This window comes from Dama dama, chromosome 11 (assembly GCF_033118175.1).
Source record: "Dama dama isolate Ldn47 chromosome 11, ASM3311817v1, whole genome shotgun sequence".
NCBI lineage: Eukaryota > Metazoa > Chordata > Mammalia > Artiodactyla > Cervidae > Dama > Dama dama.
This window is the reverse complement of record NC_083691.1, coordinates 35,888,999-36,033,177: the sequence shown is the minus strand read 5'-3', so window position 1 is coordinate 36,033,177 and position 144,179 is coordinate 35,888,999. Positions and strand designations below refer to the sequence as shown.

Sequence of the window (144,179 nt, the reverse complement as noted above, 5' to 3'; positions counted from 1 at the left end):
AGCATCTCTGCCTGAAGGTAGCAGGCTGGGCATGATGGGCCTGTGTGGTCCCATCACACTCTCAGAACCTTGGTCATGAGCCGATGATGACTCAGAGCTTCTTCACGGCTGAGAGGTGCTAATTGGTTCACACACTATTTTCTAAGATGTGAGCCGGGGTGGGCTCTTCTGATGCAGCCCATTCTAGAGTATTTCCTAGGACTGTCCATGATCCTGGGGCAGGACAACAAGGAGTGCAGTGAGAGGAGAGAAGTGGTAGAGAATGTGACCACAGAGTGGAAATAATAAATCCACTAACTATGAGAATTCCTCAAACTGAAGACAGCAGCATTTGGGGAAGGAAGTTCTAGGGACTCTTTTCCCACCAATCTGTGAGCAAGTGTAGGTGCCTGTCTGTCTGTCCCTGATGGGATTATAGTTAATGTCCTGGTGGTTCAACTTCCCAAAGCTTACAGAGGATAAAGGCAAGGATGTAGTTACCTCTGACCAGATTCCCGGGAGTCTCCAAGCCCTTACACACCACCATTGGTTCAGTGCCTTCTTCCCTAATTGGTGCACCCAGCAAGAGGAAGACTTGATAGACAAGAAGTTGCATTTGTGTGTGTGTGGTGGTGGTGGGGGTGGGGGAGCGGTGCAGGGGTGCGGAGGTGTACACATAGACTGGTAGGGGCTTCAGAATAATAGGGTCTGGGGCACATTTTATCTGGTGAATCGGGGTCTTTCCAAGAGTGAGCTTGCCTGGCCATAAACTGGCCAGGCCCGCTCCCTGGGAGAAGAGGGCTGAGGCCCATGTGATTTTATTAATAGCCCGAGCATCTCAGGACCCTTTTCCCCTAAGCCATTTCCATTTGTAGTTCCAATGGGGTTTTGTTTTGGTTCTCATGAGTTATTTTCTGACCTCTGCCCTCTGCCCTTCTGCATTGGGTCCGCTGAGGGAGAGGATCACGGGGCCTGACTGGTGGCACGTGGTCCCCTTCTCCAAGAAAGAGAGAAGGGCCATGGGGCTGGGGTGGGGCCTTCCACAGAAAGCCTCCCTCAAGTGCATCGTGGGGACTGCAGGGTTATTGCCACAGAGAACTGGGATGGACTGGGAGCAAACTGGGCAGTTAGAAACAAATATATGTGGACCTGTGGGGGAGATGCTTCTGAGGACCTCTGGGCTTAAGGCTCACCCTAAGGGGAGAAATATGTGTGTTCCCTGGTGCAGAAAGAGGGAGTGCTCGCAAGGTTGCTGCCCAGAATTTCCTGAATAGACGCCAAGCCTGCAAATGTATGCTCTCTTGCCTGGTTGCTGTCTTCTTGGTCTCTAGGGCCAAGGTTTGTAATATTGACAAGAGACTCCATTGTGCTGGTTTACACACAGCATCATAACTCAACACCTTATCAACTGAAGTCAACTTTTTAAAGACAAGCATCTTGTGGCTTAAAACTGCCATTATTTGACAAGGGTGGGCCTTTCCTTCTGGCTATTCCTTACTACCCCTCAGGGATACTGGACAGATCACTATGTTTATCCAGTGTTTCCTGCTTTGGAAGGAAGAGGAGTGCAGCTGGACTGTAGGACTTCCAAGGGGGAGATGCCCCCAGGGAGTTGGGGGTGGGGGGACAGGACAGTTAGAAGGAAAGTCAGCCCTAGATTTGATTTGTAGATTTGGGAGTGATTGATTCACTGTGAGTTGAAGCTTGAAGTTGTAAAAGTGGAAATAAATCTTTGAAAAATAGTGTATTGGAACTGCAAATTCCTCTAAGGATTAAAGCCTGGAGTAGATCACATTAAGGAGTGAAGGGAGGAGGGAAGTGATGCCTAATGCAATTTTGTGTCTTAAAGTAGTGTAGTGCCTAGAATGTGAGGGAAGAGGGGAGGGAGGGAGGAGGGAAGGAGAAGGGAGGGAGGGGAGTTAGAACTTGAATTTCTCTCGTACCTACTCTGTGCCATGCATTTTGAATACATCACTACACTCCACAATTCTGTAAAATGAAGATGATTATTCTTGTGTTACAGATGAAGGTCCAGCAGCAGTTCAGAGACAGGTGCCCAAAGATACACAGGAGTAAGTGGTTGAGATTAGATGTGATCCCAGCCTGTTTGACACCCACTTACCGTATTTCCTGGGCTCAGCTGGTAAAGAATCCACCTGCAATGCGGGAGACTTGGGTTTGATCCCTGGGTTGGGCAGATCCCCTGGAGAAGGGAAAGGCTATCCACTCCAGTATTCTCACCTTGAGAATTCCATGGACTATATAGTCCTTGGGGTTGCAAAGAGTCAGACACGACTGAGTGACTTTTACTTTACCATATCTCCTGTATGTGAAAAATCAAATACAGAGTCAAGAGTAGAAAGAATTGATAACTCACAGGGGAAGTAAGAGCAAACCAAAGTGTTTTCAAGACTGGGAAAACTGGAGCATTTCTTTTGATAAGGTGGATGGAGCCCCAAGAGAGGAAGAAATGAAAGATTTTGGGTGGGTGGGTAGCAGCAGGTAAGAGAACATGTTACTCAGTCCCTACCTCATGGCATCTCTAATTCTACATTTCTGATATTTATATAAGGCCTCCTCTCTACTGAGAAAATGTATACATAAATAATCACAGTGCAAATGCTAGGAGAAGTCTCCACAGGTGATGTAGGCATTCAAAAGGAGAGGAGGCTAGAGAGGAAGGGAGGGGCTCAGGGAAGTCTGCAGAGATTTAAATAAGAGTTCATTAAAAGAAAAGGCAGTTTAGTCAGGGGGAGTTCCATGGACAAAGATATGGAGGTTTTAATTTTATCACTTATCAGTTCAGATTGTGTTTGGCAGGGAGTGGCTTAAGTAAGGGGTTCATCTTTCTCAGATAACTGGAAGACTAGAGGGAGAGAATTGAGGACTGATGCAGCAGTTTAATGAGGCCACTGGGGATCCAATTCCTTCTGTCCTCCTGCTCTGCCATTCTTAGCTCAAAGTTTTTGTCCTCTTCATCATAAAATGGTTGCCAAACTGCCAAACATTGCATCAGAATTCTAGGCAGGAAAAAGAGGGAAATGACAGTCAAATCTTTGCCCATTTATGTCAATAGAAAACCTTTCTCCAGGACTTCTGCCTAAGTTGAACCTGCTAGAATGGTATAATCAACTTGGTTCTTACTTGCAAGACCAGGTGGGGATTTGAGTATTTCTTTTTCCACTTTCTGTAAGTAGAGGAGGCAAGGCAGAAGGGTACTAGAATCAGTGTTAATCAAGCCAAACTCTAGAATCTGCCATACTGTGTTTAAGAGAGGTGTTAGTGGTTCAGAGTGGTCAGAAGATGTGAGCAGTGACTAGAGATTAGGCTGTAAGATGGGAACTGAATTGTGAGTGTCCTTTCTCCAGGCTTGGTTTAAACTGCTTCCAAAAGGCCAGGCTCTGATGAAGTGTCAGTTTTTCACTTGTGACCCTAAGCAGGGTGAGTAGATCTCTACAGGGAGTCTACTTTTAATTCTCAGAAGAATGTCATTTTCTTTTTCTCCCGTCATATCCCTTCTTTCTCCTATCTTCCCATCTGTCCATCCATCCAGTATCCAATTAAGCGTCTACTATGTATGTGTCAGACATTATGTTAACCTTGTCACCTCCCCTCCTTCCTCTGTTTCTCCCCTGCCCTGCCCCACCCCACCCCAGGCTGGGCTAAGACCTTTTCCAAACGTGGGAGCCTAAGGATGAAGAGTTATCTAAGACAGTTGCTATTTCAGTCCAGAACTTGAAGCTAAAAATGTTCCAATGGAAAAAAAAAAAGGTTTAAAAATATAGATGTGTATTTTTCTAAAACCCCATTAAGCTGTCAAGGGCCCTCAGTGTGTGTTTCCTTTCCCATCGTTGCTAATCAGCAAGGTATGTGTGTGCCCTAAACAGAAGCATAGCCAGCCTCCTCCTCCTCTTCCTTCCCCCCCACCTCTTTCTGCTGTTGCTGGCACTTGAGCTATACCCCAACCTTGGGATAATAAAAGATTATTATCCAGGCCTCCACTGCCCAGGGAGACTCAGACATAACAGCACTCCAGCTCCTCCATAGAGACTAGGACACCAGTTCCAGCCATCTTAGTGACACAGTCAGTCCATCTGGGCTCAAATCCTGGCTGCAGTACTTACTAGACATGTAACTTTGAGTGCTTTATTTTTCTAGGTCTCATCTTCCTCATCTGTAAAATGGGGTTAGAGAACATTACCCACATCTTCACATCACTGCAAGATTAAGTGAACATGCAAAGCATGTGGGACAGCATCTGGGTTCACAGGAGACATTCAGTACATGTTGTCCGTTGTTATTATTGTTGCTACTGTTACTAGTATTGCTATTGCCTCATTGCTCTCCATTCCTATCCCCAAATTTGGAGAGTCTCAGGATAGAGGAACTAAAACCTAGACCTTGAGATCAACTTATCCAATCACATAATTTGAAGATGAGAAAATTAAATGGAAGAGGTTTTATTGAAGCTGCCCGGTTAGTTGGTGGCAGGGTCAGAACCAGGGCCCGATGGCCTTTCCCTGCCACTATTGCCAAGGCCACCCCTGCTCCTGTCTTCTCAGCCTGCCACATGCTTGCATTCAAGTGTTCCGTACTTGCACTGTTTACATACATGTCTCGACTCCATCTCATCATCAGGGTCTCTCTCACTTTGCTAATATCCAGGGAATGGAAACCACACATGTGGCTTATTTTGCTCAGTGCCCATCACAGCAGCCATACAGATAGAAGCCCAAGGAAAACTACTTAGAAGAGAGACTCCAAGAGTGGGGATGCCATAAAGCAGACCCAGAGCAGTGGGACTGGGTTCTCTACTCGGATTTAAGGCAACATTTCAGGGCCTCCTTCCTCCACTTCTCCTTTAACTGAATAGGAGATTGCTTCAAAAGAAGTATTTACAAGAGGAGATTTGAATATGTCAGAATATATAGGGTACTTTCTAGCCCTAGGATCCTATGATTTCACTATTCATTTATATAAACACAGCATCATTTCTAACTAGTGGATAAAGAGGTAGCAGACCCCAAGTTCCAGGGTATTGTGGACATTTCCACTTGTTGACCTGGGTGATTTAGGAATAGCCTAAATACATATATATATATATATATAATATTTTACATATAATATGTTTATATATCATTATGTTCTGACATCTTAAAAAACTTCCTGTCTGAGAGGAGAATGCTTCTCCCAGGACTGGCCAATACTTAGGAATAGCAAAGTACTCATAAGATGACTGCATTTGATATACAAACTACCCAGTTGAGAGCCGCATAGCTTCTATCTGGCCCATCCATCTGGAAGGCAACTTTCCTTGGCCTTAGTCATTCTGGGACCAGGTATCAGGCAACTAGAGACCACTGCTATAGCCCAAAGCCTGCTGAAGTTATTCCAGCTAGTCAATCCTAAACTGTTCTCCTGGTCCTGCCTTGCTTTTCCCACAAAACCCCCAGTGAAGCCATGATTTAAACCTTCTACTCACTCTTGTCTTCTGTCACCTGACCACTCCAGTGTCTTTCCCACGTGACTCTGAGTAAAGCATCGGCCTCCTGTCTCTGGCACCTGTGAGCATAATATAAACTTTGTCTTTTCCTGAGTCTCTACCTTTTCTCTTCTCAAGAGCACACCTGACTGATCATCACATAAAAGATGCAGAACAAGGTGCCAAAGCTCCCCAAACATCTCAGTAGCCCATGATAGCACTCTAGTGTCTTCACTACATCAGCTGCTTAGAAATCAGACTGACTGACTGTTGGGTATCGAGCGAGCTATGGGTGCCACAGTGGGGTCCCAAGTCAGGGGTGTCAAGACCTCAGCTTTTGAGAAACTTGCACTTTTGTTGTTGGGAAGATAAGATAAAAACAGGTGAATAGCTCACTGACAGCAGTTCAAGGCATCCCAGCATGGCTCAGGGTGAGGACAAATAAGCTACAGCCCCAAGGTGACAGGCAGGGCTGCTGGGGGGTGGAGGGTGGGTGATCAGGAGATGAGGGCTCCGTTCCCAGGACCACCAACATCTTACTCTGTTACCCAAGTAATCCTTGACCTCTTGGAAAGTATTTGGCCTGGACCCCTAAGCCCCTGTGTTTGGTCCTCTGCACCCCCAATCTTCTCATTCTATAAACACAGTGTGTTCTCCAGGTATGCCTCAGTGCTCAGAATACCTGCTCTACAAATTCAGGGCTGGGACTGAGATGTGGAGGATGTTGGATAACAGGGGAGACTGTGTGTGTGTGTGTAGGAGGGGTAGGTAGCAGGGGTATATAGGAAATCTCTGTACTTTCCCTCCAATTTTGCTTTGAACCTAAGACTGCTCTAAAAAAGCAAAGTCTTTTTTAAAAAAAATGGTTGGGAGCCACTGACCTGGCCCAATCTCAATTCACTGCCAGAGCCTAGGAACACTTCTTTTGGCCAGAAAGCCTGGGGAATTATGGCCAAGTAGGCACAGACAGTGTTTGCCACATCCTTCCTAGAAAGAAATGTGCTCCGCGGGGTGAATACTTGGAAGGTATGTGTGTAGGTGTGAAACTTCAAGGGCACCTTTTAGTTATGATATGTAACAACTGACTTGTTTTTAAAGATGAGCAGGGCTGGTTAACTCCATTGATTGAACTGAGTATGTCAGTTGAGGGCCAGAGCTGAATTTCTGGGGACAATAATGAAAATTGCCAAGGGACTTAGGAGAAATAGCAGAGCCATTTATAAAAGATTTTTATGAAGCTTGGCTGTGTGGTGAATGACTGTGTTAAATGATTCAGTTTTTTCTTTCCCTCTTCCTATCTCTCTCTGTGGCTCCAACTAGAGGAAGCCTGGGTGGGGCTCTAGAACCACCACTCTACTCCAGTGAACCCAGACCACAGTGCTCAATGAACAAAAAGTTGAGGGAACCAATCTTTTGGGAAGTGAAAGTGAAAATGAAAGCTTTGTCCGACTCTTTGTGACCCCATGGACTGTAGCCTATCAGGTTCCTCCGTCTTTGGGATTTTCCAGGCAAGAATACTGGAGTGGGTTGCCATTTCCTTCTCCAGGAGATCTTCCTGACCCAGGGATTGAAGCCAGCTCTCACGCATTGTAGGCGGACGCTTTACCGTCTGAGCCACCAGGGAAGTCCACCAGTGCTCAGTGAACGAAAAGTTGAGGGAACCAATCTTTTGGGACAGTTGGCTAACTCCAGGCACTGTGAGAAATTCAGAGACACAAGGGGCTTCTTGCATTCTTCCATACCTAGACTCCATCTCAAATCCTCCCCCTACTTTTTCCTCTAGGTTATCTTTCTCTTCATTTACTAGACAACGGTGTTTCCAAGTCCTTACCTCTACTTTTAGTCACACTAACCAAGGTTCTCTGCTCAGGGAAGTTCTGGGTTTGCCTAAGCATTCTTTGCTGGTGGTTGGGTGAATTGAGGACAACATACCTGTGTGCCCTGGAGTTATAGTGGAGTTTTCCCCATCTCTTCATTCACCACCACTTTCACATCCTTCGTTTCAGTTCTCTTGGAGTCTTATCTTACAGACTTTAAATACTGCCTAGAGGTTTGCTTTTTCAGCATCTTTGTGACAGTAGGAGGTATGGGCAAGCAGTGCCACACATATCTAAAACACCTGGTTCCTGAGGCAGGATGGGGTGAGGGTCTCTTCTGATACAACACCTGGAACACCCCAGATGATGCCCCTTGACAGGTATAAACACCCGTGTTCTCATTCCTTGACCTGGTCCCTGCAGCCCACACTAGTGACTCCTCTGGCTTACTTCATTGGAAATCAAAGGTAGTCAGCTCCAGGCAATGGGAGTTGAGGTAATGCTCATTCTTTTCTTTATTCCTTTTTATAGATCGGGAGTTCTCAGCCCTGACTGTACATTTAAAAAATCACCTGAGCAGTTTTCAAGTCATCATTACTACCTAGACCTAAAATCAGGCTAATTAGATCAGAATCTCTGGGGATGGGGTGGGCCCCAGGCTTTAGGACTTTTTAAAGCTCACAGATGATGGGATGTGAATGAGAACTTGAACTTCTATGTATGTGTATGTGTGTTTTCTTACAGTGAGTCCATACTTTATTTTTTATATCCTGAAAGAAAGTAAAGCAATTTTCATTTTGAAAAAAAAATAAAAATAACCCCACCTGCCCAGTGCATTAAAAAAATTTACCCCTTTTATTTAAAAAATCTAAAAATTCACCATAAGGGAAAACAATGTATATGATGAGGAAGCTTACATTTATACTGCTGTGCATAAAAAAGAAATTCATTAAGAAATCGAAATCAAGTAAAATCATAATTTAAAATAAATATCATTTTCTGTTTCTCTAAATGAGGTAACAATGTTTTCATGGCATTTTTATAAGGAGGAAAATGTGGGACAGAAATTCAAAGTGAGGAACAAATCAATTGAGCATACAGTTTTTGGTGAGGGCCAGCACACATCCTTGCTATGTGCTGAGCTTTAAATAGATTTTTTATTTCTGTACTGACTCATATGATAGTTGTTTCTGGTGGAAGCTGAGATTTTTGTAACTGCATGTTTTGTACCAGATGTGGTTGTAAAAGTAGTGGTTGCTTGGACTGAGGTCACTGAACGGTAGAAAATAGATGAGTAAAGGGTAAGAAAATCCAGCATTGCTCTTCCATGTATCTTTTCCCTCTTCTCAGCTTAGCCTGTCCAAAGGAGCAGCTGCAGAAAAAACTTGGAAAAGCTAACTGAGGGCTTCCCGGCATTGACAGAGCAGACACGCACGGCATTTTGGATTCTAGCCTCACAGTCCCTGACCCTGAGGCTCGGACCCCTGCCCAAGTTGGCAAAGCCTTGAGCCTGAAGCTGAGCCCCTCAGAACAGCAAGGGGTGACTTACAGGGGTGGGGTCAACCTTTGCACAGGCTCATATATGCCAGTGCTAAGGGGATGGTCATATGCAGGTGTTCCCTTTCAATGTCATCAGCTGTATTAGTAATGAATCTACTTAAAATTTCTTTAAAGGATAACAAAGCTGGAAAAAAAATGCCTTGCTATATCCAGGGCCTACCTTGGGCCAGTGTTCCTATATTACATGCAAAATTGCCAACCACTTAAAGGCTGAAATCTCAAACATAATTATGCATGACCAATATTTTGTACCTAATTTTGTAATCTACCTCTCATTAATAATAACAGCATTCATATGAGTGGCACAGATCCTTGTCAAAAATCTTGGCTACATATTCACTAATCCATATTTTTCTCTCTCATAAAATTATTCTCAAATATTTGCCCAAGAATATTGTATCTTAGGTGGATCATAAGGCCTTCAAGAGAAGGAATCATGCTGTTGATGTTTCTTTTAGAACATCCCTAATATGCTGAATTGCATACTATTGGTGCCTAATAAGTGCACGGTAACCGGCCAGTGCTAAATCATTGGCACTTTGTTATTGTATCAGTCTTCAAAGTCAAATGGCTGCAGTGGAGATTATAGTCAGAGCCAGGGGACCTTTGGAGACCATCTGGGCTTCAATCTAGCCCAGTGCCCTTGGTTTACAGAAAGACTCAGAAGGTCAAGAACTTACTAGTAAATTATATGTTACAAAGGAACAAACAAATAAGTGTGTCACCAGGTTGCTGTCTCTCTGCTCCCTATTCCCCTAGAGGGGCAGAGCCCTGGCAGCAAAGTTAATAAGGCTGAGATTATTAAGGTCCATTTCAATGGAAAAAAGATCTGTATATTAACCAAAGAAGGGAATCACTGATTCCCCCATAACAATTATGCCACTTAGAAACACAGAGTGTGAAGCTGTCATGGTTTTACTCTTTTACAAAATTAGACTGACTAGCTTAGCTTTGGGGATGACATCCTCCCGTGTAGGTCCCTTTTATGGGGAGAAAATGAAGGTACCCCAATACCAGGTGCTGCCCTGGAACTCAGTGGAATCAGGCAAGGTTGCATGGGCTGGCCCACCCCACCTCCCTGGGTGGAAAGCACACCCCGACCCCTATCCTTGTTCTAAATCCAGGTCACAGGAAACTTGGTCTTTCCTCTAAGAGGAAACTGGGCAGTATTTTGGATTTTGCATCTGGGAAGAGAAGCCACTGCCTCAGTTTGGGGCACCCTTGAAGGCTATTCCCCTCTCTGGAACTGGCAGAGACTTCTATTCACCACCTGCTGACCTGCAACTTCCCACCCTCCATCGCCCTTGTTCCCTTCCGCAGTCTATCTGGTTGTAGAAGCATTTACTCTCTGGCTGGTTTGTTTCTGCTCTCCAGTGGCTGATTTGGCCCCAGATGCCTGTGCTAAGAGCCCACCCATCTTTCCTATTCTCCCCGCTGCCCCCACCAGCCCACCTAAGCTGAAGCACACTGGCTTCTGCATTCCCAAGGTCTCTCTTTCAAAGCCCACCCTGCCAGTCGGGAGCAGCAGTGTCGGGAAGTTTGTCCTAACTCTTCCACCCTCTAGTTGGGGTAACTGCAAGCTGGTTACCGTCCTTTCTTTTTTAAAATCAATTTCATTGTAATAGAAAAGTGAAAGTGAAGTTGCTCAGTCGTGTCTGACTCTTTGCGACCCCATAGACTGTAGCCTACTGGGCTCCTCCATCCATGGGATTTTCCAGGCAAGAGTACTGGAGTGGGCTGCTATTTCCTTCTCCAGGGGATCTTCTCGACCCAGGTCGAGAAGGGTCTCCCGCATTGTAGGCAGACGCTTTACCATCTGAGCCACCAGGGAAGTCAAACTTCTGAGTGCACTCATTTAAAATGTTTAGCTCAATGAGTTTTGACAAGTGTATACACACCCATGGAAATCCCACCCCATCAAGAAATAGAGCATTTCTACCACCTCAAATAGTTCCTTCCCCTACCGCCTCAGGAAATAGCTGATCTGCTTTCTCTCACTGCAAATTAGTTTGACCTGTTCTAGAATTTCATATAAAAGGAGTCATACAATATGTTCTCTTTAGTCCCTAAAGGCTTCTTCCTCGCAACAAGGTTTTGAAATTCATCCATATTTTTGCATCTATCAGATTGTTCCCTTTCATTCATGAGTAGTATTTCATGGTATGGATAGGCCACAAAATTGTTATCTGTTCACTTGTTGATGGGTATTTTTTTCTACTTTGGGGGCTATTATGTATACAGTTGTGATGAATATATGTGTATATGTCTTTGTGTGGACATATGTTCTCACTTCTCTTGGGTAAATAGGAGTAGAATTCCTAAGGCACACTGTAAGAGTATGTTTAACTATTTAAAAAAGGAAAAAAAAACTCTGCTAAACTCTAAAGTGATCGTACCATTTCGTACTACACCATTAATATGAGATTTGAGTTGTTTAACTTGTCAACCCTTGGTGTGGTCAGTCTTTACTATTTTAGCCATTATAGGGAGTGTAGTGGTATCTCACTGTGATTACCATTTCCATATAACTAATGATGTTATCCCTTTATGAGCTTCTTTGGTCATTCATATATCAAGAAAACTAAACTTTTTTGATGCTCAGTTTCCTCATCTGCAATGGGGATTAATCTTCCTAATCCTCTTCAAAAATGTGATGATAGCAAATATGAAAATTTTTTAAACTCTGAAAATGAATGAATGTAAGAAGATTCTATTTCTCCAAAGTGAGGAACTGCTTATGTTAGGTAATAGGCCTTGGGAGTACCCACAAGATTGATTTTTCTTGAACATCACCTTGTCATCCTCTCCAGTTTAAGAGAAGTCAGTGTCTCCCTCTCAGTCATTTTACGAGATCCACGCTCCTCATTCTATGTCTAAACCCAATAGCAATAACCTGTACGTTCCCACCTGAGCCAGCTTCATCAGTTTGTCTTCATCTCTGCAATGTTAGTTCTCCCCAGTAGCTGAGAGTCTGTCCTCTGTCCCTTTCCTGGCTTTGTACAAACCACATTGCATTTCACATGACCCTCCTCCTGGTTTTTCTCCTGTGATCCTATGGCATTTCCTTTTTCAAAGGTCTCTTTCTAGTCCCTTCCAGGAAGCCCTCTTGTGTGCATCCAGCCAGTCTTCCCTTCGTAGCCCTTTAGCCCTTAAATAGATGGATTGTGACATGGGCACCTTATTCTGAGCCCTCCAAGTTTCCAAGCTGGATGTCTCCATCTGAATGTTCCACAGGCACCTCATACTCAAGATGACTCCAGAAAGTTCATCACCCCTTGTCCCCCATTATCTCCCTTCTCCCCTTGACTTTCCTGTTTTTGCTCACACATTATCACTCTTAGTCACCCAGGCTCAAAATCCTGTAGTGATCTGCAACTCCTCCCTTTCTATAATCTCTTATAGTGCATTAGTTACCGAGTCCTGCCAATTCTACCTCTTGAATTCTTTTCTTCCTCGTCCCCCTTGCCTCTATGACCCTGGCTCTCATCTTGGTCTGTTTGTGACCAAGCAGTAGACATTGCTGGCTGCCTAGCTCCCAGTCAATTCCCCACCCTTCCTTCTCTACCAGCAGACCCCACTTACCATGAGAGGGACAGAAAATCCAGATGCTTCCTTCCCAGCCTCCTTTGCAGTGAAGCATGGCCATGTGACCCAGTTCTAGCCAATATGATCTCAGAGGAGGCTTTCTGAGAAGGTTCTGAATTGATTTTCCTCCCTCTCCTCACTTGCCTTCTGCCACTAGTGGCTCTTCTTGCTGTTCTTAATTCCCCCCAGCCCCCACCCCCTGCCACACTTTCATGCCAGTTATCTCCTAAACACATCTGCCAAATCATCTCTAGAAAACAGTTTTGATCAGGTTCTATTCCTGCTCTCAAAAACTCCCCCATCAGATGCTAGAGAAAGTCTAAAAACCTTTAGTCTGGCATGTAAGGCCTTCCAAGATTTAGTTCTAACATATTTTTCTTATTTTCTGCCCTGAGATTTGCTTTCATATCCCTATACCTGGCCAAAAGGGGATAAATGCTTTCCCTGTGTATTAGTTCAGGTTTTCCAGAGTTTAGAGGAACAGGTGGTTCAGAAAAAGGAGACTGACCTTCACTGACCTGTCCTGTTACCCTGTTCAAGATGGCCTTAGGAGCAGATACATGGCATGGCTGCCCATTACCACTGTGTGATCTGAGTCAACAAGGCCAAGGCCCCAAATGAACCACTCCTCCCAGGCACTGTGGAGTCTGAAATGCCACTATTTGCAGAACCATAAAAGCTGGGTGCTTATTGTCTATGTTGTCCTCAAAAGTAAGAATTTATATGACAGTATAGGCTGAAGACAGGCAAGATTGTCCCGATTCTCAAGTAAACATCTTCCTAAATAAATATAAGGAAGATTAAAATAAAGATCTTCTCAAATAAACATCAGGTAAATTCCAGAAATTATGGTGGTCAGGGGAGAGGAAAGCAGGACAATGAAGGAGACAAGACCACACAGAGCACCTAAGCCTAAACTTCTCACTGACTCTATGCCAGCCTCCAGGCTCATCAAATTTAACTATCCCTTTGGTTCTGCTTCCTGAAAATAGTCATCATAAAAATAGCTAATATTTATTGAGCACTTCAGTTGCCTGATCTCATTTAATCCTCACATGGCCCCAGAAGTGAGCACTGTCATTACTCCCATCTTCCAGTTCCCCTGCCTTAAGTTTATAGCTGGTAAGTGGCAGAACTGACTCCAAGGGTCCTTTACCAGAAGCCCTACTGACATTCAGTCATTCAAGCATGCATTCATTCATAATTCAGACATTTACTGAATTATGCCAAGGATTTAAAGATAAATAATACATACTTCCTGCCCCCAAAGAGCTCACAGGCTAGTGACAGAAATACCCACATAAGCAAATATTCACCTGTATCCCGGTGAGCTCCACAGTAGGGGCCTATGTAAGTTTTTCCTGTTGTCCTTGATATGTAACAAACTCTTGTAGGTTGCTACTCCTTGTCTAACCCCAATCTGTTTTCACAATTTTCTGTCATCTTCCATGATGTTGGTGTTTGTGACTTCACCTCATACTCTTTGACATGCTTTTTCTTGTGCTCCTAGACTTGGCAGCCCTCCAGCTCCATTCAGGACTGACCACAACATCTTGTCAGGGCCGAGGGAGTAAAGGAGGGGGCCTGAGTCCAGCCTGGGGAGACAATTCTTCTCATGACTCTGCCTCTGACTCTCAGCAAGTCCTTGAACAAGCCACTTAATGTTAGGGAGCCTCATTCATCAGTTTTTGTAGAAGAAAGGGTAGGATTAGATGTTCTTTGAGGTCACTTAACTTCTGGTATTTTATGAACATAGTCTAACTTTCCAACATGGCATCATGGTTTCATTGCCCTGAACTTTCCAGTAAGCCCATCTCTTTTCATCCCTCGCCTAGTCCTCACTCCTGGAAAGCCTACCCGACTTCCCTAACATGCCTCTCCTTTCTATCAGTCAACCCCTCAATAGGCTTGCACAGGTTCCTGGTTCCATCCTGGGTTTTAATCTACCAACCCCTGTCCTTGAATGCTTTTCAAGGTTGCTTTGCCCACACTTGGGGTCCAAATGACAGGTCAGACCATGAGCCACCTGTGGAAGGAAAGGAAATCCAGGATTCTGAGTGCTTGACCAAGGCTCATATCCACCTGGGTGAGCTGGCTGCCAAGATTTCCTTCCTTGCCAACAGGCAATCACAGGACACAGAGGAGAGGCTCGCTGGCTAACACTAGACCCACACTCACCCTTGGTCAAGGCCCAGAGTTTACAATTTGAGAGTAGCACCCTGGGAATGGGCCCTGTGGGCACATTCTTTACACAAAAGCATGTCCAGTGTGAAAGCTTGTAGCTCAGGCTGTTCTTTCTTCCCTCCTCCCCTAGATCAGCCATGGGCAGGAACCTTGTTGTTGCTATTTAGTCACTCAGTTATGTCTGTCTCTTTGTGACCCTAAGGACTGTAGCCCACCAGGCTCCTCTGTCCATGGGATTTCCCAGGCAAGAATATTGGAGTGGGTTGCCATTTCCTTCTCCAGGGGATCTTCTCAATCCAGGTTATAAAACCCATGTCTCCTGTGTTGGCAGGAGGATTCTTTACCCCTGAGCTACCTGGGAAGCCCAGGTAGGAACCTAGTGCCGTGCTAATGCCACCAGCTCAGCGCCTTATCGTGACAGAGCCAGGATAGCGTAACCATAGGATACTGAGACTTGCAGATGGGACGTGACATAGCGCAGGTGATTTAGTCAACAGCGGGCCTGGCCCTGATCAGACACCCATGTCTTCAGACCCAAAGTCCTTTATCTCTATTTACAGTCTTGGTTTGCCCTCTCATCCCAAACTCCAGGAGTACTGTTCAGATATGGAAAGACCTACCATCCCTTTCATAGCAGACTTGCACAGCCAAGGAGGACTTTGAGCTGGGATCTTGGTGTGAAATGAATTATTCTGCTCTAGAAGACAGCATCTTAAATGCACCTGAGCCTTAGCCCTGGACTTTGCTTCCTTTGTGTTCCTGCCATTTGCTGTGATAAAAACCTTTTCTCTCAACAGAAGAAATATGCAGATGCGGGCACAGCCATCTCCCAAATAGTTAGGCTCCTCTATCTGACTCAGGAGCCATCCTTCTTCCCAGGACATCTGCCTTGCAGAAACACCCTCCTGGGGAAGGAGCCAGTGTTTAACCTTGTGTGATTCTTAAACATTTCCTGAGCATCTGCTGCACCCTCCACTCTGCAGGAGGTCTCTCTGCAACATGCAAGTAATTTCCTTCAATAAACATTCATCATGAGCTTTCCGTGTTGCAGAGAATAAGGCTGTACCCAGAGGCAAGGCCTTGCCCTCTTCAAGCTTACCTTCCAGGGGTATGTGAAACTAGGGAAGGAGATGGAAATATGTAATTATAGCAAGAATAAGTTTCTTGTCCTTAAGGAGTTATCATTGAATAGGGAAAATAAAACATGGTGATTGATCAACAGTATTTTATCTAAAAGCCACAGACAATGCCAGCCAGTCAACCATTAGCTGCAGGTAAGAACAATGGCTTCTAGTTCCATTATGTTGACAAGGATGCATGATGGAGAGAGTCCTGGTCTGGACTGAGCCCACCCAGATAGGCTTCCAGGCTCAGTCATCTGCTGACTGTGAGATCTTGAGCAAATGACTTAACCTTCCTGAGTCGTAGACTCATCTGTTAAAGGGTCTGCCTTACTTCCTTGGTGGTTTGTTGTGACATAGGCAAGTTATATATGTAAGCTGCATGCAAACTAGAAAGAGCAGCAAGATGCAGTTATTATTCTTGAGACAAAAGGTCAGTATTTTCAAAAATAAAATATTCCAAATGTGGTGCTAGCTCTCCTTGGATACCCAAGGACTAGAAAGTTCAGACAGTGAGGAGCATAGCCATACCAAGTGCATCCATCTGAAAAATATTGGGGTGACTCTCCATCCATGACCTTCCACCAGACCAGGGTGAGTTTTAAGTGGAATTTTCCACCACTGATATGATATGAGGGTGATTTCTAAACAGGTTACTGACATTTGAAACCTATAATCAGAATGTTAACCCTTTAGCTTAAGTTAGTTAGATGGGGTTTTGTTACCTGTCAGCTGAGAATGAAGTTGTATTCTTGGCTACAAGTTCTGACAATGTAATTCGCTCACTCAACCAGTGTCCACTCTGCAGGGGAAGACACCCTGTCTGGGGAGACAAAGGTGGTCAAGACACATACATCCCTAGTGTTCACGAAGCTATGTCCAGTGGAGGCTTGGGACACTGAACCAGCAATAGTGGGAATAAGTGCAGTGATAGGAAAGGTCATAGGCACGTGGAGGCACCAATCAGGAGCATCTCAACCAGACTGGGAATTGGGAGAGGCAGTTGGGAAATTGCTGGGGGAATAAGTGCTATTTAAATTGGTAGCTAGAGGGTGGGCTGGAATAAACTGTGAAGGGGAGTTGCTCCTGGCAGAGGGAACAGCATATGCAAAGGTGTAGAGGGGAGAGAGTGGGCAGGAACTAAAAAAAAAAAAAACCTGGAGCCAAGAGGGAGGAGGGCAAGGGCAGGGGGTCTAAAGAAGAGGCTGCACTGCCAGCCGGGGGCTGATGATGAAGGATTCCATGTGCTTCGGAAACCAGTTTGGACGTCCTTCCTAGGAAAGGTGACCAGTCTGCCAGGGACAGTCATGGTTTATGCCTGTGGCCTCAGGGGAATGATGAATAGTACCATTTCCTTTTCACTCTTCAAAGCTGCCTGGGTTGGATGATTAATGATATGGTCACCCCTCCTTAGGGCAGTGGGGAGGTAGGGAGCCAGGCAGTGGGTGGGAGGTGTGGGGAGAAAGGGACCTGGCCTCCTCTCCGTGATGCTGGGGTATGTGAGCACAGATCAATTCAGTTCAGTTCAGTCGCTCAACCATGTCTGACTCTTTGCGACCCCATGGACTGCAGCACACCAGGCCTCCCTGTCCATCACCAACTCCCAGAGTTTACTCAAACTCATGTCCATCAAGTCAGTGATGCCATCCAACCATCTCATCCTCTGTTGTCCCCTTCTCCTCCTGCCTTCAATCTTTCCCAGCATCAGGGTCTTTTCAAAGGAGTCAGCTCTTCACATCAGGTGGCCAAAGTATTGGAGTTTCAGATTCAACACCAGTCCTTCCAAAGAACATCCAGGACCAATTTCCTTTAGGATGGATTGGTTGGATCTCCTTGCAGTCCAAGAGACTCTCAAGAGTCTTCTCCAACACCACAGTTCAAAAGCATCAATTCTTTGGCACTCAGCTTTCTTTATAGTCCAACTCTCACATCCATACATGACTACTGGAAAAACCATAGCCTTGACTAGATGGACCTTTGTTGACAAAGTAATGTCTCTGCTTTTTAATATGCTGTCTAGGTTAGTCATAACTTTTCTTCCCAGGAGTAAGTGTCTTAATTTTATGGCTGCATTCACCATCTGTAGTGATTTTGGAGCCCCAAAAAATTAAGTCTGCCACTGTTTCCACTGTTTCTCCATCTATTTGCCATGAAGTGATGGGACCGGATGCCATGATCTTTGTTTTCTGAATGTTGCACTTCAAGCCAACTTTTCACTCTCCTCTTTCACTTTTATCAAGAGGCTCTTTAGTTCTTCTTCAGTTTCTGTCATAAGGGTGGTATCATCTGCATATCTGAGGTTATTGATATTTCTCCCAGCAATCTTGATTCCAGCTTGTGCTTCATCCAGCCCAGCATTTCTCTTGATGTACTCTGCATATAAGTTAAATAAGCACAGTGACAATATACAACCTTGACGTACTCCTTTTCCTATTTGGAACCAGTCTGTTGTTCCATGTCCAGCACAGATGGACATGTCCAAAACTAGAGAATGGGATAGTTTCTACCTTTCAGATAACTATTTCTCAAATACCCAAAGAAGTGATTGAGTTCTTACTCAGTCTTATGGATTCTCCATGACTGCCAACAATGATGCCAGTCAGCCAAAGAAGCTTGTGTAAGTGAAAGTGTTAGTCCTGCAGTTGTCTTCAACTCTTTGCGACCTCATAGACTGTAGCCCACCAGGCTCCTCTGTCCTTCGGGTTCTCCAGGCCAGAATACTGGAGTGGGTTGCCATTCCCTTCCTCAGGGGATCTTCCTGACCTAGGGGTCAAACCCGGGTCTCCTGCATTGCAGGCAGACTCTTTGGCATCTGAGCCACCAGGGAAACCCAAAGAAGCTTGAAGGTGGCATATTTTGCCTCTGAAGGGTTGGTTAGGAAGTCCCCCCAGAGCCAGGTGAAGCCAAGAGCACAGGGCAGCCCTTCCTCCCGAAGAGAAGCAGAAGCAGGCGGGACCTTCCTTCAGCCCAGGTTGGGGAGGGATAAGAGTCTGAAGTCACCAGACCTAGTTGGGCACTTCCCCAGTCCCTGGCTTTTGTGGGCTGGGGGCTGGCACTGTGAGGGACATGCAGGCCTGTTCTCCTGCCTCCTCACTCTAGAAACTGGCCAGGGCTCTGAGGCCTTGGGAATCAAAGGCCTCCTGGGAGCCAAGCGCCCTCCCCCATGGCTCCCAGCAGAGTAGGCCTGTTATCAGAGTTAATGAGAATTACTCACGGTTTAAGTGCTGTTTCCAGCCCAGAGTTGGCATTTCTGCTCTGATTCGGCCTCTCCCACTGTAATTAACTAATTAACTATCAACAAGGGGGTGATGCAATTATGACACAGTGAGCCTGGCTCCTCATTTCCCCATCAACAACCACTGAAACCTCTAGAATCACAAGAGGCCGGCCTGAGTTCAACAAGATTTCCTCTGCCCCAGCGTTGATCACCCAGCCAGTGTTTCAGACCACTCCCTTCCTTGGCCCCAGAGGCCAGGAAGGGGCCAGCGCTGCCCTGAGGGTGAACACTGGACTCTTAGCCATCAACCACTGGGTGCCCTTAGGAAAGCTGAGTGCCACAGTCCAAAGTTAGTCATTGAGGTTCCCTGAGCTTCTAGCCCTCATCAGTAAACAGATATATAACAAAAGCTGTTATATTAGGGAATGTAGAAGTGCTTTGTAACTTACTATGTAATTACTTCTCATAACATTGGTAGCTCAGTTGTGCCCCGCTCTTTGTGACCCCATTGACTGTAGCCTGCCAGGTTCCCCTGTCCATGAGTTTCTCCAGGCAAAAATACTGGAGTGGGTAGCCATTCCCTTCTCCAGGGGATCTTCTCAATCCAGGGATTGAACCTGGGTCTCCTGCACTGCAGGCAGATTCTTTACCATCTGAGCCATCAGGGAAGCCCTGCTTCTCATGCTTCCCATACTGAACATGCAAACTAAGGCCCAAGGCATTAAGCAAATGTCTAAACCACCAGTAGGCAAGTGGAGCCTGGACCACAATCCAGGACCTTGTGCCAGCCAACTCTGCCCACTGCAGCTTGCCCACACTGGCTCGCCAGTGCAGCCTGGACAGCAGACCCATCCAAGAGGCAGCTGTCGAAGATGGCAGGCCAGGAGCTCCAGAGGGCAGAGAGCTAGAGGCCCATCTGCCCCAGAAGGATTCTTGGAAATTCCAGAAGGTACAGGTGAAGGGGCCTCAGCCCCTATCACACAGCCACTGAACCAAGGCTGGGGCTTGAGCTGCAGTGAGGGTCCAGCTGGCCCACAGCTTTGTTTCATCATGTTCCTCCCATGTCCACATAATGTGTGGGAGGGCTGTTCTGTACCAGCCTTCCCATACCAGACTCACCGTACTTCAACTTGGCCTCCTGAGATGGAATAACCATGGAGCAGCCTCCAGTCGGAATTTGCCTCACAGTCTTAGGTTTGGTGATGAATCCCCAGCTATGCTGCAAGGTTCTCCTGAGACCAGGCTCAAGCCCCAGTCCCTTCTGCATCTTGCAAAGCACTTAACACAGTGCTTCAGCAGAGCAGCTGCTCAATTATTTGCATATTATCAACCACAGACTGTTTGTATTACCACTAATTTCTTTCCAAGCCTTGTCCATGTAATTTTTAAACATGTTAGCATTACTGTAATGGTATGCAAGTGCTACTTGATTCTCAAAATTTTTGATTTGACATTATGTTATCTACTGCACACTTCAGTGCATAATCTGCATACTTGTCATTGTTAATGGCTACACTGGATTGCAGGGTCCCGATGTCCCACTTTGTTTAAGCATTCCCTGATTGCCAGGCATTTGGGTCGCCTCCAATGTTTGAACACTGTAAATAATGCTGCAGGGCCACCTGGTTTTTCTCCCCCTCGCCTGGACATGAGGAGCGGGTGGAATGGGGGCGGGGACCTCTTCTCGCCTGCTTTCATTTCTAGAAAGGCCTATTCTTCACATTGCCTCCCTGGACTGGGATAACAGAGGCCCAGGTCTGCTGCTCTGTCACAGCCGAGCTAGGGTCTCAGACTGTCATTGGGAGACTTATCTATCCTGTAGTGACCCAGGAATGAGAAAGGGCACTCAGCTGGCTGAAGCCTCTGGGCTCTTGAATCAGCAGGGTTCCCACTTTGAACTCTTTGCTTTGGAGCTGGCCTTTCCGGTACAGTAGCTTCTGAACCATCTCATTAGACAGTCCCTAAGGGGAGACTTGATATTATCTCTAATGTTCTGGCAGGTTAGTTCAAGGTTTCACTGAAAGAATCACAGTATGTCCGAGCTGAAAAGAAAAGTTTCTGTTTATCAAATCCAACTTTTCCATCTTACGGCTGAGGAAACTGAGAGCCAGAGAGGGTAAGTGATTTTCCACAATCACTCAGCTGTTATGTCCAAATTGGGTGCAGGCATAGGAGACTCTTTACATCCAGACTGGGCCTCAGCATCCTCCAGCCTCTTGGCTAGAGCATGTTTATGGATTATAATACTCCCCATAGTAAGATGTCAGTTCTCCACAAACTGATTTATAGATATAATACATCCTCAATCAAAATCAACTGTTTAAAGATAAAGGCAAGGAAATTCTAAAATGTACATGGGAAGGAAAAGCCAAAGCAATTTTGAAAAAGAAAGAAATTGGAGATTCATGCTACCTGACATTAAATATACTGTAAAGCTATAGCAATCAAGACGGGCTGGTGGTGATGAAAGGATGGGCAGAATAGAGAAACTAGAAATGAACCCACACAAGAATGGTCAATTGATTTTTTAAAAAGATGCAAAGGCAGTTCAGTGGAGAAAGGAAAGTCTTTTCAACAAATGGTGCTAAAACATTAGGCGGCCTATAAGAAACAATGACCCTTGACCTATACCTCCCACCTTACACAAAAATGAACTAAAAGTTGATCATAGACCTAAATGTAAAATTAAAAAACTAGAAGAAAACATAGGAGAAAATCTCTGTGATCTTGGATAAGTCAGAGTTCTTAAATACAACAACAACACATGTATGGTCCATAAAAGAAAAAATCAATAAATTAGACTTGATCAAATTAAACACTTTATGAAAGAAACCTTAAAGAGAATGAGGGAAAAAACCCACACTATTAGGAGAAAATATTATAGATCACATATCAAACAACAGACTTATACCCAGAATATAAAGAGAACTCAAAATTTAATAAGAAAAAACCAAATGTATTGAACGGGTCAAAGATGTGAATAGACACCTCACTGAAGAATAAGATATACAGATGGCAAGTAAGTACATGAAATGATGCTCAATATCATTTGTCATTCAGTTCAGTTCAGTTCAGTCGTTCAGTCGTGTCCGACTCCTTGTGACCCCATGAATCAAAGCACGCCAGGCCTCCCTATCCATCACAAACTCCTGGAGTTTACTCAAACTCATGTCCGTCAAGTCGGTGATGCCATCCAACCGTCTCATCCTCTGTTGTCCCCTTCTCTTCCTGCCTTCAATCTTTCCCAGCATCAGGGTCTTTTCCAGTGAGTCAGCCCTTCGCATCAGGTGGCTGAAGTATTGGAGTTTCAGCTTCAACATCAGTCCTTCCAATGAATACCCACGACTGATCTCCTTTAGGATGGACTGGTTGGATCTCCTTGCAGTCCAAAGGAAATGCAAATTAAAACCCGAATGAAATACCATCACATACCTATTAGAATGGTTAAAAAATATTGACGTCACCAAATGCTATTATGGATACGAAGGAACTAGAACTCTCAGACATTACTGACGGGAATGTGAAATGGCATAACCACTTTGGAAAATAATTTAGCTATTTCTTATGGAGCTAAGATATTTATTTACTGTGTGACCCAGCAACTTCACTTCTAAGTATTTGTACTAGAGAAATGAAAATGTATATTTACATAAAAACCCATTCATGAATTATTCACAATTGCCCAAATCTGAAAACAACCCAAATATCCCTCATTGGGTGCATGGATAAACAGACTGTGGTACATCCATGCAATGAGATATGATGCCACTAGGTACTAAAGAAGAACACACCATCAGTACCTGCAACAGTTGGCAGAATCTCAAATGCATATGCTAGGTGAAAAAAAGCCAGCCTCAAAAGGTTACCACAGTGGAAGAAAAATAATTTCCCCTCCATCTCCTATAATAAAAGACAGATTAACAAGAGAAAAACAAACAGAAGTTTATTAGCATGCATACCTTCTGTATACATGAGAAACACCCAGGATAACTGAGTAATTCTGTGAGTTAGCCCAAGTTCCCGCCTTAAATACCATGTGGTGTGCTGTGCTTAGTCACCCAGTTGTGTCTGATTCTTTGTGATCCCACGGACTGCAGCCCACCAGGCTCCTCTGTCCATGGGGATTCTCCAGGCAAGAATACTGGAGTGGGTTGCCATGCCCTCCTCCAGGGGATCTTCCCAACCCAAGGATTGAACCCAGGTCTCCTGCACTGCAGGCAGATTCTTTACTGAGTCACCAGGGAAGCTCTTAAATACCATGATCAAAGATCAAAGACAAAAGAAAGAAGTCTGAGGGGGAGGGTGTATGAAGACTGGTGGTGGGAGGTTACCAGGAAAAGCATGGATAAAAAGGGTAAGGTTTATTATAATGATTTAAGTCTTGCCTTCTCCACTGATGACTGTTTCTGATCTTACTGGTACTGAGCAGATGATACCTTTACAAATGCAGACTTCTTTTATCAATGTAAATGTTTTCAGAGCTCCTATATCTGCTGTTTCTTAACATAATCAGTTCAAAATGATTTGTTTACTTTGGGGTGGCATATTCTGCTACTCTTCATTACACACTATCATACTATATAATTCCATGGCATGATATTCTGGAAAAGGCAAAAATATAGGGACAGAGAATAGATCAGAGGTGGCTAGGAGTTTGGGATGGAGGAAAAGTCAGAATGCAAGGGGATGGCAGGAGGAAATTTTTATGCTGTTGGCATTGTTTATCTTGTCGGTGGTGATGGTTATAAGAATGTGTGTGTTAAAACTCAGAGGTTGGGAAGGGCAAGGGGGGGACTCTGCTGGGCTTTGGGGCTTGAGGGCAGCTCTCCACACCCAGAGGAACTGATCTCCAAAAGATAAGCCCAAGGCACTAAGAAGCTGGAGAACTCATCAGATGGTCCAAACCAGGAGGCAACCAGACAGCGCTCCCGCATCAGGAGGTGAGTAAGAGGTGGATGATTGGTCACGGGAATTTTCAGACATCTTTGCTGCTTACCCCAAAGCAAGAAGGTCACAGAGTGATTCCAGAAAAGCTAGTTAGGAGCTTGTGCATTGGGAGCTAGAGCTAGGCCAATTCCCAAAGCCTGGAGAGGTGGTGCTAGGCCTTCTCGTCTGGGTCAAGAGGCCCTTCTGAAGCACTGGAGGATGGGACAGGGAGCTGAGGGTGACATGACAGCCAGCTGTGAGGAACACATGTGTTGGGAGTAGTGGGGAGCATGCCTGTGGAGTCAGATGTTACTAATGGGGTGCACGAGGCAGGACACTGCTGCCCCCCAGGTCCAGGTCTCCTTGTCTATAGAATGAGGATGGGAAAACCAGACTTGAAAGATTCTTGTGAGCCTTAAATGACAATAACACACAAAGTGCCTAATATTAATACACAGTTTAGACCAGGGGACAAGCAGGGATCTAATTGGTTCGGTTATCTGCTAAGGAGGTAGAATGAATAGCATAAAGCAGTGGTTCTCAAACTTTACCAAACATCAGAATCACCCAGGGTGCTTGTCAAATCAGTTCACTGCTTCTCAGCCCTGGAATTTCTGAGTCTATAGGCTCTGGGGTGGGTTCTGAGAATTTGCATTTTGGTCAAGTTCCTAGATGTTGTTGTTACTGCTGCCTGGAAATCACACTTTGAGAACCATTGATATCAACATCAGGAATGTGGACTTTTGAGCCACATACTTTTGAGTGATGGAAAATTCTGGTTCTGCCAGTTCCTAGCTCTTGGATCTTAAACAACTTATTTAACTTCATTGAATATCAACTTTCTTCCCCTAGAAGATAAAGATAGTTGTACCTTAGGATGGTGATGGGGTGTTGTAAAAATGAAATGAGTTCATAAATAGGTAAAAAGCTTAGAAGAGAACCAGGTAAAATGTGAACACCCCAAAAGGTCAGCTCATGATATGTACCAGGTTCTTAAAATACATCATCTCATTTAGTTGTCAAAAGACCGTTAGCAGTTAAGAGCATCATTTCCATTTTCAGATGGGGAGACACGGGGTCAGAAAGACCAGATGGACACCATGCAACCCATCAGAACCTGAGCAAGGATCTGAACCCAGGTCTTTCAGCTCCATATTAGGGCTACATATTCAGTTTCACTGCTTCCTGTGGTCTGGTCCCCTTTCTTTAAACACCAAGCTCTGGGAGTGAATGATTGGGCCCTTGAGGCTGAGTACAAGAGAAGGGAAATGGGAAGGAGGAGGCTCTGGGAGGATGTTTGTCTGGGAACCTGGCAGAGAACCACTCAGGATGCACAAAGTGGGCATTTTTGTGTCTTCAGAGGGCAGATATATGGCGTGACTCAACGTCCTGCCCACACGTTCCCTCTTTTCCCTTGGCTGTGTAACTGATTGAAATCATCAGTGAATGATGTGGCAGGTGAAAACAGATCACCCACTGATGGCTTACACAGCCACTCCCAGCCTAATACAGACAGAAACTCCAGCTACTGGACTACAGCAAATGCAGCAAGCCTTCATGGGGTGAATCAGAGCATCCCACTCACCCACATGGAACACAGTGTCCTAAGAAGTGAGGATCAACAACAGCAAGTTATTCTGTGGTACTTGTGGCAGTCTTGCAGTCGGTTTCCTTGTACCAAATGCTCATGGGCAGCAGTGGAGGCAGGGTCAGCCCAACCGCTCATCTGTCTGAGGGGAAACTCTGACCAAGGACTGGCACTCGATGGGTTTACAAATAGACGGTTTCTGAATTCCAGACTCTTCTGTTCCCTGGTCTAGAAGATACATCTCTTTGGGAGTCTCCTAGGTTTCCTGGATTCTCTGTGTCCAAACCTCCTGTCAATATCTTCTTCCCTCAAAGTTTGCTTTTTCTCCTGCCTTTCTTATCTCAGGGGGTGACAGAATCCACCAAGCACCCAACCCAGAGGCTCAGAGAGGAGCCAGGGTGGCACATTCTAGTGCAAAGTTCATCTACAGCAGATCATAACCACAAAGTGGGGTACATAGCATGTCCCCCAAATGAAGAGCACTTGGAACGTCCTTGGAAGCCTCGTCCTGTCCTTGCCCCCTTGCCCCAGTAATGTCCACTCGCCTCTGGGCGCTTCTCAGTGGTTCTCAGCCCTGATCTGCGTTTTTCTGAGGGGAGCAGTCTGTGGTTTGTAGATTAAGCCTTATCTTAAATACTGAGCTGGAGGAATCAGCTCACAGAAGATTTGGGATGCTCTATTAATGGCTGAGGTAGAATAAATACATTAGATTTACTACAAGTCCTTCTTCTTGACCACAATACCTACAATTCATTGTCATTTTGTTCCTTGTCAATTTCTTCTACTCATTGACTTAGTTTCTACAGCCGGCTTTCCATCACATCAGGGAGGGAACAAAAAGTGGAGAGGCAGAGGGGATTGCTGACAACTAGAATCCTAAAAAAAAAAGCACTTTCAGTCTAATGCCCATTGGATCCTGTTAGTCTCCCTTGCAGGTGTGCTAAAGGAAAGGAGTGCCTCTTTTCTACAGTGTGAATGGACAGGGTGAGAGACGGGAAGGGTCTGAAAGAGAAAATACACAAGAAATTGAGGAATTAAACCATATTCCTGCTCTTCTCATTCTCACAACTGAAGACTTCTGTCAGTCTTTCAAGGCTTAGATGCGTGAAACAGTTAACATTAGAAGGACAATGGAATGATTTGGAATGCTTCCACTGGTTACTGGGAGAAGGAATGCACTGTTCAAATTTCTTAGCCTCTTTTTTTTTAATTTAAAAGATGTGAGCTATTAAAATGTTTCCTCAAAAAAAAGGTCTTTTGAAAATTCTATGAAGGTGGTCACACTTCATTTATGTTTATTGTAACTATTAATGGATTTAGATGAGCATTTTGTGTACGGCTGGGTAAAATGTAAAGCCAGAATCACCTATGTGATGAACATTCTCCACTCATGCCCAGAAAAATACACTTCAATGTCAACTTTACCTACATGGGGTGAGGTCGGGTGAGGGGTCTTAGATCCTCAACCAGTCATGGCCACTAGGCTCACAAGCTTTAAGAACCAAGCTCATAGCCACTAAGAAGCTAGATGATCTAGAGCAAATCCCAGTCCGTGGTCTCAGGTTTCTTATCTGTGAAATGTAGAGCTCAGACTGGCAGGTCAAGAAGGGCTGTCCTAGCTTTCACATTCTAATTCCACATTATGTGTACGTGCATATGTATGTGTGAAGCAACCAAGCTGATAAATAATAAAATTACTAGATTGTGTCTATTGTTTTCTGACTCAACCCCTGCCTGAGAAGTTCCCACCAATACCCCTACCCTCCCTCTTTATAGGCTTAACCCCTCCTTGGCATCATCCGCTCCGGGAAGGGGCGTTCCCCTCAAAGAACCCAACTTCCCCTTAACGAACTTTTATGAATATTGTAGAAACTTTTTTTTTTTTTTTGGTTTCAGTGGAAAACTAGAGCACACCCTATCAGGTTATCAGATTATTGTGTGTATTGTCTCTGAGCTATTATACAAGACTCTGTAAATTCTAAGTAACTGATAGATAACAGTTGTCCCTGTCAGTAGGTACTCCCAGGGACTGATTCCAGGACCCCAGCAGATACCAAAATCTATGGATGCTCAAGTCTCTTATAAAATGAACAGTGTTTGCATATAACTTATGCACATCTTCCCAAATACTTTAAATCCTCTCTAGATGACTTATAATACCTAATACAATGAAAATGTTATGTAATTCATTGTAAATACAATGTAAATACTATGTAAATAGTTGCTGGTGTTTAGCAATTCAAGTTTTGCTTTTTGGAATTTTCTGGAATTTAAAAAATATTTTCAATCTGCAGTTGGTCAAACTGGCGGATATGGACCCCACGGGTAGGAGGGCTAACTGTATGTAAACCCTGTCTTGCTAGGGGTTTAATTTTCCTAAGGCCAGTTTTATCTCCATTTATCTTCAATTCACCTCAACATTCCTTTACTCAATATAAATGTATGTACTTTTACTTTCCCCTTGAACACCTGCCTGCTTCTCTCATATCGTGAGGAAAATAAATTCCTGAACATGTACATTTTTCATATCTGTATACAAGCCATGGTTTTACCTTTCTCTGAAAATTATCTTTTAATAAGATATTGTCTCTTGTTAACCTTTTGGGAGACAGTTTCTATTTTTACCCCATCATTTGAATTTTGTTCTAGTTCAATGCTCTCCTATCCTCATAATTACTCTTCTCCTACCTCGCTACCCCACCCTATTGCTCCTTCTAGATTCTTCTGTTCTTTTACCGTAGACTTGTACAGAATCAGGCTTGAACATATCCAAGAACTGCTGGAAATCAAATATTTGGGGGTTTGTTATTTTGGAAATTTCAGCTGCAGTGCTGAAGAAATACAGCCTGGGCATGTTTTGGTATTTGGGATCATTTAAGAACTGCCTATTTAGTTCTTGGAGACAAAGACCATAGTTAGCATTTTCCTAGCTTTGGAAGTCAGAGGTAGGGCCTGCATCTTTTCAGATCATTTGTGTGAGATCAATCGTGCACAATAGTTTAATCCTTTGTTTAAGAACTCTGCACCTTATGATAGAGAGGGTTTAATATTGAGGTGGATCTCTATCTTCAGTTAATGTTTTTGTTGTTGTTTACTAATAACTTCTATTAAGAACTACAACAAACCCTGAATGTGACTTTGCTAATATATTTAGCTGGCTTATTTGGGTATGCACGTATGTTTTGAAACATACACAGAAAATAGAGGAAATGAGAGAATGCTCCAACAATTTGCAAAGTGTATGAACTGCGAAGATTTTCTTTTTTATAATTTCCGTTTTCTTCAGCTGTCAGGTTTAAGCCCCAAACATTTCTTATCCTGGGGTGTGGGGAATGGGGTGGGAATAAGAGCCCTTGCAGGCAGCCCAAGTTCATAGCTTTCCTTGGGCCCCTGACAGGGTGGGAAATACTTCGTTATTTGGGCAAGCTAATTAAAGACACTTGGTTTACCCTTGGTGAAATCCACAGCCCAGGAAGGTGGGAGGGAAAGGAAGTGAGAGTTTTACTTGCTGAACTTTTAAAAAATTAACTCTTTCTTTACCCTGGTATAGGCTTCCCTGGTAGCTCAGCTGGTAAAGAATCCACCTGCAATGCAGGAGACCCTGGTTCGATTCCTGGGTTGGGATAAATTACTTTGCAATCTGCAAATTGTTGGAATCATGGTTCTAACAGTACACGTGATTAATGGTCTCAGATCTCCTGCCAGAAAACATGCTGCTGCATCAAAGGAAGGGGGCAAATGTGTGGTAGGTAGTTTATGACGAAATGTTTTCTTCTGAAAACCAGAATAGAGGATGAATCACAGACTGGGGCTAAACATAGACTCCGGTGGGGGCCTGGAGGACATTTCTCTGGATAGCTCAACGAGAACTGGAGGCATTTAAATATTTTATGAATTCCTCATTAACATTTTTCCCAATAGAGAGAGAGAGAAAATCCTAGACTAAGGCAGTTGCAGCACCAGAGACATTAATGTAATTTGAGGCACCGTAACATATAAAAATGCCATGCTATATAAAAGACTTTAATTTGCCAAGCTCTGCTGGGCACAAGATGGTACCCGTCTACAGAAAAATCTTCCCCTTGAGCAGGAGAAAGTCATGTCATAGGCAGGAGAAATGGTGGATGTTCAGCATCTTGATTTGATACTGATGTTCTTTTGAGCCAGCAGAGGAAACATCCCACAGACAGATGCCCAGAGGAAAAGCATCAGGTTGCATGGGTCCTGGAATTAGCCATCTGGTTCTGACAGAGAGTCTCAGAAGGGGTGACTGGAAACTCCCGGCCTCTGACAACCCCTCTGATGGTTTCACATGGATCTCATTTCCTTTGACCCCACCAGAAGCCCAAATAGGAAACCTCCCGTCATTTCAAACTTGTTCTTCTCCGGCTTACTGTGCTCACATGAAGCACCATCAATCCCAACCCTGACTTTTCTGATCCCTCTGTTGGCTGCTTCCAGAGCTCCATCTTCTTTATTGCCTTGTCCAGACAGGCAGTGGCCTCTGCCTTGTGTCTCTCCCTGCCCTCCCCAGCCTTCCCCTGCTATCTTCGACATGCTCCTGAAGAAGTTTTCTTAAATGCAAATCCTATCATGTTCCTCTCTTGCTTAAAAATCACTGGTGGCACCTCATTGCCTGCCACAGTAATGGGAAAAATTGGCCCTAGAATAAATGTTGTTCTGGTCCCACCTAAAAAACTTGAAAGCAAGTCTCAGAAGATCAAATTCCTTCCAAGTAACTTAACTGAGTCCCAGGATATAGCTCAAAAATATTTAAAGAAAAAGCAAATCCAAGATTCAACAATATAAAATTCACATTATCTGGCATCCAATAAAAAATTATTAGTCATCAAAGAACTAGGACTATAAAATCCATAATGAGAAAAACTAATCAACAGAAACAGATACAGAAATGACACAGATTGAACCCACGCTTATATGGTTAATTAATTTATAATAAAAGAGGCAAGAACATACAATGGGGAAAAGACAGCCTCTTTAATAAGTGATGCTGGGAAAACTAGACAGCTACATGTGAGATTCAAACTGGACTGCCTTATTACACCATATACAAAAATAAACTCAAAATGGATTAAAGACTTAAATATAAGACCTGAAAGAAACCAAAAAACTCCTAGAAGAAAACATGGGCAGTATGGTTTTTGACATTGGTCTTAGCCATAATTTTTCTGGCTATGTCTCCTCAGGCAAGGGGAAGAAAAGTAAAAGCAAACAAATGGCACTACATCCAACTAAAAAGCTTGTGCATAGCCAAGGAAACCATCAACAAAACAAAAATACTGCTTACTGAGTGGGAAAAGATACTTGCAAATAATATATCCATAAGGGATTAATATTCAAAATATACAGAGAACTCCTACAAGTCAATATCAAAAAAAGACAAACAACCCAATTTAAAATGGGCAAAGGACCCGAATAGACGTTTTTCCAAAAGACATACAGATGGCCAACAGACACACGAAAAGATGCTCAGCATCTTGAATTATCAGGGAAATGCAAATCAAAACCACAATGAGACATCACTGTACACCTGTCAGAGTGTCTATTATAAAGAAGAAAACAAATAAATGTTGTATAGAATGTGGAGAAAAGGTAATTCTTGGGCACCGTCAGTGAGATCATAAATTGGTGCAGCCACTGTGGAAAACACTATGGAGATTCCTCAGAAAATTAAAAATAGAACTGCCATATGATGCCACAACTCCATTTTTGGATATTTATCCAAAGAAAGAAAAAACACTAGTTTGAAAAGTTACATGCATACATATGTTCATTTCAGTGTTATTTACAATAGCCAAGATGCAGAAACAATCTAAGTGTCCATTAATAGATGAATGGATAAAGATGTGAGACACACACATACATGTGTGAGCACACATAAACATGTACCTACACACTGGTGTATTACTGAGCCCTAAAAACAAATGGTATCTGGCTGTTTGTGATTATATGGATGGACCTAGAGGGTATTATGCTAAGTGAGTTAAGTCAGATGGAGAAAGACAAATACTGTATGATTTCACTTATATATGAAATCTAAAATACAAAACAAATGGACAGACATAACAAAACAAAAAGAGTCACAGATACAGAGAACAAACAGGTGATTGCAAGAGGAGAAAGGGGTTGGGGGAAGAAAGGAATAGATAAGGGAGATTAAGAAGTACAATATTCCAGGTTCAAAATAAATAAGTTCCAGGGATGAACTGTAAAGCATGGGGCATATAGTCAATAATAATGTAATACCTTTGTATGGTGACAGATGGTAATTAGACTTACCATGGGGAGCGTTTCGTAATGTATAGAAACATCAACTGACTGTGCTATGCACCTGGAACTAACATAGTGTTGTAGGTCAATTACACTGCAAAAACAAACAAATGCAAGGGAAAAGAGATCAGATTTGTGATTACCAGACTCCAAGAGTCAGGAGAGCGGGGAATTAGATGAAGGTAGTCAAAAGGTATCAGCTTACTGTTAAAAGATTAATAAATGCTAGGGACATAATGTGCAACATGATAAATATAACTAACACTGAAGTAGGTGACATATGAAAGTTGTTAGGAGAGTAAATCCTAAGACTTCTCATCACAAGGAAAATTTTTTTTCTTTTTGTTTCATTTTTTTATCTATAAGAGATGATGGATGTTCAGTAAATTTAGCCTGGTAAATGCTTCATGAAGTAAGAAAGTCAATCACTATGTTGTACGCCCTAAACTTACACAGTGCATGATCAGTTGTGTCTGACTTTGTGCAAACCTATGGACTGTAACCCACCAGGCTACTCTGGGCTACTTGGGATTTTCCAGGCAAGAATACTGGAGTGGTTTGCCTTCTCTTCCTCCAGGGGACTTGTCCTGACCCAGGGATCGAACCCACATCTCTTGCATCAGCAGGCAGACTCTATCACTGAGCCACCTGGGAAACCCGTATATAGTGTGTGCATGCTAAATCACTTCAGCTGTGTCCAATTCTTTGCCACCCTCTGGACCATTAGCCTACCAGGGTTCTCTGTCCATGGGATTCTCCAGGCATGAATGTATGCCAATTATATCTCAATAAAACTGAAAGAAAAAATGGAATAGATGGTGGAAATAATAGGAATATTTTTAAAGTTATCTAAAGTGTGAGAGTTGGACTACAAAGAAGGCTGAGCACTGAAGAATTGATTCTTTTGAACTGTGGTATTGGAGAAGACTCTTGAGAATCCCTTGGACTGCAAGGGAGATCCAAGCAGTCTATACTAAAAGAAATCAGTCCTGAATATTCATTGGAAGGACTGATGTTGAAGCTGAAACTCCAATACTGTGGCCACCTAATGTGAAGAACTGACTCATTGGAAAAGACCCTGATGCTGGGAAAGATTGAAGGCAGGAGGAGAAGGGGATGACAGAGGGTGAGATGGTTGGGTGGCATCACAGACTTAAAGGACATGAGTTTGAGTAAACTCCAGGAGTTGGTGAAGGACAGGGAAGCCTGGCATGCTGCAGTCCATGGGGTCACAAAGAGTCGGACAAGACTGAGAGACTGAAATGAACTGAAGGATCCTCCATGTGTTCAGGAAGAGCAAGGGAAACATAAGCATGTTAAGAGAAACATGAAACATTTTTTTTAAGACCCAAATCAAACTCCTAGAGACAAATAACAAAAGAAAAAAAACTGCAATGCCTAAGACAAAAAAAATACTGGATGGGAAAAATAATAGCCTAGATACTATGGCTAGAGGAAAAAAAACATACAGTATCAATGAGCTATAGTAAAACCTCAAGCAGCTTAATACTGGAATAATTGTAGCCCCAAAACAGAAGTAGAGAATTAGAGGATAGAAATAGTTATAAAAAAAACTTTTCCTAGTTTGATAAAAGGATCCAGGAAGCTCAATGGACCACAAGCAAAAGAAACATGGAAAAAAAAAACAACACTGATGCATGTGATTATATAATCATATTGCTTAAAAATAGAAATAAAGAGAAAATTTTAAAAGAGCCAGAGAACAACCATGAAGAACAAAGAGAAGGATAATAGCAGACTTATTTTTGGAGACAATGCAAGCCAGAGGACAGTTAAGGAACTTCTTTAAAGAACCAAAGAAAACACTGTGAATTCTTCACATAGTACAAATACCTTTGCAAAAATGAAGCGAAATAAAGATTTTTTTTTTTTAGACAAACAGAAGTTGAAAGAATTGATCATCAATTGCACAAGAATGTTGAAGAAGGAACTTTGTGCAGAAGAAAAGTAAAATAAAACAGAAATCTGGTTCCATATAAAGGAATGAAGAAATGGTAAGGGTAAAATATTTGGGTAAACACTAAAAAACAAAACACAAAAAGAGTGCTTTAGACTCTAAACATCTTTAAAAAACACTTGGCTGTTTAAAGTAAAACTAACAAAGTATTATGGGGCTTGTATCATACATACGAGTAAATGAGTAGCACAAAAGGCTGGGACTGGGGCTGATGCAAATGAAATGCAATGTTCTTGGGTTTTATGTGAATTGACATGATATTATTTGAAGGTAGGTTGTGATAAATTAAAGATATACATTATAAACCCCAAAGAAGCTGTAAAAAACAAAACAAAAAGATATCAGTCATAAACCAGCATAAGAGAGAAAACAGAAGTATGGAAACCAGTCTACCCAAAAGGTGAAAATAGGAAATACAGAGGACGAATGGCAAACAAAGGGAAAGATGATAAATTTAAAACTAACCATAGCAGGGACTTCCCTGGCAGCCCAGTGGTTAAGACCCTGCACTTCCAACACAAGGGGTGTATGTCTGTTCTCTGGTCAGGGAACTAAGATCCTGCATGCAGTGTGGTGTGTCCAAAAAACAAACAACCAAGCAAATAAACAAAACTAACCATAATCATGATGACATTAAATGTGTTAATACATTGTGTATACAGTCTCATTTAAAAAATAGAGGTTGTCAGACTGGATTTTTAAAAGCAATCTCTAATTATATTCTGTCTATTGAAAATCAAATTAAAATATGGACATACATGGGTTGGGGGAAAAAATGGTTGGAAAAAATAGACCATCAACATACTACTGAGAGAAGCCCTCTCTATGGCCATGGGAGCAGTAAGAAGGCAGGTGGTTGGAAGTGATGAACAGAGACAGGGGTCAGCAGTGTTCTTCTCATACTTTGCCTTGCTGGGGAGCTTAGATCTCCTCCCTCCATGAAATGCTGTAGATTGAGGAACCTGAAGTCCCCAGCACTCACTGTGACCCAGCCTTTTAAGGGAAGCCAGTGCGGAAAGTGGAGAATAGAAGGCATCAGGATGAAAGTGATTTTGTCTCCATGTCAGGGCAGGACTGGCTTCTAGAAAAGTACCCACAGGGAGAGCTGTGGATGGAGTGACTGGTCAGTAAGTCTCCCAAGCCAGGAAGAGATCTAAGAGCTTAGAATAACTCAGGGCCCCCTTGAGTGACTATAGTGTAGGCATTTTTCCTTTTTAAAAAAATTTTATTTTTTATTGAAGGATAATTGCTTTACAGAATTTTGTTTTATGTCAGACCTCAACATGAATCAGCCATAGATATACATATATCCCCTCCCTTTTGTACTTCCCTCCCATCTCCCTCCCTATCCCACCTGTTTAGGTTGATATAAAGCCCCTGTTTGAGTTTCCTTAACCATACAGCAAATTCCCACTGGCAATCTATTTTACATATGGTAATTAAGTTTCCATGTTACTCTTTTCATACATCTCACCCTCTCCTCCCCTTTCCCCATGTAAACAAGTCTATTCTCTATGTCTGTTTCTCCATTGCTGCCCTTTAAGTAAATTCTTCAGTACCATTTTTCTAGATTCCATATATATGCATTAGAATATGACATTTATCTTTCTCTTTCTGACTTACTTCACTCTGTATAAAAGGTTCTGGGTTCATCCACCCCATTAGAAGTGACTCAAAGGCATTCCTTTTTATGGCTGAGTAATATTCCATTGTGTATATGTACCACAACTTCTTTATCCATTCATCTGTTGACAGACATCTAGGTTGCTTCCATATTATAGCTATTGTAAATAGTGCTATAATGAACAATGGAATACATGTGTCTCTTTCAATTTTGGTTTCCTCGGGGTATATGCCTAGGAGTGGGATTTCTGGGTCATATGGTGGTTTTCTTCTTAGTTTTTTAAGGAGTCTCCATACCATCTTCCATAGTGGCTGTATCAATTTACATTCCTACCAACAGTGCAAGAGTGCTCCCTTTTCTCCACACCCTCTCCAGCATTGTTTGTTTGTAGACTTTTAATGGTGGCCATTCTAACTGGTGTGAGGTGATATCTCATTGTAGTTTTGATTTGCATTTCTCTAATAATGAGTGACGTTGAGCATCTTTTCATGTGTTTATTGGCCATCTATATGTCTTCTTTGGAGAAATGTCTGTTTAGGTATTTTTCCCACTTTTTGATTGGGTTGTTTGTTTTTCTGGTATTGAGTTGAATGAGCTGTTTGTATATTTTAGAAATTAATCCTTTGTCAGTTGTGTCATTCTGAGGGTTGTTTTTTCACCTTGCTTAGTGTTTCCTTTGCTGTACAAAATCTTTTAAGTTTAATCAGGTCCCACTTGTTTACTTTTGTTTTTATCTCTATTACTCTAGGAGATGGATCATAGAAGATCTTGCTTTGATTTATGTCATTGAGTGTTCTGCCTGTTTTCCTCTAAGAGTTTTATAGTTTCTGATCTTACATTTCAGTCTTTAATCCATTTTAAGTTTATCTTTCTGTATGGTATTAGGAAGTGTTCTAATTTCATTCTTTTACATGTAGATGTCCAGTTTTCCCTGCACCATTTATTGAAGAGGCTGTCTTTGCCCCATTGTATATTCTTGCCTCCTTTGCCAAAAATAAGGTACCCACAGGTGCATGGGTTTATTTCTGGGCTTTCTGTCTTGTTCCATTGGTCTGTATTTCTGTTTTTGTGCTAGTACCATACTGTCTTGATGACCGTAGCTTTGTAGTATGAACTGAAGTCAGGAAGGTTGATTCTTCCAGCTCCATTCTTCTTTCTCAAGACTGCTTTGGCTATTCGGGGTCTTTTGTGTTTCTATATGAACTGTGAAATTTTTTGTTCTAGTTCTGTGAAAAATGCCATTGGTAATTTGATAGAGATTGTATTGACTCTGTAGATTTGTTTGGTAGTATAGTCATTTTCATGATATTGATTCTTCTTACCAAGAACGTGAAATATCTCTCCATCTGTTTATATCATCTTTGATTTATTTCAATAGTGTCTTATAATTTTCTTTTGTCTCCTTAGGTAAGTTTATTCCTAGATATTTATTTTGTTGCAATGGTGAATGGGATTGATTCCTTAATCTCTCTTTCTGACTTTTCATTGTTAGCATGTAGAAATGCAAGTGATTTTTGTGTATTGATTTTGTATCCTGAAACTTTGCTAAATTCACTGATTAGCTCTAGTAATTTTCTGATACTATCTTTAGGGTTTTCTATGTACAATATCATGTCATCTGCAAACAGTGAGAGTTTTGCTTCTGCTTTTCCAATCTGGATTCCTTTTATTTCTTTTTCTTCTCTGATTGCTGTAGCTAGGGTTTCCAGAAGTATGTTGAATAATAGTGGTGAAAGTGGACACCCTTGCCTTGTTCCTGATCTTAGGGGGGATGCTTTCAGTTTTTCACCATTGAATGTTTGTTGTGGGTTTATCATATGTTGAGGTTGCAGCCATGAAATTAACAGATGCTTACCCCTTGGAAAAAAGTTGTGACCAACCTAGACAGCATATTAAAAAGCAGAGACATTACTTTGCCAACAAAGGTCCGTCTCATCAAGGCTATGGTTTTTCCAGTAGTCATGTATGGATGTGAGAGTTGGACTATAAAGAAAGCTGAGCACCGAAGAATTGACGCTTTTGAACTGTGGTGTTGGAGAAGACTCTTGAGAGTCCCTTGGACCGCAAGGAGATCCAACCAGTCCACCCTAAAGGAGATCAGTGCTGGGTGTTCACTGGAAGGACAGATGTTGGAGCTGAAACTCCAATACTTTGGCCACCTGATGCGAAGGGCTGACTCATTGGAAAAGACCCTGATGCTGGGAAAGATTGAAGGCAGGAGGAGAAGGGAATGACAGAGGATGAGGCAGTTGGATGGCATCACCAACTCAATGGGCATGAGTTTGGGTAGACTCCGGGAGTTGGTGAAGGACAGGGAGGCCTGGCATGCTGTAGTTCATGGGGTCACAAAGAGTTGGACACGACTGAGCGACTGAACTGAACTGAAATGTTTGATAGAATTCTCCTGTGAAGCCATCTGGTCCTGGGCTTTTGTTTTCTGGGAGATTTTTGATCACAGCTTCAATTTCAGTGCTTGTAATTGGGTTGTTCTATTTCTATTTCTAATTTCTGTTTCTTCCTGATTCTGTCTTGGAAGACTGAACTTTTCTAAGGATCTATTTCTTCCAGGTTATCCATTTTATTGCCATATAGTTGATAATAGTCTCTTATAATCCTTTGTATTTCTGCATTGTCTGTTGTAACCTCTCCTTTTTCATTTCTAATTTTGCTGATTTTATTCTTCTTTTCCTCTTGATGAGTCTGGCCAAAGCTTCATCCATTTTGTTTATCTTCTCAAAGAAACAACTTTTAGTTTTATTAATCTTTACTATTGTTTCTTTCACTTCTTTCTGCTTGGATCTTTATGATTTCTTTCCTTCTACTAATTTTGGTGGTTTTTGTTCTTCTTTTTCCAGTTGTCTTAGGTGTCAAGTTAGGTTGTCTATTCGATGTTTTTCTTATTACTTGAGGTAGGATTGTATTGCTATAAACTTGCCTCTTAGAATTGCTTTTGCTGCATCCCATAGGTTTTGTGTTGTCATGTTTTGTCATTTGTTTCTAGAATTTTTTTGATTTCCCTCTCAATTTCTTCAGTAACCTGTTGGTTATTTAGAAATGTGCTGTTTAATCTCCATGTGTTTGTCTTTCTTACAGTTTTTTTCTTGTAATTGATATCTAGTCTCATAGCATGGTAGTCAGAGAAGATGCTTGAAATGATTTCAATTTTCTTAAATTTACTGAGGTTTGATTTGTGACCCAAGATGTGGTCTATCCTGAAGAATGTTCCATGTGCACTTGAGAAGAAGGTGTATTCTGCATTTGGATGGAATGTCCTGAAGATATCAATGAGATCCATCTCATCTAATGTATCATTTAAGACTTGTGTTTCCTTATTAATTTCCTGTTTGGATGACCTGTCCAGTGGTGTGAGTGGGGTGTTAAAGTCTACTATTATTGTGTTACTGTCAATTTCTCCTTTTATGTCTGTTAGTGTTTGTCTTATGTATTGAGGTGCTCCTATGTTGGGTGCATAGATATTTACAATTGTTATGTCTTCATCTTGGATTGATCCCTTGATCATTACATAGTGTCCTTCTTACTTCTTGTAATCTTCTTTAAGGTCTATTTTGTCTGATATGAGGATTGCTACTCCAGCTTTTTTTTGCTTCCCATTTGCATGGAATATATTTTTCCATCCTCTCACTTTCAGTCTATATGTGTCTTTAGGTATGCAGTGGGTTTCTTGTAGACAGAATATATATGGGTCTTGACTTTGCATCCATTCAGCCAGTCTGTGTCTTTTGGTTGGAGCATTTAATCCCATTTACATTTAAAGTAATTATTGATATATATGTTCCCTACTGCCATTTTCATACTTGTTTGGGGTTGATTTTGTAGGTCTTTTTCCTTCTCTTGTATTTCTTGACTATATAAGTCCCTTTAACATCTGTTGTAAAGCTAGTTTGGTGGTTCTGAGTTCTCTTAACTTTTGCTTGTCTAAAAAGCGCTTTATTTCGCCATCAATTTTGAATGAGATCCTTGCTGGGTACAATAATTTTGGTTGTAGATTTTTCCCTTTCAGTATTTTAAATATATCCTGCCATTCCCTTCTGGCCTGCAGAGTTTCTGCTGAAAGATCGGCTGTTAAACATATGGGGTTTCCCTTGTATGTTACTTGTTTCTCCCTTGCTGCTTTTAATATTCCTTTTGTGTGTATGTTTATTATTTGTTTGATTAATATGTGCGTTGGTGTGTTTCTCTTTGGGTTTATCCTGTATGGGACTCTTTGTGCCTCTTGAACTTGATTGATTATTTCCTTTTACATGTTGGGGAAATTTTCAACTATAATCTCTTCAAAAATTTTCTCATACCCTTTCTTTTTCTCTTCTTCTGGGATCCCTATAATTCACATGTTGGTGTGTTTGATATGGTCCCAGAGCTCTCTGAGACTATCCTCAGTTCTTTTTATTCTTTTTACTTTATTCCGCTCTTCAGAAGTTATTTCCACCATTTTATCTTCCAGCTCACTGATTCATTCTTCTGCCTCAGATATTCTTCTATTGATTCATTCCAGAGCATTTTTGATTTCAGTAATTGTGTTGTTTGTCTCTGTATGTTTATTCTTTAATTCTTCTAGATCTTTGTTAATTGATTCTTGCATTTTCTCCATTTTGTTCTCAAGGTTTTTTTTTTTTTATCATCTTTACTATCATTATTCTGAATTCTTTTTCAGGTAGTTTGCCTATTTCCTCTTCATTTATTTGGAGTTCTGTGTTTCTAATCTGTTCCTTCATTTGTGTAGTATTTCTCTGCCTTTTCTTTCTTTTTTTTCTTTTTAACTTATTGTGTTTGATGTCTCCTTTTCCCAGGCTTCAAGATTGAATTATTTCTTTCTTTTGGTTTCTGCCTTCCTATGGCTGGTCCAGTGGTTTGTGTAAACTTCACATAGGGTGAGATTTGTGCTGAGTTTTTTGTTTGCTTGTTTGTTTGTTTGTTTTTCCTCTGATGGGCAAGGCTGAGTGAGGTGGTAATCCTGTCTGCTGATGACTGGGTCTATATTTGTTTTGCTAGTTGTTTAGATGAGGCATCCTGCACAGGGTTGCTACTGGTGTTTGGGTGATGCCGGGTCTTATATTCAAATGGTTTCCTCTGTGTGAATTCTCACTATTTGATACTCCCTAGGTTTAGTTCTCTGGTAGTCTAGGGTCTTGGAGTCAGTGCTCCCACTCCAAAGGTTCAGGGCTTGATCTCTGGTCAGGAGCAAAGATTCCACAAGTGGTTTGTTATGGCATTAAATGAGATTAAAACAAATACCCAAAAAAAGAAACCAAAGATGAACCCCAGACAAATGGCAGTTACAAAATCAAGCAAATAATAACTTAAATAATGGAATATACGCATATATACCCATAAGCAAAGTCAAAACAGTCCAACAAAAATAAAGTATAGTAGATTGACCCAGCAAACAAAGGAAATAAAAAATTATATTTACCAGTTAAGAACAAAACTAACACACAAACAGGAAAACAAAACTAAAGCAAGGTGCCAAGTGGGGAATAAAGCAATGAAACCAAAACTAACAAATATGTTGAGAGGAAAGGAAGGAAAGAAAAGAAAGCAGGAATAGATTTGCAAAGTTAAATAGAGGTAGATGAAGAAGATTTATATACATTAAAGATTAACTGCAAGGGGAAAAGAACAGTAGGAAAGGCAAACAAAGGAATAAGTGTAGAAAAAGTAAAATAGGTTTAAAAAAATTAAAAATTAAAATTATAAAAAAGAAAAAAAAAAGGAAGAAGAAGAAAAAGAAAAGAAACTCCACAGAACTGCAAAAGCCCAACATAGAGGCAGCCCAACATATTGTTATGACAACAATAAAAAATGTGACTGAGGTGGGAGGAAAAAAAGCTCAAAAGCTTAATTAGATTTCATTGTGCCAATAAAATCAACAACTACAACAGAGGAGGGGAAAGGAAAAAAAAAGAAAAGAAAAATCCAAAAGAATCTATAGAACAAGTGAAAACACAAGAATTATAAATGTTTTTCTTGAGTCACTGCTGTCAGCGTCCTTTCCCTTGCTGTGAGTCACAGTCCACCTCACCTCCCTAGGATGCCCTCCAACACTGTGCTGATCTCTGGACCTGTTGTGAGGGCAGCTCAGATTCTAATCTGGTCCTGTTCCTGTGTGTTCTTGCCTCCAATGTCCACAGCTATCAGAACTTCTGCATTTTCTTTCATGGGAGCTCTCAATGTCCTTTTATATATTCCGTAGACACAGAGTCTGTCTAGTTGATCGTGTGGATTTAACCTGCAACTTGTACAGCTGGTGGGAAGGTTTGGGGTCTTCTTCCTTAGCCATGCTGCCCCTGGGTTTCAATTGTGGTTTTATTTCCACCTCTGCATGTGGGTCGTCCACTGGGGTTTGCTCCTGAGGCTGCCTTGGAGGACTTGGGTTTGTCCCTGTGAGGGCCAGGAGTGGAGACAGTGCAGCTGCTTGGGTTGCAGGGATTGGCAGCACCAGGTACTCAGGGGAGTTGGCAGCTAGGGCAGCAGGAAATATAGTGCTCTAGAAGGGTATAACAACCAGTATTGGCCAGTACGACCCAGTATTCTTGCCTGGAGAACCCCTCTGACAGAGAAGCCTGGTAGCCCACAGTCTACAGGGTCGCAAAGAGATGAACATGACCAAAGCGACCCTGTGTGTATAGATGCAAGATTTTTCTTTTTGCCTGTGGCAGCTCTGCCCCAGTGAGAGTTGAGCGTGAAGGTGGTGCAGCTGCTTGGCTCGTGGGGACCCTGGTGGCTCAAAGTGTGCAGGGACACGGACTGCCTCCACCCCAGGAGTTATGGCCCTATCTGAGTCTTTTTTTGAGCCTCTTGTAGCTGGCAATCAGAAGGTCTCTTTGGCCAGTCTTTCTCTGTAGCTCTGCCCATTCAGGCACATAGAGGGGCCCCCCCTAACTGGGGTCCTACTCTGTAGATCGGTGCCTCAGGCACTTAAAGGAGTGCCCTGGGTGGGGTCCTACTCTGAAGTTCAGTATGTCAGGCATTTGATGCTGCCTCTATTGTTCAGCTGCCGATGCTGGCGTGTGGGGAGAGAGAGGCTATGGTGATGGCTCCACCTCCTACATGTGACTCAGCAGTATCGCCTTGCTTCCATGGCTGCACAGCTTTCCTCCACAAGCTGGGCAGGCATTTCCCACCACAGTCTCCTCCCTCACACCCCCTCGATCCATCTCTCTGCAGTCAACAGCAACTCTCATCCTGGGATTGCTCCACAATCCCTAAATTCCAGCTCCTAGCCGCTGCGCCTTCTAGAGGACCCTCGTCCCTGTCCAGGGTATGTATGGCTGCAACAAGGACTGTCTGATTCTCATTCTATTTAGGCTGCCACAGATCAGCTGTTTCACTCCCAGCCTCAAATGCTTCTCCTCTGACTCAGACAATTGCCCTGATGTGGGAATCAGACCCCTGCTTCAGTTCCCCCACCTGCTCAGGGCAGGTCCAATCCTACTAACACTCCTGTTTTTCCCCCAGTTCCTTCATCCTACCTAGTTTTGCATGGTTCTATATATTCTTTTCCACTGGTCATGTATTCCTGTCCATCCTCAGCTGGTGTTCTGAATGCACTTCTGGGTCTGAAGGTGTATTCCTGATGTATCCGTGGAGAGAGATATACTCCACATCCACCTACTCCTCCGCCCCTTGTTCTCTGCATTATTTCCTATTAATCACCTGTTTTCTTTATGCCATTGGGTGAAGAATGTAAGCAAGTTGGGAGTTCTGGGCCACCCAGAGGGTAGAGATTTCCCCCAGATCCTGAGTGTGAGTGCAGGCCCAGTTGCATGCAATTCTGCCTACTTTGCTCGAACTGAATTAGCCCTTCCTCCACCAAAGCTTGGCCATGCATGCAAAGTCAGAATCTAAGATTCTGGATCTTCCTGCTGTGGCTGTGGGTTATAACCTTTGTGTCAACAGGAACCATCATGATGGTGAGGGAAGCTTCCGTGATGCCTGTTGGTGATCACTGAGTAGAGTCATGATGGGGAAGCAGGACAGCCAAAGCCCTGAGGGATGAAGGCAGGGCCAACGGGACAAGATTGAACCAAGGAAGCTCTATCAGGTGCAAGCTAACTGGCAGTCCTATCTGAAGTCCTTCTTTTGGGGCCCTGGGTAACATGAGGGCTAAGATTATCCTGTTCTGGGGGGTAAAAAGCTCAGGACTCAGAGAAGCACCTCTGAAATGTTTGGTCATTTTAGGCAATGTTTTACTAGAATTGGATTTCAGGGTCTCATACCAGAGGTGCCTACCTATAACCCTCTACACTTAACAAAGCATGGAAATCTCCACGTTGGTGAATGATAGTGGGGCCCCAGAGAATCAGGGAGATGCTCTCAGATAGCAGGATGTATGGGTTAAGGATATGTGAGACTCTACAGCTAGGGCGTCATTTCTTGCCCTCTCCCTCTGTTTCTTTCAGAAAGGAGCAGACCGCAGACCACCAGACAAGTAAGTGCCCCAGAGTCACCTGAGAAGCCTCGCTCTTCCCAGACTAGTGGCATGACCACCAACCTGACCTGCTGTCTGAGCAGCTGTTTTCTCACTTCTAACCTCCTCCCACCTGTGAGAGTTATCTTGTTGTACATCTCAGCTCCCTCTTATCACAGAACAAAACCCAGGTTCTTCAGCCTGGAATTCTCCAGCAATCTTTACTTTTTCCTTTGCATAAGGGATGTGCACATCTGTTTAACCACTAGCCTGGCTGAGCCTGGGTACTCCATAAAGTGGAGCCCAAGGCACGTGCTGATATCCTACCACTTTATTAGGGGGCATGGTTCTTGGGAAGAAAAAGTGGAAAGAGTGGGGAGGTGGGAAGCCAGGATAGCCAACATGTGCTTGCTTCTGAACTGGCCCCACTTAGACTGAATAGATTGATTGCTGATACTGTAGGTCCATCTTCCAGAGTCTGTATGAACCTCTGAGTCTCAGGATAGCCCATTCATGGGGGAAGAAGAGGGGAAACGTGTCCACTGTCTCCTGTCTCCATTGGTCTAGGGTCTTACAAGATTGTGTCCACTGCAAGCTGGCCCAGCTGCTGCTGGGCTGGTCACCTTGGAAGCAGCTAGAGCATAACCAATGGCCAAGGGCCCCAGAAGTGGAGAGGCTCAGAGGGTCAAGGTGGTCCAAAGAAATGCCAAAATGTACATTTTGGCCCTGCTTTCACCACAGGCAGAGGGTTTTCAGAAGGCATGTGAGGAGGCATAGGTTCTCAAATAGGACAATTTGTATCAAGTACTTTAGCCTGAAACATTAGAAATGCCCAGTAAAAGTTAACTCTTACTGCTAATATCATCCCCAGTGTCAACCTTGCTCCAACTCTCTGCCCTTGGAAAAGGTGCTTCTGGCCCATCCCCAGGACTGTTCTTAACATCTGACGGGTGGTAAGGCATTGCCTGCCTGCATGTCATCTCTGTAATGCAGGCAGTGGACCTGGTCAAGGGAAGGGAAAGAGGGCCTGAGGGCAGCCAGGGTGGGGCTCAGCTGCCTCTCCCCAGATGGCTGCCCCAGCCCTGCCCTGCTTCTGCTTCTCTCCACTTGGTCAGCAGAGGTGAACCAACACAGCAGTCCTCTAGCCTGGCAGCCCGGGACCAGACCTCACATACATACATGAGGAGTTCTGAGAGTGCGGAGGCCCTTCCTCAGGCTGAGGGCCTTGGAATAGAGGGAGCAGCTGCTGGAAAATACCAGAAACCCCCCATTCTAGGACCACTGGAGCCTGGCCATGAAGCGTCTCTTCCTTATTTCTCATCCTTGGTCCAGGATGGACCCTCCTGCTCTCCATCCTGGCCTTGGTCTCCACCTACAGCCCTAACCAGTCTGCTGGCTTTGAACAATTTCAGTGTTCCAAGTCAGAGCCTAAAGCAGAGTCATGCTTCCCCAGGAATACAGCTCACCAATAATGGGAAGAGTGTGGGGAAACAGGGCTGAGACTCTGTCTCCCCTTCCCACTCCCAGAGGCAGAGAGTACTAAGGCCTTCCCCATTCCAGACTTCAGCAGCCTGCATCAGAGAACTGCTCCAGACCTGGAGAAGCCCAAGAGAAGAATCCCAAAAGCTCTGGCCAGAGCAATGCAACACAAGAACTTTACATATGACCAGCACCTATGTTGTAGAGCAATTCATATATGTGTTTACTACCTTAAAGTTACAATTAAGTAAAGTGATACCATTACATCATTGATTTGTTTATTCATCCAGCAAATGAATTATCAACACCAGAAGACAGAGACATGATCATGAGGTCTAGCTACAACAGGAAGAAGGTCCATAAGCAAAAATATTGTAAGAATAAAAAGACTATCGGTTTACAGAGGAGGAGGAAATGAATTCCTGCCAGAGGGAATCAGGAAGGAATTGTGGAGAAGGACTTTTCTAATGGGATCTTGAAGGATAAGTAGGAGTTTTCCAGGGAAAAAAACTGAGGTGGCTGTGAACACGGTTGGTACATTTCATGCAGATGGAAAATACATACCAAACTAGGGGGCCTGAAAGAACATGTATTTCTTTATTACCATGTTGTAAAATTTTATTAAAAACCTACTAGGTTCCAGGTAATTGGGTTAAATGCCAACAGAGCAGAAAATAACAAGGCAGACAAGATCTTTTTCTCTTTCTAGTGGAAAAACAGAAATTAAACAAACAAAAACCACACAGATAACAATCTTCACAATTGTGCCAAGTCTGTGAAGGGGAAGAGAAAGGAGCTGTGGGAACATAAATGGGGTAAAAGAGGAGAGGGGCCCACGTGATCTGGGAATTAAGAAAGGCCTTTCTGGGAAAGAGACAGTTAAGCTGATTCCTGTAAGATGAGTGGGGATTAGCCAGGTAAGGCCTCCAGGAGGATGGAACGGCCTGAAGTAGAAAGGGCATATGGTGCAGACTATCTGAATGTATTCAGAGTGGATAGAGCATCCAGGCTACAGGAGGCAGGTAGAATGAGATGAGGCAGGACCAGAAGGCTTGGATCATTATCCTAAGAGCAAGGGGAGTGGCATGATGAGATCTGAGGATGGAAAAGACCCCTCTCTGGCTGCTGTGTGGAAGACAGAGTGGAGCCACTACGCATGTGGGGAGATCGATTAGACCAGTGACTCGATCCTAGTTCTGAGTTAGGTTTAACTGGGAAGTTTTTAGTAAGGATGATTAGAGCCCACACCCAGAATTTTTTTTTTAAACTTCTTCTGGGATGAGGCTTGGGGATTAGTGATTTTTTTTTTTAAGTTCTGCAGGTTACTTTAATGTACGTCTAGGGTTGAGAATCATCAAGTTTTTGCTTTTTAAAAGCTTTTTGTCTTTAAAAGCAAGAAAGAAGGGAAAAGGACATCATTCTGCTTTAGGTGACAGAAGATGGTGGTTGGCCTGATGGTGATGGAGATGGAGAGCAAACAATGGATCCTTTTAGGAGGCAGAATAGATAGTAGTAACTAAGAAGGCCTGGGCTGCCCCAAAAGCTCTGCTAGTAAAGAATCCACCTGCAGTGCAGGAGACACTGATTTGATTTCTGGGTTGGGAAGATCTCTTGGAGAAGGGCATGGCAACCCACTCCAGTATTCTTGCCTGGAGAATCCCCATGAACAGAGGAGCCTGGCAGGTTGTAGTCCATGTGGTCGCAAAGAGGTGGACACGACTGAGCAACTAAGCACAAGGACTGAGGGATTTTTGGCTTGGGCAATTCACTGAGGAATAAATCACATGAAAGTACCGATTGTAAGGCTCATGACAGGAACTCGAGTTTGGACGTCTTGAATGTCAGGTACCTATAAGCCATCTATGTCAATGGCAGATATTTGAATACATAGGCCTGAAGCTCAGAGAAATCTGGGTTGGGGTATGAACTTGATTGTCACTGATGGCAAGATAGTATCTGAGATGTGTCTGGGGTTTCCTAGCAAAAGGAAAGTCTGTGGGATGCAGGGAAAGAAGAGGGCCCAGGACTGAGCCTGAGGTTCCCCCAGCTCTGGAGGTTGGGGAGAGGAGAGAAGCTGGCAACAGCATCTATACATGAGAGGCTGGGGGCAGCCTTGAAGCCTAGAGGAATCAACATTTCAGTGTTACTGAAGGTCAAAAGGATCGAGGTATGAAAAATGTTTATTGGATTTAGCAACCTCTGGGTCCTTGATGACTTTAGAGAGAGATGTTTTGGTGCAGCAAGTAGGGCAAAGGCCAGACTGGAGTGAGTGAAGGAAAGGAAATGGAGGGACACACCAAGAGTTTGGCTGTAGAAAGAAGAGAGGCAGGGGTAGTTGCTGGAGGGGGTTATGGGATCAAGGGAATGTTTGTTCAGATGGGGGAGAACAGAGTGACTTGAAATGCTAGAGAGGAGAGGGAGGGGTTGCAGATACAGGAGAAAGATGGGGTCCAGAGCCCTGGAGGAGGGACAGGGGTCACTTCATATCAGAAGAGGAGAGAGGGATGAGTGGTAGGGTGCTGAAGTGGAAAACTCCCCCTTTGGAGTGGGAGGGTAAGAGACTTCACATCTGATAGCTTTCATAGTCTTGATGACATCATCTGCTGGGAGGAAGGGGTGGGTGCATAATTGGAGGGAGTCTTTGAGGGTGGGTGGTAAAGGGGTTGGAAATTTGAAGAGAGTTGGGATAATTAGTGAGACTTCCCAGGTGGCTCTGTGGTAAAGAATCTGCCTACCAAGTAGGAGATGCAAGCGACAAGGGTTCTACCCCTGGGTCAGGAAGATCCCCTGAAGTAGGAAATGGCAGCCCACTCCAGTATTCTTGCCTGGAAAATTCCATGGACAGAGGAGCATGGTGGACTGCAGTCCATGAGGTCACAAACAGTTGACATGACTGAGTAACTGAGCACGCACGCAAGGGATGGTCAACAGTATTTGTTGTGGAGGAAGGTGACTGAAGTGGCCAGAGAAACAGGAGAATGTGAAGCTGTATGACAGACCTGTAGAAATTCTGATCAAGTATTTATAGTAGTGGACTTCCCTGTTGGGCTGGTGGTTAAGAATCTGCCTGTCAATGCAGGGGACATGGTTCAGTCCCTGGTCTGGGAAGATTTGATGTGCTGTGAGGCAACTAAGCCTGTGAAAGTCTGTGCACCCTAGAGCTGATGTTCTGTAACAAAAGAAGCCACTGCAATGAGAAGCCTGCACACCATAACTAGAAGGTAGCCCCCACTCACCACACTAGAGAAAGCCTGCACGCAGCAATGAAGATCCAGTGCAGTGGAAAATAAACAAATAAAAGAAAAAAGAATTTACAGTAGTATTAAATTCTAGAGTGACTTCCTGAGATGTAGTGAGACTTAGTGAGGCTGTGTTATATTAATTATTCATTGTTCTATAACAAGTTATTCCCAAACTTGTCGAAACAACAGATATGTATTACCTCAGTTTGGGGTCAGGAATTTGAACACAGCTTAGCTGAGTGCCTCTGCTTCAAAGTCTGTCACCAGACTACACTCGAGGTGGTGGCCAGGGATGGGGTCTCATCTGAAGGCTCAACTAGGGGAAGCTTTGCTTCTAAGCTTACTAAGTGGCTATTGGCAGGATTCAGATGCTCATAGGCTATTGGGCTGAGGGCCTCAGCTTCTCACTGGCTTTTGGCCTGTGGCCTCCTTCAGTTCCTTGCCATGAGGGCTACTCCACAGACCAGCTCACAGCCTGGCAGCTGGCCTCCCTCAGAGCAAGTGAGAGTGAGCGAGGGTGTGCAAAATGGAAGACACAGTCTTTTTGTGTCCTGGACTCAGAACTCATATCCCATTGTTTTTGCTTTACTCAGGGTAGCAGCAAATCACCAGGCTTAGCAACACTCAAGAGAAGGGATTGATACAAAGATGGGAATACCAGGATGTGAGGATGTTTGGGGTCATCTCAGAGGCTGCCTACCCTATTGTTTGGAGCATACAGTATAGGAGAGAAGGCTGGGAAAGGACTTTGGGCAAGACCATGGGGGCCAAACTAAGGGGTTGTACCAACAGTTTCATCCTATAGCCTATTTTGAGTCATGCGTGATTTTGAGGCAGGGGGGAGAGGTGGGTAGGTCAGTTTTTCAAAGGCTTATTCTGGGGATAGTGTTGATGATTGCTTGGCTCAGGAGAGAGAAGAGATTTTAATAGAAGAGCCAGGAGATTGTGGCGGTAGTCTTGAGATGGTGACTTAAATTGAAGACTGAGAATGGTCATGGGGAGAAAAAACATGGGTTCAAGAGACAGCTGAGCAGTTTTACATGGTTTTCAGCATGCCCTCCTGCTGGTGGCCCAAAGGGCTGCTCCTAACAATGAGTCAAGCTGGGGTTCAGGTCTTAGATGCTGGAAAGAGGTGCTTTCTCTTTGTAACATGAGTGTGCCCAGGGGTGGGTGAGGCTCTGAGAGGGTGAGTAGGGTGGTAGACGGGCCCAGTCATTCAGGGAGGGTGGGGACTTTCACAGAGCAAAAGGAGCTTTAGGAAAAAAATGCAGATCTTTGAGAAGCCAACGGAGGTTGGCCTGATTCAGAGTAACCAAGTCAACAGGGAAACTTCAAGGGTTAGAGAAGGCGGAAACAGGAAGGAGAGAGCTGCCGGGTGGAACCCAGACTTGAAGCGGAGGCTCAGCTGCAGAGCTGAGTGGCAGGGCACTGGGCCAGGGGAGCCGGCTAAGTCACAGCTGGGCCTGAGGGGGTGGGGGTGTGGACACCGGGTCTGGGGCAGGGCCACAACCACTCACATCGGACACATGGCAGAACCCTTCCACACAGGTTCCATTGTAATTTCACAACAGTGAGGAGTGGCAGGCAGGGCAGGGATTAAACCTCCACGGTAGAGGTGAAGAGACACCCAAGGAATTCAGCTGACTTGTTCTAGTTTACGGAGCTCATGTGAAGCCCAGCTCGAGGGTGAAACTGGAGCAACTGAATCCAGTCAGGGCCCCGCTTCGCGGCCACCTAAATTCAGCTGGCTGCCTTCATGGAAGGTCCCACTCCTCCGGGGACACAGATGGCTAAGGGCAGTGGCAGAATCCAGGTGTGAAAAAGGAGCAGTTAAAAGGGAAGAATCCCAGAAGGTGGGCTCTGAAGCTCACTTAGGAGAAACAAAGGGTGGGGGGGTGTTCATTATGAAGATGCAGGGGTATCTGCTGGGTGGAGTAGATCATCCAAGGGTGGGGGTCAGTGAGCCCTTCCAGAGAGGGATGGGAATCAGGAGCCCAAAGCTGTCAGGAACCCCAAGGGCAACTCTCTCCGTCTCTCCCAGCACCCAGCCCCCTAGTCTGTCGGTTTGTCTGTCTTTGTCTCATGTCCTACCCATCTCCCATCTGCACATCTGTTGAACTCTCTCTTCACCAACTGCTGCTCTGCTTCTGTAGAGATGTGTGTGCACATGTGAGTGTGCATGTGCAAACAGTGCAGCCCCATGGCTTTAGAAGCCCACTACAGCTTTACCTGAGAACAGACTCCTAACAGAATCTCCCGAAAGACAGAATTCAGTAGGCTGAGGGAGAGCAAGCATGATTGCACCTGTGACTCTTAGAAGATGGGGTCCCTTTGAGCTGGCACCTGAGAACTGGAATCCTCAGCAGGGGTGTAAGAGACTGATGCTGAACAGTCCCCACCTGCAGGGACACAGCAGTGACTCCCCTAGGTCAAGCACCCTCCAGCCTCAGGGCCTTTGCACTTGAAGTTGTTCTTTTCCAGAAGGTACCTCCCAGATACTCCTGTGGCTTGTTCCCTCCTGTTCTTCAGGTCTTCGCTAAAATGTAACCTCCATGAGAACTTCCCCAACCTCCCAGTCTAAAGCCTAAAACTGTACTCCTAGCCCTGTTCACATTCCTTACCGCTTGTTTGATTTTCCCCTTAACAGTTCACTCTCAGGCCCACCATATGTTTTTGTTAGTTATTTGTTATTTATTGTCTGTTTTCTCTACTATATTGTAAGTTCCATGAAGTCAGGGATTTTCTTTTGTTTTGTCACTTGTGCATTCCCAGTGCTTAAGCATACAATAGGTGCTTGATGAAGATTTGCTGAATGAACTAATTAATAAGTAAAATACATATCTTCCCAAATGGCCTCTCCCTGCAGAAGTGAATGTGAAATGACTGTGTCTGACGAAGTGGGGGCCAGTGGGGTCCCTGAATGGATGAAAAAATAAGAAAGATTATGAACCCAGGACATAGTCCCTTAGAAAGGAAATTGTTCCTTCTCTGGTCCTTGTGGGTTGGCAGAGTTAGCTAATCATTTGGGAATGAAGACAAAGAGACTTTCTAGGTAAAGTAAGAATGATTACAGATGTGACAAGCTCTCTGAAAAGAAATAAGGGGTGAGGGCTTATTGTTATTATTAGTAAAGGCTGCTATACAGTGGGGTTCACTGTAGTCTCCCCAGTAACTTCCCCATGGGCAAACACTAGCCTTTTATCCCTAAAGCTGGCTTCCTTTGGCCTGACTCCTTCCCTTGGGCACATAATCCTGGCCCAAGACACTTTTGTCTTGCATACCAGGAGGAACCATCCAGCCTGGTCAAGACCCAGGCAGGGCCAGGCCCAAGAGAGGCAAGCCTAGGGCACAAAATTTAAGGAGGCGCCCACTCTGGGGCTTGTGACCGAGAAGGGTTCTCTCTGATAGGAACCTGAAAATGAGAGGCTCCTTAAATCCTTAATAGGATGTTCACTGTCAGGGCAGGAACAGAAGAGCAGAACAGAAGAACCATGACTTCTGGGGCCCAGGGCCATAGAATCTTTATCAATCCCTTCCTCCACTAAGAAATATATATGAAAGATTATATTTCAAACTGTGTTGGCGTGTAAAGACAAATATAATCCAAGCTGGATTATATTTATTTTTTTCTTCTAACTTTAAAATAAACTAAAACATTTTCATGGCCCTTGAGAAGGTCTTGGGGTTTCCCAGGTGGCTAAGTGGTAAAGAATCTGCCTGCTAATTGCAGGAGACACAGGTTCTATCACTGGGTCAGAAAGATCCCCTGGAGGAGGGCATGGCAACCCACTGCAGTAGTCTTGCCTGGGAAATCATCCCATGGACAGAGGAGCCTGGAGGGCTCCAGTTCATGAGATTGCAAAGAGTCAGACATGACTTAGTGAATGAACAACAACAGAGGGGATCCCGAGTCCTAGGCAGTGTTCCTACTGTGTCTAATGGCTAAGTTGGCCCTGGTGAAGGGGGTCATGCAAACCTGAGAGCATGGGAGTCCTCCTAAATTTTGTACCCTAGATACCTCCCTAGCCTTACCCTCGTCCCAAGCCTGGGTACAGGAATATTTACAGTCCCTACATTAGCAACCCACATTGAGGGATTTTATTTCCTTCACTTCTCTGAGCTTCAGTATCCTGTTTAAAATGGTTATAATCAAGAATTGCATATCCAATCTCAATAGAGACTATAATAAAATCACCATATGATCCAGCAATTTCACACCTAGGTATATGCCCCAAAGAATGGAAAGCAGGACTCAAACAGATACTTTATAAACCCTGTTCATGGCATCATTATTCACACTAGCCAAAAGATGGAAATAACCCAAATGCCCGCTGAGAGATGACTAGATAGACAAAGCACAGTGTGTCCATACAACGGGAAATTACTCAGCCATAAAAAGGAATGAAATAGGGATGAATCTAAAAACATAATGCTCAGTGACCTAAACCATCTCAAAAGGACAAATACTGTATAATTCCATTTATATAAAGTACGTAGAACAGGCAAATTAATAGCAACAGAAGTTCAGAGACTCTGTTAGGGATGATGACAACCTTCTGAAAACAGATGGTGGTGATGATTACACACTATTGTGAATATAATGTCACTGAATCGGACACTTAAAAACGGTTAAAATGGTACATTTTACCAAAATACAGAAAAGAATACATGCAGAAGCACTTTAAATGGGATAAAATGTCATACAACCTTTAAGAAATCATTGTTTACCATTATCAATCGTTACTGTATTGCTGCAGAGGAGGAGTGTTCCAAAGTTCACAGACAGACAGGAGGGCATAAAACTGCTCTGTAAACACAACCTTCTCCTGCTAGGACCTGCAGCTCCCCACCCACGCAGCCTGCAGATTTAATGACCAAGTCGAAGAATGAATGGCCGATGGCCAGGATTCCTGAAGCACCAGGGATGATAGAGCCAACACTTTCCTCCTGGAATCCTGTCATTCTATGCTTTCTGACAGCTTTCCCTACAGGGGGCGAGGGAACTAAGACAGGCTTGAGAGAGCTAAGACAATGCTGCTCTTGGCGCTAGGAGGGACCAATGAGGGACCAGGTGACCCACCAGGCCCCGACAGTGGGCACTCTGTGCTGAGGTCAGCCTGACTGATTTCCTAAGGAATGTCCTGGTGTCTGCATGAGCTGAAGGGGATCTCTGGGGTGTTACGACCTGGAACATGGACCCACAGGCCTCAGCAGCAGAGGTAGTTCTCTTTATGTGAGCAGATGCTACTTGCCAAAGGGGTGTGTGTGTGTTAGTTATTCAGTCATGTCTGACTCTTTGCGACCCTATGGACTGTAGCCTGCCAGGTTCCTCTGTCCATGGGATTCTCCAGGCAGGAATACTGGGGTGGCTTGCCATTCTCTTCTCCAGAGGAATCTTCCCAACTCAGGGATTGAACTTGGGTCTTCTGTATGGCAGGCAGATTCATCACCGTCTGAGCCACCAGGGAATGAAGTCTTACAAAACACACATAAGAAGTGAGGTGGGTTGAGGTTTTCCCAGGACAGAGAACATTTCACAAATGAATTCCCCACAGAAAAGTCTGTGCTGTGTCCTTTTGGTTCCAGAGACACCCTACCTCTCAGGGGAGCCTGTGTATTCCCTGGACTTTGTCCGTATTTGTGGGGAGAAAGTCTATAGCTTCCATCAGATTCTCAAAGGAGTTCATGACTCCCAAAAATGTTTTTAAAGCCACTGTTACTGTGAATTTAAAATGTGATCTTAAGGATCAGGATTGAACTGACACCCAGTTCATTCCTGGGGGCAGGCAGATTGCTTCAGATGATGTGTGGACCTGCACGTTCCTGGTGACAGAAGAGGGCAACACCTCAGTGGGATCACTGTTCAGTCCTTCCTACCCTCTCCTCCGAGTGAAGCCATTTGTTTTTAAACAAGCTTTATATCCATGCACGAACACCGGCACCAAGTGGCAGCCCAGATCCTGCTGACCATGATTCCTCCTCATTCCTCCTGGTGTGTGTGTGTGTGTGTGTGTGTGTGTGTGTGTGTGTGTGTGTGAGTAACAAGCCCATGTCACGTGTGTAACATGCCCATGTCACATGTGTGTAACAGGCCCGTGTCACATGTGTGTGTAACAGGCCCATGTCACGTGTGTAACATGCCCATGTCGTGTGTGTGTGTGTAACAGGCCCGTGTCTCATGTGTGTGTAACATGCCCATGTCACATGTGTGTATGTAAGTAACAGGCCCATGTCATGTGTGTGTGTAACATACCCGTGTCACGTGTGTGTAACAGGCCCGTGCCACGTGTGTGTGTAAGTAATATGCCCGTGTCACGTGTGTGTGTGTGTGTGTATAAGTAACACGCCTGCGTCACCAGTCAGCCCAGAGTCCTGAGCTCATAAAAGAATGACCCTCCAAGCCCCACTGATCCCTTCAATAGTCTAGCTTAAGCTCCCAGAGTCTTAGGTGTCCTACGAGGACTTCTGGCCAGGCTGACGCATCAGGCAAATGCCAGCTTGTAGGGCCCAGCACCTCCCTGCACTGGGAGGGGGAGGCGGCGGGGAGAAGGGTCATAATGACTGGGTAATTTAAAGTCTCTGAAGAGTGACTCAGACATTCCAATGGGGCTTTTATTTTTCCTTTTGGTTGATGTGTGAAATGTGATTGTAGTCATTTTTTCCAATGAGTTGATAAACAGTGATTATCCATGGCAGCTTTTGAGTTGAGCCATTGTGAACCAGTTCATATGCCAACATTTTTCTCTCTCCCACCCCCAACCCCTAAGGTAACCACCCTCCAAGCCTAAGGTCAGAGGTTCCTTGGTCCCAGGAATTTTAGCAAAGCTATAGGCTGCAAATGGTCAGAGGCTGTCTGGGAAGGGTGGCCATAGCTGTAGGCTAGAAGCCTGTGAGCTCAGGCCTGACCCTCGGCCCCACCCACCCCTCCTTTGTACTTAAGATGAAGGCAGAACAGAGAAATGGCTTGTTCTGAATCAGAGAGACTGTCATCAAGAAAGGCAGAAGCGACACATAATATTTGGTGAGGCCCTTCTGTGGCAGGAGCTGAACTAACCAACCCCTTCCACGTGGATCACTTCACATAATCTTCCAAACAGTAGAGGATTGTTCAAACCTAATGCATGCTAAACACCACATGCTATAGGTATCTTTACAATCATTACTGATTGATATTATCTCCATTCAATTTATAGATGTAGAAACTGAGGCATGGAGGAGGAAGTAACATGGCCCCTTTAGGGAGCAGAATTGGGGGTTTGAACCCAGATCTAACTATTAGTAAAATCCATCGCTCACCAACACACAGGCTGCCTCCCATCAGAGGGCTAGGCTTGATGGACCACAGTGACCTCTATGACAGTGCCCAGCTATGACAGTGTAGTAGAGACTCTCTGATAATTCAGGAAGAGTAGCAGATCATGGTTTTCTCCCCACCAACCACAGAGACACAGGCTTCCAAGGAAGACCCGTTTTATTCACTATCTAGTCACTGGTTAACAGCCTGCCAGGTAGTGACCATGGACACAACTTGCTAGGGAGTCCTTGTGACTGTCATTGATATGTGCCATCATCCATCCTCCTTCATGCAAGAGGAGGAAATGGCAACCCACTCCAGTAATCTTGCCTAGGAAATTCCATGAACAGAGGAGCCTGGCGGCCTACAGTCCATGGGTTACAAAGAGTCAGGCACAACTGATCACGCACGCTTCACGTTTCATAAGGTCATTCTAGTTGGACTAGAATGATCACCTGTGATCACCTCTGGTCACCTCTCTTGGTGAGAAGCCCTGCGATATGGCGGTGGGGTCAGGCTGGGGTGGAGCAGAAACACTGATGAGAGATGTAAGGGGCATTTGGGAAGGAAGTTTGGTGAAGGCTTGGCTGGCCAGGGCATCAAAAGTGAACAAGAGATCTGAGACAGAGATTAGAAAAATGGCAGGACCTTTTTCTAATTGTTTGCATTAAAGACTGGGGTATGGTTTGGACCCCCAAGGTAAATTTTTATTTAGATATGAAAGTTTAATACTCACAGTTTTTAAAAGGGGAGGATAGGAAGGAGCAGGTTGTTTACTCAAAAAGAGCCTATTAATGCCTTTGCGTTTAAACTGCCATTAATATTATGGGCTTCTGAATTAAAGTTTCTCATCATTAAAATTGAGGCTATCATTTTTCAAAGTTAGTATGTTGGGGGTGGCAAGGGTGCTGGGGAGAGTTGAGGAGTCACTTTGCTACTAATTCCACTGAAGTTAATCATTTTTTATCCTGGCTGCTTTTAAGATTTCCTTTATGTATTAGGTTTTCTAAATTTTAATTTGTTGTGTCTAGGTGTGTATTTCCCTTCATCTTTTCTAGGGGGATTCAATGACCTTTTCAAATCTGTAGATTATTGTATTTGACGACTTATGACAAATTTTCATTGTTCTCATCCATTTTCCTTTTTTGTTTCTTTAAAATTTGATTAAAAATTTTTTTCTTCCAGTTTTATTGAAATAATTGATAAATATAGCACTGTATAAGTTTTAGGTAGGAAGCATAATGATTCGACTTATATGCTCATGAACTGATTACCACAATAAACTTAGAAAGCATCATTTCATATAAATAAGAAATTAGAAATGGAAAATTTTTTTCCTTGTAATGAGAACTCTTAGGATTTACTCTCAACAACTTTCGCATATAACCTATAGCAGCGTTAGTTATATTTATCCTGGTGTGTATTACCTCATTTCTTTATATTTGGAAGTTTATTTTACATTTATAAGTGGAAGTTTATTTATTTTGACATCTTCATCCAATTTCCCCTCCCCTTACCCTGTGCTTGTGGTACTCACAAATCTGATCTCTTCTTTCCTGAGTTTGTTTTTGAAGTATACCTGACCTACAACGCTATGATAGTTCCTGGTGCACAACTTAGTGATTTGATATTTCTATACATTTCAAAATGATGACTATAGTCAGCCTAGTTACCATCTGTCACAAAGATATGATGTTGAGTATATTCCCCACACTATATCTTTCACACCTGTGACTCACTTATTTTGTCACTGGAAGTTTGTACCTCTTAATCTCTCTCACCTATTTCCTCCCCCAGTCCCCACCTCGCTGGCAATCACCTGGTTGTCCTCTGTATCTATGACTCTATTTTGTTTTTTCATGCTTGTTTTTTTAGATTGCAGATGTAAGTGAATTTATTTGTCTGTCTCTGTTTGACTTATTTCATTTGGCAAAATATCTTCTAGGTTCATCCATGTTGTTGCAAATGCCAAGATTTCATTCTTTCTTATTACTGATTAATATTCCATTGTATATATTGCTGGATCATATATGGTAGTTCTATTTTTAATTTCGTGAAGAATCTCCATACTGTTTTGCATAGTGGATGCACCAATTTACAATCCACCAGCAATGAATGAGGGTTCCCTTTTCTCTACATCCTTGCCAGTACTCCTTATTTGTTGTCTTTTGGATACTAGCCATTCTGACAGATCTGAAATGATATCTCACTGTGGTTTTGATCTGCATTTGCCTGATGATGAGTGATGCTGAACATCTTTTCATGTGCCACTTGGCCTTCTGTTGTCTTCTTTGGAGAGATGCTTATTCAGGTTCTCTGCCCATTTTTTTCAATCTTTTTTTTTTAATGTGAGTTGTATGAGTCATTTGTGTATTTTGGATATTAGCCCCTCTGCAGACATATCATTTGCAAATATCTTCTCCCATTCAGTAGGCCGCCCTTTTGTTTTGTTGATACTTTCCTTCACTGTGTAAAATCTTTTTGGTTTGATGAGGTCCCATTAGGTTATTTTGCTTTTGTTTCTATTATCTGAGGAGACAGATGCAAAAAAAATATTGCTAAAACCAATATAAAAAAGTGTACTGCCTATGTTTTCTTCTACGAGTTTTATGGTTTCAGGTCTTACATTTAAATCTTTAATCCATTTTGAGTTGATTTCTGCATACAGTGTTTTACTGTGGTCTTCTTTGGGTTGATCCTGTTTGGAACTCTCTACTTCCTGAACCTGGATGTCTGTTTCCTTTTCTAGGTTAGGTAAGTTTTCAGCTATTGCATCTTCAAGTAAGTTCTCTGATCCCTTTTCTCTCTCTTCTCCTTCCGAAACAACTACAATGTGAATGTTAGTATGCTTAATATTGTCCCAGAGGTCTCTTAAACTATCCTCATTTTAAAAATTCTTTTTTCCGTTTAGTTTGGGTAATTTCCAATATTCTGTTATCAAGTTTGTTGATTTATTCCTCTGTTTCATCTAATTTACTGTTGATTCCTTCTGGTGTGTTTATTTCAATTGTTATATTCTTCATTTTTGGCTCTTCTTTGTATTTTCTGACTCTTTGTTAAACTTCTCACTGTGTTCATTCATTCTTCTGCTGAGTTTTTTGAGCATCTTTATGATCATTACCTTTAACTCTCTACTAGGTAGGTTGCTTTTCTCCACTTTGCTGCTTCTGGGTTTTTATCATGTTTCTCAAAGATATTTAGAACATATTCCTTTGTCATCTTATTTTGTTCAATTTGCTGTTTTTATCTCTATGTATTAGGTAGGTCAGTCATGTTTTCCAATCTTGGAGAAGTGATCTTACGAAGGAGACATCCTCTGGTCACCAGACCCACACACTCTAGCAAGGCCCTCTATGTGGGCCACATGGGCCCTTCTATTGTATTGACTGACTACTGTGGGCATGCCGTTAGGTGTGGCTGACCTCTGGTCTGGTTGGTTGCCAGGCCCTGCCTGGTGTGGAGGCTGCTGGCCAATGATGGGTGTCGCCAGGTCCTGGCATAGCTGACTGCACAGCCTGTGGAGTCACCAGCGGGTGATCAGGTCCTGGGTTAGCTGGCTACAGGGCCCTGGCAGTCCTAGGGCTAGTCCTGGCCCACTGGTGGGTGAGACTGAGTCCTTAGCCCTCTGGTGGGTGGTCCTATGACAGCAGGTCTGCTGATGGGTGGGGCTATGCTTCTGCACATCTATCTGTTTGGCCTGGAGTTCCCCAGGACTGGGGATGACCAACTCGTGGCCAGGGCCACATCCCAATGCTAATAGTCTAGAAGGAGGATTCCACAATGGTGCCCACAGTAAAATGATGTCCCCCAAATGGCTACTGCCAGTGTCTCTGTCCTCAGGGTAAGTTCCAGGCACCCTGTGCCTCTCTAGGAGGCTCTCTGAAATCAGCCAGTGGGTCTGACCCATGCTCCTTTCAAATTACTGCCTCTGCCCTGGGAGCCAGAGCACATGAGATTTTGTGTGTGCTCTTGAAGAATGGAACGTGTATTTCCCACAGCCCTCTGAGTCTCCTGAAAGTAAGCTCCCCTGGCTTTCAAAAACAAATATTCTGAAGTCTTGTCTTCCTTGTGTAGGAGGCCTGGGCTGGGGAGCCTAGTATGGTACTTGGACTCCTTGCTCCTTGGAGATAACTTCAAGGCAATTGTAATTATCCTCCCATTTGTGAGTCATCTATCCAGGAGTGTGGGTCTTGACCATACCACATCTCCATCCTCCTACCCATCTTGTTGTGGTTCCTTCTTTGTATCTTTAATTTTCGAACATCTTTTCTGCTAGTGCTCATCTATAGTTACTCTGTAAGTAGTTGTAATTTTGGGAAGAGGAGGAGGTGAGCTCAGGGTCTTTGTACTCTACCATCTTGGCTACTCCCTTCTTATCCATTTTCGTGTTGAATATTGTGTCCCTTTTGTTTTCCTTCTCATCACCTTCATAAGCTCCAATTGGATGTATATAAGATATTTTATCTCTGTTCTTTAGGCTTCTACTCCATGTTTTCATGTTATTAGCCTCTTTATTTCTCTATCCTCAAATTTATTGGGGGACAGTGTTTGGCACATAGAAGGCACATGATAAATCATTGTACTCTTTCCTGGTCAAGGTGGATAAACATGTAATTATTAGGGTGTGGGCAGTAGGTGAGCCTTATATTTAAAAGACAAACTGAAAAATGCATGACTGCAAAGTGTATTTGTATGAAGATAAAATGGAATAGAATGGTCCTCTAAATCTTTGCTACTCAGGCATAGTTCCTGGACTGTAACATCAACCATACCCTGCCTTTGTTAGAAAGGCAGAATCTCAGGCCTTACCCCAGACCTGCTGCTGAATCAGAATCCGTGTTTTAACAAAAGCCCGAGAAGACTCACATGCATTGTAAATTTTGAGAAGCTCAGTTCCTTTACAAACTTGCCTGAGTGTCAAAATTATAAACTACTGGCACCCAGGTTTCACTCCCAGAGACACTGATTTCGTTGGTCTGGGCGCTGAGTCTTTTCTAACATGCAGCCAGCATTAGGAACCAGCACTCTGCATCCCTGGGGTTTCAGGTGCTTGGTGCATCTGGGCAGGGGGTGAAACGGAGGAAACAGGTTGCCTGCTCAGCTTTCTCAGACAAAACCTCCTTGCCACAGCAGGAGTCGCCCTGGCTTTTGCCCAGAGGAGGATGCAGGGTTTAAAGGAAGGAGATTTGGGTCCTAATTCCAACTCTGCCTCCCCAGTAGGCTGTATTCCCTGAGTCCAGTCACTGCTGGCCAAAAGAAGGACGAGTAAGTGACCTGTCCCTCTGAGCCCTGGTGTCATAACTGGAAAAGGAGGCTATTTATTCCCTCCAGCCATATGGTGTAAAGTTTGCCCCTACATTTTCTGTCCCTCCTGCTTTATGGTCCTGCTGAAGAGGGCTTCTCCCAGCTGGGCTGGCAACACTGGAGCAGCTTCAGGCAGAGCAGGTGTGCTTCTGAGGGGTGCAGAGAACATGATTTTATTTATAGGAAGGTTGTGGGGGTCAGAAGAGGGGTTTACCCTTTGGAGGAGTAATTGACAACAAATCGGTACTCAGAAGATTTCTGGGGAGGGATGGTATTCTATATCTAGATCTGGATGGTGGTTTTATGGGTGTATAAACCTTCACTGAGCTATTCACCTGGGAATTGAAGACTTTATGTAAAGTATATCTCAATTGAAAACAAAGAACCAGTAGTGCTCAGCAGGCCTGTAGGGGAATAAAAAGTTCAAATCACTTGATGGCTAGAGGCTGGGAAGAGTGGCTTGGGAGCTAAAGCAGAAATTGGGTAGATGCGGTGAGGGTGAGTATGGACAGAGAATATGCTTAGGGGAATAAGCTAATCCAAATTCCAGGCAGTTGAATTAGTTCTAGGTAAGAAGGGTGGGGTTTGGCTTCCAAGTAGGGTGAACAACAGTACTGGTTTGCCGAGAACTCCTGGTTTTGGCCCTGAAAGTTCTGTATTCTGGGAAACATCTCAGGCCAGGGCAGTGGGGACACTGCATCACCCTGCTTCCGGGCCCTGGGCTGAGGCTGGCAGGGAAATGGAGCAGGTCAAGGGCGCCCAGGAGGGTTAGGTAGATGGGTTCTTTCCTTTTGGGCCAGAGGTGGCTATTACTCCAGAGTCTGATGTGAGGTGGTGGCCAGCTACTTCATGGCTGCCCTACACATGGCTTCTGTCCAATCGCTGCTGTCATGGCACCCATCAGGCTAGTCTGCAGTGACTTATTTGCTGTATTTCTCTTAGCTTTGCACCCCTGTGGGTTATAGAAGAGGCTCCCTTGCCCATGCAAGTTCAACTCTCTCTCTGCTCAGGGCCCTAGCACCAGCCCCTCAGGGGGTTCCTCGCTGGCTCCCTGAAGAAATTTTAATCCTCTTTTCAGAATATTGCTATAAATGCATAAAATGCAAAGAGTTGCACACCAAATCACTTGTGCTGACATACAGCTACGCACTTGTGACAAAGTCATAAATGTCCTTTATTAATGCTTTACCTAACAAAATGCAACAGCAGGGTTGACTTTGAGGTAGCCACGACTACAAATGGTAATTCCTGATCCCTGCAACAAGTGTACCGTGAAAATGAAAATACCGGTGATTTCTGTTTGTGACAGTCACGGTGCTGCTGACACTCCTGTGGTTTGTTGCCAACATCTCTAATAGCAGGACATGCTAAATTTTTACTTAATTGTTGTTCAGTCGTAAACCGTGTCCAACTCTTTTGCAACCCAGTAGACTGTACCCTGCCAGGTTCCTCTGTCCATGGGATTTTCCAGGCAAGAACACTGGAGTGGGTTGCCATTTCCTTCCCCAGGGGCTCTTCCTGGACCAGGTATCAAACTCATGTCTTCTGCATCAGCAGGCAGATTCTTTACCATCAGGGAAGCCCTTCACTTAGTAGTCAATGAAAATATAGATGTTCTTTTTTGTCCCCTCCAAATTCAGATGCTCCCCTGAAATCTACCCATGCGCCCAGGTTCCAAAAGTGCTGTGTAAGTGAATGAAAGATCTGAAGTAAGTATGGAAAACCATAGCGTGCTGTGCCCGTATAGTATTGTTATCCTTGGGGGATGTGGGTACTTCTGGGATGGGCGGGAGAGAATGAGAAACAGACTAAAAGCAGATGATTAGCCAGCCAACAGTGAGGCCAGAAGCCAACAGGGATGCCCAGTCTCCGTGTTTCAAAGCTGGCTGCTGATCCTCACCAGGTTTTGCTGCAGTAAAATGGCATTTGGCCTGACCCTCGCCCCCTCCTTCCATTCCTCAATGTGTAGGAAACTAGCCACTGGCCAAGCTCAAGCACTGAGGGGAACAGGAAGCCTGTCTCTTCAGCCTGGAGAGAGGGCCTCTGGGGCACAGGAGGAGATGCTACAGGGCCAGGCCCCGCCTACAGCCAAGGGTGAGAGCTGCAAGGAATGTCTGCGTCCTCACCCCCACCTGCGTCCAGAGACAAACTTCAGGTAAGCCCTCCTGGGCTGGGGCGCTCTTGTAAGATGAAAGTCTTCCTGGGAGAGGTGGGGCACTGAGATCTCAAGACCTCAGCATGAGTGATTTTTTTATATTACCCTGTGTAAGAGTGCAGGGGAGCAGAGACCCTGGGGTCAAGGGGCCCCATTCCTGGCACCAGCCCAAACGACCTCCAGCTGGCAAGCTGCCCTCTAATTAGCAATCAGGAAGTGAAGGTATAGCTCAGCGCCCAGGAGCAAGACCTGGGCTGTAGCCTGGTGACATTCCAGCCCCCGCACCGCAGGGCTGCAGACCCTGAGGGTTATTTTTATCTAAGGGCACTATTGTTGTGTGGTAGCTGCTGTGGTGGGTCCCAGCAGCGGTGAGCTTGCAGCCAGAATTTCCTGTGCAGTTTCCTTCTCCTCCCTCATGCAAAGGGGCCTCCTTCCAGTGCTCAGGAGACAATGTGAGGGCTGCCTGGAGCCTAACCCTGGCTTTGGAGGAGGCCAAGGGCATCGTGGCCTTCTCTGGCTTCTCCCAGCAACACTGGGCCGCCCCGGCCCTGCCCTTGGGTGCCTCAGCCCCATTTCCTCTACAGAGAAGGGTATAACAGGCACTATTTCTAGCTGCCTCTCTCACTCCACAACTCTAAAGGTAAAAGCACTGCTTTCTAGAAAGCCAGATTCACTCAGTGTCTCCATTTTAATGGCAACCTACAGCAAGAAGAAAAATTTCTCATGATCCAGTACACACAGCCACACACATGTAGGAATGAAACAAGTTTCAGGAAATAACACAATCTTCCCATGTCTGCTGCACTATGATTTTTTTTTTCTTTCCTGTTTTATTTTAGTCTTTTTTATCTGTTGTCTTTCTTTTAAAAAATTCTTGTTGCAACTCACAGATAAATCGATTTCACAACCCAATAATGATTCAGTTGGAAAAATACTGTGCCAAATACATCTTCTGGAGCTATTTCTCTTTTCTGAATGAAGGAAGGGCACACATTAGAGTTTATAAAGGGCTTCTGAACTAGGCACTGCCCGGTGTTGGAATTAAATTCATTTTCTGGAAAAGAAAGCTGAGACTCTGACAGGCTGAGTAGTTTGTGCACAGAATCAGCCAAAGTGGGATCACTTACCCCATGGAAATTGGCAAAAGTTTTAAATCAGGTTTGTTTTTGTTTTTCTTCTCTTGAGAGCCAGCTCTTACACATTTACCAGCACATCACTGATTCTAACCCCGCTCTTTCAGACCTCAGCTTCTGACCTCAGCTTCCTCATCTGTAAAATAACATTTAAAATGTCTACTTCGTGGGAAAAATATATTGAGTACCTTCTGGTAAGTATGAGGGACAATGACTGGAAGGAAACAAAAATGCAAATCATCCTGTCACTTGCCACTGGATGGGATTTGAAAGATGAAGTCCCCAAACTGTGCTGTCTTCTACATTGCTAATTGTAGTTGATACAGGGGAAAAAAAAAAAAAAAAAACTATATACAAAAACCCACATTTTAAAAAGCTGTTGTGAGAATTGGAAGTGATGGTAAATCTAGAGCTCAGTGCTCTACAAATGGTAGCCAATATTAGAAAAGAGTGAATCCATGTTTTCCTGATTTGAAATGGCAAAGGACGTAGTGCAAACGAATTGCATTTCAAACAGGACATTCTTTGCAGATAAATGGGGAGAGGGGAGTATTGTAATGAATATTCTGATATGCAGGCTATAATGACCAACATGAAAAGTGAAAGTCACTCAGTCGTGTCCAACTCTTTGCGACCCCATGAACTGTAACCCGCAAGGCTCCTCTGTCCATGGAATTCTGCAGGCCCAAATACTGGAATGGGTAGCCTTTCCCTTCTCCAGGGGATCTCGCCAACCCAGGGATTGAACCCAGGTCTCCCACATTGCAGGCAGATTCTTTACCATTTGAGCCACCAGGGAAGCACCCACACGTCAATCGTTAATTCTTACTCTTTCCAGAAATTTGAAAATTAGTGAAAACATTTCAATCACTAATTTTCTAGAATAAGCACTTTACAGCCTCAGATTTATCCAGTCCAGAGCAGTGGTGCCCCCTCCAGCTGACAGACACCTCTGCCTGGAGACACCGAGAGAACATTTAGCCTTAAGACAGCATGGGCTCTAGTGCTGGACAGTGGACTTGGCCTGCGTAGAACCCCTCCTGTCCAGTGCCACCCTGTTCTCCGAGGCCACGCAGAAGTCTGTCTCAGCAGTACCCAACCTTTTCGGCACGGGGGACCAATTTCAGGGAAGGCAATTTTTCCATGGACCAGGGTTATGGGGGAGAGGGGATGGTTTCAGGATGATTCAAGTGCTTTACATTTATTGTGCACTTTATTTCTAATCTAACGTGGCTGCTGATCTGGCTCCTGTGGTACCAGTCCATGTTGGGGACCTCTTCGTCTATATCATCATCACCACCATCATATTATAACAATGGCTGTTTTGGTTTCTTACTGTGGCTCAAACAAATTACCACAAATTTAGTGACTTAACCCAAATTTATTATCTTACCGTTTTGGAAGTCCAAATGGGTATCACTGGGCTGCAATCAACATGTTGGTAGGGATGTCAACCTTCTGGGGGCTTCAGGAATTGTTTCCTTGCCTTTTCCAACTTCTAGAGAGAGGTACCTATAGTCCTTGAGGCCCCTTCTGCCACCTTCAAACCTCTCTTTAACTCCCACACTGGCTCATCTGCTTTCTCTCACCCCTTATAAAGACCCGTGTGATTAGATTGGGCTCACCTGGGTAATACAGGGTCTCTCAAGTCAGTCAGCTGATTAACAACATTACTTTCACCTGCAATTTTAATTCCCACTTGCAATGTAACATCACAGAGTCACAGGTTCCTGAGATCAGAATGTGGACAACTTTGGGGAGTTGGGGGAGGGTATTTTTCTCCCTTCTGCAATGATTAACATTTGAGCACTTACTTTGTGCCTGGTGCAATTCTAAGCTTGTTACTACTTGTAACAGGGCATTTAAGCCACACCTCAACTCTGTGAGGTAGGTACCCACTTTACAGAGGAGGAAAGTGAGGCCCAGAGAAGGAAAGTAACTTGCCTAAGGTCACATTACAGTAAAAGGCAGGGCTGAGCTACATACAGATCCAGGGGCCCGAGCTCAGTGCCCATTCTCTTAGCCATAACCACTTTTCAGTAATTGGAGGACAGCTGTACAAACAGACTTCTGCCTGGTCTAATCCTCCTTTGATGACCCAGAAACCCCTTCAGCCTGTGACACTGCCTCAGGTCCATCAACCCTGACTGCCATTTGCAGCGGTGAGACATCTTTGAATGGGCTGAGCAGTAGATTTCTAGGGGCTGGGATGCCTGATGAGCCTGCTTCCTTCCCCAGCGGGCTTCTCACAATGGGCAATAGTGATTCTAAACTCCACTCTGTGGTATCTGACCTCAGCTACTTCTCTTTTCCTCTGCTCTAGCCCTGCTGGTTTCACAGACATTTCTCCAAGAAAGTCAAGTCAATGCCTACCACAGGGCCTTTGCACTTGCTGTCACCCACATCTTGAATCTCTCTCCATTTCACACAGAACCATCACTTCCAACAGGTCTCTGCCCAAGGATCTCCTTTTATTTAAAAAGGAGCCAGACATCAGGCCTAGCTTGATGGGAGATGTCTCCCTCTCCCCTCTCCAATAGTTTGGTGGACAGAGGCATTAATATTCCTTTCATCTTTCTCCCCCATCATGGTGATAAATAAAAGGGGCAAACTAAGGGAGGAATTTTTTTTCTGTTTAAATTTGCCTTAAAAAAGAAAGCAACTCTGAATTATAAAAAAAAAATTAAAATGCATTTATCTTCCATTAAGATCAATTAATCTCATCACTGATCAGTTAATTTCAGCATTTGTGGATAGACAGATGCCTTCACCTTGAAGCTCTTCTTGACTTGGTGTGCCTAGGACTCAGTGCGAAAAGCAGGGGAAAGGCAGGGGCTAGTTCCTTAGCTACCCCATCTTTCAAGGGGAAGAGGGATAAAACCTCGACTTGTGGAATGCCTACTGAGTATTCAACCTTCACATCCCTGCACAAGAGGTACTAGAAAAGAAACCTGAAGATCTTGGACATCAAGTATCTGGCCCCAGATAACATATGGACTGAGCAGGATGGGAATACAAGTCATCCTGAATAACACAGCAGAGTTCACCAGCCACAAATGTTCCTCCTTTAGGGAGAGAGGAGGTGACCTGTGGTGGAGTGGGACAGCATTGAAGCCACTGACCAACCATGAAAAACAAATTTTTTTTCCTAAATGAGTAATTATTCTATTTAGAAAGTCACATGGAGACAACAGGAGGCAGAAGTAAAGACTCATGTTTCCATCCCCAGGGGATATTTGCATGAGGATATACAATTTTTCTAGCACCGACTGTTGAAAAGATTGTCCTTTTTTCACTGGGTTGCCTTGGCACCTTTGTCAAAAATCAATTGAACATGGGTAAACCTATGACTGATTCATGTTGATGTTTGGTAGAAACCAATGCAATACTGTAAAGCAATTATCCTTCACTTAAAAATAAATTTTTAAAAATGTTACAACTACTTAAAAATCAATTGACCATTTACGTCTGGGTCCATTTCTGGACTCTATTCTGTTCCATGGATCTATTTGTCTGTCGATGCCAATACTAAATGTTTTGAATACTTTAACTTTGTAATAGAGTTTAAAGTTGAGATTTGGGTTCTCTAAGTTTGCTCCTTATTGTTTTGGCTATTCTAGATTCTTTGCATTTTCACATGAATTTTAGAATCAGATTGTCAATTTCTGCAAAAAAAAAATAAAAAAGCTTGCTGTTATTTTGTGTTGAATCTACAGGTCAATTTGGAGAGAACTGACATCGGAACAACATTGTGTGTTTAGGCCCATATGATATATCTCTCTGGTTAAGTGTGAGTGATAGTTGCTCAGTCGTGTCTGTTTGTGACCCCAGAAACTGTATAGCCTACCAGATTCCTCTGATTGTGTAGGTCTTATTTCATTTTTCTCTCTAGTGTTTCATAGTTTTTATTGAGCAGGTTTTGTACCCCTTTTGTCAGATTTCTCCCTAAGTAGTTTTTTATGCTAATGTAAGTGGTATTTTAAGTTTTAATTTCCAGTTATTCATTGCTGGTGTATAGAAATACACTCAATTTTTGTATATTGATCTTAGATCCTGCAACCATGCTGAACTCACAGGTCAGCTCTAGTAGATCTTTTGGGTAGATTTCATAGGATTTTTCTACATACATGATGTCATCTGTGAATAGAGATAGTTTTCTGTGGGGCTACGTTTAAGGAGGCTGTGTCCTAATAAACTCCATCCTCAACTGTTGGAGAGACAAGGAGGGACAATCCAAGATGAAGATAGTCAAGACTTGAACTTTATCATCAGGGCAGCAGATCCATTGAGCAAATGGTCTGACAGGCTAATGTTAAAATGGATCAACCTTCTATTAAGATCAATTAATCTCAGCACAGATCACTTGATTTTCTATACTCTCCATGGTTAAGAGCCCAGATATGGGCTGAGTAAAGGTAAAAATATCCAGCCCCAGGTTCAAAGTGTCCAAAACCCTTTTCCATAAAAGCACCACCGTCTCTCACTCTGATCTCCACATAGCCTCCTTCCTGGTCTCTGGGCCTTCCATCTTGCCCCCTCCAATTCCATCTCCATTGAGCCAGATTGTGTAAAAATATAAATGCTACTATCCTAAGCCCTGCCCTTAAAATAAAAACCCAAACTCCTCACCCAGGTCTGAGAAGCCCTCCCTGAACTATTTCCTCCTCCCCACCCCTCCATCTCAAACCTTCTCTGCCGGAAGCACTCTCTCCACGCGCCTCACCTGCTCCTTGTCACTTCTTCAGACGCTTCTCCTGACCCTTCCAACAGATGCTCGCTATGTTCTTCCTGCCTTGCACTCACCACATTTGTCCTTTAATTTCATACTAAGCAGTGCAGAGAGGGCTGGGACACTGCTATTTACCCAGCCTCTTACCAATGACTGATAAGTCCTAGGCACTCAGTCAATGGTTTGAATGATTCCCGGAGTTCTCTTGAGCTACATACACACTCATTCATTCACTCCCAGCCTTTGTGAAAAACTTTGCAATATATTGGGGATGTTTCTTTCCCTGGGTTGGGAAGATCCCCTGGAGAAGGAAGTGGCAACCCACTCCAGTATTCTTGCCTGGAGAATCCCACAGACAGAGGAGCCTGGTGGGCTACAGTCCATGGGGTCACAAAGAGTCGGACGTGACTGAGTGACTAACACTTTCTCTTCTCTTAGAAAGGTGGTTTAAAACCATAGCTGTGTGTTTAAATCTCCGGGTGATTCTAAAAAATCCTAATGCCTGAACCTCACCCCAGACCATTCAAATCCAAGTCTGTGGGGGGTAAGATGCAGGTAATTTGTAACTTTTTAGAGCTCTGCTGGTGACTCTGATGTGTATCCAGAGTTAGAATCACTAGCTGCTTTCATTCAACCAGCTGATAAAAACCATGAACGGATTCATCCCAGAAGGGCCAACAGGTGAGGTACGTTAAGGACCCTCACATGGGGCGGCTATGCTGAACTCAGCCTCCTGCGAGAGTAGTTCCTACGCTCTGTCGGTTCCAACGAAGCAGCAAGAAAAAAAGAAACCAAACCAGAGTGGAAAGCATTTTCAAACTTTATTTACAACTGTCACAGTGACAAAAAGTAGTTTGAAAAAAAAAAAAAAAAATGCTAGTTTCTCCCTGAGCCTCAAAAGAGAACAGATAGAAGTTACAGGAGGTTCATCTTACAACAGGCATTTTTACTGAAATACTAGGGTTGGTTTTTTTTTTTTTTTTCCCCCAATAGGATCAGTTAGAAATACACACAAGTTACTTTAAAAAAAAAAAAAGAGGAGGCCAGACAGGAGCTCAGCCACTTGTTCAAGAGCAGCTGGGTCCCCACAGCAGGCTCACCGCTGAGGGTCCTGACTTAAGCTGTCAGCCCCTGGCCTGCTCAGACTCCACGTGGTCATACAGAGGGATCTAGCGACCAGCAAAAAATAATAAACCACCCCCATAAACACACATATACACAAAGCAGATTTGTTATGCAGTTTACAAGCACGTTCCCATCACACGGCAAGACTGGGACAGATGATACAGGGGAGCATGAGACGGGGACACAGAAACACGGGATTTTCAAAGGCAAGACCCCATCCACGGAGGGAGGCATGGGTTGAGAACTGCAGCTGTGAGGAGTGAGAGGAATGGGGACAGGTTCCCTGCGGCTGAAACAGGAGGAGAGCGAGAGCTAGAGCAAGCGAGAGAGAAAGAGAGAGAGAAAAGCTCCCTCGTAGGGCCGGCTGCAGGCCTCTCCCACTTGCCCGAGGAGCTGGAAGAAGTTATTGCCATCGGTGTATGCAACATGGACAGACAACACAGGGTAGGGGCGGAGGGGCGGGGGATGAGCATCGGCTGCCCAGAACCAAGTCCTGCTGATATAAGCTAGCCACGCTGGTCCTCCCGCCCCAGCATTCCCCAGAGCCACACTAACCTTGAGGTATTAAGTACAAGTCTACACACATGTCCCAACCAAAGGGGCTCAGCCTGGACGGCCTGGGGCCCTGAGGGGACGAGGTGGGTGCCTCAGTTGGCTGCGTTCAGCCCCAGGGAGGGACTTGAGCTCACTTCTTGGCTCCACAGTCCTGCTCTGAGATAGAGGTGTGTGAAGGGTTTCATCCTGCAATCTGCAGCTCCAGATGGTTCTTAACTGTGATAAGGAGCTCTAAGTCCACGTTAGCTTTCTCTGCAACTATAGCCCTCACAGGGGTCAAGTGGGAAGGGATGCGGCTCCCTCCCCATGCCGCCCACCCTCCGCATCCAGGAATACCAGGGAAGAAGCCCAGGATCTCATGACACCCTTGAGTTTCAAATTCCATCCCTGGGCTGCCTGTCACCACCATCCACAACTCCCAGGCTCTGCCAGCTCTCAGGACCTGCCTTAAAGCTCACTTCCCAGTGAGAAACAGAAACTCTCCCCTGCTAGCTGCTCAGCCCCCACCAGAAAAAGAAGCCAAGATCCCACGTAGGAGTGGGTATTGTAGCTGGTCAGGCTGGCTCGAACCCATGGCCAGGCTAGCAGCCACCCAAACGGCTGTGCTGGGGCTGGGAGGGTGGGGGTCAGGAGGAGAAAGGGCCAGCCCTGGAGGGAGGGCCCGCCACGCTGTGCCTCCACCCAGAGGGAGAGTGAGTCTGGGGGGAGCAGCGGAGGATGGACCTCGGTGTCCAAGCATCTATCTCGGCCCTCCAACAAGGGCGGGAGAGGCTCTCGCTATTTCCAAAAGGGCTAAGATGGGGGGCAAAGAGGATAAATCAGGGGAACGCTCAAAAGTGCAGCCTCTCAAAAAACCTCCAGATCACAGCAGGCAGGAGCATCGGCCAGGGCCCAAGGGGAGGGTCTGGAGAAGGAACCAGGAGACTTTTCTCTTTCCCAGCATCACCTCCGGCTGGCTCTGCAGGAAGCCAGGCTCCACGGCTCTCCTTCACCTGCCTCCCATTACAGACGAACACACCGGAAATAAAAACAAAGGCGGGCATTGGGCAAAATTAGAGAGAGAGATAAAGACTTTGTAGGGTGATGCCTCGGTAGCCAGAGCGCATGCTGCTGGGTCCATCTTTCCTGGCCACACTTCTCTGCTCAGTTTTCTTTTCTCTTTCATCTCCTGTTTGTTTTTCTTGCCCCAGACGCCCTCCCCCGGAGCCCACTGGAGTCACAGGGCTGCCTTCAGCCCGCCTGAGTTCAGATAATAATCTCCAAGATGCCTGCCTCCCTGCACCCCACCCCTGCTCTAAGAAGCTTCCTTTCTCAAAAGGCCTGGCGCGTAGTCACAGAGGGCTCTGCTGCCCGACATCTCAAAAAAGGAAAAGAAAAGAAAAGAAAATCAACTCAGTGATTTGCAGGTGCAGAAAGGAAGCCATCATCTGATGTGTGCAGAACTGCAGGGGCTCACACACGCTCTCCTTCCATGGTAGTGGGAAAGAACACAGTTCAGGTACAGAGGCTGTCTGGTGTGACCCCGAGGGAGCCGGCGTGGACTCTACTGCTCCTTGTTTTCACTCGCTGTCTCTTCACAGTTGTCCTGCGCATCCTCCTGGACCAAGAATTCCTCGGGGGGCCACCGGAGCTCCCCACTCTCCACCTCCCCCTCTGTGGGCTCCACCACGATGGACGGCAGACGGTCCTTCAGTTTGCAGCAGCGGTCAAAGTCTGACGGGTCAGGGAAGATCTGAAATAAAAGCAGAGAACCCAGTCACATTCACGTGCAGGACTGAGCCCCCACTGCACACCAGGGACCATGCTACTCTGCCCTGGGAACACTGGGGAGCATCAGGCAGGGGCAGGGAGCAAACTCCAGGGCAACAGAGGAAATGAGCCCTCGGCCAACTAATCCTGAAGTTGAAGGCTTTCATGGCAGTGCTACCAAATTGGTGTTTGTCCTTTTTGGTTTTGTTTTCAGATAAAAGGACTTGAGACCATGTCCTCCACAGTAAGTCACATCTCCAATTGTGGCAAGCATTTTAACTACAAGTACAGTGCACACAACAGGTGCTACAACAGCAAATTCCTCCCAAGATAATTATCAGCATTTGATGTGAGCCAGATACCAGGTATTTTATGTAGGTCATTTGCACCCAACACAGTCATGTTGAAACATAGGTGCTGTGAATGCCACTCAGGAGATACCTGGAGAAGGAGGGTGCCCAAATCATTCAGCCTGGAAAGGTGCAGTGGTAGAAGGGATTCAAACCCAAGTCTGTTTGACTCCCAAGTCCATGCCCAATACCACCTGCCCCTTAAGGAGACGGGTCCTAATCTCACTGCAGCTGTGAAGTTGAAGCCAAATCAGAGTTGAATGCACGGCCCCAGACACGGGCAGGTGGGAACACAATCCCAGGCTCCTTTTCCACCTGTGAACAACCCCTGGCTCCTTGACAGCAAGGAGATCAAACTGGTGAGTCCTAAAGGAAATCAACCCTGAATATTCATTGGAAGGACTGACACTGAAGCTGAAGCTCCAATACTTTGGCCGCCTGATGTGAAGGACTGACTCACTGGAAAAGACCCTGATGCTGGGAAAGATTGAGGGCAGGAGGAGAAGGGAGTGACAGTGGATGAGATGGTTGGATGGCATCACTGACTCAATGGACTTGCATTTGAGCAAACTCCAGGAGATAGTGAAGGACAGGGAAGCCTGGCATCCTGCAGTCCATGAGGTTCCAAAGAGTTGGAAGAGGCTGAGCGACTGAAAAATACCCATCTTGACAATTCTATACCTGAAAGAGTCTAATTCTCTTTCCAAAGTCCTGTCTACAAGGTTCCTCTTTCTAAGCCTACTGTGTGTCTTGCCCAGAGCCAGGGGAAACCCTAAACCAGGCTATAAAATCCAGGCTCTGTGGCTTCCCTTTGCACACGCTGTCCTGTGACTACAGATGACCCAATTCTTTGCCCAGCAGCTTAAGTGCTTAATCCCAAGGGCTGCTGGTCCCCTGCCACACACAGCCCTCGGGGACTCACCAGAGAGCTGGAGAGAAGAGACTGGGCTGCTGGGGCTTACAGAATCACACAGCACCTATAAGGTCATCTCTTCCCAACCTGTCCTTTTAATAGATACAGAAACTGAGGCCCAAAGGGGTCAGGAGACTTGCTCAGGGTCACATAGCTTGTTCATGGCAAAAGAAAGGAAAGTGAAACAAGGAGGAGGGTGGAGACTCATTTGAAGAGAACCTGGGGGCTCCCTGTGCCTTGCTCTGTTCCTTGGAGGTACTAAAAGGGCTCTCCTAAAACCTCAGGCCTTCCCAGCTTCTGGGGTGTGATGAGGGTGCCCAGTCTTACTGCACCCGACCCCATGAAGTGTGGTCCCCATCAAGTCCCTGACCATGTCAGAGGCCACGTGGGGCTTCTGGGAATCATGGGCCTCAATACAACCTCCCCAATCCCTGCAGATGAGTGATTATTAACCATTTATCCAATAAAGCCCTATTGCTGGGGATTAAGTCTTAAGCCAGCTGCACAACCAGGCATCATTAAAGATTTAACAAGGCTTATAAAAAGTATCGTAATGGCAGCCAGGAGGAAACCAAGGCAGGAAGGGGCTCGGCTGGGGGTGGTGGTGAAGGGAGGCATGGGGAAAGATGACCCCCACCACAGGCTTCCTCTTCCCGAGGCAGCCAGCCCTGCAGGTCTGCCCCTGGACTGGGCTGTGTGCACTAGACTTCAGTGCCGAGCAGGGAGAAGGTCACGGGGCTTACGTGGGCCCCTCCTCATTCTCTCACGTGGAGCTGGAGCCCTGCCCTGCGAGGGGGAACCAGGTGCCCTTCTGAGCACAAGCCTTGGGCGTGAGTGAGGGGAACCCCACGAGTGGGAAGTATGCTACAGTTTACAAAGATCTTTCAGACATCACCTGCCTTAGGCCTTACTGCCACCACACCACACACCACACCCCTCCACCAGGAGCAGAGAGACCCTGGGACTCTGAGGGCCACAAGGAAGAGCCAGGATTCAAACCAGATCTGCATCTTCTGAACAATGAATGGATGCTACTGGGCCAACACGCCCATTTCCTGAAAGCTGACCAAGGATGGTGGTAAGACCCTGGGCTTTAATGGCCCATCTGGCAGTTCAGCCCCCAAGATGACCATCTGGGCAGACAGGTCCAGAAGATGAACTGTCGAGTCTGGACAGTTGTTCTACATCTTTAAGGACAGAGCTGTGAAATATCAGGAGGGGATGGACACCAGGCCCAGGACAGCCCTGGACCCCTACCTCTACCCTCTGACCTCAAGCCTGGGGCTGTACCTATGCTGCGACTCCCTGGCTGAGAGAGGCGGTGACCGACTTCTAATTACAGTCGCTCATGCTGAGGAAAAGCCGAAGGGACACGCAGCAGCAAGGCTAGTGAAAGGAATAGGAGGATAACAAGCAAAGGGCATGTGGTGGAGAGCATGTGATTTCGTTCTGAGCTGAGAGGGGATATCTCATTAAAAGTAGGATGATGCTACTGATGATGGAAGATACGGCAGGCACATGTGCTGAGCAGAATCACAGATCACAATAATCCTCTGAAGTGTGCAGTGGTGTGATCACTATTTATAGATGAGAAAACTGAAGCACACAGAGGGCAACTGACTCACTCACGGCCACAGAGTCAGGAAGTGGCTGAACGGGGACCCAAACTCTGACCCACAGGACTTCAAAAGAGGCGCCCATTTGATAACACAAAGGGTCAAGACACAGACCCCAGGTTCTCACTATGTCCTTGACATCACTTGTCCAACCCCACCTAACCAAGACCTCTCAACCGCCTGGGCCTGAGTTTCTCCATTTAAGAAGTGAAGTGGCCTCTGGTCTCACTAGATGGATACAAATCCTGGGCAAACACAAAGATAATAAAATGCTTTGAGGACATATGTTAAATTCAAATTGGAATGTCCTCTTTGGAGCAGTTTCAACAGGACTATGGTAAGTATTCAACCTCTAAGCAAGAGGCAGTAATACTAACACAATAATTAAAATAACTCCAAACAATTTCATACCAGGAGCTGCACAATTAAGTCTTTTAAGTCCTTGGGGGAAGTCTGAGCATTGAACTTCTGATACTGCTTAGTTGCCAGAGAACTTTGCTCCCTGAATTGCTCAGAGCAGGCGCCATGGGGAAAAAAAATTTTTTTTAACAAAGCCTGTTAATTACTTTAAAAAAAATCACTATAGTAATCTAACCTTCCCATCAGAGATTATATTTTATTATCAGATAATACCAATTTATGTCTCTGAAAATTGTAGCTCTCTCCAAAGACAAACAGAACGCACCCAGAACCAACCAGCTTCTCATTTCCTCACATCCAGACAGAAAGCCTTGCAAAGCATAGCTGAGTATTTTGCCAGTACAATCTTATCTCTGACAGCTGCCTAAGAGGCTGACCCCAAGGAGGTCAAGATTTTTCCACTAAGTCATGCTTTTTAATCATCTAGGCAGCAGAAAAATGAGAGGTTGCAATGGCAATTTGATGGGGTGGGGAAGGCAGTGGAAAAAAGGACTCAAGTCAGACTTGCCAAGCACATGACAGGTAGGGCTGGGGCGGCAGGCCAGGCCAGCATGCTGTTTGCCTGCAGGAACTGGCAAGGGATAAACCAATTGCCCCTGTTCCAGAAAGAAAAGGCTTCTGGCTAAACCTCTTACCCCAAAGCGTCCCTTCTCCCTGGACTGGGGAAGGGGAAAAACTCCTTTTCTCTTCTCTCTGCAGCAAAGGCTGCCCTCTAAGAAGTCGGGAAAGGATTATGGGGAGGCTCTGAGAGGTACTTCCCACCCTCACCCTCCAGGCAGGACAGGTCAAGACGCACCCTCACAGCTGGAATTCTCTCAGCCCTGCCCCTTGCTCTGCCCACTAAGACTGCACTCTACAACCAGCTGTCCCCTTGGCTGCCAAGGCCGATGGCTTGGATGAAACTAAGAGACACCAAGTTCCCTTCTTTGCACGCGAAGTCTTGGCAATCACATGAACCAAGAACATCCCAGGCCCCACCTGTCTCACTGTGGAGGAACAGCGGGCATTCCAAACTTGATAATGGTGAATTTCATAAGGGACATTTCTTCACAGGCATCCTTTGCCGGGTGGCCTCCAATCCCAGCAGGCTCTGACATCTTGGGAACTCAAATGAGTTCACTCGAAAGGTCAGAGAAGCTTTAGGACCTTCGAGGAACAAACAGTCTGTGAGCTGTAGTTTGGATGCTGGAATTTCTGCCTGTGTATATCGGAGCCGTCCAATAGAACAGTATATTGGAATATGTTTCCACAATAATGGAAATGTTTTCTACTCGCACTGTCCGATGGCATCAGCCACATGTGGCTCTTAAGCACTTGAATTGAGGCTAAGTTTTTAAAATTTCCTTCCATTTTTATTAATATAAACATATGAAATATGTAAAGTCAAGTAAATATAAATTGCTACACAAGTAAAGGGTTAAATATGAGGACAGTGGAAAGGACTGTCCTCCTTTCCTCCTAGGACTGTCCGGGAAAGCTCAGGATGTTTGGCTGATGGGCCCACATGGGCTGCCTCAGAGCAGGGAAATCTGGGGTTGAAGGTGATCTCCTGGAGATGAGGAATTAGTCAGCAGGCTTTTGTTGAAAGTATAAAAGTTGCCGGTCAGTCGGCTCCCATTTCACCCACGCAAGGAAACTGAAAGGTAATACCCGAGCTCCAAAGGCCCGAAATTTGGGAGCCTAGCTATCAACTGTCTGCCTCTAAGCCAGGTGACTTAAACCTGCCTGCCTCTGGGATGGGAGAGGAGAGAGATGCCTGGCACCTAGGATGGAAAATGTGAGTGATTCTGGTTGGAACAGCTCCCCCTCCCCTCTGCCACCCCACCATGTACACTCATTCCTCAGCCATCACCCCAACAAACAACCACAACCCGAGCTGGCCACAAACAGGGTGGAGGGCTTGGCAAAGAGTTGAAAGATGCTAATAAGGGAAAGTGGACACCAGCAAATAGAGGAGATGAAAGGTGGTTAACTAGACACAAAGGGCTAATTACCAGTTCTGCAAGCTGAGATCCAAGGAGCTTGGCCATCCGGTTCCTCTTTGCTGGAGAGGAATAGAGGGAAGAGGCATGTTGGGGTGGGAGGGGGAGGAGGGGAGGTGGGAGATGAATAACCAGGTGGCTCTCCAAGGCCCCGAGAGGGATCTGCCTGAGCATCCAAAACCACACAGTGAGCCTCTTCCCTCCCTGAAGGGGGAAAAAAAACATCAACCTCAAACCTGCGATGGAAAATCTCCACTCCTGCAGGTAGACCAGGAGTCTGAAAGATCTGGCTTTTCCCTAGTCCCTGAGTTTTATTATCTCTATGACTGGGGTCAAGTCATTTTAATTTCCCTGAGCCTCAGCTGCCTCCCAAGTAAAATGAAGAAGGAGTTCCCACTCTTACAGTACTGTTGGAAGGAATGTGGAGGCCCACCCCCTTCCTTTCCTCATGTATAAATTGGGATTAATGCTCATTCCCATCTTTCAGGGCTTTGGAGAGAACTAATTACAGGTATGTGCGAACAAGTTCTGTAAATTTTAAATTCCTAATGATGGTTCTTATTAGGTAAAGCTGGGGTCCCCAGGGAAGATTTAGATTGAGGAACTGAAAAGTCTGTGGCTGTAGCTTGGGACAGGAGGAAATCAGAAGCACTCCTGGGCTTGTGCTTACAAATTCTAGGCCAGGTTCTTTGGAGAAATGGTTGTGGCTTCATCACTTCCTCCCCAGTGCCTCTCTTTTCCCAAGGCATGAGTTAGGCCAGCTGGAATGAAAGCCACTGCCTGGTCCAGATCCTGGCCTTTCAGTGGAAGCCCCTGCAGCTAGAGGTCTCCTGATTATGCATCCTTCCCTCCCTCCCCCAGCCTACTCCCAGGTCCCGCTGCCTAGGTTTCTTATTTTTCCCGGAGAACAACAATGGATTGGCCTTGTGTGTTTATCCCTCCCTAGGAGGGGCTGCTTTATAACAATGGGCAGATCTCTACCAGCATCCTGCTCTGCCAAAGGCTGAGTGAATGAGAGGCAGCTAATTAAAAAAAAAAGTGCACCCTGCTTCATCATCACTTGCATTTTACTGACTTTTCAAAGTGAAACGTGGCCAGTTAAGAACAGAAAGAATTAGAGCTTAGGGGCACAGTGGCCACTGACGGATACAGGGGACAAGCAGGAACAATCTCCCATCTCCACTGGGATGCTAGTGACCTCATTCTCCATCCTTGAGACTCACCTCACTCGAATCTCCCCTGGACAGGGTTATGGAATATCCACCTCACCCTCTCCTACCCTTCCTTGGTGTCTCTAATCCTAAAGGAGACTTGAGTAGAGATGTGGGATTTCATAACAACTGTTGGATCTCCTTCCTTTGGATTAAAGATGCTTAAGCCTCTAGCCTTGAAACTTAAAAGAAAAGGAAATCCTCTGGATAAACACCATCTCTCATAAACATCTCTCCAACACACACCCATCCTGCAAGTCAAGAGTTCCAAATTCCAATTAATTAGCACTCATTGCTGCTGATAATTCTGGGTCCAGTGAGCTGATGGGGCTTTTGGAATATTAAAGAATGTCTCTCAAAGTTCTCCAGGGTGCTAAGAAAACACTGCAGCTATCTGGCATAGGATAATTTCACATATCCACATTCTATTGTGTATACCATTATTGCCCTTTGAAAAGAAGACAAGCTTCTCAGTCATCTCAGGGTTTGGGGAATGGCTTCTCTGTCTCTCCCATTTGTTCTACCCAAGTGTCCCACAGCCACATACCCCCTTTCTCAGAAAGCCCAGACTGACAGGGCTGCTGTTTCCAACTATTTCCTCATTTTTTGTTTTAGAGACAAAAATCTTGAATATTTGGCCTGGTCCCATAGCCTTCCCATTCTTGTCTGGGGCTCTGCTACTACATGGCTTCCAAACTCATCACTGGATGGAAACAACTTTCAGGTCTCTAAGGACTTGCCTACAGCCCAGCTCCAGGGCCTCTGCTTGGCCTTCAGTCATCACCACCTTTGCAGCACACTACGAGGCCAGCCTGCTTCAGGACTTACACTCTCTCCTGATTCTCATGACCTTGCTCGAGTTTGCCTGACCTGCTAACCTCTCCTTCCCTGTGCCCTCTCTGGACTCAGTGTCCCCCTAGGTTTTTCTCTGAACTCAAGGCAGCTTTCTGGCTTCAACTGTCCATCTTAGACTGAGGATTCCCCAATTCACAGCTATCCATCCCTTTCCACCATCTGTGAAAAGTCTCCACTTGGACGACATCCATCACCTCCCACTCACCTTTTCCCAAAGTTAGGTCATCAGCTAATGTATGTCTTTAAAAGTTTCCTGCTCCCTCCCAAACAGGAGGCTTGACAGTAGGTCCAATAAAAGAGATCTGGAGATTTTAGTTGATCATAAGTACAGTGTTGATGCAAAAAGACTGAAAGAAACAGGGCTATGTTCCTAGAGGAACAGCTCCTCTCATGGAGCTGATCTACACCATCTGCACTGAGATGCCCTGCTGCGGCCTTCTGATCTCTGTTCAGTCTAAAGCAGTGGTTCTCAAAGCTCAATTCCTCAGGTCCTTTCAAGGAGAGAGTGTCCCTGGAGTTAAAATACTTTCTTCATAATACTAAGATGTTATTTGCCTTTTTTCTCATGTTGATACCTGCACTAATGGTATGAAAAAGCAAAAGTGGGTGAAATTGCTGGTATGGGTGGCTTCAATGGTAAACAATCTGCCTGCAATGCGGAGACCCTGGTTCAATCCCTGGGTCAGGAAGATCCCTTGGAGAAGGAAATGGCTATCCACTCCAGTATTCTAAGCCTATAGAAATCCTTGGACAGAGGAGCCTGGTGGGCTATAAGTCCACAGAGTTGCAAAGAGTTGGACACAACTGAGTGACTAATACTAATACAATGCAGGAGTTACTGATGGCAGTAGCAGCAAACTGGTAGTCAAAGTATTCTTCACCACCCCCCACTCACAATGAAAACAAAATTCTCCATGTCCTTGATGAAGCAGTAAAGATTAATTTTTATTAAATATTGATTCTTTAAGTCAGTCCAGTTCAGTTCAGTCGCTCAGTCATGTCCGACTCTTTGCGGAATCACACCATGAATCGCAGCATGCCAGGCCTCCCTGTCCATCACCAACTCCTGGAGTTTACTCAAACTCATGTCCGTCGAGTCAGTGATGCCATCCAGCCATCTCATCCTCTGTCGTCCCCTTCTCCTCCTGCCCCCAATCCCTCCCAGCATCAGGATCTTTTCCAATGAGTCAACTCTTCGCATGAGGTGGCCAAAGTACTGGAGTTTCAGCTTCAGCATCAGTCCTTCCAATGAACACTCATGACTGATCTCCTTTAGGATGGACTGCTTGGATCTCCTTGCAGTCCAAGGGACTCTCAAGAGTCTTCTCCAACACCACAGTTCAAAAGCATCAATTTTTCGGCACTCAGCTTTCTTCACAGTCCAACTCTCACATCCATACATGACCACTGGAAAAACCATAGCCTTGACTAGATGGACCTTTGTTGGCAAAGTAATGTCTCTTCTTTTTAATATGCTATCTAGGTTGGTCATAACTTTCCTTCTGAGGAGTAAGCATCTTTTAATTTCATGGCTGCAAGCACCATCTGCAGTGATTTTGGAGCCCAAAAAAGTAAAGTCTGACACTGCTTCCACTGTTTCTCCATCTATTTGCCATGAAGTGATGGGACCAGATGCCACGACCTTAGTTTTCTGAATGTTGAGCTTTAAGCCAACTTTTTCACTCTCCTCTTTCACTTTCATCAAGAGGCTTTTTAGTTCCTTTTCACTTTCTGCCATAAGGGTGGTTCTTTAAGTACATGTTTTTTAATACACTATGCAAAGTTGCTGCTGCTGCTGCTAAGTCGCTTCAGTCGTGTCTGACTCTGTGTGACCCCATAGACGGCAGCCCACCAGGCTCCCCTGTCCCTGGGATTCTCCAGGCAAGAACACTGGAGTGGGCTGCCAATTTCTTCTCCAATGCATGAAAGTCAAAAGTCAAAGTGAAGTCACTCAGCCGTATCCGACTCTTAGCGACCCCATGGACTGCAGCCTACCAGGCTCCTCTGTCCAGGGGATTCTCCAGGCAAGAGCACCAGAGTGGGGTGCCATTGCAAAGTTGGAATACAATATTTCTGGTATGTGTCAGAGCACAACAGTTGTCTCGCAGAAAAACACTTATGGGATTGAGTTGCAAGCTGAACTAGCTACTTTTTTCTATGGAACACCATTTCAGTTGAAAGAATTATTGACCAACGAACCATGGTTATTCAGACTTGGATATTTGGCAGACATAAGACTGGTATTTTCAAAGAAAATGTCTAATGGTGTTTGTTACCAGTGGTAAAAACTGAGGTCTCAAGCAAAAATTAGAATTTTGGAAAACTTTTATCAGCCATCATAAGCTTGACAGTTTCCTATCACTTGAAGAATTTCTGATGAGACCAGTGGAGATATTAACTAATGTGATTTTTTTTTTTTATATTACATAACAAAATGTATTAACATTTGGAAGATCTGCATAACTTGGTGAACCTATATTTTCCAAATGATCAGTACATCAGGTTGTGAAACCAAGCATGGGTAAAAGAGTCATTCAAAGTGCAAGATAGGCTAATGAATTTTATGTAAAAGTACAGAAAGTTCACTGATAAGGTTTCAGATTCCACATTACCACTAACCTTCAAGAAACTACCACTTATTCAGTTTTGCCAAAATATCAAAGAAAAATATATGAAAAGGCTATTAAAATATTTCTTCCTTTTCTAAGTACGTATCTGTATAGGCCAGATTTCTTTCATTGACTTCAATCAACACATATGAAATCACAATAAATTGAAGGCTCTAGCTGTTTTCTGTTAAGCCAGATATCAAACAGATTTGCAAAAAATGTGAACACTTATCTTTGTTTTAGAAAATATATTTACTTTTATTAAAATCATTAGTTATATTAATTAATGGTTTTAATTGTTATTTTAAAGGAGTTAATAAAGAATAAAAATGTTAAACACTCTCTTAATGTCAAAAGATAAAACCCACATAAACAAATGTATCTCTGGGGGTCCTAAATAATTTTTAGGAACGTAAAAGAGACTAGGATTAAAAAGTTTGAAAGCCAATGGCCTAGAGAAAAAAAAACACCTTCATAAAGATGACTATATGTCAAGGTTGAAGGATAATATGTTTTAAAACTGGAAAAGACTTGAGGGGAACATAAAAGGTACCTTCAAATAATTGAAAGGCTGACATGAAATCTAAGAGAGAGAAGATTTGTTTAACTCCAGGGGCCAACTAAGATTAGGATGGAGGATTTCACCTCATTATATAACATTTTAACAAAAATGATAGAATCAGCTCTCTCTCCATGACACATGGGGGAAGGCAAGGCCCAAAGAGATGCTGGGAGTCACCTGAGATGACATAGACAGCAGCAAAGCCAAGCTTAGAAACCAGTTGTCCAGATTCATAGTCTAAAACCCTGCTGTGCTGAGAGGTTCTGAGCTCCATATCACTAACCGTGTCCAAAGAACACGTAGGTGACCCAAGGTCATGCTACTGGCATTTAAGTGCATCCCCACATCTGACAGAGACTGGTCCAAGCCTCAAAGGTGGTCAAGTCTCCCCCAGCCCCACTCAGAGATGCTACAGTACCAGAGTTTTTATTCCAAGGAGAATATCTATATCCATGATCTCCAAATACAGTATATACTTTGAAAGAATTTTTAAAAATTGTCTCCTTTTACACCTGTTAAAACTGACACCTAAAACTTCTGCTATATTATAAACACCATCATTTTAAAATAAAACTTTTATGCTACTCTTTTAAATGTGTACTCAATGGCTTATAAACACCATAGCAATTTGATAGCAACCATCACCTATTTAAAAAAACCTCATGAACAAGCTCTTAAGTCAAATCATATTCCTTTCTCTACTTGAAAATATATGTCCATTCTACTGCTTCATAGAAGTTTATCTTAATATATTTTTCTGTTTGAAAGTTTTTAGTCATTAGTTTTTTTCATACTTCTCAGGAATAATATGTCTTTATTGCATATAAAGTGACTTTTAATGTTTTTATGTCCTGTGACCTTAAGGTTTAAAAAAAACAAAATTCTGGATTGTCTTACTGCAGCTATTAGTATATAAGTGATCAATAAATATACCACAAATAATTATTAAAGACAAAGGCAATTTTTCATTGGTTTCCTATAGACAAGTGGGACATATGAAGCTTTTTAGACAGTAACATTTTTAAATGGTCCATTTGTTGGATGCCCCTAAAGTTTCTACACACTGGGGAGGCACCTTAAAAGATTCAAGCTGGTGAGAAGCAGGTCCTCCTACAAAGAGGATGGAGGGCAATCTTGACCAGAAGGGTAAGAAGAGCAAACTGGTTGAGATCTGTCTTCAGGAAATACAGTTTTAGACAGCAACAGAGGGAAGCCAAAGATGTGGAAACTGATTTTTCCCCAAATGCTCTCTGCTGTCACATCCCTTGGAAAGTTTCTGTGAACCCCAGGGCCAGCTGTCCTCTGGTTTTAACACTTTGCTGAAACAAGACGTGGTGTATACACAGAACATTTATTAAGAAGTAATTTGGCATTAAAACCTCCAATATTAGGGTGCCAAGGAAAACAGCCAAAAATATTTCTGATATGGCTTTAACTGCTGTATCCAAGGAGTCAAATGAAAAAACACACACACACACACAGATATCATAATTTAGTATGAACTGATCTTTAAGAATGCTTCCATCTAAGAGTATATCTTCAACTCTGGAAGAAAACAATTCCTTCATGGTGAAAACAGTGACACCAACCACAGGAAGTTGGGCACCACCACTGTTACTCTTTCCTGTCCACACACATTGTGGCTCAGTTATATTTTTTTCTTTACTCGCTTGTCTAAAACATATTTAAAAAAAAAAAAGTTCTATCACTACATAAATGGAAAACTAGTATTTCTTATCATAGATGGTAACCATAAAATACACTAACACTTTCAAAGTTTGTCTGTATAACACTTACATTAACTTTGTAAACCACCAGGCATATGGGGGCCCTATTGGAATGTTGGCCTAAGCTATTTACCTGTTGCAAAGAACCAGGAGTCTTGCAGTATTGTTGGATGGAAGGCCCTTGAACACTGGCCCAAGACTTCTATTATGTTCAGACTGACTTCTAAGAGCCCTGTGTAGCCTTGATTCCAGGGAAGCTGTATTTCTTTTTTCTTTTTTGAGTTTTATATTGAAATATAGCTGATTAACAATGCCGTGGCAGGCAGACGGCAAATGGACTCAGCCACACATAAACACGTATCCATTCTCCCCCACACTCCCCTCCCATCCAGGCTGCCACATAATGCTGAGCAGAGTAGGGGAAGCAGTATTTCTAAACCATGACCACTCCATGAGCCAGACCTGAAACCCCAGGAAAACCCAGAGGGTTCAGGGGACTAAACATGGATCTGTTCAACCTTCATTGGTTTCCAAGCCAAGACAACTTCCCCAATCTTCCTCAAGGTCACACAGTGCTCCAACGTCCTTAATAAAGGAGATAAATAGGGGAATCGACAACTCACACATATTCATAATCCATAAAGTGTGTCAACATATCCACTATAGGACAAGAATGTCACTGGCTATTTTAGAATGCTGGCTAAATGGTATCTAAACATCATTAACTGCTATCATCTCTGCTCAAAATAAGCAATTAATAAACTAGAGGAAGATGTACAGCATCTCTCAAACACTTTAAAATAATCAAACACCTTTCTGACTCTCTCCACAAAGCCCTGCCATCATCCTACATGTATAGATTTTATATCCCCAGAGATTCTATTTGCTAAAGCTTTCAATGCTGGGAGCTAGGATATTATGATAAACTCTTTTTTTTTCTGTTTTTAAGGTAATGTATAATCAAGAAACTTAATCATGTTGAATATGTTTGATTCAGTAATTCTATTTCCAGGAATTTCTGGAAACGAATCAGACCTGTGCAGAGATTTGTGTAAAATGATGTTTAAAGCAGTGTTCTCTGTAAGAACAAAATATGCCACAACCTAAACATTCAGTGATAAGTGGTACACAGCACAATGAAATGCCATTTTACAAAGAAAACCAAATGACAGGAACATAGTCACAATATTATACAAAATGAAAAAAGACTCACTAGATTCACTCTAGCACACACAGTATTTCCTCAATTTTATTTTTTAATAAAAATGAATATAAAACTAGAAGTAAACATACCAAAATGTTTCAGTGATAGGAATGCAGGCATTTAAAATTTCCTTTGTACTTATCTATATTTCTCTAAATTTCTAGAAGGAATTAGTATCACCTTTATAAATTACAACACACACACAGACACTGTTACACCTTTTGACTCAGAAATTCTACTTCTAAGACCCTATTCTAAGACCATAATATAAACTACAAACATATATTTATATCTAAAATTATATATAAACTATCATATTATTTATAAAATAAAAATGTATACAATCTAAAAAAACTAAACAATTGGAGAATGGTAAAAAAATCATGTTGTAACTTTATGATAAAATACTGTACAGTTATTAAAATGTTGGCTTTGAGGCATTTTTAAGATAAGTTATGATAATGTGATGCTGATGACTTACATAGCATTAAGTGAAAAAGCAGAACACAACTCAGTATCTTGGGCACATAAAAATACAAGTGCCATGGAAAAGATGCTAAAATGCTAACAGTTGCAATTTAAGAATGGTCAAATTGTGGTGACTTGGAAAAAAACTTTAAAGAAGAAAATAAAAATTCCACAATGGGCATGTGTTACTTTAAAAATTTGAAAAGTAAGCATAAGAATAATAAAATACATACTTCACCAGTGAAAATGTGAAATTACTCAAAAAGGAGGGAAGGAAAAGAAAGTTTTCCTATAGTTATAGAATTCTGATCTAAAATAACTGCTATTAACATTCTGCCATCTGCCATTTTTGGTCATAAGCGAGTGTGTAAGTGTGCTCCTGTGTGTGTGAGTTCATGTAAGTGGATGCGAGTGTGTGTGTGTGTGCACGCGTGCATGTGCACTCATGTAGGCATCTCAGGCTCAGTCCCCAGGAATCAGCAGCCAAGCCTGGTGCTGCCCACACACATTCGCCTGCTGAAAAATTAGAGCTGACACATAGGGCTGTATCTGGAGAAAATGTTTAGAAATTTGGGAAAACCAAGGATTCCTCTCAAATCCAGAGATGTCTCAAGCTCTACAAAGTAAAGACAGAAGATGAATTCGAGGCACACTAATTAATTCTGCCTGGGAACCACCTTCAGGTTCAAGTTAGGAGAAAGTCAGACCTAGAGACACCCCGCCACACACACTGGACTGAGGTTTATGACTGCTCTCCTTGCTCAGGGAAATGCTCCTGATGGTGAGAGATCTGGAACCTTCCTATTGGCTCCAATACAATCCCTGGCTGAGTTATAGACAGTCGGTGTCACTTCAGCTAAATGTTTGAGTGTTTCTTCTCTACAGTTTATGTAAAAGGAGCTTCTCACAGTGCAAGGCAATTAATTCTAGCAGAGAGGGAGCTGAGGGAGCTCCCAAACTTCCCTTGAGGTCAAAACAGTCTGGAGCAACTTTTGGCAAATTTTAATTCTTTTTCTAAGACAGGTCTGTGCAACAAAGGGCTCTCCTTCAGTCAAGGAGTGAGGAGTAGACACAGGATTTGATTGACTGATAAAGATCCTCCTGAGCTGGGCTCAGGGACAAGGGAAGGCAGGTGGCGAGATGAGAGGTGGCCAAGGGAACCCCATGGCTATGAGACTGCAAAGGCGCGGAGCCCGGGCCGCTCCGATCCCCCAGTGAATGAGGGCCTGTCTTCATCCTGAGAGGATTATTTCAGGACTTGGGCCTGAGAGATCATTTCAGGACATTCACTAGACACCCAGGAATAGCTCTTGGCTCCAGTCACAAGCTTCGCCACCCAAACTCATCCCTTTTCCTCATGGTACAATCCTCCTCTCTATCCAACCTGGGAGACTAGGTCAGCATAGAGAAAAATGCTGATCCTATGAGAACCCACGCCATGGGGTGGCCAAGGTGGAGAGAGCATTCTCAGCTCAGGAAAGGGAGAGAAGAAGGGGCCAATCAATCACACAGCATCCAGTAAACAACTATTTGCCGGACTCTGCGCCCGGCAGGGTGGGAACAAAGAGCCGTCTAAGACACAGACCCTGGGCCTGCAGAGTGATGAACACACCACTGCTTGAGAGGCCTCAGGCCTAACACAGGCCCTTTGAGAGAAGGCCGGGTTGTATGGCTCCAGTGTGTGTCACGTTGGCTGGGGAAGTGAAGCAAGCTTGTTCTCTCCCTGGCGGTGCTACAGACTCACTGTTGTGACCACGGTGTGCGCGTTGTGGGGGGAGCCCCCGTGGGAATAAGTCCAGCCCTCTGCAGGCTCTCACCCAGGGGCATTCCAAAATAGTGAATGCCGTGTGTATGTGTGTGTCAAGGCCTTGGGCATGGAAGGAAGGTGCTGGATCCCCTACATAAAGTAGACGTGACCTGAACACTGACGTGACCTGGGCGCTGGCTCAAAAGGAGGCAGCACGTGCAGATGCAGGCCCAGTGCTGCTCAAAGAAACAGACTCCCTGTGCTTCTGAATCTTGTGGCTCTAGCTGCCGTGTTCTGCCTCATGTTCTTCTGAATTGTACCAAGCAGGGAGTGCAGTGGACGGGGTAGGGACAGGAGAGAGAAAACATGCTGGGATTCCAGGAATATGTCATGTTCATGGCTGGACGACTCTTGCCAAGTGCTTTGGAATTTTAGCTTTATGTCCCTCCAGGGACAACTGAGGCTTTTTAAGTCTGATGTGAAAGATGATTTCCTAGTGACCAGCGGACTTCTGTGTGCCTGCTCAGCCAGGACTCCCAAACTCCTGAGAACCATGCGGGGGTATGCAGCTGGGGGTAACCAATGAGACAGGGGCGCCAGGAGGAGGAGACAAGGGGCTGATGACACGCCTGGAGTGGCTTTGTGAGCAGGGGCTTGAGGGAAACAGAACAGAGACACACGCAGGAACCCCAGCCGGTCACGGATTTCCACACCTGCACTTACACAGGAGGGAACAGGAGAGCCAGGCTCGGGGGTCTCATCAAGAAAGGCTCAATGGACAGGTGAGTGAAGAGCAAGCGTTTCTGAGCTACTGTCTGATTGTAGAGGTTCGGCTGAGCCTGCTCTTTGAGACAGGATTTGCTGCTTCTGATAAAGAGTGAGGAGGGGGAGAAAAGGGAGTTGGCTAATGCTGGCCTTGGAGATGGAAGAGACAGAGAAAGTCTGTCCCAAGAGGGGCCAGGTGCTTCAGACCTGTCCTAATGCAGAGCGGAAAGAGAGGCTCAGACTGCAAGAAGCAAATGACAGGACTGTGGCAGAAAAGGTCACCCACTACTGTCCCTCCTCCCTGTCCTACAAAAGCCAGGACATCCCTCCCTCCCGTCTCGGGAAACGCAGGGGAAGATGCAGGAAAGCTCTCAGCGCTGAGGATCAAAGGGAAAGCCCAGAATACGAGGCACTGTGGTGCATACAGAATTAGTGCTCTAGCTCATAGCGCATCCTCCCTGGCTTCCCTTAGAAGGAGGGGAGTCCGCTGCTCCTCTGACTGGTGGGTGGACATCAAATGGTAGGAGCATGAGACGAAGAACAGCAGGAGGAATACGGGTGGCCATGGAAGGACGGTGTGCTGATCAGAGAGGAATTTAAAGAGCCTTGGAAGGATAAAAGTTATCAGATCTTGGTTCAGATGCTTGAGAGGGGACAGATTTAAATGAAGACTGAAGAGCCAAATCTCTATCTAGAACTCAGCAAGGGGGGATTATAAACTGCAGAAGCCTCAGTAAGCTGTGCTGGGGAAGCTGGGTGGCCAGGCCGAAATGCACAGCCTTTGGGTTGCAGCAATATCCATGACCAGAGGCGAATGCCCAGGACCCTGCCCTTTTCAGGGCCCAGACCAACTCAGGCACAGCACAGAAGAAGACCCAGTCAGAGAGGCATTCCAAAATGTCACAATCTAGCGGGGTTGCGGGGAGCCTGCAAGGCAGCCACTGACCTGCTTCCCTGAATTAGAGAAAGTAGGAAGGCATTAGGCAAACATCCCTATCCAACGGGCCAGAGAACAAGAAACTGACAGATGCAGTGTGAGGAGGGAGCTGCAGCCCAGCAGGGACAGAACCCCATCCTCCTTCTGAAGACCCTCCCACTCAGCCCCCTGTGTGCTGGCCACCACTTACATCCCTGCCCAAAATGTACTCTACTTTCTATTAACCGTTTATTCACCCACCTGGGAGGGTGTCGTAATTCATGCCAAGTGAGACAGCAGATGTGGACTGCACATATTGAATTGACTCTCTAAGTAAATGTTAAGATAAAACAGGGTACTGGCTCTGCCAATTTTTATACGTGCTCATAAAACAGCACTAACTCTCTAAGCACAAGAGATAGGGCTTCCCCAAATCTCTTAGGGGATAAAAAGACATCTATCTGAGTCTGTGTAGGGGACGCAGGTTTGATCCCTGGATGGGGAAGGTCCCCTGGAGGAGGAAATAGCAACCCACTTCAGTATTCTTGCCTGGAGTAGCTGCATGGACAGAGGAGCCTGGTGGGCTACAGTCCACGGGGTCACAAAGCATCAGACATGACTGAGCAGAGAGAGATGTGATGCTGAGGAGGCCATTTAAAAATTCTAAAGCAGAAGTGCAGGTGAGCAGCTTTAGAATCAAGAGACCCAACTTTACTGAAACTACCACCATTCACTTAGCACCTGCTTTGTCAAGGCCCCAAGCCAGCAGGCACCTCAGGTTGGGGAGGGCTACTGGAAGGGTGATGGTTGATAGGCACAAAGAGGGAATAAGGCATCCTCTGCCCTTGGAGACCTGGGCAAGGAGAAGGTCAGGCAGGACCATGGCAGCATCATTTAAGCTCAAATGCCACAGGCGCTGGAGAAGAAAGATGTCACATCTGGGGCAGAGAAATCAGCAAAGCTTCGTTCTGGGGAGGTCTGGAAGGTGGGGGTAACACTGACAAATTCCAGTGTGCCTATTTATTTTACGACCTTATTTCAAGGTCAAACCACAAATCTGAGATTCTGTTTCAACTGCTAAGTCGGGATTGATGTCTCCATCCCACTTTTAGTTCCTGGGAAAAGCAGGTCGCAGTAAAAGCCATGTACTATTATTACCCTCAGGAGGAATGCCAAGAACAGAGCTCAAAGCTCTGCTGCCCCCAGATCCAAGCCCAGCCTGAGCATGTACAATGGACAGACCTGGCCAGTCCCCAGAGCTCTGGTGGGAATATGTTTAATGGGATGACAGTGGCTTTGAGTGGGCCCAGAGAATACCGGTTATATGACAACTGTCAGACCAACTTGCTGCAGAGACCTGAGCCTGGCCCAAACGGAGGCAAGCCAAAGGTGCTACAAAATTAGAGATGGAAGTGTCCTCTCCAAGTCCTAATTTTCTTTCAAGGCCCCAGTCTGACTTTCTCCTCCCAAGCCTTCCCATTGCCACACATCCCCAGATTGACCATAGCTTTCCAATTGCTCCACCAGATGGCCTGTATTCCAGTTATGTGCATGCTGGTCTCCCCCATAAGCCCTGGACCCTCCTCACAATGCCCAGCATAGCATGTGACATACAGCAAGTGTCCAATAAATGCTGATTGGTTGAAGATAACCACTGCTCCCCTCTCTCTTCTCCAGGAACACCTTTCTGAAATCTCGTGATGGGCTGCACTGGAGCTCAAGGTAAGATATTTTGGAACTGGGCAGTAGTCTGCTTGAAGGTAGCAGGAACAGATCTCCTGAGAGGCTGTGAAAACTGGGCCCTCAGTCTAGCACCACAAGGGAAGATCTGAGGGCCCTTTGCTCAGGCAGCATCGAGTTATCTCAGGAGCCCAGAGGCAATTTTATTGTCCTCCGGCCCGCGGCAGCCCCAGTTGAGCTGTCCTCACCCAGCAACCATAGCACCTTTCTGTCATTACCTGCTCTATCCCTCAGATTCAACAAAGTAACCTGAAGGTCAAGAAAACTGCCCTGTAGGACCTGGCCCTTTATCCTGGGATGTGTTCAAAAGGAGAATATAGAAAGCACACATAAGATATACCGACGACTGTGTCTGGAAAGGTTCTGTGATGGAAATCTGAAACCCAGAACGAAACAAACAAACAAAAAAAACCCCTCACCTGTAACCACAAAGAGATTCAGTCTGATTCAGTGACTTGGAAACTGGTATCCAAAAACACCCCAGCCAGTGGGTCAGGAAACTTCTGCCCTCCCACAGGCTGTGGAGCCTTCAGTTGTCTCTCTCAGACCGGCTCTGAGAGTGGAAGGGAGAAAACCAACCAGGAAAGGGTATTCCCCCCCTCCCTCTGAACCCCCGCAAGCCACCTAAAGACTTCTTTCCAGCCAACAGAAGAGGCTTGTCCGTATCGACACACAACAAAGGGGCCTTCTTGAACGTCCCAAGTGTGTCTGAGGTGACTCTTGCTGTCACCTGCCAAGTTACCTTAGCAAACCTCAGCTTTCATCTCAGCTCTCTTTGATCACCCTCCCTCCATCACACCCACCCAGCTTTCTGTTTTCTCTTTCTTCACAAAAACAAACCTAGAATGGTTCTAAGGAGTGACTAGCCAGAGCAAAGTCTCAATTCCAGCCAAGAACCAACCCTAAGGCACAGACAGAGCAAGGCTTTGGAATTCGAGACCCAAGTCAGCCACTCAGTCTGAGCCTGTTTCCTCATCTGTGAGACAGAACAATAATTCCCATCTCAGAGTGACGGTCAAGACCAAACAAGTACTGTTTGTAAAGTGCATGGCCCATAGCGGCATTCAGGTAGTATCTGCTGAATGAGCCCACCGCACCCCATTCATTTTCCCCATTCAGCCATGCTACACAGTTTCCAAGATCTTCCCTTAAAAACAGACTCTTTCCTCCCCCATATGTAATGACCTAAGCACTCTTCTCAGAAATTTGAAAACAGTTCACTGCCCTGAAGGTATTTGAAGGTCCCTGTAGTGGGCCAGGCGCAGTGGAAAGCATATGGTAGGCCAGAAAGAGCACGGGGCTGAGAATCTGAACGCATTACTCAGACCACTTTTTTTGGTCCTTATATATTCTGGATCCACCACACAGGATAATCTCTGTGCTGGATCCTGGTGATCACATCCTTGAGAGAGCTACCCTCTGGGGAAAGGTCTCTTCAACTCTAAGTAGTTTGAACACTAACCCTGTTGGAATCAGTTGGTCAACCATCAATCAAAGGAAGAGAGCAGCATTGGACACAGCAATTCCTTCACCAGACCATCCTTCTTCATAAGACGCCCCTCACAGCAACGTTACTACTGCCCAAGGCTTGCCTGGGGAGGGAAGTTCTGGTCTGAATTGACTGCACAAATCACCTCCCCCTTTGCCACCATAAAGGGAAGAGTTTATAGCAGCCAGGATGACTAATTAAGAACTGGCTCACGCTTTCTGGACGCTTACTGTGTCCCAGGCACTATGACTGCCTTACCCATGTTATTTCATCATGTTGAATCTTCACAATTCTATGAGGTAAGAACGACTGTTGTCCCATTTTACAGATGAAGAAACTGAGGCTTATTGGCATTCAGGAACTTTCTCAAGGGCACATAGATCTTACAAACAGCACTCAGATACAGAAACAAGTCTACCACCAACCCCAGCAAAAGCCACCAGGCTCAAAGAAGCCAGAACAGAGCCTGTACTGAACTCACCTGGTAGGAAAGGCCATCCTTTCGGGGGTTGAGACCAATTTCTTCCATGGATGGGGTGTTCATCATCACTTCAGTCATCTCGGCCGAGCTCAGATAGTCAGGGCTGCCAAGAAACCCAGAACAAAAGTCAACAAACATACACACTTTCACATTCCTACTCTCGTGCCTTCTGCTGTTAAATCAGGAAACTGTCTGGAAGGAGGATGAGAGGTGTTCAAAACAGAACTCACAGAAAAACAAGCTCATACCCCGAGGAAGCGCCTTACGAGCCCAGAGCATCAGGGCTCTCAAAAAAGCCCATTGTCTGAAAACCACTTTGGCAAACCTCCTCTTTCCTCCTCTCTTGTACTAGTCCCCACTGGCACAAAATGACTCTGAATTTTAAGTGACAGAACTAGAAAAAAACCCCCAAACAGTAAGTAGCTGAGGCCGTCTGTCTATATTAAAACCAATTCAACCCTTCTCTAGGGAAAATGAATATTGCTATTACATAATGATAACAGGCCAACCTCAGGGAAACCAAGTCCAGTACTGCTGCCTTCCTAAATTTCTATATCTCTGGTGTTCCTTTTTGCAAAATGTCCCATATAAAGCCCCAAGGGGTCAGCTTTCCCCAAACTTCACATCTGCCATCCAAGCCCCTTCTCTAGCCCTGGCCACAGCAGCTGAAAGCTCACAGCTCGAAAAACTTCCCCTGGATTAAAAGCCTTAAGGATGCCCGGACTCTGATTGCAAAGGAAATTTCCAGAGGGGCCAAGTTGGCCCACCAATGGCTGACATGTGAAAGTGCTTTGTACTTTGTAAGCAGGATACAAGTGTTCCATTATCCTCACACAAGCCATGGGCACGTACAGGGTCCCGAATGTGTAATGCCAAATAGCACATACCAAAGTCAACGTACTCGCTACATAACACTAAACATTTTCACCATCATGCCTTTATAAATGGTTAAACATAAAAAGTAAGTAGGTCTTAGAAAGACCACAGCTGAGGAAACAGGGATACCAAACTCATCTTCATTTTACATTTTACAGTTTCTACATAGTGTAGAAATGGCACTAGATTAGGAAACAAAAGCAATAGGTTCTCCAAGCTAAGCCACTCAAGTGCTGTGTGATCACACAACCTCTCTGAGCCACAGGTGCCCTGTTAGTTACCATGACACTAATAATGCAGAGCCCACAGTTTCACAGTTATGCTCACAGTGCTCCACAGGGTGAGGGGTGGAGCACTACAAACTATGAAATGCTAATCAACTGTAAAGTGAGACCCAACCTTAATCTCTCAGGGGACAATAACCCTGATGGGCCTTGACACACATATTGGTGAGTTCTGAGTGGTCAGGGGCACACAGCCTCCAATGGCCTTGCAAGTCTCACCCATATGGTACCTGGAGGTAGGAGGGAAGGGGTGAGGGAATTTTTACTCTGCTTTGAGAATGCCGTCTCTTTTTTAATCGGGCAGGCTGGGTTGGGGGAGGGGAGACTAAGAGAGGATGCTAGGCTTCCGGGCAAGTTTGAGGTCAAGGACGAGGACTCCAAAGTCAGTTTCCTCCTGGGTTCGGGAAAGGCTATTGCCCACCCTCGAAGAAACGAGACAGAAGAGCGCCCACCCGACTCTGGCCGGGCTCTCAGCCTGATGTCCCGGCGTTCACTCCTCTCTCGGCGCGGGGCAGAAAAGTTGAACCAAGAAGCATGAACTTTCCGGTTTCTGAACTGAGCAGGACTGCGTGGAGCTGGAGCCTGCGCGGCGGGGCTCTCTGCACCCGCACCTGAGAGCGCGCTCGGGGCCGCCAGCGCTCTCCCCACGACCGCTCTTCCTCTCCTCAGCGCAGGAAGGAAGCAGCAGCCGGCACGCAAGTCCCAGCGGCCAGGGGCTCGCTCTTCAACCTGCCGGGCGCCCAGGACGCATCCCTCCCAGCTCCAATCTCAGGTCGGGTGCAAACCTCCGCCTCCCGCTGCCCGGCCCGGGCTCCTCCAGGCGAGCCCGGGGGGAGGGCGGCTCCTCCCCAGCCTCGGCCCCCAGAAAGGCGCGTCGGGTTTAGGGGCTGTGGAGAGGAAAGGAATCGAGAGGTGTAGCGAGTGATCGTGCGGCTGCTTGTGGCTTCAGTCGAGTTCCGTGTGGGGAGGGCGTTTTCCCCAACCCTCGGAGCTCTGCAAACGCGGCCGCTGCACCAGCTCAGCCTGGTGGCCGCGGGCCTCGACGCCAAGACTTGCATGCAAACAAAAAGGAAAGGGGGAGGGGCCGGGGAGAGCTGGAGCCCCCTGCGCCAGGCTGGGCGCGCGCCTCCTGCAGCCCTCCGCAGAGAGGGGGTTTTATTAGCCGGGTTCAGCCCTGACCTCTGGTTCTTCTTCCACCCCAACATGACTGTACACACACCCTCCCAGCCGTCACTTAAGTGAAGGCTGCGAGTTCACTTCCTTTGTCTGGATGCCCTCAGCACCACCACCCCCCACCCCCACCTAGGCAATCTTGACGTTGACGCCTGCACGGGCTTGGGCGGCTGGTTAGTGCCCGGTGCCCGCGCGCCGCCCGCTGCCCTCGCAATCCAGCCGGTACGAGCAGGCGCCCCGGGGCCCAGCAGCCACGGCCGCTAGATGGATGCCCGCCGAGAGCGCAGAAGATACTCACCAGTGAATGGGGAAATAAACAGACATGAAGTCCTAGGGGAGCCTGACCCACGCCCTTGTGATTTAAACACGGTCACTGCGTCCCGGGTAAGGATGTCAGCGGCGCAGAGTGGGGCGGCAGGCTGCCGGATGCGGGAACTGGGCGTTCGCTGGTCCGCCTCCGGGAGACAGCCCCACTACCAGCGATGTCGGCAGGGCAGACGAGCTCGCGGCCCCACAAAGAGCAGGGGAAGCGGTATTTATAGGGGCGGGGGCGGGGCTCGGCTCCAGGAGGCCACGCCCTCCCTCGCCCACTCCTGGAATAACGTCACCAAAATCATGAATGGCTTCAGCGCTCGCAGCTCCGGCTGGCGGCGGCTGGGGGGCGCGCTCGGCTCCGCTCCCCGAGGGCCGTAGTTTGCTGCAGCTTTCTAGCCCGGCCCCCACCCCACCACTCACACACGCAAACACGCGCGTGGACACGGGAGCGCGCGCACCCGCACGCACGCACTAGAACCTGAGTTCAGTGTCAACGCCGCTACCCGCTTACAATCTCGCCAGCGTCCGCACCCCTCTCCCAGCACACACCCCGGGGACTTCTGGGCTGAGGACTGTGGCGTGAGGAGGGCGCCGGGGCCCGCTCTGGACACGACCGCTCCGTGGCCGCCCTGCGCTGGGGGAGGGCGCCATCCCTCAACCAGCGCCCTCTTTTGCACCCACGTGCCGTCCCCAGCCCACACCTGGGGTTCACCCCCGCTCCCCTAGATTAGGCCTTTCCCTGGCATCCTCGTCCGCAGCACCTGGATCGCTGCCCCCGAGGCGAGGCGCGTCTCTTCTGTCCCCCAGGAAGATGCGTGGAAATGAGAGCACAACTCCAAAAGAGGCGGTGGGAAGATGGGAGGGGACGCGGAGCTGGGGCGACCGAATGCCCGCGGGGGCTCGTGTTAGCTTGCAAGGGGCTGTTCTGCAGCGCTGGGAGCTGCGGAAGGTTTGATCTGGGTGAGAAAAGATGTGATGTCGTTGTAGGGTTTTTTTCCACTGGACACATACACACTCGGCCGGCGGCGGGAGACCCGGGGTGCTGCGAGTCGCGCCGGGCAAGCACACACCACCCACCAGCCTGGGCTCGCAGATCTGCTCCAAGGAGAAGAAACAAAAGAAGAAACAAAAGGGTTCCGAACCCTCCCACCCTGCCCAGGAATTGCGGTGCTGCCACCAGGAGTCTCTGGGGCGCTCAGGCTGCCGAGCAGCCCCCATAGCAGGGGTGGAGTCTGCCCCGCTGTGGCTGGAGTGCGTTGCTTCACACCTCTGCCTCAAAGACTCCTGTAAAATAGCTTCATAACCCTGACTTAAGCGCGCAGAGGATGTCTGTGGGGCGGTAGGGGGAGGTGGGGGAGGTGGGGGAGGTGGGGGAGGGAGGTATCCCAAACTAGGCAAAATGAAGTGTGCGTTGAACTCAGCTCTTTGAAAGATAGTGAATGTATTGGGTCCATATGTTTGTGCTTAAAAGTAGAAACATCAGGTTTACCTCGGGTAAAGGAGGATAGGATTAATGGTGAGGTTTTAACAATGGCAGAGTCATGAGGGGGGCCCTCATAATTTGATCAACCCTCTCAAGCCAACCCAAATAAAAATAATCGATAAGAATGTACAAGAATAATTACATGAAAACCAATTTTGCTCTTTTTAGTCATTCATATATATAATCTGAATAAAAACAAAAGACTTACTGTGAAAATGTGCCTCCAGGCCAGATCCCTAGTTGCTGCTTCCAACCAGAGAAATTCAGGAGCTTCTCACCAACTTGTCCTCCACTCCTACCCCCACAAGATCTATCAGAAATTGATTTCAGCTGCCCATTACCACCTTCATTCTGCTCTTTTGATGGTAGTATCCTGCTGAGGGCGATGATGCTTCTATGGATAGGTGTCAAGGGGGTAGGTGGGGGTCGGATTCCAAGTGTGCGTTTACTGCCGACAGGGGGCGCTGTTTGCGCCTTGTCTGCAGGGTAGGGAAGCTTCTCAAAGGATGCCTGTGACTGTGACAAGTCATCTACTCCAACCAAATAGAAGCCAGTGATTGAAGACCTGGTTTCCAGCCTGGACTTTCTGGGCACCTAGACGAGGTTCCTGAGCCAGGACCTGGGTGCTCTCTGCCATCTCTCCCCAGTAACAATCCGTGGCAAGACCTGGCATGAAGGGCTGTCTTACCACTTATACACCCAACAGCCCTGTGTTGCATCTTTGTGATTATTGCTTTGTGAAACTCTCAAAACTCAGAAAGCTACTCCCGCCGCCCCCCCCCCCCACACACTTATGCACTCCTTAGTGTCAAAAAGGCCTCATTTGGAGAAGAGGGTGGGAAGTAAGGCCCCCACCAGCAGATATCTGGCCTATCTGGTGTCTGGAAAAATTTCCTACATTGGAGAACATTGAGGTAATTATCTTATGCTCCTCTTGGGGAAACTTTGTATTAATGCCAGTTTTAGCTAAATTTCACCTCCATTTCTTAGGATGGAGTTGAAAGTAATCTTTGGGTTGGGACCCCAAATCTATACTTTCCGTTTCTCCTCTGGGTCCTTGTGACACATTCATTCATTTGAAAATAAGGGAAGCAGGGGGCTAAACTTTGATACAAGTATAATAGCTACGCATGCATGCATGTGCATGCTAAGTTGCTTTAGTCAGTGTCTGACTCTTTGCAACCTTATAGACCATAGCCCATCAGGCTTCTCTGTTCATAGGATTCTCCAGGCAAGAATACTGCAGTGGGTTGCCATGTCCTCCTGCAGGGGATCTTTCTGACCCAGGGATCGAACCAGCATCTCTAATGTCTCCTGCATTGGCAGGTGAGTTCTTTACCACTAGTGCCAACTGGGAAGCCCATAACAGCTATACTGTTTCTCAATTAGAATACTCTATATAGTACCTTGCAGGTTTTCAAAGCATTTCCATGATCTCAACTCTCAAAAGAACATATCAATAGAAAGATTACCATAGCACAACTTTACAAATATTCCAGCTGAATCTGAAACAAATAAAGGGGCTTTCCAAGGATTACACAGCCACTCAGCTACACTGCTGTGGGTAGAGACATAGGTTATTTTAATCTACAGGCTGACCATTTCTTCCCAATATCCCATGTGATAGGTTTCTATCCCTACTACCTACCGCCTTTGAATAAATGAAGAAACAGGAACACAAATGCATGAAGTTGCATGGAGGCCCAAAACTTTAAAGCTGAAAGAGACTTTCCAAATCACCGAGTCCAGTCTCCTCATTTTACAGGTAAGAAGACATCAAAGATTAAGTGGCATGTCCTAGGTTGCCAGGCTGTTAAAGGGGTATAGATGGAAACTGAACGCAGGCCTTCAGACTGCTGGTCAAATGTTCTTTCCACTACAACACCACACCTTGCATTGTACTTGCCAGGAAGTCAGCAGCAGAAATCAAACACATGACCTGGTCTCTCAAAACCCTCTCAGTCTACCACCAACATTTACCAAGCATTTACTATGTGCAGAACAGGGAACTAAATACTCCTCCGTATTCCCTTCTCCTGTCTTTATCCCCAGGAACTAGAGAGTTGCATTGTAATTATGCTTTGATAAAGCATAATCAGAACTGCCTTGCTTTCCAACATTACATAAATCCAGTGTCCCAGCTCTTTCTCCTCTCACCTAAAATAAGAATTTTTAAAAAAGGATAAAAGTACTGAGCTTTATTTTTCATTAGAGCTATCTCAGGCAGCACTGTGCCGTGTATGCAGGACACATAGCTGATTATTCATCGAGGAGAAAAAGTCTCCATTCACATTCATTTAGCAATATATTTCCACACATTATCTCCCTCTGGCTTTGCCAAAAGGCAGTATTGCTTGTCATGTGCTAGCAATGGTGGAGCTGGTCCTTAGTGGTGGAGTTAGAAGGAACTTCACAATGTAAGTGTGCTGAGGTACACTCGTATCTGTTAAAACCCTTATGCCTCACAAACAACTTGAGGACAGTGGCACGATTGCTTCATTTTATAGCTAAAAAAGAGAGGATCTGAGAAGTTAAGTAACATGACTCTCAAATGGCTCAACTAAAATTTGACTTTGGGGTTTGTTGGTTCTAAAGCCTATGTTTTCCCCACAATACGTTTATTCTGGTCTCTGTGGTTTAATTTAACTACTAATCTATAAACTGAATACAAAAGCGTTGATTCCAGTAGCAAAGATCAGGACTACTTTGTGTCCATCCACAAATAAACAAATTTCCTACCCTGGGGATCTAGGAACTTCTCAAGGTATGGGTCCAAGCCTTGGGGCTTAAAAAAAAAAAAAAAAAGTGAGTGGGAGATGGGGAGTTTCTAGCCTTTTTCAGTGAAACTCATTTGAGTGTATAAGAAATCTGAAAGGCAAGAATGTGTGTGGGTTGATGTGAGGATGAAATGAGATAATGTTATGAAAACACTTGGTAAGTTGGAAAGCACTGAGCAGACGCGCAGCTTGTTTTTAAGGTGTGGGGTGGGGGGAGGAAAGGGGTGTTCAGCAGACATGATTGCATATGCTTCAGTTTCTCACAACCACAGACTGCCCCATTTTCCCCTGGAGCCCCTTGACTGAAATTTCCAGCTTTGGGGGCGGTGGGGGAGGGCAGACATCAGAGGCAAGTGGAGCAGCTCTGCCTGGTGGGCATTGCAGTGGCCCCCGCAGCACAGCAGCTCGCCTCTTACCTCCTGGAGTTTTTGGGGCCTCCCAGCAAGCATTCAGCTGGGTTCTGGGCACACGATGAAGGAGCAGGCCTGAGAGTGTGGGCACACTTTCCCACCTCAGCCATTAGGGACTTAGCAGCCCACCATGCAGAGCAACCCTAACCCACCAGACAGAACCCTTTAGCCTTCCTTTGACTTCGCTGTAAGTCCTCAGCACGTTGTGTGAACTCTTGGTCTCAGGCTCTTAAAGCAATAAAGCAGGCAATAGCGTCTCTTTTTGGCTCTCAGGGTGCTAATAAGGCCGAGAGAAATTGCTTCTATAAATGCTCAAGAGGGAAGTGCTTTGCATCCTCTCATCAGAGCTCTGCAGCCCAGTATAAAGCCCGTGGATGCTCTTGCCGTGTGCCATCATGCGAGGAGCCTTCATTATTCTGCCCAGATTGCTCTCACCACCCCCACCCCCCACCCCGGAGAAGCCTGGGATCTGGCAGCCCGTGAACTCTTGCCTTCCTAAATATCAAAGACATCCAACCCTGGCTTATTCTTTATTTCTATCGAGGGGCCTTTGAACCAAAGGGGTTTTTCAGAGAAAGAAAACTCTATGGAATCTTTAGGGTCCAGGCTCTTAAAAGAAACACTGAAACTGGAACAGTTCAAGGCTCTTATGTCCAATTAAGGAAATAGTCACATTCCTGTCCCGGCTCTGGCCCTAGCTTGCTTTCTCTCTTTTCCCATCTACACAGGAATGCACTTTAACAGCCAGAAAAGAGGTTACTATCACCAGGATGCAGATCACAGATCATATAGCTGAGGGCTCCTCGGGGTGGGCTCCAGTAGGCTGACACCTTCCTCAAATCAGACAGAGAGCACGGACCACAGAACAACCCAAATTCCCTTTGTACCACCCTACACTCCACCCCGCACCCCTCACTGTTTCACCCACAACTCTGGACCCCAGAAACTCCATGGTACCTGAGGGGTTAGTAAAAAAAGAGGAAAACACTTACAATGGTTTCTTGTGAAGAAAAGCACTTTCAGTTTTCTTTTCGAATATACAGGATGTCAGCCAGCTTCCTCCAGGGGCAGTGGCGTCCCTGTTGATTTCACACCCACTGCTCCTCGTTGGAGGAACAAGCAGTGAATTATGCACGAGGAGCAGTTCCTTCGGAAGGCCCCTGCCAACTCAGTAACCCGAGCTAACACCAGAACGCTGGAGTCCCTGGTGTGTTTCACACCCACATGGTGCCCAGTCTCAGGATCAGATAGCTGCGTCCATATTACACCTTCCCGACCTTTCAACAACAATTCTACCAACAGGTAGAATTAGCAGGTTTTAAGCACTTACTATGTGCCAGATGGTGGAGTTCTAAGGAATTACTTTTGGAGATCTTCAGTTCTCTCCCACCTCCATCACCCTTGAAAACCATCCCAAATAGACACACAAACTACGTGATAACAAGGGATCTGACAGGCTAACACAGCTCTAAGACAAATCACTAAAATGCTTTCCGTTCAGTTTGGTCACTCAGTCATGTCTGACTCTTTGCAACCCCATGGACTGCAGCACACCAGGCTTCCCTGTCCATCACCAGCTCCTGCAGCTTGCTCAAACTCATGTCCATTGAGTTGGTGATGCCATCCAACCATCTCATCCTCTGTCACCCCCTTCTCCTGCTTTCAATCTTTCCCAGCATCAGGGTCTTTTCCAATGAGTCATTTCTTTGCATCAGGTGGCCAAAGTATTGGAGCTTCAGATTCAGCATCAGTCTTTCCAGTGAATATTCAGGATTGGTTTCCTTGCAGTCCAAGGGACTCTCAAGAGTCTTCTCCAACACATTTCAAAAACATCAATTCTAAATTGCTTTAGTGATCCTCTAAACAAGGATAAAACTGAATAAAAACAGCACACAAGCTACGCAAGTACAGTTTGCATATAAGACCCCTAGCCTCTACCCTTCCTACCAGATTTTCTGTCCCTGTGTTCCTTATATAAAGAAGTCAGGGGCTGCCTCTGGTGCTTGGCATGGTGTCTGTCCCTGGGGAGGTGGGGCAAGGCCAACCCCTTCTAGAACCATCTGATAGAGTGATAGAGATGTGAGCATGGGGGTTGTTGTGATTGCTCTTGTCTTGGGAAGATGGATGCTGACCACCAGAATATAAGCTCTATAAGGTAAAGGATTGAGTGTTTCTTTTCCTGCTGTACCTTCACCACCTGGAAAGGTACCTGGCACATAGTAGGCACTCAAGAAATAGTGGTTGAATGATTGAATGTTTTCTGGAGAAGCTAAAGGGAAAGCATGCTACTGAGTCAGACACGGCTGAGCGACTGAACTGAACTGAGCTGAACTGAGCTGGCCTCGAAGGATGGGGAAAAGTCAGAGAAAGGAAATCCTAGCAAAAGAATGGCACAAGCAAAGACTAGGGGTGAGAAAGTGACAGCGTGTGCCTGGAACCAGGAATGAGCCAAAGAGTCGAGATCTTGGGAAGGGGCATTGGAGGCCCCTGGGACCCCAAGTCTGCATGCTAATCGGATGCTTATTTGTTAGGAAAGGGCCGTGTGCCCTGCAGAGTGGACTGTGCACGGAATTTCTGGTAGGAAAAAAGTCTGTCACTTCTATTAGCCAAACCAGTCCGGTTTTCCTTGCCTCTCTGTTATTTGAGTTAATATCAGCATTTCTCCTCCAGTTGGGTGGGGCCTAAGCAGAAGTGTTAAGTAGGTCAGATTGAGTTTATGTGAAATTGTGTCTTCTGAGACTTCCCCTTTCCATCTCCTCTTGTTTCTCACCTTTTTATGACCTGCCTTGGGCACCCACTGATCTCAAGAAACCCATGCTCCCTCCTTCATAACAGCCTCCAAACGCCAAAAGCATCTTTTTCTTTTCCATTGAAATGTCTGTCCTTCACCTCTCTAATCTTAGGCAGCTGCCAGGCAAGCAAACTTGATCTGCCAAATAAATTCACACTATTGTGAGAATGACATGCTCAAAGTACCTCCAGGGTCTCCGTCTAATAGTGTCATTTCAGGCGGGCTGAGTGAGTGAGAAGGAAGATCTCATGGGCTTGAATGCTGGATGATTGTTGCTGGTTGAAGACTGGGGACAGAGAAGGAAGGGCACCCCTCAGAAAGTCTGGGCGGGTGCAACCACAGGCACACATGGAAAATGATGTCCATAGTCGGTCACAGCCCTTCTGGAAGGATCTGATGGGAATTCTAGTCCCCAGCTCTAACCTGCCGACAGCATTATAGCAGATTAACACCAGCGAGGAGGGGTCAATAAAATGTCTGGGCAGATCATTTTCCTCCTTCCTTTTTACTAAGAAGGGGTAACTTCAGACCAAAGGGAATTTCTCCAAGTGGACCCCAGGCACCCAGTGCCTCTGCTCAGGCCCAGGCCAGGCCAAGCAGCTCAGGTGTGCACCAGGATGGAGGTGGCCCTGACGTCACTGCTGAAATCCTGCACCAGCCTGAGCAAAGCCGATGACAGACCGTGATGGTGAGACAGACAAGTGCCCTTTCACCTGCTTGCTGAGGCCCTGGGGGGGGGGGGGGGGGGTTGGGGGCAGAGGCTTCTGTGAAGATTTCTAAGCCTCGCCAGCGGACAGTGTGGCACACGAGCTCAGGCAAAGCAGGGAACGGTGCTGCTCACCAGCTACTGAGCACAGTGGGGCAGTTGGCCTCCATGACCCCCATCCTGACATGTGAAGCCTAAACTCCTGCAGGGGTCTTGCCTTGCATCTCCACTTGCCCTCTGAGTAAGCACCTGACTGTCTTGTTCCTTGTTACCCTGGCCTTCTCTGAGGAAAGAAAAACCAAAAAGAGGGAAAGACATCCTTCGGAGGCTGTTTTCTAAATTTAATGCCCCTGATGTTACTACAGCTGGAGCATGAGATGTGTTTGAGCCATTCTGGAGGCTGGGGGAGCACATGGGAGTGGGGTTCCCTGCCCCTAGCCATGTGTTCTTTTTGTTTAGGAGTAGGTGGAGAGCCCAGCAGTGAAAGCCCTGATCCACATCACATCCCTTTCCTCACTAGAGGGGTCCCCTCCACACCCACTCCCCAGGGTTATTCTCACATTATTGCCTCTGTCTGTTGGACCCTACTCTTCCACAGTTCTTACTAATTTCCTCATTTAAAAAGAAGAAAATATAAAGACTAATGAATTACACACCAGATATGATGTTGTCTGACATTCTTAACAAGAGAACAAATAGGTCTTTTCACTAGTCTGGCCTCAGTTTGCCCCTCTGTAAAATAGGCCTGATATTCCCCGTCATCAGCTCCTCACACATAAGCGTACAGTATTGGCAGACATGGGTTTCCCTGATGGCTCAGCGATAAAGAATCCACCTGCTGTGCAGGAGACACAGGAGATGTGGGTTCGATCCCTGGGTCAGGAAGATCCCCTGGAAGAGGGCATGGCAACCCACTCCAGTGGTATTGCCTGGAGAATCCAATGGATAGAGGAGCCTGACAGGTCCATGGGGTTGCAAAGCACCGGACATGACTGAAGCGATAGAGCACGCATGCAGGGGCTGACACTCGCTTCCTTGGTGGTGTGGTGTTAAATTATCTTCTACTGGATCTGCCTAAAGATGAACAGGGAAAAGAAGGGAAAGTAAAACCTGCATCAATTATTTCATTCTGTTGCTTCTTAACAGGAAAACATAGTAAAGGCAGCAAACCTTTCTTATTTCCTGAGACAGAGAGGCCAAGCCAGTTGTCTTAGAAGAGAATGATTTTGATATAATACAAAATTATAAAATATAATTGTTGATAACCCATCTCTCCTTCTTCCCAGCACATTTCATGAAATGTTTGCACTGGTCTCACACTTGCCAGTGCCTTAGCTAGAAGCACATGGCATATGAACTGCTGCATTTCCATCAAAGCCCAGGGAGGTTCCACTGGCCTTCATTGGCAGTCAGATGGCCTCCCACCTTCATAGCCAGCCTGCCCTTTGGCACAAAGGGACATGGGCAGATGAAAGCTATTTATTCAACAAAGAATGTTAAGAAATGCCCTGGTATCGGATGCCAGCAAGTCACCCAGCTCTTCTTTTGTTCTTGGGACCTCCACATGTCCACACAGGCACATACACTTATGTGCCAGGGGCACCTCGGCTGTTGAACAAGTGCTCTATTTTCTGGGTCTAAGGTAGGGAAATAACGCTGACCTCCGTCCAAATAGAAACAGAAACTTCTGTTCTGTTGTTTAACCACCTTTGTTTGCGTCTGAGTCTTTGTTACAAGCAGCAACAAATACCTCCAAGTGACTTCAGGGGAAACAGGTGTGAAGGACTGGCATGACTCCGCTCTCTCTAACGTTCTCTCCCTTCTGTAGAGAGATGACGGGGAGCAGCTGGGGCTGTCTTCTTGACAGGAGCCCGCATGGGGATAACCATCCAAAAGTAAGAAACGAGGGGTAAGTTGGAGAAAGGGAGGTCAGAAGGGGATCTGCTATGATGGCCCAAGAGGGAGGTTATGTCCATGGGAGCTGCAAACGACAAGGTGAGAGGCCATGCAAAGATGAAGGCTTTAGAATTCAGTGATTGTTTGGACGTGGGAGCAGAAGGCAGAGGGAATTGGAAGGGTCTTGGAGTCCTTGAGCTTGCATGACTGGAAAACTGTCACCATCTGCTGGAAAAGCAAAGCCCAGAAGGGGCTGGTCTGGGGAGAAGAGGGTCACGTTGGTTTTTAGATGGGTGGGGCGTCCTTGTGATGACTGCCCGTTGATATGCAGCTGTGGCTGCAAGTGCTGTCATACCATCAGCGCTAGCTATTTCTCTCCCTCTGGTCCTCGGTGACTAAGGCTTCTGTTCTGAAGGTCAAGTGCCTGGCAAGTCTCTATGCCGTGAGTGCTTTGAACATGTTTCTGATTAGGTTCTTCAGAGACAGCTGTGGAGAGAGGGCTTGGGACCAACACTGATGAAAGGAGGGAGAAGAAGCCGACTTGGGCTGAGAAAGAAGTCTAACACTGATGCAGGCTCAACAAGTCTCAGCCAAGCCTATGGGGAGCTTTGGGGCAAATATAACCTGTTAGAGTATCCTGTGCTGTGCTGTGCTTAGTCACTTCAGTCCCATCCGACTCTTTGTGACCTCATGGACTGCAGTCTTCCAGGCTCCTCTGTCCATGGAATTCTCCAGACAAGAATACTGGAGTGGGTTGCCATGCCCTCCTCCAGAGGATCTTCTTGACCCAGGGATCAAACCAGCATCTCTTGCTTCTTGTGCATTGCAGGCGGATTCTTTACCTGCTGAGACATCAGAGAAGCCCTTAGAGTGTCCTATATTGGGACAAATCTTACCCGGGCCTTTTTCCTCCTGCATCTGCAGTGTGAGTTGTCCTGAGGAGGGCCTGATCTTGGGAGAGGAGGCTTGGGGCTGACCTTGAAGGAGTCAGCAGCTGGCAAGAGTCTGCTCACCCTACTTGCAGCAGCTGGCAGCAGGTCCTGTCCTGAAGGCGATCCAGGTGGCACATTTCCATTTCCACCACAGACCCCAAAGCTGGCAGCCTTGCTTTCTGACCACTCTTCGATCTGCCATGCATCACATAGAATAGCAGCTGGTGGAATCCTCGGGGAAGGGACAGATTAGATGCCAGCCCACCTTCTCCGTTTTGCAGGCAGCAGAGCTAAGGCCCAGAGAGAGGAGCTGACTTTCCTCAGTTCTGACAGCGTGAACTCAGGACCAGCCCTGACCCTCAGCTCCTCGGCCTTTGCTTGCCCAGAAAAAGAGGCTGCTCCGTGCCCAGCGAGCCATGGTGGGCAAACCACTCCCAGTTCAGGGAATGGCTACATTGCCTTCATTGTCTGCAGATTTGCTGGGAGTGCTAAGGACTCACACGTCAAAGCATTGAGTGAGGTGGGCACGAGACCTGGAGAGCAGACAGAATTCATTTTCCCAGAGAGTCAGGCCCGGGGAGCACTTAGAAATCGCACTGTCAGATTCCCAAAGCAGTTCTTTGCCTCTGATTTTTATCCTGGGACTAAGCCAGCTCTGAAGGGGTCACTTCACAATTGCTCTCAATGGATTAGGCACTGGCACAGCCATCAGCCCACACTGGCCGCAGTAGAGGAAACGTCCCCAGGAAACAGCCTGTGGGATTCCCCAGAGAGCTGGTGTTGAGGACACTGTCGATGACATTCTGCTGTGTCTTGATTCTCCATCCTGAAGCCCCACGGGGGAGCCTCAACACCAGGAGCAGCCACTGCTTCATTATTACAGCGTTCAATTCAGTTCAGTTCAGTCGCTCAGTCGTGTCTGAATCTTTGCGACCCCGTGAACCGCAGAACGCCAGGCCTCCCTGTCCATCACCAGCTCCTGGAGTCCACCCAAACCCATGTCCGTTGAGTTGGTGATGCCATCCAACCATCTCATTCTCTGTTTTACCCTTCTCCTCCTGCCCTCAATCTTTCCCAGCATCAGGGTCTTTTCCAATGAGTCAGCTCTTCACATCAGGTGGCCAAGTATTGGAGTTTCAGCTTCAACATCAGTCCTTCCAATGAACACCCAGGACTGATCTCCTTTAGGATGGACTGGTTGGATCTCCTTGAAGTGCAAGGGACTCTCAAGAGTCTTCTCCAACACCACAGTTCTTTACAGCATCGAACCTTGCTTCTATCACCAGTCCCATTCACAACTGGGTGTTGTTTTTGCTTTGGCTCCATCCCTTCACTCTTTCTGGAGTTATTTCTCCACTGATCTCCAGTAGCATATTGGGCACCTACAGACCTGGGGAGTTCATCTTTCAGTGTCCTATCTTTTTGCCTTTTATAGCATAGGTATAGTAAATACTGTCCATGTTTTTCTTTTTTGCTTTGTAGGTTAGGATGTTACAGCTGGATTTAAGATACCTTAGTCTTGTGCATGGGACCTTAAAACATCTGTTAAGTTATTGACCACACTAGACTTAATCCTCTTTTACTTTTTATTTTCTCTTCCTCTCATAATTGCACTGCTTTTTTTTTTCTTTCAGATTTTGCTCTATTCTATATGGTTTCTGAAAACTCCTTCAAATATCAATTCTTTCTGGGATGATGTAATATGTAAATAGCCAAATTAAGTATGAATTTTTCAATTCAGTCGCTCAGTCATGTCCAACTCCTTGTGACCCCATGGACTGCAGCATGCCAGCTTCCCTGTCCATCACCAACTCCCAGAGCTTGCTCAAACTCATGTCCATCAAGTCCATGATGTCATCCAACCATCTCATCCTCTGTCATCCCCTTATCCTCCTGCCTTCAATCTTTCCCAGCATCAGGGTCTTTTCCAATGAGTCAGTTCTTTGCATCAGGTGGCCAAAGTATTGGAGCTTCAGCCTCACCATCAGTCCTTCCAATGAATATTCAGGACTGATTTCCTTTATGATGGACTGGTTTGATCTCCTTGCAGTCCAAGGGACTCTCAAGAGTCTTCTCCAACACCACAGTTCAAAAGCATCAATTCTTTGACACTCAGCTTTTTTTTATAGTCCAACTCTCACATCCATACATGACTACTGGAAAAGTCATAGCTTTGACTAGATGGACCTTTGTCAGCAAAGTAATGTCTCTGGTTTTTAATATGCTGTCTAGATTGGTCATAACTTCTTCCAAGGAGCAAGCATCTTTTAATTTCATGGCTGCAGTCACCATCTGCAGTGATTTCGAAGCCCGAAAAGATTTTTTCACTTTTTCCATTGTTTCCCATCTATTCGCCATGAAGTGATGGGACCAGATGCCATGATCTTAGTTTTCTGAATGTTGAGTTTTAAGCCAACTTTTTCACTTTCCTCTTTCACTTTTATCAAGAGGCTCTTTAGTTCTTCTTTGCTTTCTACCATAAGGGTGGTGCCATCTGCATATCTGAGATTATAGATATTTCTCCTGGCAATCTTGATTCCAGCTTGTGCTTCATCCACCCCGGCATGTAACATGATGTACTCTGCATATAAGTTAAATAAGACAGGTGACAATATACAGACTTGATGTATTCCTTTCCCAAATTGAAACCAGTCTGGTGTTCCATGTCTAGTTCTAACTGTTGCTTCTTGATCTGCATACAGATTTCTCAGGAGGCAGGTCAGGTGGTCTGGTAATCACATCTCTAAGAATTTTCCACAGTTTGTTGTGATCCACACAGTCAAAGGCTTTGGTATAGTCAATAAAGCAGAAGTAGATGTTTTTCTGGAACTCTCTTGCTTTTTTGATGATCCAACAGATGTTGGCAATTTGATCTCTGGTTCCTCTGTCTTTTCTAAATCCAGCTTGAACATCTGGAAGTTCATGGTTCATGTATTGCTGAAGGCCGGCTTGGAGAATTTTAAGCATTACTTTCCTAGCATGTGAGATGAGTGCACTTGTACTGTAGTTTGAATTCTTTGGCATTGCCTTTCTTTGGGATTGGAGTGCACACTGACTTTTTCCAGTCCTGTGGCCACTGCTGAGTTTTCCAAATTTGCTGGCATATTGAGTGCAGCACTTTCACAGCATCATCTTTTAGGACTTGAAATAGTTCAACTGGAATTCCATCCCCTCCACTAGCTTTGTTCATGGTTTGGAGGGCTTCAGTTTGTCTTGGGACTTGTTTCTCTGAGTATTTTCTTCTATGTAACAGTGATGGAGTTATAATAGCCTCCCAGAGGGCCCAAATCTGGCCTTCCCCACCCTGCAGTACAAATCACGGTTGCTTCTTAGAACCACTGTGGGTGAGGTTCAGATACTAATGGAGTCCTACAGCAGTCCAGTTTCCTGAATGGTCACCAGAATATAGGTCTTCCAAGGGTCTGAGAGAGAGTTTCATGTTTTTCCTGCTTTGCCTGTGTGTGATGGGGATGAGTCAGACTGCCTTGCTTCTTGAGAGGCAGACGTGATGCAAGTGCCTATCAGGAAGCTGTCTAGGTTTTGCAAGGGCACATCACAGTTCTTCGAGGTATTTAAATATCTCCAGGTGGGTCAGTCAGTTATAATTGCCTTCACTCTGCTGTTTCCACAAGCTGGGGCATTTTTTCCCCCCTCCTGCAGTCCTGAATGGCCCTTAAAAGGCATTCTTTCCAAGCTGACACATCAAAGTGTCTCCTCCTGGTATTAAGAATCTCAAACTGCATGTCCTAGGGGTGAACACATCAGTACCAGAGGGATCTGAAATCCAGACATGTCCACCTTTCTGAGCTACTGTCTCTACTGAGACCAGGGATTATGGGCCAAACATTCATTCCAGGATTCCTGAATTCCCGTACTTGGCCCTGTTGACGCTGAACAAAAGGTATTACTCATTCTCTAGTTGTCAAGAGGGCTGATCACCACAAGCAGACAACGCCCAGCCCTACCATGGGGTGTTTGTTATCCTTTGTCTTTGGGTTATTTCAGAGGGCTGTGAAGAGGAGGGAAGGCAGCAATGAAAGCTCTTGGAAATGACACTTACATAGCAGGAATTAACCTCTCTTAGATCTCAACTTCCTTGCCTGCCCAGGAAGGGGTAGGGATAACAACGCCCACCTTGCAGAACTGGTAAGAAGATTAAAAGAGCCTGAGGACAGAAAACACCTAGCATAGCACCTGTCACAGAGTCAGACAGAGCTCCTTAAATGGTAACTATTTCGACTGTAAAATGTACAAAGTCATTGAAACATTCAAGCTTTGCTAGCTCACCATGTGGTCCACGGACCAGCACCATCAGCATCACCTAGCAGCTTGTTAGACATGCAATTTCTCAGCCCTGCCCTTACCTGCTGCATCAGAAGCTGCAGTTTAACGAGATCCCTGGGGGACCATGTGCACTTTTTACAGGTGGAAAAACATCAAATTAAAGGACATCAGTTTTACCTTTGAATCTGGCGGAGTTGATGGCATTTCTCTTGGCAACCAACTGACAGTCAGTAAATGAGTCCGTCAGTCCAATCTACCTATTTACAATATTTACCTAACATGGCCTGCTCGGGGCCAAGCTGACTCTGCATTAACTCCAGCCAGCCCATGGCTCACCTTGCTCACCTGCCTGCCGCGGTCACCTGCCCAGTGGCCAAGGCTCCGGGGAGCTGGAAGGCTCCTTGTTTACAGGGCAAGCACAGATAAGGTTTCTCACAGCCCCACCTGAGCTCCTGTGCCAAGGTAAACTTGCTTTCCAGAATCGCTCCCTGACTGGAAAATGTGTCAGTCTATTTATTTCTCACTCCCACTGGAAAAAAGGTGGGGTGGGGGGAGTGGTTGGTCATGATGTCATTCTTTCCACGGAACTTCTCAAAGGCATCACATTTCACGGTGACTTCCAGGCACCACTTGGGTTTCGCTGCACGGTACAGGACAGAATTGTCCAGAAGCACAAGTTTCTCTTCCTTCTGCCAGCATTCTGTCCCCTGCCCCCACCTCTGCCTGGGGTTTTCACTCCCTGAGAGTTTTGGAGGCAGCCCTGAAAAGCAACCTGGGAGCCACAAAGTGTAGGAAAGTTCTCTTAGCCTTTCTTGCAGAGATGACCTGCATCTGGGGAAACAGTTGCTGATTGGTGGGGATGGAGGGCAGGTGTTGGGCTCTGAGGGAGTAGGGGAAGGACTCCCTGGGGGCAAGGTTAGCATTTTCTGACACATCAGGGAATTAGGAACAAAGGGTAAAATGATTTTTCTAAAACCAGACAAAGAGTCAGCAACAGTTGGGACCATTGCATTCATAATAATTCTTGTTTACATTTCTCTGGAGAAGAGCTGAGACTTTCTAATTGAATTTCTGACTCCCACAAGCTGATGAGAGATGCTCTAGGCTACCAGACAGAACTGTAGGAAATCTGGACTCAGGCTAGGAATGCAAGCCCATCATTCATTCCCCCTATCAAGGGATCTAGATCTTCTGTCATTCAACATTGCTTCCATCTGCAGTCTGAGATACTAAGAAAACAAGCATTGATAAAATAAGAGAGGAGACCTATGCAGACCAATAAAGATAATGTGCCATGAACTGAGAAATGTGATTAATCCAGTCCAATTTTAAAGCTGTTTTTAAAATGTCTTTGTAATATTTCAACATACAGATAAAATCAGAGACTAATACAATGAACCCCTGTGGACATACTTTCCAGCTATATCAGTCAGGACAGAGTTTGTTGTGCTGTGATAGCAAACATCCCCAAATTTCAGTGACTGAAAGGAACAAAAGTTCATTTCTCACTCATCTACCTGTCCTTCACAGGCTACCTGGAGATATCATGTCTGCCTAGGGCCTGAGGCTTTGCCCCTAGCTGACCATGTTGGGCAACACTTTTGTGTGCGGGCTCGTGAGACCAGAAATGTAAGTCACTTCCACTCCAATTCATTGGCCAAAGGCTCCAGGCCACCCTTAACTTCAAAGTGAATGGAAAATGCAATCTTAACATGGGCCTGGAAGGCAGAGAGCCAGAGTATTTGGTAGACAGCATTAATGATGGCCACATCAGCTTTAGCAAATATTAGCATATTGTCTTATTTGCTTCAGGTCTTTTTACTTCAAAGAAAGTAAATATTAGAGACACAACTGAGTTTCCCTCCATACTCCTACCCACCCTGTTCTCCTCCCGCATTTCCCAGGCTGAAGCACCATTTTGAATTCAGTGTTAAATCATCTTCCTGCATGATTTTATATTTTTTACTGTATTTATTGCATTTTTATGTATCCATAAACATTATAAACTACTATTATGCTGAGCTAGCTTTTAATATATGTATGTGTGTGTACATAAACATTATCATAATCTTCTACAATGTGTATGTCTCACCTAGCATTGCAATTATGAGATTTTTATCTATGCTGACACACACTGTATTGTATTCCATTGTATAACTATAATACAATTTAGTCATCCATTCTCTTGATGGGCATGCTGCAGCAAACATCTTAATACATGTCTCCTTGTGCACACATACAAGACAATATGCCTAGGAGTGGAATTTCTGGACATGACCACCTACAACTTTACTAGTAACTGCCAAATTGCTCTCCAAAGTACTTGTATCAATTTACAATCCCACTGGCAGTGAATGAGGCTCCATGACTTAACGTCTTTGCCAGCACCTGGCATTGGCTAACATAAATTTTTGCTGATCTGGTGGGTGTGTATGGTATTACATTACTATTTTAATTGGTATTTCTTTGATTAATAGTGAGAGCAAGCATCTTTCTGTATTTTTATTGATCTTCCAGAGTTCCTCTCTGCAAATCGATAGTTTATATTCTTTGCCCATTTCCCTCCATGTGTTGTTTATCTTTTTCTAATTAATCTTAAGAGATTTCTCTACATGTTATAGTCACTGTGAATATCTTCTCCCAGACTATGGTTTGTTTTCCCTTTGTTATAGTGGCCTTTTGTTGTATAGAAGTTAATTTTAATGTAGCAGCCAAGATTATCCATTTTTTTATGGTTTCTATTTGTATGTGTGTGTTTCTGAAAGAAATCTTTATCTTAAAGTCATGAAGAATTTTTCTGTACTTTCATGTTGTATTTTAAACTTATGCTTTTTGTTTTTAGTTCCTTAATGTACCTGGAGTTGATCTAGGGTAGAAATCTAATTTTATATTTTCCATATGGGTAACAGTTGCTCCTTAGACTCATTGATTAAATAGATGCACACTGATTTGTGACATTTCTGCCTTGCATTGTCTCCAAGTATGGGTGAGCCAGTGGCGGGGCTGTCTATTCTGCTCCACTGGTGTATCTTTTTGCCTAAACAATAGTGTCTTCATTACTAAGTATTTTGATAATAAGTCTTGATATCTGGTAGGGCAAGTTTTACCCTGTACTTTTTCAAAATTGCTTCTCCATTATTCTTGGCTCTTTCCTCTTCCAAATCACTTTTGGGATCAGATTGTCTAGTTCCAAATGAAACAAAACATCCTGTTGGACTTTGATTAAAATTCCACAGATGAATTTGACATCCTTATGATTTTGAATGTTCCTATTTATTCATTTCATTTTGTATGATATGTGATAATGATTTCAGACTCTCCATAAGACCCCTCATTTCCTCCTTTACTCCCCTCTCTAACCTTTCCCACTTAGAGTCAAACATTGCTTACTTCCTATTTCTTATTGCAGCTTCAGTATTTTCACTTGTAGTTCTTATATCCTTCAAAGGTCTCCTAATTCTTCCAACTTTTTCTGGTGTGCAAAAGGTAAAACCCATACACAAAATGAGAAGAGGCAATGAAAAGGGTTCCAATAGTCTCATATGAGCAAATATAAGAGCATAATTATATACAGGGGGATGCACAATAATCTCTTCTGAGCTTCAGGAGGTAGTATGCATAGTGGGAAAGAAGCCATTCTGCTGAGCTGAGTTTGAATCGCAAGTCTATTGTTTACCAACTTCAATTTTGGGCAAATGACTTAACCTTACTTGGCCTGTTTTCCCTTCTGTCATGTAGGGGTGAAAGTATTAATTATCTCATAGCATTATTATAAGAAATAAATAAGTTAATGAATATAAAGTACTTGAGACAGTTCCTGGTTTATTGTGTGTTATCTATGGTTGTCATTACTAAGACAGAATTTCCATGGCACACTGGGAATGTAGTCAGTTTGAATATTCAACCTAGATAATGTCAGAGAAACTCAATGATCTTAACATTAGATAAATAATTTACTGGTTAGGCTTGTTTCTTCTCATTAAGTAGATGGTTACCATCCATATCGCTGCAGGTTTAATCACTAGTGGTCCTCAGTAGTGCTGGTTTAGTGTTAACCATGTTGCAAATTTCATAGAGTCATTGAATTCAGGGTTGGATGGTGCCCAAGAAAATCAAATCCAATTTCTTACCTCATGCTTGAAACCTCTTAAAATAAAGCTATAGAAAAGGAAGACATTTATGAAAGAAGATTAGAAAAGCAGGGATACTAAAAGGGCATCAGATCTACTTAAAAACTAAAACTGAAGAGGACTTTCCTTGTGGTCCAACGGTTAAGAATCCTCCTGCCAATGCAGGGGACATGGATTCTAGCCCTGGTCCGGGAAGATCCTACATGCCTTGGAGCAACTGAATCCATGTGCCACAATTACTGAAGTCCATGGCAGTGCTCTGCAACAAGAGAAGCCTCTGTGATGAGAAGCCTTAATTTCGCAACTACAGAAAGCCTGCGTGCAGCAGTGAAGACCCAGTGTAGCCAAAAAAAAGGAAAACGTTTTCTGAGGTTGGCCACTAAGAGAAGTTGAAAGTAAGGGCATGGTTCTAGGGAGCTGATAGCCTTGGTCCGAAAGAAAGAATCTCATTCAGAGAAATGTCTGTGCCTGGGAAACGGCATATTCTCAAGAGTCCACATTATTGCCTAACTGGGTTATTTGAAGGGCTTGGAACAACCCTCTCCTCTCTTCCTGCTACCAGGCTGCAGAGAGACCTGGTATTTCTACCTTTTGTGTTAAGGCTTTTGATCTCCTATCGAAATAAAATATATGTAATTTATGAGGAGTAAACCCATATCATCCAAGGAACTCTTAGATTGAATTCCTCAGCTTAGGCCTACCTGAGAGCAGGTCATAACGTATATGCATAGCAAAGGCACTTCTTCTGGGCAGAGGGAAAAGAAAAAGCTCAGGATGTGGGACGCTCTTACAAGCAGGGAAAGCCAGAATAGAAACTCAATGAAACCAGAGCAGGAGACGGTGAGGGGATGGAGTTAGGGTTAGGGGTATGAGTGAAGGTGTGGAAGGGGAGGGTGAAGAGTGATTGGAATCATCCACCTGGAGTTGGCTCTAGCTCTCAGAAGTTTCAAATGATCTGAAAAGCCATAGACTGCGGGTAATCTTGCTCCCCTCCAAGGAAGCAGGGTTATATCAAGAACTATGGAGCACCATGTGGGCGCTCCCTTCAGAACGCAGGCTGCAGGGTCAGAGACTTTTACGTGCACTATGCTGGGTCCTTGAGGACAGCAGCACCCTGTTTACAGACACTTAAACATCTCTTTTGCTGCTCCTTACTCCCCGGGAAGCTGGGTAGGATAGTGACATTATCCCCAAATTATGAAAAAGAAAACTGAGGATCAAAGAGGAGGGCAGTTTGCCATAGGTCCCACAGCTGGACAGGAAAGGACTCAGACCAGCAACCCATCGGGATCCCCATGGCTGTCAGAAAGGAGCTTTGGGTCAAGCGGAGAGCTGCTTGAAGATATGGCAGACACTTACCCCAGGTCTTTATCTCAGAGCATGACTGGGCTGTGCTGGGTGCTCCTGGTGTTTGCTCCCCTAGGGAGGGGTCTGCTAAAGGGGCTGCCAGCCTGTAGAGGTGACTGGGTGTGGGCACACAGTGTCACGAAGCTTGGTTGCTGCCCTGGCCCCACAGCAGCTCCTACCCCAATCCTGTGGCCACTGCCACTCCTCTATTCTCTAAATTCATTCATTCATTCAACACACAGTGAGCACAGGTGCAATAAGAATACTGAGGCAAAACAGGCCCCTACCACTGCCTTTCACGGTGTCGGGGAGGGAAGCAATGCCTAAACAGACAAAGACAACAAAATATTGACTTAATTTTCAGAGAGGGAGGATGCTGTAATGGTTAGTATCACAGGCTTTGGAGCCAGAATGGGAAAAAGAATTAAGGAGAGAGGATAAATTTGGAAGTATAATAACTGAGAATTTTGTATAAATAAAAAGGTTCTGTTGAAAGGATTCAGTGTATCTAAACAAGATAGATGAAATAGGAAGTCACACCTGGAAATCTTGTAATGAAATTTAAGAATACTAACAAGGAAAATTCTCAAAGTACTTATAATAGAAAATAGATGAAATAAAAAGGAAAAAGAATCAGAATAACATGAAGCCACAGTAACAAAAATGGATATAAGAAAGCAATGAAGTGATATTTTAAATGTTGATGGAAAAAGACTTCAAGCCTAGAGCTTTATATCCAATGAAGCTATCATTTAGATGCAAGTTTAAAAGATGCAATTAAAATAAAATAGTGTCAAGTATATAATTATTAAGATAGTTTATATCCAAACCATTTTTGAAACATTCTTAAAGCTAATTTTTCAAGGCAGGAAACTAGAAAAAAGCTCCAAAATAAACCTAGAAGAAGAAAGAGGAGGAGAGGAAAGGAAAACATACATATAATGTCAGAAATATGATAAACAGAGTGCAGAAACAAGACATAAAACAAGCTGGTTTCTTTAAAAGGTTACAAAATATACAAATAATATGTAACAAAATTAGTGAAGGAAAGAAAGAGAAGATGTAAATATGCAATTAATACTGAAAGAAGCATGAACACGAAAAATTTTGGATTAACAATGTCATGAAGAATTATAATTTGGAGACATTAAAATTGATACAATTTTGGAAAAATATGAAATTCTAAAATTGCAACAATAATAAATAGCAAACTGAATTGTCATGGGTTAATTAAGAATGACGATATAATCAAAGATGTTCCCTATTCCTGAAAAGCCCTAGGCTCCAGTGATTTTGTAGATAAGATCTATCTACTTGTAAGAATGAGATAATACTGATATATACAAATTGTTCCAGAAAATAGAAGTCAGTTTCTCCTTTGCTATAACGTAGGTCTAACCTTCATAGCAAAGTCAGACAAAAATGGTAAAAACAAACAAAAAACTATACAGCTATTTTATGTTGGAATATAGATATGAAATTCTAAATAAAATATTAGCTAACTTTATCCAACAGTATATTTATAAAGTTATGTCCAAAGTAAGGTTTATTCTTAGAGTATGGGAAAGTATGGTATGAGAAAAAACTATTAATGTAATTTTTACCATTAATGTGCTGAAGAAGAAAATTCCCATGATTATCTCAATAAATGTTTTTTAAAATATTTGAACTTTTAATTTGAAAAGCATTTATATCAAATAAACACTTTTGAATTTTTTAAAGTCTCTCACAAAGTTAGAATAAATGTATATTTTCTCAACTTGATGAAGACTATATGTTAAGTATCTGGGGCTTCCCTGGTGGCTCAGATGGTAAAGAATCTACCTGCAATGCAGGAGACCCAGGTTATAGATGTTACATGAAGAAAGTTAGATTCATCCCTACAACCAAGGGTGGCTATTATAACTATTATGGTTCAGCTGAGTGCTAGAGACTTAGCCAAAGCATTTATCAGAAGAATAAATAAGAGCTATAGGAAGGAAAGAGAGAGAATGATGACAAATCACATTGAAAATCCACCATATTTTTAGAACTAATAAGACAGTTCAGCAAGTTTGCTTGATAAAGCTATCACAAATATCTTTTTTCTACATCACCAAAAATTATATTAAAATAGAAAATATATGAGAAGCTATTTTCTGTTTTCTTCAGAATAGCAAAAATAAACGATGGAGTATTTGAGTATCATTCTTACAAAAAAGCATCACACCTTTAAAGAGAAAAAAAAATTAAACAAAAAAATTTGAACCTACAGAATGGGAGAAAATATTTGCAAATCATAGATTTGATAAGGGGCTAGAATTCCCAAAGTGTGAAGAGTTCATACAACTCAATGGCAAAAACAAACAGAAAGGCCACTCTTTTTTTAAAAAAAAGATTTCTTTCTAGAGAAGACACATAAATGGCCAACAGGTGAAAAGGCATTCAACATCACTAATCATCAAGGAAAGGTGGTGGTTTAGACACTAAGTAGTGTCCGACTCTTGCGACCCCATGGACTGTGGCCCACCAGGCTCCTCTGTCCATGGGATTTCCCCAGGTAAGAATACTGGAGTTGCCATTTCCTTCTCCAGGGGATCTTCCCAACCCAGGGATCGAACCTGGTCTCCTGCATTGCAGGCAGACTCTTTATTGACTGAGCTATGAGGGAAGCCCCAATCATCAAGGAAAATTCATATCAAAACAACAGTAAGATATTACCTCACTCTTGTTAGAATGACTATTCTCCAAAAGGCAAAAGATAGCAAGTACTGACAAAGATGTAAAGAAAAACATATTATTTTGTACTATTGGTAAGCTTGTTAGTTGGTGCAGACACTATGGAAATTCCTCAGAAAAATTAAAAATTGAACTACCATATGGTCCAACAACCCCACTTCTAGGTATATATCCAAAGGAAATGGAAATAGATTTTCAAAAAGAAATCTGCATTCTCATGTTCATTTTAGTATTTTATTCGAAAACCACCTAAGTGTCTATCAACAGATGAATGGATAGAGAAGATGTGATACAGATATAATCTCACATCTTCTCTATCCATTTGTATATTAAATACATATCCATGAGTGCTACTTGGCTATGAGAAAGAGGGACATCCTGTCATTTGTGACAGTGTGGATAGGACTTGGGGGCATTATACTAAGTGACTAATAAGTCAGACAGAGAAAGACAGATACTGTATATCACTTATATGTGGAATCTAAAAAGCTGAACTCATGGAAATAGACTACAGTGGTGGTTACCAGGGCTGGAGGTGGGGGAAATGGGGAAATGTTGCTTGAAGAGTGCAAACTTCTGGTAATAATATGAAACAGTTCTGTGAATCTAATATACAGTATGGTGATTATGGTTAAGAATACTGTATTAAATACTTGAAAGTTGCCAAGAGGGTAGAACTTGAATGTTCTCACCAAAAAAAAGAGATGGTAATTATGTGACATGATGCAGGTGTTAGCACTATGGTGATCATTCTCAATATACAAGTATATCAAATCAACACCATTGTATACCTTAAAAACCTAGACTACTATATATCAGTTATATCTCAATAGTTCTGGAGGAAGTTTCTATGTGCATAGAAATCATATGGGGAATCTTGTTAAAATGCAGAGCTAATTCAGCAGACCTCGGTATGCTTGAGATTCTGCATTTCTAATAAGCTCCCAGCTTCCAGATGACAATGCTTCTGGTCTGGGGACCACATTTTGAGTAGTAATGCAATAGGTCTATGTATTCCACTAGGTAGTCACGTGAGGCTATTTAAATTTTAATTTAAATTAATTAAAGTTAACTTTTAGCTCCTCAATCACAGAAGCCACATTGCAGCTGCTTAAATAGCCACATATTGCTAGTGGCTACCATATTGGACAGCACAACAGTATAAAACATTTCCATTATCGTGGAAAGATCTACTGGACACCACTGTTCTAGCATTCAACTATTAAGTGGTATGTGAAACTTATAAAAGGATCAAGATCAAAGCAAGAGTTCAGTGATTTACTGTCAACCTTTTAAGGAGTTCACTCGGACTTTAGGTGATGGTGAGGACTGACTAATGTGGTTGACTGTGGACATCACCATCACCAGTGTGGATGCAGGACTCATAAGCATATATAGCAAATAAGCAGATAGTATAAAACGAGCAGGGAAATACCTCCGAGGTGATAAAGTTGAGAATAATATAAAACAAATCAGAAGCCAGTAAAAATAAAGCAAATTAAGTAGGCACAAGTAGCAGGTAATACAATTAGGGATGGCAGAATCTGGGAATGAGTAAAGCATATACATAGAAATGGGAAATGACTAGGAATGTTAAAAAAAAAAAAAGACCCATAGTTAGAGTCCCTGAGTTGTGAACAACACTAACAAAAAAATGCTTGTTTAAATAACATCATAAACACAGTATTAGAAATGTTTCTGACTCAAGCCTACAAATGAATGAATGAATCAATCAATCAATTAATGAAAGAACCAATCAACCAAATTGGATGTGTTGCCCATTTAGTGGGTAAGAAGAGGTGTTGAATGGGAACACAAATTGGGGATGATGAGAAAATTAAATAAAATTAAATCAAACAAAACAAAAGAAGGTCTTTGCCTAGCTTGACAATGATAATGTGCACAAGTTGAGAATGATGATCTTTTATATCTATGTTGTTTTTGTTGTTCAGTCACTAAAGTTGTGTCAAACTCCTTTGCAACTCCTTTACAACTCCTTTGTAGCCTTCCAGGCTCCTCTGTTCGTGGGATTTCCCAGACAAAAATACTGGAGTGGGTTGCCAGGTTCCTTCTCTAGAGGATACTCCCAACTCGGGGATTGTACTGTGTCTCCTGCATTGGCAGGCAGATTCTTTACCACTGAGCCATATGGGAACACCAGGAGTTTAAAACGAGGGAGAGCAGACGGAGAGAGATGGAAGATCTCTGTTGTTAGAATCATTGGCACAAGGTGGTATCTTTAGGGCCAGAAGACCAGATTCTGAGTTTGGGATTTTTTGGTTGTTGTTTAACCACCACATTTTTGGGCAAATTGTTAAGCTGGCTGAGAATCCCTTTATCTTAAAAAATGGGAATTAAACCATATCTGTCCTCTTGTCTTCTCAGGACTGTTCACCTGATGAACAAAATCACAAATGAGACAGGAGGTTGTACTCCTGGGAAGAACTATAAAGTGTTGTTACTGTGACAAGTGCCGGATTGGGAGTGAGCAGTTATGGGGCCCTTGGTCTCCTGTACTCAGCCTTACCAGCAGCATTTCAGTTCTGAGCTGTCTGGCTGGAGGGGACTCTGCCCAGCACCCCTGGGGCTGAGGGAGTTGGGCCATGTCATTGAAACCAGCTGCTGCCTGGGAGGTTTGGGGCTCTCCTCTGAGGACACAGGACCCCAGGGGACAGGCAGCCCACGCGAAGCGTGCCAACTGGAGAGCAGTGTCCTGAGGTCAGAGTGACGCGAACCAGAGAATGGGGGCAGTAGCATCCCCTCCTCTGCCTACCACCTCATGCTAGCCCCACGTCCCTCACCCACCCCCCACCACAGGTGTCAAGCTGGCCTCCTGGCCAACAGGTCACGTGCTAGTGAGAGACTAGAGGGAGCAACCTTCCTTCAAACCCACCTCCACTAACCTGTCAGCACATTTTACAGTTTCCTTAACGCTTTAGCAGATTGTCCTAATACTTCTACGAGGCAGTTGTCATCTTCTTTTCATGGGTGCATAGGCAGGCATCCAGAAGGAAAGTGACACTAGCTAGACACAGACCCAAATCTTGGATTGTTCGCATTAGAATCCTGCTTTTGTTCCAATGTCTTTTGCTGCTGCAGGCCTCTTGCCTTCTGGGTGTAGGGGACCAGAGTGGGGAGGGATTTTCTTTCAGTGCCCCTGGCTCCCAGATGCCATTTGAAATTACAGCAGTCCACACTGTTGCTTTCCTGCTCTTCCTTTGGGTGCCCTCTCAGTGAAAAATTCTTAGTACCCTCCTTCCCAGGTGCCCGTGGGCTTTCAAGAATGTAAGCATCTAGAATGGCAGGCTTCTGCCCTCTGCTGGCGACTCATGACATTGCCTTGAGCTAACCACCATTCCATTCCACCAAATCCGTTTCTTTATCATTTTCTTTCTTGAATAAATACTCTGGGATTTTTCTAGCTCTTACTGTGTCTGAATAGAATAGAGATCATGATATCATACTATGAACATCAGACTAAAAGTTAGGAAACCTGGGCTTGAACTGCTTGTCTTTTGTGGGATATTGGGCAAATCTTTCAGTTTTTTTGAGCCTCAGTTTCCTTATTTGTAAACTCTGGTGCTGCAGAAGACTCTTGAGAGTCCCTTGGACAGCAAGGAGATCAAACGAGTCAATCCTAAAGGAAACCAGTCCTGAATACTCACTGCAAGGACTGATGCTGAAGCTGAAACTCCAATACTTTGGCCTGATGCAAAGAGCCGACTCACTGGAAAAGACCCTGATGCTGGGAAAGATTGAGAGCAGGAGGAAAAAGGAGATGACAGAGGATGAGATGGTTGGATGGCATCATCGACTCGATGGACGTGAGTTTGAGCTAACTCTGGGAGATAGTAAGGGACAGGGAAGCCTGGCGTGCTGCAGTCCATGGGGTGGCAAAGAGTTGGACATTACTTAGCAACTGAACAAGAACAACAAAAAACGGATATAACATTTGCCCCCTGGAGAGACGGTGAGGGCTGAGGTGTAGGAAATACTTGAGGGTCACAGACTGAGATTCAAGGAAATTCCCAGGTCATATTTGTTCATACTCATTGCCTTGCAAGATTTTCCCTGCTCCTCTGCTTGCATAGATCTGGAAGGAAGCTAAACACAGATCACGAAGTGGTTTTTAGAGGCTCCCTGAAAAGCACATTAAAAGTAGCCAACACCCTATTCATTGTTCAAATAGTCCTGCCCCCAAACCTCACTGCATATCCTCACAAAAGTTTTCCAATGCAGAAACTCAGCATCTTAAGAAGCAGCCCATTTCCTCTTTGGCCAACTCTGCCTGGAAGCAAACTCTCTTTCGCTTGTGGGAGAGGACCCCATGAGACCATACTGATCATACTTGCTAAGGCCCAGAAGTGAAGTCAAGGGGAATGCTTGGGGCATATGCTACTTTCTGCCAAAATCCATTTGGTTTACTCTTCAGTGGATTAATTTAAGCTAGGGGTTGCCCAGTTTTGCATTTATTAAAATATCCCATTCTTGAATTCCTCCATATTGGAATGACTCTTGGAAGAATAGACTCCCTATTTTACAACACAAGAGTTTTTGAGTGGGTTTTTTGGCCATTCATAGCACCATACAGAAGCCAGCCCAGCTCATTAACACCTGCAGCATAGGAGTCAGAACCACCATTGGTGAAAGGTTATTTGGGGATAAGTAAGCCTGGATGGGGTGAGGAATACAGAGCAGTGAGGGGATCAGGGGAGGCCATCTGGGAAGAAGGGCACTCAAACCTGGCAGTTGGGCACTATTCAGGAAAAGAGGTAGAGAAAGCAACTTGAATTTCTTGACAGTTTCTGCTGATACGCATCTCACACTGTTTGCCATTTGTGGGCAGGTTTTGCATTCCTGCATTAAGAAATCATTCAGTTTGGACGACTACACACCTCAGCCTCCCGAGCCCTGCTAACTCACCCCAGAACTCAGATATGAGTGCCAAGCGTCTGCCCTGTAGCTCATTGTGTTCCTACTTAATCCATCTTCCATTCCTTCTGGGGGGAAGGGAGAGGCAGAGTAACGACGAAGGAAGAGAAACGTACAGGCTTGCCCATTTCTTCTTCGTCTTTTATTTGTATGTTACAGACAACATTTCCCTATTTCACTGTTTGTGGGGCCTCCAGATAAAACTAATTCTGTATGCTTTATTTCCCTTGCTAGACTGTGGGTGCCTTGAAAGCAGGAACTAGGACTGATTTGCTCATATATCTGAAGCCTCACACAGTGCCTGGAACTCGGCTGCTGTACAGAAATGTGTGCTGAATTTAAATGAACAGCAAGTCACCTGAAGAGTTTAAAGGTGGAAGCTTGACATCGTTTAGGCTAGGAGCTCTCAAACCTGGATGTGCATTACAATCACTCTCTGAGCTTTAAAAATAATTAGGACCCTACTTCCTCCTTAGACCAATTAAACTAGAATCTGTGAGAGCAAGATTTTCACAGTTAAATGACCAGAAAAGACCTTATCACCTGATGGCATGCTGTAGTGATTCTATGAAACCAAGATCACTTTCTAATGCACAATGAATATCCATTGTATTATGTTTGTTTTACCATATAATGCATTTTCTTAAAGTTGAGCCTATGTGCTCTAAATACATAGAACATGAATCTTTATATAAGCAACTAGCAAATACAGGAGAAAGGTAATTTTCACTGGGTATTCAGAGACTTGCCCATTCGTGGAATAGCAAAAGGTTCAGCGTAATATAATGGTTGAGCCGAATTTCGTTTTTCAAAAGGTGAATAACTCAAAGGATAGAAAGGAGTGAAAGAAGCCCTTGCTTCCCCATAAGAGTCTTTGTGTGACCTATGGGGACAGATTCTGGTCCAAAGACACCTTTTTTGGAAATGTGTATATCTGAATACCCTGTTTATACAGAGCAGAACTGATAAGAATCTAGCGTGGGTTTTAACTACATTAATGTGTCTGCTGAGAGGAGCTCGCTTGGTCAGCACTTGCCCATACAGCTCCAGCTGCATGAAGATGGCCAGGAGGTTTTTACAGGTCACATAACTTCAGGGCTGAAACAAGGTAAGAGGCAGGCAGAACATCAACGTCTTTCTCTGAGCGTGGTCCTGGAACCAGCAGTATGGACTTCCCTCATCCAGGTGCTCGTTAGACCTCCTGAATCTGAATCTACATCGTAACAAAATTCCTGGATGGTGTACCAATATACGGAAAGTTAAAAACACTGCCTTTAAGAGTGCTCCCCTCAGCCCTCATCTGATGTTTGCTGTTTTAATCGCTCAGTAATGTCCAAGTCTTTTGCGACCCCATGGACTGTAGCCCACCAGGCTCCTCTGTCCGTGGGATTCTCCAGGAAAGAATACTGGAGTGGGTTGCCATGCTCTCCTTCAGGGGATCTTCCAGACCCAGGGATCGAACCCATGCCACGTCTCCTGCAGCTCCTGCATTCCAGAAGGACTCTTTACTGCCGAGTCATCGGGGAGCCCCCCCTCTATCTGGGGACCAAATCTATCTGGGAAGCAGGAAAGGGATGTAGAGTTTTGAGCTTTCTTTCTAGCGTTCTGGTCAAGTTGTTTCTCTGCGCGAAAAACCAGAACATTATAATCAAGCAGCCAGCGTGCACGGTGGGGGTGAAACATGATGCAGGGTGGGAGGTGGTCAAGGAGTGAGGGGATTTGCTCTCGACTTAAGTCTCCCAGAAATTCCCGTGATCCATACCTGGATGGCTTCCCCATCAGAGTTCCCAGGAGAGATGACAGAGGCAAACCTGATGAATGTTACAGCTGTCTTTAGTGAGCTGCCCTGTGGGCCAAGCATGATACCAGCTCCTTCGCAAGCATTATCCCTGTTGCTCTGAACAGGAACTCTGCAAGTGGGCAGTCCCCTGTTGTACAGACGAGGAAAGCTGAAGCTCAGAGGGCAGGAGTACCGTCCTTATGTTCAGAATTAACACACAGCAGAGCTTGATGAGACCCCAAGGTCTCTAGTCTTCTCCCTACTGTACCTGCCTCTGTATCCAATTCTAGTCCCAGCCCTTTAATAATTAGCCCTGTAACCTTAAGCAAGGCCTTCTGTTTCTCTTGGCCTTGGTGTGCTCATTTGTAAAAATGGGGATTAACAGGCCTCCCTTGTGTTGTAAAGTGCCTGGCAAACAGCAAATCCCCAGTGGATACTAGTTTTCTTCCTTTTAAAATGAAGGGTGGCTTTAGCACTGAGCCATAAGTCACGGAGGTTTAAGACTGAGCACCCGCAGGCAGGGCCACTGTCTCAGGTGGAAAGGCTCCTCTGGCTGGGTTCCCGCGTGAACCAGCATCTTTGGTCCCCTTCACCACCACACCTAGCCTGATGCTCTGCTTGCTCTTTTCTTCTGCAGTAGCCCTGGGACCTCCAACCAGATGGGCTCACCTTGACCCAGTGGCAGTTCCCTTTACCCCGTTCTCAGTTCTGGCCAAGAGCAAACCTCAGATACAGTTGGCCTTGAGATCATTGATTCCTCAGCCTCTGCTGGCACTCCCAGCCTGGAGGGCTGCCATGAGGAGGGTGCTGAGGAGCAGAGCTAGAACGGTTCCTGTCCTCTGCATCTCCTCTCCACCCTGCATCCTATCCCCACCGTCAGGAGAACACATATCAGCCCAGCAATTCAGTACCAAGGGACCCCGAGCCAGAGTCCCCTGGCATCCTGAATAGGGTGCTCTCTGTTGCCTGGGATCGTGCCTTAATTACTCAAGAATCAGAGGTGGATATCCCTGAGCCACTCTTCATTCCTTACCAAAAAGTCCCAGGCAAAGTGTAACTAGGAAGCATTCCTGACTTGGGGGTTGAAAGTAAGAAGAAACTCCTTCTTGGGATATTTTTTCTAAATATTTGGGTTATCGTTTCTTTAGGGGATAGATACTGGTGCTCTTTAACCAATAATGCCAGGTTCCTGAAGACATATTCCAGGATAGGAACTAAGATGTATATAGATGTTCAAGACATTTCACTATCACTAAAGATAGTGAAAAGCTGAAAATAGCATAAATGTTCAACAATAGGGAAAAGGTTAAATTATGCTACAGCTTTATGATGGACACAGATACCTATTAAAAGTGATGTTTCCCAAGAATTTTATAGAAGAAACATGCTAAGAGAAAAACAAGTGGGATTCAGAACTGTATAAACAAGCTAATTATAATTATAAAATTAAAAATATAGATGTATGTGTGTATAATATGTAACAGAAAAACATATAAAAGACAAAATCCTAAATGCTAACAGTACCTTCTGTGGATTATTTATGGCTTTATTTGGGCTTCCCTGGTGGCTCAGAAAGACTCTGCCTGTAACGCAGGAAACCCTGGTTCAATCCCTGGGTTGGGAAGATCCTCTGGAGAAGGAAATGGCAATCCACTCCAGTAGTTTTGCCCAAAATCCTGTGGACATAGGAGCCTGGTGGGCTACAGCCCATGGAGTTGCAAAGAGTAGGACAGGGCTGAGCGACTAACACTTTCACTTTCTTATTTGTTTGTTTATTTCCTTCTCCAGTTGACTCCCTGCCTGAGAACTGATGGAGAAACACTTACCTCCTGCCGCCCTGGATGACTTTTCCCTGTTGCACGTTGCCTCCTGTGTCCTTTGCCCAAATGCTCATGGGTCAGGGCAGTTTGAGGTCTCTGACTCCTGTTGCCCCGGGGGCTCCAAGAAGAGGATGCTGAGCGAGCTGCTGCTGGCTGCACGAGTGGGGCCTAGTGTCCAGGATTCTCTGTGATCTACGTAGAGCCGCAGTTTTCCCTTCACCCATTCCAAGAGCAGCCGCTGAGAATCTTGATGTATAAATCCATCTTGGTGTGGGTTTAAATGCAGAAAGGCCTAAGTTTCTGCAAACCAAGAGTCTGAATTCTACACCTGCTGTGCTTAAAACCACGGCAGTGAGGTGGGTGCCCTGTGCCAGAGCTACGAGCAGCTTTTCTCAGAGTCCCAGCAAGTGAACGGCTCCATTCTACCCCCTCACCCCACCACTTACAAATATTTATTGAATGTAAGGGTTGGAAGTGACCTTAGAAAAATAGTAACTCTCCATCTCACAGACATGGAAACAGACCCAGAGAGGTGTGGGGACCTGCCCAAAGCCACGTGGGTGGGAATTTGTCATTTTAGCCAGCTGCCAACTGAATACTTCCCTAAGTGGGGAACTCCTGAGATAGCTTGGAGGCAGGGACCCCCTGCACCTTGGAAAATGGAAACTTCAGGAGGACAGATAATCCCTATCTCAGCCCTGGCAGGTGGGGGACGGACTCATCACCCATGGAGATTACTCTGGTGTTGCTGCCTTGTAGCTGAGAGGTGTGAGATGAGGCTGGCCCAGCCAGCAGCAGCACAGTCCCTGAGCCGTGGGGCCCACCGAGTTAGTGGTGAGTGTCCATCAGGGATAGTGTCCTGAGCAGGCTGTTCCTGGGGCAGATGTCACCTGCACCTCGCCCACCTGGGCCAGATTCTCTAGCTCCCCATTGGTTCTCTGAGCTGCCTTCTTCCTGCTGTAGAAGTCTCTGAACTCTGCTGTAACAAATCACCACCTTAGTGACTTAAAAACAACATAAACTTGTTATAATTCTGGAGGTCAGAAGTCTAAAACAGTTCTATGTGTATGTATGTGTGTTCAGTCATATCCGACTCTTTGCAACCACATGGACTGTAGCCGACCAGGCTTCTCTATCCATGGGATTTCCCAGGCAAGAATACTGGAGTGGGTTGCCATTTCCTACTCTAGGGGAATCTTCCTGACTCAGGGATTGAACCTGTGACTCCTGAGTCTCCTGCATTGTAGGCCAATTCTTTACCACTTGAGCCAACAGGTCTACTGGGAATAAAATCAAAGTGTTGGCAAGGCTCTTTCCTTCTGCATTAGGCTTTTTTTTTTTTTTTTTTTAACTTTTTGACCACCTTGCATGGCATGTGGGATCTGTTTCCCTACCAGGCCTTGAACCCTTGCCCCCTGCTTTGGAAGTGCAGAGTCTTAACTACTGGACCACAAGCAGGGAAGTCCCGGGCTGGTTCCTTCTGAGGCTCTCAGGTAAAATCCATTTCCCACTTCTGGACGATGCCTTTTCCTGCATACCTTGATTCATGTCCTCTCTCTATCCATCTTCAAAGCCAGCAGACGAGTATCCTCAAATCTCTGATTTCCCCTTCCAATGTCACTTCTCTTCCTCTGACTCTGACTTTCCTGCTTCTCTCCTGTAAGAACTCTTGCGATTGCATCAGGCCTACCCAAATAATTGAAGGGTACGCTCCCATCTCAAGATCCTTGATTTACTCACATCTGCAAAGTTCCTTCTACCAGGTAAGACAACATATTCACAGGACCAAGAGATTAGGACATGAGCATCTCTGAGTACGATCATTCTGCTGACCACACTCTCCAATAATTCTCACTCTGTTACAGAAAACCAAGAACAGTTTCAATTGTTTACAACAGAAACTTCTGATTGGCACAGTCACAAAACTTGCAAGTGTTTTAGCTTGGTAGAGTTGGAATATGCTTTCTTTGAAGAAAACAGGACCTACAGAGATTGAGCTCAACAGTAAAGAGAGTCTTTCCCATCCAGTATCTTGCAGACCTGTTTGGCTCCCAAAATCTTGAGTCATTCCAGCTGGAAAGGGAATTTTCTTGCCCAGTGTGTAACCACAGAGCAGGCATGAGATCAGGGTTTCTGGTAAAGAAGCATCCTCAGGGATCTTCCTTGGTGATCTGGTGGTTAAGAATCTACCATTCAACATAGAAGATACAGGTTTGATCCATGGTCGAGGAACTAAGATCCCACATGCCAAGGAGCAACTAAGCTGTAATTAGAGAGCCTGCATGCTGCAACTAAGACCCGAAGCAGCTAAATAAATTCATATTTTTAAAAGAAAAAGAAGAAACACCCTCAGATTCAATGACCCCACTTCCAGGAAACTATCCTGAGGAATGAGAGATTAGGGGTGCACGGTTACATTCTGCTGTTGACATCATCAGGGTCCAAGGCAATGGAGGCTGCAGAAGGCAGGATTTCTCTATCATGTCCAGACAGCAAGTTACAAATGCAAATTCCAGAGCCCACCCCAGATCTCCTGAGTCAGACTCTCTCATGTGTGAGGTTAGAAACCTGAATTTTATACTCTGCCCAAATGTTTCCTCTGCACTCTAAAGTTTAAGAAGCCCAACAGAGAAGAGTTGGCCTTCTTTTCCCCTCACTACTTGTTCAAATCTGTTCTGTATCTCTGACATCAACGCCATTTGGAGGAGGTGCTTATCTCTTGGTTTTTCTCATCACCTGGGCTCCTTCCCCTGGAATGGGCTGACATCTGAAGGTTGGACTTTCAGGCCGGTTGCCTGCCTTCCAGAGATCATCCCCCTTAGCCTCTGGCCAGGCTGCTGCCACTTGGCTGCCAGGGGCAAAGGGCAACTGACTCAGGCTGGGGAGAAAGGTCAGGAGTGCACTCTGCTTGAATAGACGCCTGCCAGCGTTATCAGGGAAGCTCACACAGGGCGACCACATCGGAACAGCAGTGGACTCCACTGAACACACAGCCAGGAAAGGCCACCTCTAGGTTGACCCAGGCTTTGCACTCTGATGCCCTCAGACCACTGGGAACAGCTGGATGGACACAAGATGGATCTGAGAGGCTGAAGCCTCACTGAGTCACATGCCTAAAGAGATCCCTTCACAGGAGAGTCTGAAAGGGCAGCTGTGCCTTTGTTCAAAATTGAGCCTTTTACAGACTCACAATCCACAGTTCAATTCACATCTGTCAGGTGTTGGTGATGTGCTGAGCACAGAGGCAGGAACTAAGGCACAGAGAACGGAAAGTCGAGGTCTCATCCTGCAAGCTGCTACACTTTTGCTGGGAATCGAGACCCACACGTGTGGAATCACAGACTGGAAGGCAGAGCTGGAAGGGGCCTCATCAACCCCCACCCCCATTATAAAGAGGAAACTGAGGCCCAAAGAGGTCAAGAGTACAAGGGCAAGAGCTGGAGTTGGCAGCACAGGCTGCATCGAGTGCTGTAGGCAGAGATAGGAAGGAGACACCAGTGAAGGCTGGCGATGGGGGGGAGGGGTGGCAAGACGGCATCAAAATTGAGCTCTGAAGGAACAGGAGGAAGCAGGCAAGGACAATGGGGAGAGGGAAGCCAGGAGGCAAGGAAAGAATGAAACAAAACCTGAGACCCTGGGGTCCTCTTAAGTACTGGAAGAGAGACCCCTGAGGAAGAGTTGGCAGCATAATTTGGGAACCCCATGCAAAATAAAAATGCAGGGCCCCTGCTGGTTTAGGAAGGTCATTCTCCCCTTTCAGCAGGTCGCTGTCTACCACCCCAAGCCACAGAGGCCAGGTGACCTCAATGGATTGCTATCTCCACACTGGGACACACTTGTGCCTCCATCAAGTGTTGAGGTTCTGGGCGGGCCACCCATGCCAGCACTGATGGAGGACAGCTGCTGGCAGCTGCACCCTGAGATCTTCTGGGGCAGAAGGGGAGTATGTGTCTGACCATGACCCTCCCCATACCTGTAATCAGGTCCACGGGACTGTTCCTCCAATGAGACCCCCTGGCCAGACAGGGGTGGGGAGGGGCAGGCAGGCAAGGCCTGGGGCCCCAGGGGCCAGAGAAGAGCATCCTTGGGAGGCAGAAAGGGGAAGGACCATGAAGGAAACCAGGATCCACTGTCCCATCACACTTCACTCAAAAATGCAAATCCAGAGACAGAATTATTATTAAGAATTTCATGACAGCAACTGCAGAGCTCTAAACCAAGAGTGGGGGAGTCGCCTTGAACGTGTGGAACCCTGTGTGGTTGCACAGGCCACATGTCCATCATGCTGGGCCTGCCCAGGGCACCTTGCCTGTAGCCCTCACTTCCATCCTAGAGAGCTCCATCCTCACCAACCAGTCATTAGCAACGGTCAATGCCCAGTGAAGAGGGAACAGAAGACGTGAAGCCGGAAATCAGTGCAGATGCTCATAGAGGAGGTGAAGCTGAGGGAAGTCAGTGCAGACAGGGAGAGAGGAGGCAGAGATAAGACTACATGTGACAGCCACCAGGGGAAAAAAAGAGGTGTATTTTTTCACTGCATATCTTTCACACAGGCTAAATGATGTCCTGTTGTTGTTTTAACAAAAAGCTCTATTTTGATTTTCTGTCCCAGCAGACTGTCATTTGACATTCAAAGCTACATCAGCACCATAAAAATTAATCTGTGGATGCTTGTTAGTAAACAGTTTGGGGGAGCTGTAAAAATATTTTCCACTGGTGAACATTTTTTGGTAATCTTAGTCTAAATAAGGCTATCCACAAGAATACAACATTTGTGATGTTCTCTTGGTTTTAAAAGTCGAGTTAAAAAATAGTTCTCTTTCTTTAAGCTGCCTATATTTACAAAGCACTGTTTTCCTTGTGTTGTTTACAAATGCCTCGTTATGTGATTCTTGTGTCATGTGCCCTGTGAGTTAAGGGTCAGGGCGCTAACAGCTCCAAGTGCCTGCTGTACTGCGGATGCTTATCCTAGAAAGTGCACCCCAGCTTGGCTTTAGGTTCAAATTTTGGGACTTAACCTATCTGCCCTTGGTGTCTTAGTCTGTGAAATGGGAACAGCTTAATCTCACATATGCTATCATTGGGCGCTATGCTAGATGGCTGTGTGTTGCAACCATGGTGTGATGGCTGTTCAAATCGCAGCTTTCCATTAAGTTCTTTAAATTCTCTCCTAAATCCTATGCAGGAGGTATGATTATCTCTGTGAGTGCAAGGAGAGGAAGGGACCTGGTGAGCAGAACATCAAGAGCTGCCCCACTCAAAGCCTGAGTTGTCTCCACTACTCCACACCCTCAGTAACCCCGGCAGGTGCTGGTGTCCCCACTTCAGATGTGGAAACTGAGCTTCAGAGAGCCTAAGTGATAGGCTCAGGGGCCCTATCCCTTATATATACAGGGAACGGGGTCATCTTTAGACTCTGCCAGAGACTAGGAAATGCATGTGAAACAGATATTGAGAACAGACTTTTGGTTGCCGAGGGGGAGAGAGAGGGAGAAGGATGGATGGATTGGGAGTTTAGGATTAGCAGATACAAATTATTATGTATAGAATGGATAAACAAGGTCCTATTGTAGAGCACAGAAAACTATATTTAATGTCCTGTCATAAACCACAATGGAAAAGAATATGAAAAAGAATATGTGTATATATATATATATATATACTATACACACACACATATGTATCACTATATAAATAACTGAATTAGTTTGCTGTGCAATAGAAATTAACATAACATTGTAGATGAACTAAAAGAAAGTACCAAGGCAAAAAAAAGAAAGAAATGCATGTGAAATGCTTAGCACAGCTCCAAAATGATAAGGAGGAGGCAGGAAAGGTGGGCGGAGGGGAGTAGGCAACACCCCTCTGTCACAGCTGCCTGCCTCCCTCTGGTTTCACCACCTTTAAGACACAGGGTGTCATTGGTGGGGAGGGATACTGTGACATTTCCCCTCCCTCAACTCTGGGTCATGCTTTGTCATCCAGTCCCACGGTCACAGTCCTGGAATGACTGACCCCTTAACCCCCAGCAGGATGTTCTGCCACCATCCAGGCACTTTCACTTCAGGGTGAAGGTGACACACAGCTCTGCTAAAAATATCATGCTTCTATTTCAGTGGGAGCAGTGCAGTGGTGTGTGCTCCTGCTAAAGAGCGCCCCCTGCTGGCCCCTCATCAAACAACACAGAGAAAGCACATTTCCTGGTCTTTCTTAAAATGTTTATTTGACTGTGCCAGGACTTAGCAAGTGAGATCTTTAATTGAGGCATGCTAACTCTTTGATATGACATGTGGGATCTAGTTTCCTGACCAGGGATCAAACCCCAGCCCCCTGCATTGGGAGCGTGGAGTCTTAGCCACGGACCACCAGGGAAGTCCCTCACCTTTGTGTTTTCAAGCTAACAAGTGAGGAAGGCAGCCAGCATGTTTCTGTTCCTATACCTGGACTCAGTGTTATCCCACCCACTGGCCACTGCTAACAGGAAACACTTTAGTGACTAGAGACAAGAGAACTGGGAGAGGCATTTTTCTATTGTCAAGAGATGAGCACGGGCTTCTCCCTCTCTCTCTCTTTTTTTCAAATAGACTATATGTTTTAGAGCAGTTTTAGGTTCACGGCAAAATTGAGTGAAAAGTACAGTGAATTCCCATATCCCCTATGGCCCCAATATGCTCAAAATTCTCCCACATCAGCCTACCTGCCCCCACCCCTAGTGAGATATGTTTGCTACAATCGATGAACCTACATTGACACCTCATGTTCACTCAGAGTCCATAGTTTGCATTAGGGATCACTCTTGGTTCTGTACACTCTGTAGGTTTGGAAAAGTGTATAATGACATGTAACCATCATTATGATATCACACAGCATTTTCACTGCCTTAAAAGTCCTCTGTACTCAGATTATTCAGTGTTCCCTCCTCTCTAACCCCTGGCAACCACTGATCTTTTCACGGTCTTCATCATTTTGCCTTTTCCAGAATGTCATACAGTATGTAGCCTTTCCGGATTGACTTCTTTTACTCAGTAATGGTAATAGGTTTCCTTCATGACTTCTCCCTCTACTCATAAGGATACCAATCACTTTGGACTTAGGGACCACCCTAATCCTGTATGACTTCATTTTAACTTGATTACATCTGCAAAGATTCTGTTCCCCAATAACGTCACATTCACAGGTTTCAGAGGTTAAGACTTGAACATATCTTTTGAGGGGACAGAATTCAACCTATAGCACCATGTTGTCCCCACTGTATCAGCTGCCTCATCTGAAATGTGACTAAAATGTCAAATGCTTCACTCAGGTGTTGTTTGTTCTCAGTTCTGCTTGAAGACTTCACACTATGGCAGAAAGAAGTAAGAGATGTAATTTATTCAGCCATTCCCTGGCAAATGGGCTGTTTTTGATTTATTGATCACTTGTTCTTGAAGAAAAGTGGCTGAGAATTCTCTGACCTTACTGACAAATTATGCTGTCCTCATTTCCCACCCTCCCCATCTCTGCCCCTTTGGTGGCCACACGAACCTGCTGGTACTTGGAGTTCTCACTTCTCCTATTGAATTGGAACCCACGTGGTTCTCAATATTTCATCTTAACAGGATCCAAGGCTTTTAAACATGGAATCCAGAATGTCTGGGTTGTTTCCAGAGGAGATGACTTTTTACTTAATGACATCAACCCCACTTATCCTGTCTGAAATCTAATCAATACATCAGACAAGGGAAGAAAATGCTGTTCCTTGAATGAACTACAACAAATTTTTCACAGTGAGATGTGTCTCCTCTTGATCAGGAGCCCTGAAATGTGGGAGGAGCAATCTCCAGGGGCCTTAATGAGTTGAGATGCAGGTGAAGGAGATGGTCCCTGACGGGAAGGGACCTGGGAGCTGGCCCTACCTCTGAGCTGATGTCATTCTGCCTGAGGATGGTCCCTCCCAGTGCCTCCGAATCTTAAGCTGCATCAGGAGAGCAGCTTCTGAGTTGACTGTTGAAAACTTTTTTTTTTTAATATGCAACAAATTAGAGCTGGTTTTTCTTTTATTTGCAAGGAAAGTAGTCTAGAGAAAGGGTTGCAAACTACAAAAACATCATGTGTTTTTGTAAACAGTTTTTTTTTTTTTTGAACACAGGTACATACATCGTTTACTTCTTTATTTATTGATTTATTTATGGCTGTGCTGGGTCTTCAAAGCGTCACACAGGCTTTCTCTAGTTGGGGCAAGCAGTGGCTCATCTTCTCCACAGTGTATGGGTAACTTATTTACAAAAACAAACACCTAACTTAAGTAGATCCAGAAAGTGATATATGCTCTTATTAAAGAAAAATTTATGGAATCAAAGAGTACAAAATAACAGCCTCTCCTTCAGCCCAAAGAAAACTACTGTTCGTAGTGGCTTGTGTTTCCTCCAGAAGTTTTCTATGCAAAAGCATATGCAAATGGAATCAAGCTAATACCAACAGTTCTGAGCCTTAGTTTTAGTTAAAAATAAGTAACACACACTAAACTGTTTCCACATGGTCCAGATTCTGAGCAGTGTCCTGATCAAAAAAATATCCCCAACAACCAAAAGTTAATTAAAAACGAACTCCAGTTGGTAATTGTATTTTTTGAACCACGTGAAGGATTTGTCTTAGAAAATCCTACTTTTTTTTCCTCTTCTCCTATATCTTGGTTCACACTCCTGAACTATCCTGAATTTCATTCCTCAAAATTCCATGAAAAATTTCTCCCTCAGTGTGAGTCCTGGTTCCTATTCTCTTTTTCACGGTCCTTCTTTCCTCTCACAAAGGAAAAGCACATAGAAACCTCCCTGGCCAGACAAGACTCCTGAGAGCTTCAGAAAGAGGAAGAAACTGAGTCTTCTTTAGAGGTGGGAGGGGTCAGCCTGGTGAGAGGACAGCAACAAACAACAGTGAGGTGTCAGGCACTGCGGGTTACTGTATTTAAGTTTCACACAAACCCTATGAGGTGGGTGATGCTGTCATTCACACTTTACCACTGAGGGAACCAAAGCTCCTAAAAGCTAAGCAGCCAGGTTAAGGCACTTGTAATTTAAATAGCTAGTGTGTTGCACAGGCCAGGGTCAAACCCGTGATACTAGAAAGATTCCTGCTCACATGCTAAGAGGTTTTGTCCAGTTCCCCTTCCCTTCTTTTGATTCTTCGTGGACCTTCCCAAGGGGGTGTCCCATGTCTAGTGATGCCTCCTATTAATGCCCTCTGTTTACAGGCTAGAACCTCCCTTTCTTACATCATAACCTTCTTAGGACCGTATTTAATTCTTCTCTGGAGATTCTTTGGGTACTGCTGGCTGGAGCTGAGCGAATCTATCTCGCCTTCTCCTCACATACTAGACTGGAGATGGAATGGCACCATCTCCATTGCAAAAGTCTTAATGATACCTTTCAATTCCTATTCCCTATAAGCTTCAACACCTTAGTTGCGGTGAGGAAAAGGAGCTGTGGGGAGCAAGCTGCCTTTCAACCCCTATTTGTCCTAATCCATGTAACTATGGTTGGTTTTTAAATAGATCCACACATTCCTTGACCCGTCCCTTGTCAGAAGATGGAATCTAACCCTCCCTTTAAATACAGGTTAGACTTAGTGACTCAATTCTGACAACAACAAAAATGTGGTAGAAGTGATACTATGTGACTTCTAAGGTTAAGACATAAAGATATGGATACGGTCTGCCTGGCTTTCTTGAGGCCCTTGTTCTTGGATCCTAGACGCCATATTCTGAGGAAGCCCAAAGCACATGAAGAGGCTTCATGTCGGTTTTCTGAGCAACAGCCCAGTAAAGACATCAGCCTCTAGTCAGCCTCAGGAGTCAGCTGTGTGAGTGGATGAGCCTTTCTGTCATCCCAGTCCCAGCTGTGGCTCCTTCCAGCTAAGGCCCCAGAGACAGTGGAGCTGAGGTAAGCCCCCCCCCCCCCCCCATCCCCACCGCAGTGCTTAGTTTGAATTTCTAAACCATGGAACCCTTGAGAGATAATAAATCATTACTGTCTTAAGCTACTAAGTATTGGGCCACAGTGTTACATAGCGATAGACAAATAGTTACAAAGCCACTTCCAAGCTCACAGTGAAATATCTGAAGGTGAATGACAGGAGTACAATGTTCCCACTTCTTATTCTGCCACATGGAAAGCAAATTCGAGACTTATACTCAGTATTTGAGAGCTCTGGGCAGGGGAACCTGCTTGTCCACACGCCTTGAGACCTGGAATGTCAGGGATTGTCCTCAAAGGGTGGAGTCATCCCAGGCTGGCTCTGATGGAGGCCTGCCTGAATATCTCAGTCCTGCTTCTTGCTGGCTGTTAGAGCAGCTTCTCTTTCTTCCTCAGATCATGGGCACTCACATTTAATGGCACCTCAGAATGGAGAAGGTAATGGCAACCCACTCCAGTACTCTGGCCTAGAAAATCCCATGGACGGAGGGGCCTGGTAGGCTGCAGTCCATGGGGTTGCTAAGAGTCGGACACGACTGAGCGACTTCACTTTCACTTTTCACTTTCATGCATTGGAGAAGGAAATGGCAACCCACTCCAGTGTTCTTACCTGGAGAATCCCAGGGACAGGGGAGCCTTGTGGGCTGCCGTCTATGGGGTCGCACAGAGTCAGACACGACTGAAGTGACTTAGCAGCAGCAGCAGCAGCAGCAGCAGCAGCAGAATAACAATGAGGGCCAAAACATTGTGGTTTACTCATTTTTTGGCTGCATATCATTGCCCTAGGAACTCAGGGAGGGTATGCGTGAACCCCCACGCCTTGCTCCTTGGGTCCCAGGCAGAAAACACTTGCAGTTGTCTGGGGAGATGTCAACGTTCCCCGAGACCTGGCTGTTAAGTTTTGAATTTGAAGTATCCATCCCAGTTGCTATCTGTCCTGCCATATGGCCATTTCTGAGAAGCAAGGGTGACCCGCCTGCCCAGAAAGGCCCTCCTGCCAACACTTTTCTGGCTGGGGCCTTGGAAATGTTCCCACGGGTGGGCGGTGGCATCTCCCTGCTCTCGTGTCTGTTTATCCTTGTCCTTTTTCTGTAGCATGTTCTAACCCCTTCTCAAACATTTTCTTTGCTCCCCAGCACTGGGCTCCCTGTGCATCTTCCCAGTGGGAAGAAGTTAGACCCTGTGCTTCCCAGATGTTCAGTCCCCGAGGTAGCGGCTGGTGGGCGAGCAGGTTGCTGGCCTTGCACCAGCCTGACCAGCTGATGCTGATTCCACAAGGGAGTCTCAGAGACTTCCTCCAATTAGTGACTCACATAATCGTTCTCCCCTTGGAACAGCCAGTTCTGAACTATGCCATCTCCCAGAAATTGTAATTCCAGTCTCAGGCTCATCTCTACAATGTCCCTTTGGCTTTCCAATGGTGTTCCAGGAAACTTGTTCATGCCGGGTCCTGTCTTGTTCCCTTTTGGGAGGCCAGGATGCAAATGCAATTTCGGCTCACATCCAGGGGTCTGATTTTAATTCAAGATGCAGCTGGACTACTTCTTAGTTCCAAAATTCTTAACAACAACCCCCACCCACAAGTTGCAACACTCACAAAACCACCCACATGGTACAGTTTTAGAGCCGTGTAACCATTAATGAAATACAGTGTATTGTTCTACTCCATTTAATTTAATGGCTGCATCATGTACCGTGGATGTACCATAATTTGTTTAACTAATTCCCTATTGAAGAACATTAAGGTAATTATTATTGTTATTAGATGAGCAGCTGAACCTTGGAAACACACTCTTAAATGCTTTCCCTCTGAGGAAAATGAAGAAGCTGACTGTTTCTTATCAACCCAACCAAGCCCTTGGAGATTATTATACCTGAGCCTGAGATTTACTGGCAGCCTCAGAGGCTGTTACTGACAGGAGTGGGCCACTCGGGTGTTGGGGCTGAAAAGGGTTGACAGCCAGCACAGCCTCTGAAAACTAAAATTTCAAATCAAGGAGAGTGAAGGACAAAGTTCTAAAAGATCCACCGATGAAAAAGTCACCAAACTTCCTTGTATTTTCCTCTGATTAGAATCCTCAACACCTTCCTTTACCCAGTTATGCAGTATGTCTTCTTGGATATAGCTGATGTCACTTCCTGTCAGATGTTCAGAAAGGACTGCTTGCTGTCAAGGAGAGAAGCGGAGAGATTCATGGTGTGTGCACAGCCACAGCCCTCCTCGGGGCTGAAGATGGGCTCCTCACTTGCAGTGTGCCCTTTTGTGTCCTATAATAATGCTTTGCAGCCAAGAGCAGCCACATTGAGGCAGACAAGAGGGAAGGCCTGTGAGAGCGCTCCATTCAGGAGAAACACTGCCCTGGACTGTGACAGAGAGACACAATCAGAGCCCAGGCTTGGCAGGGAGACCACAGATAGATGGTGTCAACTACAGATACTTGCCAAGGGCATCTGCCATCTGCCTCTGCAGAGATTGAATCCTGTGCTGCTGCAGCTGTTGACCTTCAACCTGCCCTGAAGGGAGCTCTGGGTGGAGAACGATGTACTTGGTGTGCCAGGAAAACTGGTGAAACAGGTCTCTAGATAGCTGGGTATTTTCAGGAACTGATTTCATGATCCCAATCCTTGCATCTTCTCATATTTAGAAAAGCACTAAACCCCTTCATGGTGACATCAGCTCCTCATGACTAGCAGAAAACCTTTTGTAAAATAAGCATTTGATTGGGTTGAACTCTCTCTTCACCAAAATCACATATGTTGATCTTCCCTCACTACCTCTTTGGAGCAGACTCTCAGAGCTATCTGATGTGCTGTCTCCCAGGCTGCAGTCCTCATTTTGCCCCAAATAAAACTTAACTCACAACCTTCTATCGGGCAACTTTTTAAAGTTGACAGTGGTATAGAAGCAGAACGGCTATCAATAAGGAATTATGGGCTAGATACTCTTCTAAACACTGACATGTTCCAACAATTGGAATGTCATACCAGCCCTATGAGGTAGGCTGTGATCCCCATTCTGCAGTTGAAGAGACCCAAAGCCTAGAAATATTACATACCCGGCTCAACGGAAGTCCCCAGGGGCACAGAGATCTGGGCCCCTGTCCGACTCGTGTTCCTGCCGTGACATGCACTGTTTTCTGTTGTAGTAGAAGCAGAAGTGGCCACAGTGACAAATTATCAAGAACAGATAATAAAACACACAGAGAGAACTTTGTGACTGTTGGCAGGAAGTGGGGGGATTAGACTCAGGAACTAAGAGCACCCATGTCTGAGGGGAAAACAGGGAGACCAGGCCACCAGGACAGACATAGATCCCAAAGGATGAGGAACCCTTGTTTCTGTACTCCAGGGGTGGGTGGCACACAGCTCTGCAGTTTCTCAAACTCCCTCTCAGATCCAAATAGGCCTCAAGAAACAGGAGCCCAGTCACTGTTCCTAAGTGCTTGAAAGAGCCTAACTGACTTGCTTTATTATGTTAATTGGGCAGATAACCATTATGAGCTAAATGGTTGGAGAGAGGGGGAAAAAAAAAAAAAAGACTAGGGTAAATAAACCAAGAGCTCCAGGGCCCAGCTGAGCAGCAGATCAAAAGACAAAAGAACACACACGGGTCTTAGGACCTTAAAATCAGACAAAGCTCCCTCTGTAACTGCAGGAGCCTGTGCATCCACACTCCTGCCAATTTACTCTCTGTTGTTTAACAGGCTCAATAGTTTTTCACATCCTCTGTTTATTTCATTGTCACATCAACCCTATGAGGCATGCCAGGTAGGTGCTACTATGGATGAAGCGGAGGCCAGGGAGGGTGGGAATTGCCCAGGGGCTTTCCTGGTGGCTCAGATGGCAAAGCATCTGCCTGCAATGCAGGAGACAAAAGAGATGTGGTTTCAGTCCCTGGGTTGGGAAGATCCCCTGGAGAAAAAAATGGCTACCCGCTCCAGTATTCTTGACTAGAGAATTTCATGGACAGAGAAGCCTGGTGGGCTTTAGTCCATGGGATTGCAAAGAGTCGGACACGACTGAGCGACTAACACACACATGCCATTTGATTGCTGCAGGGTCAGAACTGGAACCCACGGTTTCCCAGTGGGCCTGGAAGTGGGTCACATCAGTTCTTGAGAGATGAGTGTATCATCTTTTCCCACCTCCATATTCAGCAACATCATATTGGTAGCTTGAGATCAGTCATGGCGGGAGTATTTACACCATGGAAATCAGGAAGCACTGCAGACCAGGGCCCCCTGACTCCCCTGGCCACCCAGAACTGGTTAGTAAATGTTTACCAGCACACCACTGAGCTATCCCACTAATTTATCAAGTTATTGCTGAAGAAATTTTTATGACCCTTAAGACCGCAGTGCGGCAGGAAAGGCCTATATTCCCCAAACCTTCAAGTTTTCCTTCTGTGGCAACAGAAATCATAAAAACTAACATTTACTTCTGGGCTTGCTAAGTGCCAGGCTCTGTGCTTTATGCATTATCTAATTTATTCCTCATTACAACCCTTTGCTATAGATGAAGACATTTGAGAACTTAAGTAAATTGTTCAAGGTCATACAGCTAGAAAGTATTCAAATCTAGGTTTGTTGGAACTTCTTAATCATGGTACCACTATCTTAGTTCCAATTATTTCATAAGTAGAACAGATTTTTCTTAGTCCTACATCATCCCTCCTTCTCCCATGCTGTAAACATATAATGGAATTATAACTAAAATCAATCAAGACAACTAATTTCTAACACACAGTGAATATTTTAAGAGCTGTCTCAAATCTCAATAAAACTCCATAACCTATTAGACCATTCTAGCCATTTATAACCATGGCCTATAGAGACTGTCAGAATTAATATTCTGCTCTCTTATTATTTCAACCATCAGAGATATTTCACATGATAATTGGCTCTTAGCAGCCATAATCTAATTTATTTATGAATACCTTGTATTTATATTTCATGGATATTGTTTTAATTATTAAATCACTACATCTTAGAAAGAAATGTAATTTTGTTATAGAGCAAATGTTCTTCCTGTCGACATCTGTAATGCCATTTTAAAAGTGTATGAGGATAAAAAGACTGCCTAGGCTTCAAAGACAAAATGTGTCACACTGTGCTGGAAAACATTTTGTTAGAAAATAAATACTATGTACAGAACTAATAAGAGTTCTAAAGTAATTATCTTGATGATTAAGGGCTAAACCCACCTGATAATGCACTTTAACCTGTAGGGTCCAGAATTAATATCCTAATTCAGAGAGATGGGCCGACTTGAATTAGACAACCAAGTCCAAGGGACTTGAATTAGACAACCAAGTCCATCACTGAATCAACAGAGCAATGATTTGGTGTTGGTAGCAGGGACCTGACTTCAAATCCCCGCTCTTCCATTTCCCATCTGACCTTGGGTGAGTTACTGAGCCCACTCTGAACATTTGTTTCCCTGAGATCAATAATGCCTACCAAACTGAGTTATGGTGAAGATAGAACTGGTTATATAATTTGCAGGGTCCTGTGCTAAGGGAAAATCCCTTGCTCAAAAGTTATTAAGACTCTCGTGATAACAACCACAGCAGAGCACTAAGCCAAGTGCAGGGGCCCTCCTAAGAGTGGGGCCCTGTGAACCATGTGGGTCATATGCCCACGAAGAGGGCCGAGGGTAAGGATCATATTAAATACCACATGTAGATTGCATCCCACTTGGGTGCCTGAAGATGTCAGCTATTTATCTTTTGGCTCAGTTTGTCGCTTTATTTTTATATACCATGGAAAAGAAATCTAGTAGTCACTCTATTTTTTTGAAAGACAGGTGCCAGTCAAGCTTCACAGAATTGGCTTGTAGCTATCTGGCTCTGAAAAGGTTCAAAGGTTCAGGGTGTAGTGGGGCATAGCACCCAGGAGAGCCATGCTGCACCCCAGGCTGGTTCCCCCACCTCCCCACTCCGCCTACCCCTACCCAACCCTCCATCCCCTGACTCC

At 45.0% G+C, this 144,179-nt stretch overlaps 1 protein-coding gene and 2 long non-coding RNA genes across 3 annotated transcripts; 2 read left to right on the top strand and 1 right to left on the bottom strand.

Moving 5' to 3' along the window:
- Positions 1–43,286: 43,286 nt before the first annotated feature.
- Positions 43,287–45,458, top strand: LOC133065493 (uncharacterized). Its single transcript, XR_009694898.1, has 3 exons — positions 43,287–43,414; positions 43,773–43,801; positions 44,899–45,458. It is a non-coding gene; the product is annotated as an uncharacterized LOC133065493 (long non-coding RNA).
- A 17,707-nt stretch (positions 45,459–63,165) lies between these two features.
- On the top strand, positions 63,166–67,495 carry LOC133065492 (uncharacterized). Its single transcript, XR_009694897.1, has 3 exons — positions 63,166–63,254; positions 64,495–64,581; positions 67,122–67,495. It is a non-coding gene; the product is annotated as an uncharacterized LOC133065492 (long non-coding RNA).
- A 2,423-nt stretch (positions 67,496–69,918) lies between these two features.
- LBH (LBH regulator of WNT signaling pathway) lies at positions 69,919–96,442 on the bottom strand. The gene is made up of 3 exons (XM_061155093.1): positions 96,232–96,442; positions 93,601–93,703; positions 69,919–72,528 (listed from the first exon to the last, which is right to left on the bottom strand). Exons 1-3 carry the CDS (start codon positions 96,255–96,257, stop codon positions 72,340–72,342), a joined length of 318 nt encoding a protein of 105 aa, XP_061011076.1. The 5' UTR covers positions 96,258–96,442; the 3' UTR covers positions 69,919–72,339.
- Positions 96,443–144,179: the final 47,737 nt, after the last annotated feature.

Coding starts and splice junctions, on each gene's coding strand:
- LBH (XM_061155093.1), bottom strand. CDS start 96,257: ATGTCTGTTTATTTCCCCATTCACTG. Junction 93,704..96,231: donor GTTTATTTCCCCATTCACTG/GTGAGTATCTTC, acceptor GTTTCTTGGCAG/CCCTGACTATCTGAGCTCGG. Junction 72,529..93,600: donor AGGATGGCCTTTCCTACCAG/GTGAGTTCAGTA, acceptor CTTTTATTTCAG/ATCTTCCCTGACCCGTCAGA.